This window comes from Hylobates moloch, unplaced genomic scaffold, assembly GCF_009828535.3.
Source record: "Hylobates moloch isolate HMO894 unplaced genomic scaffold, HMol_V3 SCAFFOLD_10, whole genome shotgun sequence".
Classification (NCBI taxonomy): Eukaryota; Metazoa; Chordata; class Mammalia; order Primates; family Hylobatidae; genus Hylobates; species Hylobates moloch.
This window is the reverse complement of record NW_026652285.1, coordinates 98,751,198-98,893,466: the sequence shown is the minus strand read 5'-3', so window position 1 is coordinate 98,893,466 and position 142,269 is coordinate 98,751,198. Positions and strand designations below refer to the sequence as shown.

General features: G+C 53.1%; 1 protein-coding gene across 3 annotated transcripts; it reads right to left on the bottom strand.

Annotated features, from left to right (window-relative positions):
* Positions 1–33,361: 33,361 nt before the first annotated feature.
* On the bottom strand, positions 33,362–115,101 carry LMX1B (LIM homeobox transcription factor 1 beta). 3 transcript variants are annotated; one of them, XM_032162701.2, is made up of 8 exons: positions 114,963–115,101; positions 113,982–114,168; positions 38,959–39,191; positions 36,717–36,898; positions 36,438–36,515; positions 36,188–36,293; positions 34,122–34,265; positions 33,362–33,810 (listed from the first exon to the last, which is right to left on the bottom strand). In XM_032162701.2, exons 1-8 carry the CDS (start codon positions 115,099–115,101, stop codon positions 33,653–33,655), a joined length of 1,227 nt encoding a protein of 408 aa, XP_032018592.1. In that variant the 3' UTR covers positions 33,362–33,652. The 3 variants fall into 3 exon arrangements, with proteins under 3 accessions (XP_032018592.1, XP_032018593.1, XP_032018594.1); XM_032162702.2 differs by having other exon boundaries at positions 34,101–34,265; positions 36,227–36,293; XM_032162703.2 differs by having other exon boundaries at positions 36,227–36,293.
* Positions 115,102–142,269: the final 27,168 nt, after the last annotated feature.

The window sequence follows — 142,269 nt, the reverse complement described above, 5'->3', positions numbered from 1 at the left end:
ACATAGATGTAAAAGTCCTTTAAAAATGTTGGCAAGCCGGGCGCGGTGGCTCACGCTTGTAATCCCAGCACTTTGGGAGGCCGAGGCGGGCGGATCACGAGGTCAGGAGATCGAGACCACGGTGAAACCCCGTCTCTACCAAAAATGCAAAAAATTAGCCGGGTGTGGTGGCGGGCGCCTGTAGTCCCAGCTACTCGGAGAGGCTGAGGCAGGAGAATGGCGTGAACCCGGGAGGCGGAGGTTGCAGTGAGCCGAGATCACGCCACTGCACTCCAGCCTGGGCGACAGAGCAAGACTCCGTCTCAAAAAAAAAAAAAAAAAAAGTTGGCAAAATGAATCTTAAATCTTACACTAAAAATACACCAAGACTAAATTAAATTTATCCCAGGAACACAAGAATAGCTAACTACTAGTAAATCTATTGGTTCAATTCACTACATTAACAGATTAAAAATAAAAATAATTTTTAATATCAATAGATGGAGAAAAACCATTTGCAATGATAATAAAGCATTTTAAATTCTTAGAAAATGACATATTTATAGAAAAACTGTATTCATAGAAAAGTTGACATTAAAGAAAATGTTTTAAGCAGATAAAGTGAACCTATCACAAATCTATTACAAAGAATATAAATGGTGAAATCTTAGAAGCAACCCCTTTGATTTTGTACTGAAGAGGAATCAGGATTAGGGATAGGAAAGGAAATAATACATTTGATATTATTCATTTAAAAATGATCTATTGAAATAAGCACTGGGAGATAAAGAAGTAAGTAAAACAGAAAAATTTTCTGCTCTTAAAGAGCTTGCATTCTAGTGTAGGAAGCAGGCAAAAATAAGTGAACAATTTATACAGTCCTAAGAAGAAAAATAATGTAGAATAATGGAATAAAGAGCACTATATGCATGTGTATTACTTTATATAGGAGGTCAAGGAATGCCTGACTGATTAAATTATATTTGAATAGAGACCTGAAGGTAGTGAAGAAATGAACTATACAGATATCTAGGATAAGTGAGTTCCAGGCAAAAGGAATAGCAAATGGAAGCATCTTTGATATGATTCTCTACATCGAAAATTTACAAAATATATTAGAATTCAGAAGAGAATTTAGCAAGGTTGCTAGATACAAGATAAATTTTCAAAGATCAATTGGGTTTCTATACAACAGCAGAAACCAATTAAGACATATAATGTAAAAAAGAAAAATATTTAATTTACAATGGCAGCAAAATCCACATAACTATAATTAAATGTAATAGAAGATACACAGACCTATATATAAAATAAATTATAAATATTAATCTAATAATATTGAATCAAACCAAATCTAATAACATTTATTAATTAATATCTAAGTAAGTGGACTGTGTTTATGAATGAAAAGACTCAGTATTATAAGAATAGTAAGTCCCAACAAATTAATATAGAAATTAAATGGAATTCCAACCAAAGACATAGCAAGTTTTTTTTTTTAAGGAAGTCTGTCAATTGATCTTAAAATTCCTGCGAGGATAAGAGCCAAGAACAGTTGAGACAATTTTAAAGAGGAGGAACAAGGGGAAGAGTAGGTACATACTTAGTCATGCTGTATTGGGGTAACACTAGCTGCTGAAACAAACAAACCTCAACATATTTAAGGCTCAAGCATAATAAAAGTTTATTTCTAGGCCAGGCACGGTGGCTCACGCCTGTAATCCTAGCACTTTGGGAGGCCAAGGTGGGTGGATCACGAGGTCAAGATAATCGAGACGATCCTGGCCAACATGGCGAAACCCCGTCTCTACTAAAAATACAAAACTTAGCTGGACATGGTGGCGCACACTTGTAGTCCCAGCTACTCAGGAGCCTGAAGCAGGAGAATCGCTTGAACCCAGGAGACGGAGGTTGCAGTGAGCTGAGATTGCGCCACTGCACTCCAGCCTGGCGACCGAGCAAGGCTCCATCCAAAAAATAATAATAATTAAAAAGAAAATAATAATAATAATTTATTTCCAGCTGGTATAAAATCCAAAATGGATGTTTCTTTTCAGTGGGCAGCTTTGTTTATGTAGCAATTTGGAGACTCAGACTTCTTCCATTCCGGGATCCCATCTTTCAAGGTCATCATGCTTGTTTGCATCAAGGTGGTAGGAGGAGAAAGAGGATGAAGGGTCATGCATGGGAGATTTTATAGGCAATGCCTAGAAATGGTGTACGTTGTTTCCATTCACATCAGTGGTCAGAACTCACTTAAGTGGCCACATCTACTTACAAGAGAGGTTGTGAGATGGAGCCCAGTTGTGGTACCAAGAACAAGAGGAAATAGGTGTAGTGAAGAGCTAGCCAGTCTCTGTTGCATCTGCCCACCATCAAGATTTCTTATATGGATACACTCATTAAAACTGTGTGGGTGGGGCAAAGGACAAACAAGTAGATCAATAGAACAAAAAGCAGAGCCCAGAAACTGACTTCCATATGTCAGAGAAAGGTATCTACCCGTGACACCTTCACTAATCAGTGCAGAAGTGGAGAACCATGTGATGTATAGTGCTGGAAGAACTGGCTATCAGTATGAAAGCCAATATAAAATAATATATAATATTTGGAAGATCATATATAGAAATAAATTCTAGGTGATTGAAGGCCTAAATGCAAAAGAAAAAAAAAAAAACCAAAGCATTTAAAATAGAAGAAATCAGCTGGGTGAGGTGGCTCACGCCTGTAATCCCAGCACTTTGGGAGGCCGAGGTGGGTGGATCACCTGAGGTCAGGAGTTTGGGACCAGCCTGACCAACATGTTGAAACCCATCTTGACTAAAAATACAAAAATTAGCTGGGTGTGGTGGCGGGCGCCTGTAGTCCCAGCTACTCGGGAGGCTGGGGCAGGAGAATCGCCGGAAACTGGGAGGCAGAGTTTGCAGTGGGCTGAGATTGCACCACTGCACTCCAGCCTGGGTGACAGAGCGAGACTCCATCTCAAAAAATAAATAAATACAAATAAAAAATAAAATAGAAGAAATTATTAAAGAATAGCTCATGGTCTTGTTTAGGGAAAAATTTCTTAAGTATTGGAAAGAAAGAAGGAAGGAAGGAAGGAAAGAGGAAAGGACAGAAGGAAGGAAGGAAGGAAGAAATAAAAGGAAAAAGGAAGGAGAGAAGGGAAGAAAGGAAGGAAAGAGGGAGGGAGGGAGGAAGAAAAGCACCAACTCTGAAGACTGATAAATTTGACTCTTCATTCTGTTCTATTGTTTTGTTTGCCTATCCTTGTGCCAAAACCATTATACAAAAAGGCGTCCTAAATTTAAAAAAGTTTTTACATCCATTGAAGTATAAAAAAAATTTGTCAAAATTACTGAGTTGATTTTATATGTTTTGACCATGAAAAACTAAGAATGTGCAGCGATGGATTTGTTAATTAGCTTGCTTTGATCATTCCACAGTGTAAACATATATCAAAACATCACATTGTACCCCATAAATATATAATATATACGGTTATTTTTTGTCATCTAAAAATGAAATAAAATTTGAAATAACACTCTTCAAAAGTATTTTAAAACCACAAAGTGAGAGAAAATATTTTCACAATGAAACACGTAAAGGATTTATATTCAGTTTATGTAAACAACTTCTTCAGTCCAATAAGATAAAGACAAACAACCAGCAGAAAAGTAGACAAAGAGTGTGAACAGCAAATACGCAAAGGAGAGAATGGGAATTTCCCATAACAAATGAAAAGATGCTCAGCTTCATTCATAATTGGGTGAAGACCCAAACAGTTAAAAGATTAACAAGATATCATATCACATCCTTCAAATGGGTAAAAAGTTAAAAGTCTGGCAGTAGCAAGTATTAATAAGGACATGGAGAAATGAAGATTTGCGTACTGCTGGTGGCAAGGTAAATTAGGGCAACAACTTTGGAGAGCAATGTGGAAATACAATTTGACAATATGCACACCCTGGCACCCAGCAAATCCACTCCTTAGTGTACGTGCCAGAGCCATTTTGCTGTAATACACAAATAGACATGCATGAGGACGATCATTTGTAATTGCAACAAAACCAGAAAACAATCTGTATGTCTACAAACAGTGGGGTAAATAAAGAAATTTCGGTCGTTTTGTACAATGGGCTACTTATCATCAGATAAAAGGAATGAACAAAAGCTGCATATATCCATGTGGACAAATCCTAGAAAATAATGTTTAGTGAAAAGTTGGGAATAATTCTGTTCAGGTAAGTATGTACATGATAGTTTATAACAACTTACGTAAATACACAAAATAATGCTACATTTTTACAGGTACCTTTATAGTTAAAGTGTAAACATGAGAACAGGCAGAATAAACACCAGTTAAGAACAGTAGCTGGCCGAGCGTGGTGGCTCATGCCTGTAATCCCAGCACTTTGGGAGGCCGAGGCGGGAGGATCACCTGAGGTTGGGAGTTTGAGAACAGCTTGACCAACGTGGAGAAACCCCGTCTCTACTAAAAATACAAAATCAGCCGGCTGTCGTGGTGTATGCCTGTAATATCAGCTACTCAGGAAAGGCTGAGGCAGGAGAATCGCTTGAACCCAGGAGGCGGAGGTTGCGGTGAGCTGAGATCGAGCCATTGCACTCCAGCCTGGGCAAGAAGAGTAAAACTCCATCTCAAAAAAACAAAAAGAAAACAAAAACAAAAAACCGTAGTCACTTCTGAGTCAGTAGGCGTGAAGAAGGTAATAAAAAGAGACAAGGAAGGCACGATCAGATAGATATAATAAGGCACAAATCTTTTTTCTTTTTTTTTTTTCTTGAGACGGGGTCTTGCTCTATCACCCAGGCTGTAGTGCAGTGGCGCAATCACAGCTCACTGCAGCCTCGACCTTATGGCTCAAAGAGATCCTCCTGCCTCAGCCTTCCAAGTAGCTGGGACTACAGGTGTGTACCACCACGTCCTGCTAATTTATTTTATTTTATTTTCAGTAGAGACGATGTCTCGCTATGTTTTCCAGGCCGCCAGGTACTCGCTATGTTTTCCAGGCCGCCAGGCACCCATATTAAAAAAAAAAAAAAAAATCCAGCAGTGGTTCTGATGGAAACCCTGGATAAAGAACAATCACCTAAGGCCCTGGGTTCCAATCATGGTGTTGAATCCCTGGCTCAGGTAAGTGGGAACAAGCCTTTACCTGCCTAGCATGTGCAGGGGTAGGAACTCCTTTCTTATGACAATCCCTGGTCCTCCAGCCTGCAGCCACACGGAAACAAAGGAGAGGGCACACACAGGTGGACTTGTTCTAGGAAAGCTCCACTCCCAGACTTCACCCTCCAGTAATACCCTTGGCCTTAACCACCCACGTTGGCTTCTCAGGGGTGTGGCTTAGCGGTAGGTTAGGGAAGAGAGGAACCTGAGCTTTCCTAGAGGCCAAAAGTGTGGCCTCTAGGAAAAAGAATAGTAATGAAAACAATGACTTCCAGAGCACTTCCAAAGTGCCAGACACTGTGCAGAAATGACGTGCCTAAAGTCCCTAAGCCAGGGGGTGGCAAAGTCAGGATTCAAGTCCAGGTCCTTCATTCAGACTCCCTAAGCCTGGCTCTTAATCACTGTGCCACAGGAACCTTGGGTCATTCAACCTTCATGGTGTGGCCCAAACCGGTTTCCTCTCCTTACTGCCTGCCTGCCCCAGAGAGTGTAGTCTCCTGCAAGCATATGGAGCACTCCGTGGTGGCGATGATGCTGTTGACAGCTGCATGCCTTTCTTCTTACTGTGGTCCTTCCTGCCTGGTGCCATCTATGTGGCAAGGCCTCATTGTTCCTCAGGGCTCTACAGAATGCACCAGGCTCTTGGTTGCTTACCTCTCTGCCTCCCCTATTTCAGCTGTGCGCTCTCAAAGGTGGGGACCGACTGACTTATCTCTGTATCTCCAGCTGATGAATAAATAGAGGGGATGAGTGATACACGGATGAGTGAATGAATGAATGGTAATGGCGATGGGAATCAAATGGCAGCAACGCAGAAGAGGGAGATGCGGTGCCTGTAACCATGGTAACGATGATGTCGCTGAGAGATAATGCTAGGAAGATGGTAACCATGGTAACACTGATGGTGAGGTCTGCTCGGACAGTCCTGGCGCCTCAGCTGCCGTGGTCCATGCCAAGCCTGACCTGCTCAGTGGCCGAACAAGATGCTGAGCACAATTAGCAATTGCTGTTCTGTTCCCTGTCCCAAGACCCCCGCCCGGGGCTGAGTTTCACTGTAGCCACACCCTCTTCCTGAGTGGCTCCAAGAGTCAGGAAAGAACACATGTTTGGGGGGCGGGAGGGGTGGCGTGCAGCTTGCATGCATGTGTATGTGCGTGCGCGGAAGAGGCTGTGTGATGGGCAAGTGGGTAAGGTGTGGTGTGCGCTAAGGGCCGTCCTGCCGGTGCGAGCGCCAGGGGACTGGGAAGAGGAACGGTTTCCTTCGTTCGCGCCGGGCTGATGCGTGGGGGGCGCCGCGTGAGTGCGCCGGTGGCTGGGAGTCCGGCGGCCGCTTGTGTGGCAGCGGGGCGGTGTTTCTGGGAGGGGCGCCAGGTTCCGGGGCTGGGGGGCGGGGACCTCCGCCCCATCCATCACCCGGAGCGCAGCGAGCCAGGCGGATATCACGGTGTCAGGCGGCTCTGCTCGCAGATCTTATCCTCTTCATTTCCGCCCGAGCCTAGCCCGCCCGCGCGGGCTCCCTGAAGGCTCCATCCATCACCTGGGATCGACGGGGCGGCCCGGGGGGGGGGTCTCCGACTGTGCGGGGAGGGAGGGAGCGGCGGGAGCCAGACCCAACATGGACACCGAGAAAGGAAAGGGACAAGTTTTTAGTGGGGCAGGGGGGTCTGGGTTTGCTTTTCCACGTGGAGGAGGGGGACGCTCTCTGCCCTGGAGGGGGAGAGCTTCTCGGGCCAGCTCGGCCCCTGCCTGGGACTGGGGCCGTTGGCTGGGTCCCGATCCCCGAGTGCCTGGGGCAGCGCTGGGAAGGGAGAGGGGCCTCGCCCGCCCGGGGAGAGGCTGCTGTGCGCAGGGCCCGCACCTGGACCCTCCAGGGTGACCCGGGGCCTGGGCAGCGCGGGCGGGGGCGGGCGCCCCGGGGGGAGGCCTTATTTCATTTCCCCGCGCCGCTGAGGTTTCTGCGAAGTGTCTCTCTCACCTCTTTAAATTTTACGGCGCTTGGCCCGTGGCCGCCGGGCCCCGCCCTGGGGAGGAAGCGGGTGCTGGCTCTGGGAGCCTCCCCGGCCGAGGGTGGCCCCACCAGGCCGGGCGCGGGTCAGGCCCGGGGCGTCCGAACTCCGAGGGGCGCCCGGCCTGTGCCCTACTGTGGTTCCCCGGGCCTTCCCGGAGGGGGTCTGGGCTGTCGGGGCCCAGGGGGCGGGGCTGGCCTCGGAACTTCTCAGTCCGGCCCCGCCCCCTTTCTGGGCTCCGTCTCGGGCCACGCCTCTCCCCTGCTCCCTGGGAGCGCAGCGGGGTGGGCGGTGGGAGGGGACTGCTGGGGGAGGGAGTCGGAGGAGCAGAAATGTGGGCCAGCCTGGAAGCCCAGTTACCACCGCCACCCCCAACTTCCCCTGGGGGCAGAGCGGTGTCCCCAAGACCTGAGGCAGGGCGGAGTATTCCAGTCGAGCCAGGCAGGCCAGCCAGGTCCCCGAGGCCGGCCCGGGCTGGCACCTGCCTGGAGACCAGGTTGGGGGCTGGAGGTAAAGGGAGGGCATGGGTGGCCTCTGGGCCCCAGCGCTCTTCCTTCAGAACCCTGAGGTGACTGACCAGTATCAATCTGGAGACAGTGGGGAACCTGCCCTCGGTGTGGGCGTGAGAGGCGTGTGGCCTGGGGGTGGGGTCGAAGGAGGAGAGGGGCACATGAACAGGAGATAAGTGTGAACAAGAGGGGCCTGAGGGAAGAGGGGCTGTGAACCGCAGAGGGGTGAGAGAGGAGGAAGGGTGAGCAGAGGGCACGGAGGGTCTGAGGAGTCACTGCCCAAAGACACAGAGCCAGAGTCAGGATTTGAACTTGGTTCTGTCTGACTCCCAAGTCACCTGTCTTAGAGTTGCAGTATTTAACTTGATTCCTCTACAATGTACTCCTTATTAATTCAGCCCCAGGCTACACAGCAAACTGCCACAGACATAACTTTGTGACATGTATGTAACCAGAACAAGGAAACCAGACACAGAACAGAAGTACACGGAACAGAAGTACATGGAACAGAAATTTGGTTCCACTGGTCTGGAAGATGCAGGGGCCAGTGGCCTGGAGGTGCCTGGGGTGCCCCCTGCAGAGGCTGTGGGATGCCAGGGCTGGTGCAGTGCAGAGTGGGTGGGGCCCGGGGGCAAGATTGCAGCTGGTACTGCCCACAGAGTGACTGGAACCTGCCAGAAGCCTCCAGGCTGAAGAAGGCTCTGGAACATTCTTTTTTTCTATTGACCTGGAGAGAAAAGGTCCTAGATATCACACCCCAGGGAGGTCAGCCCCAGCATCTGTATGAGGAAAACTGGTCACTTTCACATGACCCAGCAGGGGCCTGAATGGCCACCCCTACCCTAGTCCCTCCCTGCTCCTGTGCCCCGTCTCAGGATGACGCTACCATCCTTTTTGCCCCAATATCTCACCAAGTCCAGCTGCTCTGTCCTTCTAAACATCTCTCCAGTCCGCCGCCCCCCCTCCTTTTTTTTTGAGATGGGGTCTGGCTCTGTTGCCCAGGCTGGAGTTCAATGGCCCAATCTTGGCTCCGCCTCCTGGGTTCCTGTGATTCTCCTGTCTCAGCCTCCTGAGTAGCTGGGATCACAGGCATGTGCCACCACACCTGGCTAAGTTTTTTTGTATTTTTAGTAGAGATGGGATTTCACCATGTTGGCCAGGCTGGTCTCGAACTCCTGGCCTCAAGCAATCTACTCGCTTTGGCCTCCCAAAGTGTTGCAATTACAGGCGTGAGCCATGGCACCCAGCCAAATCTGCCCCTTCCTTGCATATCCCCGCAGCTACACCCTTTATGTTGGTTACTGTGATCTCTCTTCTGCATTATTGCAAGGGGCCCTTTGCTGGGTTCCCTGGCTCCTATCCACCCTCGATGCCATGAAGACAATAAGGCCATGTCACATTCTCCTAAAACCGTTTAAGGCTGCCCACTCCTTCCGGGATAAAGCCCAAGTTCACAGCAGTGTCCTACAAGCTCCGTTGTGGCTCCTCTCTGTGGTCAGCTTTTCTGCTTCCCTCCCCTTGTTTTACTAAAGTCACTGCTGTTTCGTTCCTCTGAGCCCACCACATTGTGCTTCCTTCTGCCTGTAATGCCCTTCCCTCCCTTTTCTTTTCTTTCTTTCTTTTTTTTTTTTTTTAGACAGAGTCTCACTCTGTCACCCGGGATGGAGTGCAGTGGCGCAGTCTTGGCTCACTGCAACCTCCACCTCCCAGGTTCAAGCAATTATCCTGCCTCAGCCTCCCGAGTAGCTAGGATTACAGACGCCCGCCACTACGCCCAGCTAATTTTTGTATTTTTAGTAGAAATGAGATGTCATTATATGTTGGCCAGGCTGATCTTTAACCCCTGACCTTGTGATTCGCCTGCCTTGGACTCACAAAGTGCTGGGATTACAGGCATGAGCCACCGCGCCTGGCCCTTCCCTCCCTTTTCCACCATGCTAATTTTTTTTGCGGCTTGGCTCAAGTGTCTTTGCTTTGGGAAGCTTCTTCGCAGGGAGCACTCGCTCTTCTGTGCTCTCATGGCCTCTGTGCTCCCTTGTCCCCTGGTTGTAATTGGCTTTTAGGGCCTGTCTGAGTCTTGCACTAGCCAGATACCTCACCGCAGGCAGGGACCCTCATCTGTCAGAGGATCCTGAGGGTCTGGCCAGAGAAGGCATGAAGAGACTGTTGTTGAATGAAAAAGGTAGAGCTGGTATTGTGTGGGACCTAGCAGCAGGCCGACTCCAACCTGTTTCTGGACTTTCCTGGACCGGGGACTCTGGGGCCATCATAACTGGGGTGTAGGCAAAAACAAAGGTGCTAGCAAGTGGTATTGTGGCTAGTTTGAACATGATCCCTTCACACAAATTCTTTCTCCTCTGGACCTCCCTCACACTGTCCCCAAGGCTGCAGGAGACCCACCTGTAATGAGGGCTTCAGATTCAGGAATGTTCCACTCACTGCCTGTGGCTTTTGCATCTCATCGCACAGGGTGACTGGTTGCCATGGAAACCCAAGTGCCAGAAGCACTGCTGGCTCTTTCCCAGGGTGGGAGGAGGTGCAGGCGGAGTGCCCCATGCAGACTGGCTGAGCTGGTGCTGGGTGCCTGGGGCCTGCCCACTCTGGGCTCGGTTGGGTCTCCTCATTCCTTCCTTAGAAGTTTATGGGTTTATCCCAGAGCATTGGCCAAGGCTGCAACCCTGAAAATACATTTCCTCTTATTTGGGGAGCATCAGCCTCTGGTTAAACACTCAGCCTGAGTGTTGTGTGGTCTCCAGCAAGATATATGATTTTATGAGCCTCGGTTTTCGATCTGTAAAATGGGGATCCCAGTAGCACCATGGAATTTCTACTTTTGGCAAGATGGTGGACTAGTGTTCTCAAAGGTCACCCCATGAAAATATAACTGGATTCTGCATGAATTACGAAAACAAGGCCGGGTGCGGTAGCTCACGCCTGTAATCCCGGCACTTTGGGAGGCCGAAGCAGGTGAATCACCTGAGGTCAGGGGTTCAAGACCAGCCTGGCCAACATGGTGAAACTCTGTCTCTACTAAAAAAAAAAAAAAAATACAAAAATTATCTGGGTGTGGTGGCGGACGCCTGTAATCCCAGCTACTTGGGAGGCTGAGGCAGGAGAATCACTTGAACCCCAGAGGCGGAGGTTGTAGTGAGCTGAGATTGCACCACCACACTCTAGCCTGGGCAACAAGAGTGAAACTCCACTCAAAAAACAAACAAACAAACAAAAAAACCAGAATTACTAAAACAAAACAAAAAACCATTATTTTAATGCATTGCTGGATCTCCTAGAGAGTAATGGAAATCTCTAAGGACTAAATGTCCTCTGCCAAGAAAAGCGTGGCAAGACAGCGGGGAACTGAGGCTAAAGCATGGAGCATTGACTAACAGGGAAACAAGAAAATCAAGCTAAATGATGAAATAAGCACTGCGATAGGCAAATTAAGTCTCGGGCAGAGGCAAGGTGAGAGCACTTGAGACTCCTGCCTTGTGCCAGAGTCATTTAAAGGTGGCTAAAGTCCTCCCAGGTTAATAGCAGCCCCTTGGCTCCTGGCAGAAGCAAATGCAAATGCCTTAGTAGGAATGTAAGTCCAGTGTAGGCCCTCAGGATTCCCACAGATTAAGTTCAACAAAATATGAACTCACAATCAGTGGTCACCAAACTACACAGAAACAAGCCGCTATGAGTGAGAGTCAGCAAATAAAACAATATGCGTAGACATACCCCTTTAATACTTCGGCTGTTGGAATGACCAAATACAGAAAATAACATAATTATGTAGAAAATATTTAAAGAAATGCAAGATGACTTCACACACACACACACACACACACACACACACACACACACACACACTGAATGCAGAATACAAACCTATCAAAAATGTCCAGAAAGATTGGAAAATAAGCCAAAATAGAACTTGCATAAATGAAAGTTATAATTGATGATACAAAAATCTCATCAGATGATTAAATAGCAGATCGGATGCAGCTGAAGAGATAACTGTGAATTATTAGGTTGGTGCAAAAGTAATTGTGATTTTAGCCATTAAAAGTAATGGCCAATACCACAATTAATTTTGTACCAACTGAATAGAAAATGGATCTACAAAAGTACCTATTTCTGCATAATTTGCAACTCAGGAAAAGGAGATGTAAAATATGAAAGATGCTTAGGAGAGAGGGGAGGGAAAGATGAGAAGGTCTACTATATAACTAAGACCCACAGGAAAGAATAGAGACAGCAAAGGTGAGGTAACATTCAAAGAATAATGGCTGAGAACTTTTCAGAACTTACAAGAAACATGAATTCACACCTAGGCACATTGTAATAAACTTGCAGAAGACCAAAAGGTAAGAGAAGACCTCAGAATCTGTCAGAGAAAAGAAACAAGTTGGCTGCAAAAGAATGACATTTGAAATACTAGTAACTGAGGCCAAGGCAGGTGGACCACGTGAGGTCAGGAGTTCAAGACCAGCCTAGCCAACATGGTGAAACCCTGTCTGTACTAAAAATACAAACAAATTAGCTGGGTGTGGTGGTGCGTGCCTGTGATCCAGTTACTCAGGAGGCTGAGGCAGGAGAATTGCTTGAACCTGGGAGGCGGAGGTTGCAGTAAGCAGAGATTGTGCCACTGCACTCCAGCCTGGGCGACAGAATGAGACTCTGACTCAAAAATAAATAATAAATAAATAAATAAATAAAACAAAATACTAGTGGCTTATCAACAGTCACCACGGAAATCCCTAAGAAATGGAAAAATATTTTTGGAGTTCTAAGACGGAGTAATTATCATCCTAAACTGAAGGGGCGGCCTGCCCCTCCACACCTGTGGGTATTTCTAGTCGGGTGAGACGAGAGACTGAGAAAAGAAATAAGACACAGAGACAAAGTATAGAGAAGCAACAGTGGGCCCAGGGGACCGGTGCTCAGCATACAAAGGACCTGCACCGGCACTGATCTCTGAGTTCCCTCAGTTTTTATTGATCATTATCTTCATTATTTCAGCAAAAAGGAATGTAGTAGGAGGGCAGGGTGATAATAAGGAGAAGGTCAGCAACAAACGTGAAGAATCTATATCATAATTAAGTTCAAGGGAAGGTACTATGACGGACGTGCACGTAAGCCAGATTTGTTTCTCTCCACCCAAACATCTCAGCGGAGTAAAGAATAACAAGGCAGCATTGCTGCAAACATGTCTCGCCTCCCACCATAGGGCGGTTTTTCTCCTATCTCAGAATTGAACAAATGTACAGTCGGGTTTTATACCGAGACATTCAGTTCCCAGGGGCAGGCAGGAGACAGTGGCCTTCCTCTAGCTCAACTGCAAGAGGCTTTCCTCTTTTACTAATCCACCTCAGCACAGACCCTTTATGGGTGTCGGGCTGGGGGACGGTCAGGTCTTTCTCATCCCACGAGGCCATATTTCAGACTGTCACATGGGGAGAAACCTTGGACAATACCTGGCTTTCCAAGGCAGAGGTCCCTGCGGCTTTCCACAGTGCATTGTGCCCCTGGTTTATTAAGACTAGAGAATGGCGATGACTTTTACCAAGTATACTGCTTGTAAACATTTTGTTAACAAGGCACATCCTGCACAGCCCTAGATCCCTTAAACCTTGATTTCATACAACACATGTTTTTGCAGGTTGGGTCAAAGTGGCTGGGGCAAAGTGGCTGGGGCAAAGCTACAAATTAACAACATCTCAGCAAAGCAATTGTTTAACGTACAGGTCTTTTTCAAAATTGAGTCTCTTATGTCTTTCCTTTCTACATAGTCACAGTAACAGTCTGATCTCTCTTTCTTTTCCCTACACTAAACTTGTACACTCAATATAACTATCTTTTTTTTTTTTTTTTTTTCGAAACAGAATCCCACTTTGTCACCCAAGCTGGAGTGCAGTGGAGTGATCTTGGCTCGCTGCAACCTCTGCCTCCCAGGCTCAGGTGATCCTCCCTCTTCAGCCTCCCTAGTAGCTGGGACTACAGGTGCACGCCACCATGGCTGGCTAATTTTTAAATTTTCTGTAGAGATGGGGTTTTGCCATGTTGCCCAGGCTGGTCTCCAACTCCTGGGTTCAAGTGATCCTCCTGCCTCAGCCTCCCAAAGTGCTGGGTGTAAACAACCACGCCCAACCAGTGTAACTATCTTTAAAGAATGAGAACAAAATAATGTTATCTTCATATGAACCAAAACTGAGGGAATTTACCACTGTTAGACTTTTACTAAAGGAAATGAAAGGAAAATGATCCCCAAAATAATTGTAACATGCAAGAATAAATGATGACAAAAGAGTTGGCAAACATGTAGGTAAATCTAAGTAAAAATTGTCTGTATAAAATAGTTTCAATAGTAATAATAATGTCTACTTTGTGGACAAAAAAGGGCAGAACTCAAATACTGGATATCAGTTGTATGCAAGTCGGAAAGCATGATTGGAGTTAATACACTTTAAGCGCCTTGCATTATTCAGGAGGATAAGGTAATTATTAACTTCAGACTTTTTTAAATTTGCAAGGCAAAATTTCCAGGGTAATTACTAAAAGAATAGGCAAGGAGTATGAAACTACTAAATATGTACAGGAAAATAAGTGGAATAAAAGAGAGAAAACCATCAATCTTTTTTCCTTTTTTATATTAATTTTAACTCCTTCCTTCCTCCCTTCCCTTACCTTCCTTTTCTCTCTCTCTCCCTTCCTTCCTTCCCTCCTTTCCTCCCTCCCTCCCTCCTTCATTCCTTCCTTCCTCTCTCTGTCTTTCTGTCTCTCTCTCTTTCTCTCCTTCCTTCTTTCCTTCCTTCCTTCCTTCCTTCCTTCCTTCCTCCTTCCTTCCTTTTCTCTTTTCTTTTGTTTCTTTTCTTTTCTTTTCATTGTTTTCTCTTTTTCCGCTGTCACCCAGGCTGGAGTACAGTAACACAATCATAGCTCTTTATTAACTTGAACTCATGTGTTTAAGGAATCTTCCTGCCTTAGCCTCCTGAGTAGCTAGGACTACAGGTGCACACCCAGCTAATTTTTAAAATTTTTTTGTAGTGACAGGGTGCCTCTGTGTTGCCCAGGCTGGTCTCAAACTCCTGGCCTCAAGCGATCCCCCCAGCTTAGGTTCCTAAATAGCAGGGATTACAGGTGTAAACCACCACACGCCCCTGGCCACCATCAATTTTTTAAAAAGTAAAAGGAGTAACAAAAACTATGAAAAAGATGGGTGAATCAAAAAGAAAGCACAAAGTTGGACGGCAAATGCAAGTCCACATTTATCACTAGTTTTTAGGAAATGTAGATGTGCTACTAAACTCCTTAGTTAAAAAAAAAAGATTATCAGATGTAAGATTTTAAAAATTCAGTACAGATTGCCTATGAGAGCCACTCCTAAAATGCAAGGATGCTGAAAAGCTGAAAATAAAGATATTCAAAGGGGTATATCAGAAAAATACCAATCAAAATAAGAGTGGCTTTATTAGTATCAAAAAATAGTCATTAAAGTCAATATTATTATAAGAGATAAAGAAAGTTCCTAATAATGATAAAAGTTTTAGTGCACCTGGAAGATATAACAATTCAACTAATAAAGCAGCCTCAAAATATACGAAGCTAGAAGGGATAGAACCGCAGAGCAAAATTGATAAATTTATAATTATTATGGAAGAGTTCAACATGTCTCCTCTAACTATTGATATTTCAAAGTAAAAATTAAGATAGATATAGAAGGTTAAAACTACATAATTAAAAACTTGAACAAATGGATATAAATAAAATCCTAAATCCAACAATTAGAGAATACAAATGTATTCATGAACACATAGGGAATTTATAAAAAGTGACTACATATTGTGGTCATAGAACATAATAAAACCCCGTCTCTAGTAAAACAACAACAACAACAAAAATAACATAATGTAATTCTGAACAAATTATAATAACTAGTACACAGATCATGTTTCTGTGACTCACAATGCAACTAAGTTAAAAGTTAAAGACAAAACAACAAATAAAAAAATTCCCATATGTTTACAAATACGAAAAACATCACGTTGAAATTTTTTTTTTTTTTTTTTGAGACCGAGTTTCACTTTTGTTGCCCAGACTGGAGTGCAGTGGCACGATCTCGGCTCACTGCAACCTCTGCCTCCCGGGCTCAAGTGATTCTTCTCCCTCAGCCTTCCACGTAGCTGGGATTACAGGCACCCACCACAATGCCCGGCTAATTTTTTGTATTTTTAGTAGAGACCGGGTTTTACTATGTTGGCCAGGCTGGTCTCAAACTCCTGACCTCAGGTGATCCACCCACCTCGGCCTCCCAAAGTGCTGGGATTACAGGCCTGAGCCATCGTGCCCGGCCCACACTGAAAATTTAAAAGATACTTAGAACCAAATGGAAGTATTACATATCGGGCCAGGCGCGTTGGCTCACATCTGTAATCCCAGCACTTTGGGAGGCCGAGGCAGGCGGATCACCTGAAGTCAGGAGTTTGAGACCAGCCTGGCCAGCATGGTGAAACCCCATCTCTACTAAAAATACAAAAAAATTAGCCAGGCGTGGTGGCACGTGCCTGTAGTCCCAGCTACTTGGGAGGCTGAGGCAGGAGAATGGCTTGAACTCGGGAGGCAGAGGTTGCAGTGAGCCAAGATCGCACCACTGCACTCCAGCCTGGGTGACAGAGCAAGACTCCATCTCAAAAAAAAAAAAAAAAAGAAAAAGAAAATATTACATATCAAAACTTATGTAGTGAAGCAAAAGCAGTAATTTACGGAAAATTTAGAGCTTTAAATGCTTTTTTTTTTTTTAAAAAGGCTAATAACTAATGAGCTAAAGCATGCAACTTAAGAAATTGGAAAAAGAACAACAGAGCTCAAAGACAGTAGAAGAAAGGATACAATAAACCAATTAAATAGAAAAATAAAGGCCAAATAGAGCGAATCAACAAAGCCAAAAATTGAAAATCTTTGAAAGACTAACAAAACAGATAAACATTTGGCAATATTTATAAAGAATGAAAAGATATATGACATAAATAAATATCATTAAGAATGGGAAAGGAAATATTGCTACAGATGGTGCAGAGATTAAAAAGATAAGAGAATATCCTGAGAAGCTTTGTATTAATACCTTTAAAAACACGCAAAATGGATAAATTATTTGAAACACATAACTTACTGAAACCGACTCAAGAAGAAATAAAAATCCTGGATAGTCTCATAACCATTAAACATAATTGAGGTGGTAGTTAAAATAGTTTTACATAGAAAACACCAAGCACTGGCCAGGCATGGTGGCTCACACCTGTAATCCCAGCATTTTGGGAAGCCGAAGCAGATGGGTCACTTGAGGCCAGGGGCTCCAGACCAGCCTGGCCAACATGGTGAAACCCCATCTCTGCTAAAAATACAACATTTAGCCAGGCATGGTGATGCAGACCTGTGGTCCCAGCTACTCAGGGGGCTGAGGCAGGAAAATCGCTTGAACCCAAGAGGTGGAGGTTGCAGTGAGCTGAGATTGCCCCTCTGCACTCCAGCCTGGGTGACAGAATGAAACTCTGTTACACACACACACAAAAAAAGGTTAAAAAACAAAACAAAACAAAACACGAAGCCCAAATGATTTTAAACACTCAAGGATTCGATATTATAATATTATAATTTTTTTTTTTTTTGAGACGGAGTCTCGCTCTGTCACCCAGGCTGGAATGCAGTGGCACAATCTTGGCTCACTGCAAGCTCCGCCTTCCAGGTTCACGCCATTCTCCTGCCTCAGCCTCCTGAGTAGCTGGGACTACAGGCGGCCACCACCACGCCCAGCTAATTTCTTGTATTTTTAGTAGAGATGGGGTTTCACTGTGGTCTCAATCTCCTGACCTCGTGATCCGCCCGCCTCAGCCTCCCACAGTGCTGGGATTACAGGCGTGAGCCACCGCACCTGGCCAGATATAATTTTATATAGACTCTTCTAGAGAAAAAAAAATGAGGGAACACTTATCAGCTCGCTTTGTGAAACCAATATAACCTTATCACCCAAACCAGGACAACCTCATGCATGTACCTAGGTGCAAAGATCACGAAAGAATAGTAGAAAACTGAATACAACAAAACACTTTAAAATGTATGGCCAAACTGGATTTATACCATGGATGCAAGGGTGGTTAAACATTAATACATATTATATATTAACATCATATTAATATCAGAAATATGGCTTATATATTACTTATATATAACATATTACACATTAGAATATCATGTTATATGTCATATAATACTATTTTTATGTACATGAAATGTGTAAATATATGCAGTGACAGTGGATTGAAGGAGAAAATCTGTGCAAAAATGTATTTAATAAAAATCAATATCCTTTCATGATTAAAATTATCTCACTAGGAATACAAGGGAATTTTTTTTAAGTTGCACAATTTAGCAAAATCACACCTAGTAGTAAAAATAAAAAACAAGCCGGGCGTGGTGGCTCACGCCTGTAATCCCAGCACTTTGGGAGGCCGAGGCATGTGGATCACTTGAGGTCAGGAGTTTGAGACCAGCCTGACCAACATGGTGAAACCTCATCTCTACTAAAAATACAAAAGTAGCCAGGTGTGGTGGCGCACGCCTGTAATCCCAGTTACTCGGGAGGCTGAGGCAGAAGAATCGCTTGAAGCCATGAGGCGGAGGTTGCAGTGAGCTTAGGTTGCACCACTGCACTCCAGCCTGGGCAACAAGGGAGAAACTCCATCTCAAAAAAAAAAAAAAAAAAGTTAAGACCTAAACAAACAGGGGGATTTATTCTTTTCAAGGGAGGAGAGATTAAATTTGTCCATAATTTTATCAATTATCTCCATATTGATCAAAAGAGTGATTACAATTTCTTTTTTTTTTTTTTTTTTTTTGAGACGGAGTCTTGCTCTGTCGCCCAGGCTGGAGTGCAGTGGCGTGCAGTGGAGCGATCTCCGCTCACTGCAAGCTCCGCCTCCCGAGTTCACGCCATTCTCCTGCCTCAGCCTCCCTGAGTAGCTGGGACTACAGGCGCCCGCCACCACGCCTGGCTAATTTTTTTTTGTATTTTTAGTAGAGACGGGGTTTCACCGTGGTCTCCATCTCCTGACCTCGTGATCCGCCCGCCTCGGCCTCCCAAAGTGCTGGGATTACAAGCGTGAGCCACCGCGCCCGACCGAGTGATTACAATTTCAATCAAAATCCCAATCGAATTTTTCAAGGTACTTTACAAACTTTCTAAAACCTATATGGAAGAGAAAAAGCTCAAGAGTAGCTGTACATTCCTGAAGAAGAAATGGTGGAAGAACCGGTTCTAAGTGCAATAGAGACATTATAAAATATTAGTAGTTAAGACTGTGTGGGACTGGCACAGGAATAGATCAACAGAACAATGTGACAGTAATAAGCATACTGATGGAAACCTGACATATCACGGAATTGGTATTTCAGATTGCCAGGAAAGGCTACACTATTCAATGTAGGGTGCTGGGATCATTTGTTATCCACATGGAAAAATAGGACACTGGATCCTTCCTTCATCTCTATCCAAAAAATAAATTCTCATGAGCTGAGATCGCACCCCTGCACTCCAGTCTGGGTGACAGAGAGAGACTCCGTCTCAAAAACAAAAACAAAACACAACAACAACAAAAACAAATGGCATGTCGTTAATATATAGCTCAGTGAATAGTGGCAATGTGAAGGCAGCAATGTGCGTGCACGCTAGAAACAATCTTGAGGGAAAAAAGAAATTAGCAGAAGACTGCGCATATCTGATATCACTCATATGAAGCTCAAAAACAAGCAAAACTGAACAATATATAATTAGGGGATCAGAAGCTATTTTAAAAAAAGCAAGGCAACTGGCCGGGCATGGTGACTCACACCTGTAATCCCAGCACTTTGGGAGGCTGAGGTGGGAGGATCACTGGAGCCCAGAAGTTAAAGACCAGCCTGGGCAATATAGGGAGACCCCATCTCCACAGAAAAATAAGAATAAAAAATTAGCTGAGTGCAGGGGTGTGCACCTGTAGCCCCAGCTACTTGGAAGCTCAGGTGAGAGAATAATGTGAGCCTAGGAGTTCAAGGCTGCACTGAGCTGTAATTGCCTTACTGTACTTCAGCCTAAGGGACGGAGTGAGACTCTGTCTCCAAATAATAATAATAGTAATAATTAGAAATAAATAAATAAAAACAACCCATTGATAAACATACAACGTAAGATAGTGATTATCTTCAGGGGTGAGATAGGAAGATGGGATGGAGCAGAATACACAGGAAGGCTCAATGGTTTTGGCAATATTCTAGTTCTTATGGTCGGCGTTGGCATAGGCATTCATTTTATTATGCTTAATAACTTACATCAATTGTATATTTTCTTTGTGTATGTATCAAATATAATACAGTGAAAATAAACTCCAGTATTGTGCTGCTTTTTTTAAAAAATAAAGAAAGATAAGAAACAAAAAAAGGGCAAAGAAAGATTGTTAAATAAAGTGCTGGACAAAGACAAAGCTATTGTAGATTAAGGTAAACAAAAAATAATATAGGAGTATCAACAATATTATCAAAGTGGAATTCAAGGCCAAAAGCATTTAACAGAACAAAGAGAGACAATATTTAATGAAGAAAGATACATCCTTCCCCAAGGAACATAAAACAATCATAAATTTTGTTGTATCAAAAAACACAGCAGCTACATATATATCAGCAGCTACATATATATATGTATGTGTGCATGTGTATATATATATGTAGCTGCTGTGTTGTTTGCAAAAACAATCACAAAAGGAAAAAAATCACAATAGTTTGTCTTCATATTTTCTGGCTCAGTGGTAGGACATCCCTCCTGAGCAGTGTCCTGGCCTGAGGAGTCCTGGCTTTGAGGATCTTCCTATCTGTGCTGACTGGTTACGTGAACACTGGGACAGGTTTCTACCTTCTCCAGTAATTTGGAAAGGGGCCAAGGAGTATGGCCAGGCTCCCTAGTGGTCCCAGTCCGGCCTTGTCCAGCCTCCCAATCCCAGCTCCTACATCTGTTCCTATATCTGGCCTCCCCATGGGATGATCCCTGCTCCTTCCTGCTTCTCCTGACCTGCTGTATTAGTTGGTTCTCATGCTGCTAGTAAAGACATACTGGAGACTGGGTCATTTATAAAGAAAAAGGGGTTTAATGGAGTCATAGTTCCATATGGCTGGGGAGGCCTCACAATCATGGCGGAGAGTGAAGGAGCAAGAGTACGTCTTACGTGGCAGCAGGCAAGAGAACGTGTGCAGGGAAACTGCCTTTTATAAAACCATCAGATCTAATGAGACTTACTCACTATCACAAGAACAGCACCAGAAACCACCCCTACCCTGCCATGATTCAATCACCTCCCACTGGGTCCCTCCCATGACACATGGAGATTAAGGGAGGTACAATTCAAGATGAGATTTGGGTGGGGACACAGCCAAACCATATCACCTGCCTACTGTTGGCCAATTTTTTTTTTTTTTTTTGAGATGGGGTCTTTCTCTGTCACCTAGGTTGAAGTGCAGTGGCATGATCTCTGTTCATTGCAACCTCCACCTCCCCGACTCAAGTGATCTTCCTGCCTCAGCCTCCCGAGTAGCTGGGACCACAGGTGCATGCCACCACACCTTGCTAATTTTTTGTATTTTTGGTAGAGGTGGGGTTTTTCCATGTTGCCCAGGTTGGTCTCGAACTCCTGAGCTCAGGCAATCCACCTGTGTCAGCCTCCCAAAAGTGCTGGGATTAAAGGCATGAGCCACCATGCCCAGCTGTTCGCCAACTTTCTAGGCTCCTACGCTACCCAATGCCTTCTCCTGAAGGGCCTTTATTCTGTAGAAAGTGAACCCATTCTCTTCCCTTCCCTTCCAACTCTGTAAAGCATTTCCTATCTGTGCTTGGTTATGTGACCTTAGCAAGCTGCTGACCAGTCTGAGCTCTGCCCTTCCTCTCTGAACAGCACAAGGCAAGGATGTAAGGAGCCCAGATTGTTCCTGTTTGGGGCTGGGATGGGCCAAGAGAAGGAGCATGGCTCTCTGGCCCTCAGTCTCCCTCTCTCCCTGTTCTTCTTGTCTTGTCATGTCTGAACAAACCTGCTGGCTGGTGCCCAGGGAGCAGCTTAGGAGGGGCCATACCTCCCAGCCCTGCCACTGAGCCCTCACTGTAAACAGTCCTTTACCCCGACCCTCAGGCCACTCCAAGGCACTCCTTGGCTTAGAGCCCGGGTTGGTGAAGGCTGCCCCACCCCTCAGAATGGCATAGTTGCAGAAAATTTGGGGCTCTTCCTGTCTGGGTCTGTCCTAGCTTTTCTTCTAGGCAGAGTTGCCTGTTTACGCTGGTAACCTGCTCTCAGGAACTGCTGTCCACCAGCTCTGTGACCTTGAACAAGCCCTTTCACCCCTCAGAGCTTTGGTGTCTTCATCTATGGAATAGGGATAATAATAACACTCTGAGTGAGAATTGAATGAGATAATGCCTGGACCAGGTGTGGTGGCTCACGCCTGTAATCCCAGCAGTTTGGGAGGCCAAAGCAGGCGGATCACTTGAGGTCAGGAATTTGAGACCAGCCTGGCCAACATGGCAAAAGCCCCGTCTCTACCAAAAAATACCAAATTAGCCGGTGTGATGGCGTGCGCCTGTAATCGCATCTACTTGGGAGGCTGAGGCGGGAGAATCACTTGAACATGGGAGGCGGAGGCTGCAGTGAGCCGAGATCGCACCACTGCACCCCAGCCTGGGTGACAGAGCAAGACTCTGTCTAAAAAAACAAAAAACAAAAAAAAAGAGATAATGTCTGAAGCACTGACCCATCACGATAAGTACTCAAAGTCCAGCAGCTATCATCGTTGTGGTCATCTTCGTTATTACCACTATTACTAGGTGTTGGCAGGGCATTTTATAAGTAAAAAGATCAAATGCAATAAGTTGCCTTCTTGCAGAATTGCAGCTTCACTTTATTTTTGCAGAGCATGATTGCAGTTTTCTGCCCTTGTCACAATCACTCTGTTTGTGGACATTTTTGTGATGGGTATAAACTGATTATTTGCTTATTAGTAACTCAGCACCAATAATTCACTTTTTCAATTGAACTCTGTTGCATATGAAGTACCCTGCTGCCTGTCCCTGAGGCACAGACTCAGGTTCCAGCTGTGGGTAAATCACAGCTGTCCCTGCTCTGTGTGTGTGAGGGGGACCAGAGGAGACCCCACACCAGGCCGGTGCTGGTGACCACGAGAGCTGTGATAGCAAGAACCTCTGTTGCAGCGATGATATATGTTGTCCATTGCGTATTTTACATCAAAAATCATCATTTTCATTTGTTCCCAGGAAATCTCTTGACAATATCCTGTTGGATGCAATTTGCAGAAAAAATGTCTCCAAAGCAATGCCTCCTCTTAAATACCAGCTCAAAGTCCGTGCACAGGTGAGGTGTAGAGTTTTCGCAGACCATGTGTGTGTAAGTGAGACGGAGTGATGTTGTGAAATGTGAAGGAGAAAGTGCAAAGACCGTCTTTGTGCTCTGTTGAGAATCATTTTAGCTACTACTTTTTTTTTTGAGCACTGATTTTTATACCAGAAACTTAGAAATATCTCATTTATTCACCCCAAAACTCTGTGAGATGGTATGGGGTTTAATCCGGACTCTTTGGTGAGAAGTGACAGAGACTCAAACTAGCTTAAGCAATAAGTGCTTTATTGGCCATTTATTTGTTAGCCCTTTAATGCCTCCATAAACTGAAGCCTTGGGGCCGCCCCTCTGACTCTTCTCCTTCTGCCTGCGAATTGGCCGTGAGCTCTAGGGCTCCCCCGCGTGGTGAGGAACATGGCTGAGCCCATCCCTGCACTGTGATCCAAGAAGGGGTCTCGGCTTTGGACGGGTCACAGGGAATGGGGTGCTCTGGCCACCGGGCTCAGAGCTGGCGGACTGGCAGGCACAAGCTGCCACTGCCCAGGCCTCGATGCCGCCTCTGGCGCGGCCCGTGTGGTTCCGGGAGGCCCAAGTGTCTGTTCCCCAGACAGCTGCCCATCAGCCTCAGAGATCGGGCAGGGAAGGCTGGTGTCACAGGAAACAAAGCTGGCAGAAGCTTCCCTGGCCTAAAGGAGGTATCCACCCGCTCTGGAGGTATCCACAGGGGACGGCTCATCCCCTGGATGGATGAGCCTCGCTCTGGTAGGGGAGCCCCCCTCATGGGCCCAGAGGCGGTCCTGGGGAAGGGGAAGCTGGCCTGGGGCCTGGGGAGGGCCTAAGCCTGCTGACCTTGCTTGAGGGAAAAGGGGCCGGCTGGGCTGGGGCTGCAGGTGGGGGTGGGAGGTGGCAGCTCAGGGAATGGGGGTGGGAGGTGGGGGGTGGCTGCTCAGCTGTCCCCTACTTCCTCCTCGTGGCCCTCCCTCTGGGCTCGGGGAGCTGCGGGTAAGCGCCGAAGGCAGGGGCTACGGTGCTGCGGGTAAGCAGCGCCCCCCAAGCTTTTAGCCTTCCTGATCCTCACCATCCCCAGCAATAAAACGGGGTGGCAACAGTCCCCGCAGCACAGGTCGGCGTGAGGAGTCCGTGGGTCGGGCATAACAAGGCTCCAAAGCGGTTGCTATCTTTTTTGGTTTTTCCCTGCCCATCTCCCTCTATTTTCCTCTTCGTGTGTCTCTGCACTGCCCCAGCCCTGGTTCAGACCCCAGCCTGCCGCTTCCCAGCTGTGTGGCCTCAGGCAGTCTCCTTAACATCTCTGAGCCCGCTCTCCTGTCCTGTGAAATGGGAATGCGCGCTTCCATCCACTCAGGGTTGCGTGGGGAATTCGCAGTGTCCTCGGTGAGCAGCGCCCACGCAGTGCGGGGCTCACAGAAGCCTCTGCGGAGGCGGTGTCCTCGCTCCTGCCTTCTTTGGCCACTATCAGGAGCCCCCGCAGTCCCCGCCGCCCCTCAGCGCTCCGCCGGCCAAGTGGGCTACACCTGACTGACTCCCGATCGCCACGTCGTGGCCTGACGGGTGACTGCAGGTTTGTAGCGAAATTCAAACGCGCTTCTGGTCTGTTCTGGGGATTTAACAGCAAAGCGCCCCAAGATTTGATACGGGGAGCGGGATTGGGGGCGAGGAGTGAAAGTGGAGTGCTCCCCACAGCAAGCCACCTGCATGTTCGATGCAGAGGGAAGATGCACCAGGGGCCGCTTTCTCTTGGGCCCGTTCCCACGAGATTCCGGGCTTTCTGTGCTGTGGCTGAGCTATTGGGATCAGTTTTCCCAGTGAAGAAATGAAGGCTCTTGGGACTATGGTGGGGGAACACCCAGGACTCTAAGGAATTAAAAATGTACATTTTCTTTATCTAGTAAGTGGGTAAAGAGGTTTTTGTCATTCCTCTTTAGGCCATGAATAGGTATGTTTGAGAATACATACACTCCTTTGCATTTTCAGTATCTCATAGTGTGCTCATTTTATTCCCTGCTAAATCAAAGAACAGGATGTGACATGCTAAGTGTCTCTTGCTGCCAAGGACCTGACTGACCCTGGCATGCCCAGCGTGGTAGTGCTGGGGCTCTCACCTTCTGCCACCTCCAGCCTTCAGACTGTGAATCCAAGCTGGCTGTGCCCTGCTGCCCCAGACTTCTGCAGCTCCCACCTCTGAGCCCGTGCTCCACCTGCCCGCCTCCTCTCACCCCACGCACGCTGACTCATCTTTGCAGGCTCAGCCCGAACGTCCCTCCTTTAGGAGGCTTTCTCTGCTTTCCCGGGCACAGCCATCAGCCTGCCACTCGTTGAGTCCTGTAAGTCTTTCTCCGAACTCCTTCTTAGGCTCCGCCCAGGTAGGCTGGGTCTGGGAAGGGTCTGCCAAGCCAGGGCTGACGGGCAAAGCAAGAAGCAGCCCAGGGCAGGTCTCCCTTCTCCTGTCAGGCTGCAGGGGTTGCTCTGAAGTCAAAGCCATGAACAGAGTCCCCGTGTCCATCAATGCCTGGGGTCAAGGTCTGCCTGGCATAGAGTCAGGGGAAACTCATGCCAAAAGGGGCTTCTGGGGCAGACCAGTCGCAGCTGGAGGACAGGGAGTCCTGGGAGGAATGGGGTTGGAGGGCCGTGTCCTCGTCTCCCAAATGGACATCATTTGCCCCCGGGGCTGCGAGGCGTCAGTGAGGCAGGACACAGGAGGCTCAGCCAGTGTAAGGTGCGTGGGAGTGCTCCCCGAGTGCTCCCTTCCCTGCTGATGAGGAAGTGAGGGGAACCCAGCAGCCTTCTCCCAACACTCTGCCTCTCCACCAGCTGACCACCCTGCAGGCCAGGCATTGACCTGCCACTGCACTGCCTGCATCCAGGGTGCCACTCACATGGCGCTAGGGATTGCATGGCCCTATGCGGTGGTCCTCCTCCTGACTGTCCCCCACATGCCCATCTGTCCAGGCTGATTGTCAATCTGTACAGCTGCTGCACGTACCTCACCTTCTCCAATCTGGGGTGTGTGACAGGGGCTGGCAGCAGTGAGGGGTTCCAGAGGCAGGACTGGGGGCTCTCAGAGTCATTGAAGATAAGTTTTGTAGGGTGATCTCAGAGTCATGTTCCTTGCCTGTGATCTCTCCTTTCTCAACTCCACGGGACCCATGGCCTAAACCTCCAACCCCAAATTCCTGGGAGGAATCATTCCGGAACAAGTTATTCTCCAAGCCTCAGTTTTCTTATCTGTGCAATGGGCTAGGAGCTGTTCTGAGTTGTTGTGAGGGCCAAATGGCCCAAAGTCTGAGACTGGCAGGGGCAGGCATTCCACTAGTGTCCATCCTGTTTAACACTGGCCCCTGGGCTGGGCACAGCGGCTCGCACCTATAATCCCAGTGCTTTGGGAAGTCAAGGCGGGAAGGTTGCTTGAGACCAGGAGTTCAGGACCAGCGTAGGCAACAGAGACTGCGTGTCTACAGAAAAACTTAAAAAATTAGCTGGGTATGGTGACGTATGCCTGTAGCTCCAGCTACTCAGGAGGCTTGGGTTAGAGGATTGCTTGAGCCCAGGAGTCTGAGGTTTAGAGTGAGCTATGATTGCACCACTGCACTCCAGCCTGGGTGACAGAGTCAAAATTAAAAATCTGCTCCCAGAAAGGGGGTTCAGAGGGTGACCGCTTATTCCCTGGGACTCAGCCTACATTTTCTCTGCCAACCCATGCCTTTACCTTCTGGGCTAGGGGAAGAAGACAGGCAGGTGACAAGGCAGAGACGGATTAGCACAGCTCCTCCCCTTCACCCCTCACCCCACATTTTTTAGTGACAGGATTTTAAATGGTTGCTGTAGGCAAGAGAGCTGTCAGCCCATTATAGGCGAGGGTGGAGCTTAGAGGGCTCCTCACATGAGCCCGGCCTGTGGCTTGGACAGAAAGCCCCATTAATCCTGCCTCTGTGCTGTGCAGTCTGGGCTGAGCAACTTGATTTCTCTGAGCCTCAGTGAGGCACTCTGAAGGTAGGAGTTTCCTTGTTCCTGGGGCCCTGGGCCTGACCTGGAGGACTGGATGGCAGGGCCAGAGAGTCTGGTCTTGGGGAGGCAGCTGGGGTGGTGGCCAGGCCATGGGTTTGCAACCGCACCTGGGTTCGAACCCTGGTTCGGCTGTCCCTTGCTAGCTTTGCTACATTGGGCTGGTCGCTTTCGCCTTCCGAGCCTTGGTTTTCCCTTCGGAAACGTGGGGACCTGCCTCTTGGGGTTGTTGGAGTGTAGAGGAGAACATGAACTGGAGGTCCTCCAAGTCATTAGACTCTGGAGGCAGCTGGAACTGCCCGGGGCGGTCTGTGAATGGCCAGCCCAGAAGAGGATGCAAGGCGGGGCCTGCCCCTAGGGGGCGCTGGTGCCTGTGGGCATCCAGAGGGATGAGAGGTGGCCTTCGGGTGGTCCCCGCCACAGGTGTGGGGAAAGGAGGCCGGGAAGCAACCAGAGGGCTGGCGGAAGGGAGAGAACACTGGGACGTCAGGTGTGTGGACAGGAGGCCCAGAGGCCTCCCAGATGTAGACATGCAAATATAGGCAATGACGCCGTGAGGGGTACGCAAACATCTCCACCAGCACATCACCACATCCCGGACGCACGTCTCCAGGTGCAGAGACATGCGGCCTCGCCAGGAGACACAGCCATGCACGATGGCCTGACACCTGCAGACCCCCAGCTTCATGCAGGACATATCCAGGCAAACCGGCCCACAGAGCTATTCCATAGACACATACACGTCCACACATGCACACACACCCTGAGAGTTTCAAGGAACGCACCTTGGAAACCAAATTCCCTCGAGTCTCTGCCATCACCACCACACTCCCCATCCCTGCCACCATCTCTGGGGACTCCACAGCCACATCCCATCCCAAGTCCTCACGATTCCTCAGGGTTTGGCTTCAGCTTCTTCCTCCTCCCATGCCGTACTCCTCTGGGGAACTCATCCATCCCATGCCTCAGTGGCCAGCCACCTGGTTGAAGACCCGGGTGCTCAGCATCCCGTCTGGTCACTTTGAGGCCCAGCCCTGGCCCAGGACGTCTCCACCTGGATGCCTGGGAGACCCTAAGCTCACATGCCCAGACCACACATCTCCCCACTCCCTGTGCCTCCTGTGCCCCCATCTCGGTGATCCAGGGACATAGATGCTGCCTGGACTCCCCCCTCACCAATATCTCCGGGATCTGCCCCAGAGACTGCCACCCTAGTCAAAGCCATCGTCACCTCTCACCTGGTGACCCAACTGACCTCCCTGCTTCCATCCAGTCACCTTGATCTAATCGGTTCTATTCTCTACTTGGCAGCAAGGCCCTGAATGGTCTGGCCCTGCCCTCAAACTTTGCTGTTCTTGCAGTTTAGGAGATTCACAAGATTTTGCCTGCCTCTGAGGTTTTGGACAAGCCTGGAATGCTCTCAGACACCCCTTCTCACTGTCAGTCCTCCTGATGCCAGGTAACTTCAGATCTCAGCTTAATATGTAGCTTCTTCCGGGAAGCCTTCCATGATGCTCCACCCTCCAGATGAGGTTGGATACCCAGGCAACAGGGTTTCTTTGTACCTCAACTGAGCTCGTATCACACTGTTGATCTCCTTGAAGCAGGGATAGCCAATCTCCTGTTGTCAGCCTGGTGGCTGGCACTTAAGGGGCCTTCACAAATACTGGTTGATTGAATGAATGAAAGTGTTGGAGAATAGGATAGAGTGAAATGGAGATGGGGTGAATGCACTTCTTTTAAGGTTGGTGATGGCTCGGGGTTGGGATGAGACAAGGGCGGAAGAGAAGAGAATCACAGGAGGGTTGGGCAAGAATAGGGACCTCAAGCCCTCCCGCCTCCTGACCTGCTGTCCCTGGTGGCCATCAACAAATCTGCTAATGTCGCATGCAAGACCAGCCCAGGCCCAGGCCAGCCCCTTCCTCCACTCGGGCCCTGCCCACCAAGGAGAAGCACCACAGGCGTGTACAGGTCAGTTTATTTACAAATATACTGATGTCTCATCTTTTTTTTTGTTGTTTCCATTTTCTGCTGTTGTGGGAAGAGGTGGAAGGTGAGAGTGGAGGGCAGGGTGGGGGTGGTGGTGTGGTAAATGCTAATAAATAATTTAACAATGACAAGTTATTAAATAAAATGTGTCTGGGGATGGCAGGTGGGCAGTGAGAGTCTGTCTGTACAAGGAAAACAGGAATGGCCGGTGGCCCATCCCCACACCTGGCTGGGCTGGGCTCCCATGGGACCCCCAGGTGGGGTCGGGGGAACCAGCAAAGAGGCTCATTGGCAATGGCGCCTTCCAAGGGCCAAATGTTGGAGGGGTCTTTCCTGCTCCCCCAGTCCCCAGGCCACATGTGCCTGTGAGTATGGGTCCGCGAGCCTCCGTGTGCATCCAGGTGTGAGTGTGTGTGTGCGAGCGTGTGCGTGTGAGCATGAAGCCCTTTCCCCCAGGGCAGACTTAGCCCCAGAGCTGCAGGCTCTCCCTCACCCTAGGTGGTGCCCAGAGCTCAAGGATGGAGCCAGGCAGGCATCAGGCAATCCTCCTTCCCGAGGTTCCCTGTGTGCGACATGAAAAGGGCATTCAGATGGGGGCAGAGTGGGGAGGCAGCCTCTTGCTAGGAGGCTGCAGGGCTTCCCAAAGGAGAAGAGGCTTGTCCCTGCCGGGCCCTGCTCATCTGATGCAGCGCCAGGGCCTTCCCACCTTTCCCCACCCTCAGGAAGCCTCCTAAGATGCCCAGCCACGTGCACCAACCCTTTCTGAACTCTTTCCAGGCTGTGCTGGCACCTTGGTCCGACCCTTGCGAGCAGTGTCTGTGTGTGGCCTCTCTGTGCGTTTCCCAGGATAGCAGAGTACCTGGGCGGCTTCACGGAGCAGGCGGATGAGGCTCTGGCTGGGGCCATGCCTGGCTTCTTGTCCCTCCTCTGCCCTGTGTTACCTGGGGCGATTCTTTCCTCTTTCTGAGCCTTGACTTCCCCAGCAGGGAAGCGGAACTTGGCCTTTTGCCAAAACTCCCCCTGCCCGCCTCTCATTCTCTTTTGCTCTGGAGACCAGTTATCTCCCACTTCCTACTCTAGCCCCCTTAGTGATGAATGTTCCATGTCATGACAGGGGCGAGGGGTGGTCCTGGCTACTCCCCGCCCAGCTCCCAGCCAGGGCTGCAGCTCCTCCCATAAAGTGGGAGGTTGCCCGGCCCTGCAGGCTTCTGCTGGGTGGCCCTGAACACATCGCCTCCCTGCTCCCAGCCTCAGGCTCCTCATCTGAGAAATGGGTCCCATGTCTGGACTCCCTGGCTGGGTTGGAGAGTCTGGCTTTCCTTCTAGGAGAGACCCCTCAGGGTAGGCAAGGCAGGCCCTGCATCTTGTTCATCTGCGTGCCACACCCAGTCTGGGGCTGGGCCGAGTGGGCGCTGGTGTCTGGGAGCCTGTGGGCAGCAAGGCACAGCATAGAGCAAAGGGCCCCTAGCCACGGCTGACAGGGCACCTCCAGCATAAGGGGCTCTCTGAGGTCCCTTCTGGCTTTAACAGTCTGTGGGTCACAAGCCTGCTGTCCCTAGACCAGCTCCTAGCATGGGGTCCTGGCTGGATTCAGGGGCTTGTGAGGCCCCAGAATGGGAAGATGTGACCCCAACAGCTGGCAAGTTTAGTAAGAACAAGTTGTGACCCCCTGACCTGGAGGTCATTCACAAACCACAGGGGACAATGGGGCACAACGTCCCTGTTCTCAGCTCAGCTCTGTCACTAACCCGGACCTTGGACAGGCCTCTTTCCCTCTCTTGCCTCAGGGTTTCCAACTATAAAATAAGGGGCAGATGAGACGACCGCTTCTGACATCCCTTCCAACTTATCGGGTCTCAGAGAGAAGGGCCAGGTCTCCTGGGGGATAGGGCGTCTGCCCCTGAATCTGCCCAGAATGTCCCTGGCACAATTCAGATGGTGCATGTGCAAAAGGAGAAAGAGGGCTGTCTCTCCAGAAGCCAGTGCAGCTGCTGCTCAAGGGACCCATGGTGGCACAGACCCTGGTGGGCTGAGGCGGCAGAAGGACCAGGACATCAACTGAGGTCCTTGGAGAGGCTCTGTTTGTAAGAAGAGCTGCAGAAGGGCCAGCTGGCTGCTGGGGCCCGATGGGTGACACGAGGCCTCATGTCAGGTGAGGAGGTTGGCCCAGGACACTCTGGGGGGATTGAGTTCCCCAGCAAACAGGGGAGCAAAACCACAGAACAGGTTGAACTTAGAGGATTCCAGAGATCCGGGCAGAGGGCCCCAAAGGTGGAAAAGAGACATTCATCATCCTTACTTGCTCAAAGGTTGGACCAGGCAGACTTTAGGGTGGTGGCCTAGGGCTTGACTTCAGAGTTAAAGGCAGGGTTGTGAGCACCTGAACAAGGGGACATAGTGATCACAAGGGGACACAGTGATCACCAGGGGACAGGGTGGGCTCACCAGTCAGGCCCTAGCAGCCCAGCCTCCTTGCTCTGATAGGGTTAGAGCTGAGCAGACTGGGGCTGGGGATGAATCTAGTGCACCTGGCTTCCAGCAGGGCGCCTGACACAGTCTTCTGCAATCGCCCTCGGGGAAGGGGGCAGGAAATGCAATTGGAATGTGTCCCCCAAAGAGGATGGATTAATGGGCCAATGTCAAACAGGGAGAGGCCACCCTGGTCCACACACCTCAGGTGAGACACCCAGGGCCAACTCCTCACTGGGCAGATGTGCTGGGAGAGAGTAGAGCAGTGGTCACTGAATCAGGGTGCAGAGAAATTCCACAGGCTGGAATGAATTGAGTAAGAGGGAATGGAAGAGGAAATAGGTCATGGTCCCTCACTCAGTCTAAACAGTAAGTGCAGGCTGGGTGCAGTGGCTCACGCCTATAATCCCAGCACTTTGGGAGGCCGAGGTGGGCAGATCACCTGAGGTCGGGGGTTCGAGACCAGCCTGACCAACATGGAGAAACCCCGTTGCTATTAAAAATACAAAATTAGCTGGGTGTGGTGGTGCATGCCTGTAATCTCAGCTAGTAGGGAGGCTGAGGCAGGAGAATCGCTTGAACCTGGGAGACGGAGGTTGCGGTGAGCCGAGATCGCGCCACTGCACTCCAGCCTGGGCAACAAGAGCGAAACTCTGTCTCAAAAAATAAAATAAAACAACAACAAAAAAACACAGTAAGTGCCCCCATCCTGCATATACAAAGAGAAGAGATGTGGCTTAGCTGTCACTTGCGTGTGGGGCCCAGGGATTTAAGTTACAGCAGGGCAGGGTGAATCTCTAAGGTCATGTGGCCAAATCATTGTCTTTTGGGCCAAATTAACAGAGGAAGGGTGCCACAGCAGGAGGTGATGTGCCTGCTCACTTCTGGCTGGCTGACATCAGTGGGAAGGTGAAGTGATACCTGCCCCACACCTTTAGAGGGACAGCTGGAGGCCCACTGTCTCTCCCCGCTAAGAGGGAGAGCTGGGGAAGCCTCGCTCTGGGATGCAGGATGGCATAGCTGCCTTGGGCTTGCTGACCTAGTGAGCTCCTTGCCACTGGAGGTATGTGAGGGGAGGCAGAGGTGGCTGGGGAGAGGACCACATTGCAGATGGGGTGCCCAGCAGGTGCTTCTGAAGTCCCTGACCACTGGAGGCTCTGCTGTCTGGCCCGATGCTACCTGGTTCTGGGGGCTCCATCTGTCTCTAGAGTTGGTGGGGCCTGGGGCTGCCCTCCCTGCCCAGGCTGCCCCCATCTGGGCCCAGGCTGGGATACAACTGGGTCCGATGCTTCAAGCTTGCCTCTTCCTCTCCCCTTCCTCCCCCTCCAATCGCTCTTAAGAAGTGGGGGGGTCCCCTGCCCCTATCTGGCCTCCTTTTCCCTTTCTGACAAGGCAGGACAAACCCGCTGAGCATCCCTGTCCCTTCTGGTGTCCCCACACAGCTGTGTGTGTTTGCGTGGGTTTGTCTGCGAGTGTGCATGTGTCTGCACGTGCCTCTCTGTCCCTTTGCGCCTGCCCAGGCTCAGGCTCTGAGCCGGCCTCCTGACAGTGCCTCCCCCTCAGGCCCCTCCCCACTGCTGCTCCAGACTCAGGCTGAGGGGGGTGCGGTTCCAGGCAGTGGGCCTGCCCCCAGAGGCCACCCCTGCCCTTGCTGGGGCACAGGTACACACGCTTCTCAGGTCACCGCCTCATGATACCATTGTCCTGGGGCTTGCATGGAGGGCCATGGACACGGAGAGGACATTTAAAAAAATAGAGAGAATTTAAGCTTCCCAAAAAAGAGATGGGGAGGAGGCGATGGAGGCCGAGGTGGGGCTGGGAGGCGAGTGGCCGTCCGAGAGCTCTGGGTCCCTGGGGATGACAAGGTCTCTGTGGGCAGGACACAGCCCCTGCCCAGGCTGTGCCCATCTACCGGTCTGGCTGTACCCAACGGGCACAGTGGTCAGGCCCAGCCGGCCGAGGGGAGGGCACCGTATGGCTGTCTGTAGTCTGTGCGGAGAGCAGGGCGGGGGTGGCCAGGCTGGCCGCAGAGGCTGGCGGTCCCCCCCAGGCCCCTGCCCAAGCGTCCGTGCGCCCGGCTGGCTCTCAGGAGGCGAAGTAGGAACTCTGCATGGAGTAGAGCCGGTCGATGGGGTTCCCCACACGGGCCTGCAGGGAGCCCACGTCTGAGGAGCCGAGGAAGCAGTCGCTGAGGCTGGTTAAGGAGGTATCGCTGTCGATGTCGTGGAAGATGGAGTCGTTCCCTGGGGGGCAGAAGGGGTGTCAGGACCCGGGTACAGGCTGGGGCTCCTGGGGGCCCTGTTTGCCCTGTAGGCTGTGTGACTGGAGGCCAGGGAGAGACAGGATGGCCTGCTGGCTAGTGCCGGCCAAGAAGGGCTGGGGCCCTTCCTGTTAGCAGGAGGCAGGAGGGCTGTGCTGGCCATGCTGCCTGAGCCCTAGGGCAGCAGGTGGCTGTCCTGGCCCCAGGCCTGCCTGGCCTGGCAGGGGGGCAGGGGCTGTGCTGGGGCGGGCGGGCGGGGGTAGGGCGGCTTACCATAGGGGTTCATGTGGTCACCTGGCATTTGGGGTGGCGTGAGGCCCTGCTGGAAGGGGTCGCTGCTGCCGTAGGGGCTCTGTTCCATGGCCACGATCTGCTGCTGCGGTGGGGCCAGCGGCGTGTAGGAGGCCATCATGCCCTCCATGCGGCTGGACAGGACCTCTGGGGGCACAGTGAGCCTTCACCCACTGGCCTAGCCCACGCCTTCCCAGCTACACCCCAGCAGCCTCCCCTTCCGACCTCCTTGGGACTCCCTAGGCACCCCACTCTGGCTGAAGCTGTCCAGCCACTGACTCCCCAGCCCCTTCCCCAGGTGCACACTCCAGCTCCTCCTCCAGACTCAGCTTACCAAAAACCAGAGTCCTCCCCTCCCCATCTTCTTTCCTCCCACTAACCCACCCCTCTAGGAGATCCAGGGAGGAGGCAGACCCCACATAGGCAATAGTGATTCTGCCCTGCATCTGGGAGCGCCAAGGTCCCAGACCCAGGCCAAAAAGGCCCCGGGAAGACTTCCTGGAAGAAAGAGCCCCCACCCCGATGTGACTTAAAGAACTAGCAGGGGCTCGCCAGGCCAGAGCAGGGGAGGCAAGCCAGGCTGCGGGGCGGTAAGTGAGGGTGCAGCACGCGGGGCCAAGAGCCAGGGAGAGAGGTCGGTGTGGGGGAGACCAGCTGAGAGGGACCACAGGTCATGGGGAGCCCTGGGGCGCCGAGCTGGGTGGGGGTCCCCGAGGCCGCTGGGAGCCGCGGGAGGGTTTGGTAGACGAGGGTGAGAAAGGCTGGAGGAGGAGACCAAGGCTGGGGCCAGTGGGTGAGGAAGCCAGAGGAAGGGTGGGGCCTCTGTCAAGGTGGCTGTGGGAGAGACAGCTCCTAGGAGGGTGCGAGAGACATGAGAAGACTTCACTCCCCAACTTGGCACCTCAGTGGATCAGCAGCATGGGATGGGGAAGTTCAGAGGTGACTCCTGGTTCCTGGCTCGGACAGGGCGGACGGTGGTGCCATTTGCAGAGAAGGGTGGGGAGGAGCAGGGCATGCCATGTGCATGTGGGCAGGATGGAGGATACAGCATGGGTTGGGATGAGCTGGGGGGACTGTGGGACCTTCTCAGGGAGGCTCTGTCCAGGAAGTAGCTGGGAACACTGAGGGGTGAGACATAGCCCAGGACCTGGCTGGGAGACCAGAGGCAGTGACTGCAGCCCCACGAGGGGCAGAGGGGGAAGCGAGGAAGCAGCAGGCGCTAAGGCTGTGTCCTTAGAAGCCGAGTCCAGCCTGGAACACTGGCCTGGCTCCCCGTACCCTGGTATCTGCCCATTGGTGCCCTGGCACCTGCCCAGAAGCCTCCCTCTCACCGGGGCGCAGGCAGCTCTGTCCCCCGCCCACTTCAGCAGTCCCAGGGAGCTCCCTGCTCCTCCCTCCTGGCCTTGAAGGCCCAGGAGACCAGCCCAGGCTCAAGATTCTGATGTGGAAACATGATTTTCGGTAAAGCCCAGCGATGAGGGGGCCTGACTCATGCCCCTGAAACTAGTCCCTCCCGACTCAGCAGGACCTTCACGCCCTGACAAGCTTTGTCTGCAGAATTCCAGCAGTGCGGTAGTGTCATCCTGTTAAAGGTACAGGCTTTGAGCTCCAGGCTTGGGGCTGAGGTCCAGCTTTGCGCCTTACTGGCTGAGGGATCCCAGGCAGTCCCTCAGTTTCCTCATCTGTGAAATGGGACGTGGCACTACCCTTCCTTGCAGTGATTTATGAGGACAGGGTGAGATGGGGTGTGCTGAAGGCTGAGACCCGTGTCTGCATGCAGTGAATGTGAGTAGACTGTTGCTGTTTTGATTGCAGAAATTCTGCCAACCCTCCAGGCCGCCACTCTGCCATCTCTCCTCCCTGGGTCCCCTAGTCCCCATGGCTTCTCTATTTCTCAGTGGTTTTAAAGCAGAAGTTCCCCGGGATCTGATGGCCTTGGTGGAAGGCTTTTCGGAAGTTTTGTTAAAAGAAACATCCCAGGCCCCTTTGTCCCTAGCCCTGGGACAGGCGTAGCCGCGGTCCCAGCCCTGGCCCAGGCTCACCCAGCCCCAGCCCCTGCCCCAGCTCACCCTGGCCCAGCCCCGGCCCCGGCCCCAGCCCCGGCTCACCCTGGCCCAGCCGCTGGGAGTTCTGCTGCTCCTGCTGCTGCTGGTGCCGCCGCGCCAGCTTCTTCATCTGCAGGGAGAGCGCAGTTCAGGCTGGTGCTGCCCCTCACCCCCAGGCACAGCCAGCCCCACGCCCCCTGGACCATAGTCTTCTGGCTGCCCCCTCTAGTCCCACCCTACCCGGGGCCAGTGGGGGTGGGGGGTGGCCTCTTACCTTTGCTCTTTGGTTCTGAAACCAGACCTGGACCACGCGCACACTGAGGCCCGTCTCCGCTGCCAGTGTCTCTCGGACCTGGCCCAGAGAGAGGGGAACAGGTCAGGCCCTCCAGGGGCAGCAACTGGGAGACGGTGGGGTTTAGGGGTATGATGGGATGTGCAGAGAGATGGAGGATGGGGGGGTGTCCCTACCCCCAGCAGGAGCAGGGGGTGGTCTCCAGAAAGGCAGTGGGTGTGCGGGCATCAGCCTCAGCCCCGCCCCGCAGCCGCCCCTCACCTTTCGGCAAGGCTTGGACGAGACCTCGAAGGAGGCCTTGAAGGCTCTTCGCTGCTGCGTGGTGAGGATGGTCCGGGGTCGCTTGGGCCTCCGCGGGTCCTTCCCGTCATCCCCGCTGCCTTTGCTCTGGCTGCCCTGCCCCTTGGCCGGCTTCATGTCCCCATCTTCATCCTCGCTCTTCACTGTGGGGGACACAACCCGGCCTGTGAGGAAGGGGCGGGGCAGCCCAGGCCTCAGCCTTGTCCCCTTAGGCAACCTGCTGCCCGACAGGAGCCTGTCCCCTCTGTTGACACCTGCCGTGGCTCCCCAGTGCCCCAGGATAAGGTCTCCTTCCCTCCCCTGGCCCACAGGCCCTGCCTTATCTGGGCCCTCGTCTCCTGCCTGCTGTACCCTGCGAGTCCCTTCCCCAGCACACATGCCTCACCCCCTCATCCTGGGCCGCAGGCACACCTGCACAGGAACTCACACAGGTGCGCCTCGGACAACCACAGCACAGGTGTGCACACACGTACATGTGGCTGCACACACATTCAGGAAGGCAGGCCCACTCGGGGAACAGGCACACAGGTGCACACACGGTTGTGCACATGGCTGTGTGGACATACACGAAAGCGTGCAAGCAAAGACACACGCCGCAGATATTCACACAAGAGTACTTCTGACCACAGCGTATGCACGCACACACTCGTAAGATGCACACTCACCTGCTGCCACATACACACGGGCCCAAAAAGGCCCTCGCGCATGTAACTCACAGGCGTATTCACACACATGGGCCCATGCTCACGGGCAGGAACGTACAGGCATGCATGCATCTAGACAGACATACACGGCGTGCGGAAGCATGTGCATTCACCCAGTGCTACAGCCACACCCACCATGCACACACGGCACTTCCCTGCCCCAGGTTTGGGTCTCAGAAATGCCAGCAGCCCCAGATGGATGACCAAGACTCCCCAGCCACCACTGGGCCTCCCGCTGCCACCCGGGCTGGTCTCCTTTCTTCAGTCCTGTTATTGGAATGTGAGGCGGGTGGTCTCCTCCCACTGAGGCCCCCTCTGCTGGGGCTGGGCAGCCTCTGCTCTTCCTCAGGAGTCCAGGCAGCCGGCAGCCACGGAGCTGGCTGCAGCGGTGCCCTGCCCAGGGATGGGTAGGGACAGATGGTGGCGGGCTCACTGCCTCCACGCAGGCCCCGGCCATGGAAAACCCTTCCCATGTGGCAGATCCCGTTGCCGGAGGGCTCCAGGTTACCCATGGGGCCTGGCAGACCGGGACACCTCCTCTCCATGCCTCCTGCTCCAGTCCTTCCCCACTGTTCCCAGGAAGAACAAGGACCAAAGCCACCTCCTGGGTTTTCCCTCCTTAAGGCTCACTCCTGGATGGGCTTGCCCTGTCCGCCAGAAGGGCTTCAAACTGGCCTCGTCCTTTTGGGGGCTAGAGCAGAGTAGGGAGGGTCCTTCACCGTGGGAAATGGGGTCTTTCCCTCCAGCATAGAGGGCCCAGCCCCCTCCCCTCAGCTGGGAAACAGAGGCTGGCTCGAGGCTGTTTGCTTCTCACTGCTGAAGGTTCCAGGGGGCTGAGAAGGGGAGGGCACATCAGATCCCTGCCTCTCAGGCATCCCCAGCCTGTGGACCAGGTGCTGGTGAAGACCCCTGTGGAACTGGGCTGCAGGTTGGCGGGGGGCCATCAAGGCAGAGAGGGTAAGGGGGGTGGGCCAGAGAACAAGAGGTGTGTGTGTGTGCACACAAGCACAATCCGCAGTACATGTGAGCATGTGGACAAACATATATGTGCAGCCATGTGGATCGGTGTTTAGTGCACAAGTGTGCTGTGTTATGTGTGTGTATGCTTAAGTGTGTACACTTGTGTGTACCTGGGTGTGGCTTTTGCATTCCCGGCTTTGTGAACACATATCTCCACATACATGTACATGTATCCATACTCAGGGTAGGGGTATTCCTGCATGCATTTTATGTGCTTGTGTGTACACATGTGATCACACATATATTTATATGTATGGATGTGTAGGTCTCAGGGGTCGTGTGCCTGGGGGATGCATGTTCGTGTCATGTGCACACAGGTGGACACGTCAGTGCGCGTGTGCATCTGGATATGTATGTACCATCTGTGTGCAGCTCAGGTCCTGGAAGCAGAAGGTGGCTTCTCCAGCTGGGACTCCCCTCCAGGACACCCCAGCAACCCCCGTCCCTGAGGCCTGCCCCCAGCTCAGGCCAGGCCTCACCAGAGTCGGACTCGTCGGGGCTCACGGAGCTGAGCAGGTCCTTCTCCTTCTCGTAGTCACCCTTGCACAGCAGCTGGCCCTCCTTGAGCACGAACTCGTCGCCCTTGCGTAGCTGCCGCTCACATACGCAGCAGCAGAAGCAGCCCAGGTGGTACACGCACTCCAGTGCCCGCATCACGAACTCGGTGGGGGCGATCTTCTCCATGCAGCCGCTGCACTTGGCCGCGAAGAGCCTGCGGATGCACAAAGCGGGCATGTTGGCTGTGCTCAGAAGTCCCTCCCAGAGGCCACTCCCGCCAAGGGTCTCTCCCTCTTGCCACCCTGACCCTCAGGCCCAGGTGGGAGGCAAAGGCCCTCCTCGGGCACCGGGCCAGACAGCAGAAGGGGCCTGCAGCCCTATTCTTCTGCCTACAGGCCCCCAGTGGCCCTGGGGTGGGCGCTGGCATCCTGCCTAGAGTCACCTGTCCCGGGCATGGCAGCTCAGGGCCCTTCCAGCTCAGAGACATGGTGGCCACTAGAGGGCAGTGTGCAGGGTCCACTCAAACTTTCCCTGGGGGCCAGGTCAGCCCCTGTCTGGAAAGGATCCTTTCTCCCTCAGCTCCCTGGTCTGCCTCTCCTCTGATCCTCCCTTACCAACACATCCAAGCAATTCCCAGCCCTGCCCAATCCACTGCCCAGCCTGGGCCCCTCCTCTCCTGCCCGAGCAATTGCCTGGTCCCCCCTCTGGACTCCTGGCCCCTTCAATCCTTCAAACCCCAGCCCACACAGGAGCCGTCACACACACAGAAGCCAGGGAGATCTTTCTAAAATACAAATCGGATCAAGCTGCTTCCCTGCTCCAGACTCTTCCATGGCTCCCTAGTGCCCTTAGGAGACCATCCCAGCTCCTGAGGCTGGCACTCAAGGCCCTTCATGATCCCGCCTCTTCCTTCTCTACCCTCTGCTTCCCCAGGCTGCAGCCCCAAAGAACAGCCTGCAGTTTCTCCAGAGCACTATCATGGCAGCCTTTCGACACATCTTTCTCTGTCCTTTGGCTTGGCTAACACCTTCCCATCCCTCCGTCTCAGTTTACGCATCTCCATCATGAACAGATATTCACTGAGCACGTATAGAGTGCCAGCCCTGCTCTAAGCATCTTATGTGCAGAGATGCATTTAATCTTTGCAACAACCCTGCAAGAAGAGAACGAACATTAACCCCATTTTAGAGATGAGGAAATTGAGGTGCTAAGAGGCAGAGTCGCTTGCTCAGGGTCGCATGGGTAGTAAATGCTGGAGGCAACTCCCAGGCTAGGCCTAATCCAGCTTCCACATGACAACGTGGTTCCATCTCCCATCTCCCATCATCTCTGCAGACAAATGAGGGCCGGGGGAGGGGGTGGTCTCCAGGCCCTGGCCAGCACTAGCAGGAGAGCTGGGCAGCACAGCCCCTCCTCTGCTGTGTCTGCTGACCGCTCCTCCCGACACTCTCCACCCTGTCACGTGTCCTGCTCTGTGGGAACTCAGCTCAACAACACTTTGATGGAAAAATTTATGAAGAATCAAATTATTGCTGCTGGGAGGGAATTAAAACCATTTTTCATTCCCGGCGTCCCCGGGCCATGTCTGCGGGCGCCACCTTGGGAGCGCTGTGCACATCCCATCCCTCTTTATGGCCCGCCATCACGGGCACAGATTACAGCTGCAATTCTCTACTAATCGGCTCTGGAACAGAAATGGCCATAAATGGGAGGCACTCGCCTGCCTCCCTTCCTGGAGCTGCCGTCAGAACCGCCCACGGCGAGCTGGTAGGGCAAAGTGGGCAGGGCCGCTTTGAGCTCTGCACGCTGCCTGGGCACTGGCCAGAGCACTCAGCAGGGGGCACCCCCAGCAACCCCTGCCACCCAACTCTATTCTACCCAGCAGGCTCCTACTCATCCTGCAATGCCCAACTCCAATGCCACCTCCTCTGGGAAGCCTCCTCTGATGCCCCAGTCTGGGGGAGGTGGCCTCCTCTATGCTCCCCTGAGCTTCCCCCAGCCTCAGTTTACTCCTGTAAAATGGAGACGTCAAGCCCTTCCTGAAGGCTGTTGTCAAGATTCGAGGATGCCGAGCATGTAACTCAGGACACGGGTATCACAGCAGAATGACAATGCATGTCCCTGTTGGTGCCCAACTCTACCACCTCTACCGGGGTTCCATGAGACAGGACCTGGCCCCATCCGATCCTCAAGGGGGCCTCCGTGAGTGTTTACAGAGTAGGTGAGGAAAGGCCTGGGGTGAGCTAAGGCTGAGGCCAGGCTCTGCTCTGGGCATGCTGGACCCCTCCAGCCTGCAGGGCATGGCTCTGCAAGGGGAATGTGGGCTGGATTTTGGCTCTAATTTGGCCCTCTGGCTGAATCCCCTTGTTCAGGGCACAACCTACCCAACTGTCAGTGACAGCTTTAGGCAGAGGCCCTAGGAATCTGGCTGGCTGTCTAGCTCTACCGAGGGGCTGAGGAAGGAGCCCGGGTTTGTAGAACCCGGTGCTCTGACATGGAGGGTGGTCCTCCCCCAACCCCCACTGCCCCTCTGTCCCCTCCCCACACTCCACCTGACCTAGTGGCCACAGTAAGGTCTGCAGCCCGACCTCTGTGGCCTCTGAGTGGACAGACACTGGCCATGTCGCTGCTAGAGTGGGAGGGCCAGGGTCTCAGGGTCTCAGGGTCCCAGGCCAGGGTCAGCACACCTTGGGTGACTCCCGGAGAGGAAATCTTCTTAGGCTGGGGAGGGGGCAGCAGGGCGGGTGACCTGCATTTGCAGTCAAACCAACAGTGCTGGCTGTGTTCAGAACAGCCGTGCTAATGCCTTGGCAGCAGGGGGTCGATTGCTACTTTCTCCAAACTCATCAACACAATCTATTATTAATACTTCTCCAAAGGCTCGGTGCCGCCATTACGGAGGCAGCGCCAGCCACTCAGGGCATCATCTGTTATCTAGATTGCAAAAACTCGGGAAATAAAACAAACTGCACGCACTTTATAAACAGAATGCGCCATCCGTTTGGTCTCCAAGCATCTCTCCACCCAATAAAACATCGGGGGGGAATGCATGAAATACTCACTCCCAATTATGGGGCTGCCTTTGTCTACTGTGCTGGGGTGAGAGCGACTAATGGCGTGTGTGGGAGGGGTTGGGGATACCAGCGGGGTCCCCTCTTCTCTGTGAGCCCCCATTCCCCCTCTCTTCGTGCCTCCCACCACGGAGGACTATCGAGCCAGCCACTGAGAAGCAGGCCCAGCCACAGACAGGTGGCATTGGAATCACATGGACTTGAGTTCCACGCCTTGTCCCACCACTTGCTAGCTGGTGACCAGGCAAGTAATTTGTCTTCTCGAGCCTCAGCTCACTTATCTATACAATGGGCTGGACAACATTGCCTGCATCTCAGCATGAAGATGTAGCGAGTTGTCAGTGTAAAACAGCAGCTGTGGCGGGCACAACCTCCATAACTTCCTCGCTGTGCAGCTTTAGGCAAGGAATTTGACCTCTCTGAGCCTCAAATTCTTCATCTATAAAATGGGAATGATCAGGCCAGCGTGGTGGCTCACACCTGTAATCCCAGCACTTTGGGAGGCCGAGGCGGGCGGATCACTTAAGGTTAGGAGTTCAAAACCAGCCTGGCCAACATGGTGAAACCCCGTCTCTACTAAAAATACAAAAAATTAGCCGGGTATGGTGGCACACGCCTGTCATCCTAGCTACTCCGGAAGCTGAGGCAAGAGAATCGCTTGAACCCGGGAGGCAGGGGTTGCAGTGAGCCGACACTGCACCACTGCACTCCAGGCCTGGGTGACAGAGAGAGACTCCGTCTCAAAAAAAAAAAAAATAAAAAAAAAAATAAAAAAAAAAAAAAAAAAAAAAAAAATGGGAACGATCATCCCCGACCGTGGGGTTGTTGGCAGGGGCTGGATGCATTTAAAGCCCTCGGCACCACGCTGGCATGAAGAAGGTACTCCAGGTACCCCATATTTCTTTTCTTCGGTGTGTGCCCAAAACGCCTTGCTGCTCACCCTTGCTAGAGTCTCCATGATTCCTGGGGGCAGCCTCCCTGACACTGACTGGGTTTACAGGGCCCCACTGTGCCTCCTTCTCACCACCACCCCGGGTTCCGGCCAGCCCTTCTAGCTTGTTTGGCCTGATCTGGACAGAGCACTCCTGGCTCCGTTATCAGTCTCAGAACATTATTGAGGACTAATAACGCTCAGATATCAGCTACCTGCATCACCTCATTCAATCCTCACAGAACCCTCAAAGGAAGATGCTGTTTCCATTCCCATTTTACAGATGAGCACAGAAAGGTGCAGAGGCCAAGTCACTCTTTTAAGGTCACACAGCAGCATCACCAGATACTCCAGATACTCCCGCCCTGCTCTGTGCATCTCCGTGTGCCTTTGTTCATAAGCTGCCCTTACCCTGGGCCCCGGGTACCGTGCCCGTGTCTGTCTGTCCCTGAGACTTGAGACCCGATTCACCTTAAGTTCTTATTACTGAGCATCAGCCCGGCCTCCAGAAGGTGGGGGTGGCCATACACATCTCCCTTCCCTCCAAACACATTTTTCCCCTCCATGAGATCATCTGATATTATGGAATAAGAAATTCCATTTTCGGGGATGGCCCTCCTTTGAAGAGTCCCAGGCTGTGAGAAGGTATCTCCATATCCTCTGAGTTTTTATGGGTTTATTTGTTTAATGCTCAATTTATTAAACTCATAAGGCTAATAAACAAAACTCTGAACGCCAATTTTTTCAGGAGCATTTGAACATGGATTACTAATCTGATTAATTTCCTTTTTTTTTTTTTGAGATGGAGTCTCACTCTGTCGCCCAGGCTGGAGTGCAGTGGTACGATCTCGGCTCACTGCAAGCTCCACCTCCCAGGTTCACGTTGTTCTTCTGCCTCAGCCTCCCGAGTAGCTGGGACTACAGGCACCCGCCACCACGCCCGGCTAATTTTTTGTATTTTTTAGTAGAGACGGGGTTTCACCACGTTAGCCAGGATGGTCTCGACTTAAATCACTGGCAGCTGCAGAGACACACAGGGTATGGCTGATTCTTTCACCTCCAATAACACTGGCTTCCTAATGTCCTGGGAGCACTCCACCTTCTCCAAACAGGTCTTCATGCCCAGATCTTAGGGTCCAGACAGCATGCACTGGGCTTGGAATCCCAGCTCTATCACTTCCTAGCACTGGAATCTTGCACAAGTCCCTTCTCTTGAGCCTCTGTCTCCATCTGTCCAATGGGGATGATGACAGAGGCTGCCTTACAGGGCTGGGCTCAATAAACGGCGATCATGATCACTGTTATCAACTCTCCAGGACTTCTGGACTTCCTGCTTACCACCCTTGCTGAGTCAAGATCTCCTACCCGCCTCGGAGGGTGCCATTCCCACATCCCGTCACTGCCCTTTACAGTTTATGTGGCTCTTCCTTGGGTTCTCAGAACAATTCACACTTCACACTCCACTCAGGTCTCTCTACTCTCAGTGGGCCTCTTCCACTCCTCAAGGCAACCCTGTCCAGCCCCTCTGCCACAGCCTAGGGCAACTCCCAGCCTTTGTCCACTTCAGAGAGAAAGCAGAAGGTTAGGAGAGAGACACCCAAAGTTTGGTCTTGCCTCCTCCTCAAGTTAGATTACAAACCTTCTTCATTTCTGAATGTCCAAGAGCACCCCAAAATGTCAGGATAAGCCCAGAGACCTCGCTGTGGCACTCAAGGCCCCACCCACCCTGTGACACCCAGCTCTCGCGGCCAGGCTTCTCACTACTCCCTGAACATAGCAAGTCCCTTCTTGCCTCAGTGCTTAAAATTCCATCTGCTTCCAAGGCCTGGCTTCTCTGCCCCCTTCCTTTGCTTCTTGCTAAACTCCTCTTCATCCTTAAAGACCCAATTCAAGTGTCACCTCCTCTGTGAAGCCTTCCCTGATACCCAGAATCCCGGCCACTCTCTAGTTATTTGTGCGTCTGAAGTCTCCACCAACCTAGAAATCAGGCACTGGGTCTAATTTACTGGCATGGAGGAGGTGGTTAGTGTTTGTCAAATGAATGAACAACCTTGTGTGAAACGAAATGGGCAGCCAGGTAGCACAAGAAAACACCAGGTATTCTGCTCCTAGGGGTCTGAAACCGCCACCAGGTAACAAGGTAAGTGAACTTGCCCTTCTGCCCCCAGCCCCTTCACAATGACACAACTTGGGTCCGGTTTGTTAAATTTGTATCAGTGGAGTTCCACGCATGCCTCCTGCAGGGCTGGGAGTCCCCCACCCCAAAAGCACCCTCATCCCCTGTACCAAGGGAAAGACCCCGGGGGCACCATGTTTGTACTAAGTGACTCTTGTGACTGTAAGTGATTGGACCAGGCCTGGACATCTGACTCAAGGGGAGCCAATCAGTCCCTCTGTCCTGGGTCCCTTCCTTCCCCTGCTCACTCAAGAGCTCTGTCAGCTCCCACTCCATCTTCAGGTGTGGCTCCCACCTCCATCACCAGCTGCACAGCCTTGGGTGATTCACATCCCTTCTCCAAGCCTCAGATTCCTGTTCTGTCAAATGGGGGTTTGATCTGTCCCTCCCTGGGTAATTGAGAATCTGGTGATTTTAACCCTTGTGGGAAGGCGTGGCCCAGCGTCTGGCACAGGAGGGATCTTAATAGGTGTGTGCTCTCTTCTCCTCCCCAGTCTAAGTCTCTGGAACTTTCTCTTCACCACCTCCCATTTTTTGTCTGAAGCCCCGTAATTGCACTGTTGGGTCTGTGCTCTCCCTGTCTGTCTGTCTGTCCCTTTATAGGTATGCCCCGCACTGGGGACCAGGCAGATTCTAGGCTGGTTTCCTTTAGGGCCTCTCCATGCCCAAGCCCACGGCCCCTGCAGCAATCACTGCTGGAAATATCCTCCTCCCTCCATGGGGACCACGAGGTTTGGCCCCTGCAACTGCAGCCCTTCTGTTCCCACCGGCTACACCCTCTCACATTCACCCAGCAAACACCCATGGAGGCTGACTCTGGGCTGGGCTCATGGACTCCGGGCATGGAGTTAGAATCTCATCCCGTAGGACACATGCTTGGATGGGGTACTGGGGCATGCTGGGCAAGCAGAGAGGCACAGAAAGCACCAAGAGTCTATCTGGGGACTTCCTGGAAAAGGTGACATAACTCATACCTAAGAACCTGGTTCTGGGGCAGAAGGAATGGATTTGAATCCGGGCTCTGCCACTTCCTAGCTGCCTGACTTGGGACAAGCCCCCTCGGCTCTCTGAACTGGTTTTCCCATTTGAAAGCTGGCGATCCCAATTCCCACCTTATGGGTAATCATCATAATGTATTGACCTCCCTGTGTCACACCTCCTTCCTAGGCTGGTGGCGAGGTGTCCAGGATGGCAGGCTGTACAGCATGTCGGACAGTAAGCGCTCAGTGTGGTGGCTGAGGTTATGATTGCAGGCCGGACTGGGCTCTGATGATGCCGGCTGAAGGATGAGCTGCAGTTCACAGGAGCTAGGCGACAGGACCCTAGACACTCTGGGGGTCACGGCTGCTGCTGCTAGAGTCAGCCTGTCACTTAGAGAGGGAGCCGCCCGGCCTCCTCCCTGCCGGACTCGCTGACATCTCCCCCACGTGCCTGCCGCGTCCTTATCATTCCGGGCGTAGCTGTTTTTTATTTTGAGACAAAAAAGGGCCTGTTGATGGGGATCCAACTCAAACCAGCTGCAAACATCTGCTTTGATGCGGCGGCCGCGGGCCGGGCGGGCGGCGGCGGGAGCCGCGGGCGGGGGCCCGGGTACGCGCGTCAATCACGCGGCTGGAATGCGCGGCGAGACGGGCGCGCTCTGCGGGCCTCGCGGGGCCTCTCCCAGCCTCCTGGCCTCCCCAGGCCTCCTCGCCGCGTTGGGGCCGGGCCTGCAGCGAGGGCTGCCCCTGCGCTTCCTGCGGCCCGGGCGCCGACACAGCTGTGCGGGGCCGCCGGCCCCTCGGCCCTTTGATCCGCGCCAAGGGCGCTGTCGGGAGCCCCCAGCCGGGGCTGGAGGTCACGGGCCAGGGACAGGGAGGGACGGGCACAGCCGGGAGCCCGGGGAGCCATCCCAGGCCAGCCTGGCCAGGGAGGCCCACATGCACATTTGGCGATTCCACAAATATTTCTTTTCTTTTCGTTTTTGAGACAGAGTGCCGCTCTGTCACCCAGGCTGGAGTGCAGTGGCGCGATCTCGGCTCATTGCAACCTCTGCCTCCCGGGTTCAAGCGATTCTCCTACCTCACCCTCCCGAGTAGCTGGGACTACAGGCAGGCGCCACCGCGCCCGGCTAATATTTGCATTTTTAGTAGATACGGGGTTTCACCATGTTGGCCAGGCTGGTCTCGATCTCCTGACCTTGTGATTCCCCCCACCTCGGGCTCTCAAAACGTTGGGATTACAGGCGTGAGCCACCGCACACGGCCCCACAAATATTTCTTTAGCGTCTACTATGTGCGGGCCGGCGTTGTCTGGAGGCGAGGCTAGAGCAGTGAGAAGAGAGACAGCCCCTCCCAATGCCCCCACCCCCAGTTCCTTCTTACTGGTGGAGGACATTCTCACAGGCGGAAGGACAGTAACACTGATCTATTTTAACACGTAGATAAATCCATTTCATACACAGTATGACGAATGGTGACTACAAGGCAAAGAAGAGTGAAGACAGGGAAGAGAGATGGGGCTGCAGCTTTAGAAGGGTCAGAGGCATGAATGAGACACACATTCCAGCAGACACCTGGGAGATGGTATCTACAATATCAGGGGAAGTGGCTCCTTGCAGAGGGAGCAGCCAGTGCAAAGGCCCTGGGGAGGCTGGGCTCTATGGCTGACCCCTGTAATCCCAGCACTTAGGAAGGCCAAGGCTTGTAGATTGCTTGAGCCCAGGAGTTTGAGACCAGCCTCGGCAAAATGGCTAAAGCCCATCTCTGTCAAAAAAAAAAAAAAAAAAAAAAGGCCCTGGGGACCAAGTATCTGCAAGTATCTGGGATGTGGCTGGAGCAGATGAGTGATGGGGACGAGGTGCAGGTAGAGCTGGGGGGCAAAGGGGACAGATCACACGAGATAGGGACCCTGGGAAGGGTGGGGGGTGGGCTATCTGATTGGCATTTTATTTTATTTTTTTGAGACGGAGTCTCACTCTGTCGCCCAGGCTGGAGTGCAGTGGCGTGATCTTGGCTCACTGCAACCTCTGCCTCCCGGGTTCAAGTGATTCTCCTGCCTCAGCCTCCCAAGTAGCTGGGATTACAGGCGCCTGCCATCACACTCGGCTAATTTTTGTATTTTCAGTACAGACAGGGTTTCACTATGTTGGCCAGGCTGGTCACGATCTCCTAACCTCAAATCATCCACCCACCTCAGCCTCCCAAAGTGTTGGGATTACAGGTGTGAGCCACTGTGTCCGTCTCTGATTGGCATTTTAACCAGGTTCCTTAGGCACCTGCAGGGGGGCACTGGGTTACAGGGAGGAGCAGGGAGTGGCTTTGGGAAGTTAGCACAGTGAAGGTGTCTGCTCAGAGCCAGGAGGGCAGGGGAAACCTTGTGAAGGCAGACAGGGGCCCGAGAGGACGCGAGAGAAAGGATGGCATCGGGGATGAGTCCCAGATCTCCTGGCTGAGCATCCGGAATGACAGAGTTGCCACTAGAGGACATGGCGTCTGAGGGGAGGCAGGGGAAGAACGGGGAGGGCAGCCCTGGATGTGTTAGGTCTGAGCTGCCTTCTAGGCAGCCATGGGGATAGATAGGTCCAGGGGCAGCTGCTTGTGTGAGGCTGTAGTTGGGGGAGAGGCGCAGACTGGAGATGCTGTGTGGGGGCTGCCAGGACGGAGACACACCCAGAGATACAATCACACAGATACACTTACACAGACACACTGCTACAGGGTGGGCAGCCGTGTCCATGTGGCTTGGCACCTGACAACTTGTTTCCCACCTTTGGGGCTCTGACTTCCGATGGGTGGTGGGGATATTGAGGCTTCTGTGGGGACCAGACCTTCCCTGGTGACAGGCAGGAGCCCTCCTGCCATCGGTGAGACAGGTCAGGTGCAGGCAGGAGGTGGAGCATCACATCCCTCTGACCATCCTTCCCTGCAAGGTTTCTGGCTGAACTTGGGACTCTAGTCCAGGCTAGAAGAGCCGCAGGAAGTCCTGGACCAACCGGGCATCAGGGAGGCTGTGAGCTATGATGCGCCAGGCACTGTGCAAAGGGCTTTACCTGTACTATTTCACGACCTTTGAGTTCACCCTCTTCCCCCTTCTTTCTGCCCCTTGACTAGTGAATTCAATACATTTGATGATTTGGTGATTCACCCATTCATCTAACGTTTACCCGGCACCTACTATGAGCCAGGCCCTCTCCTGGTCTGCAGTAGGAACCTTCTCCCACTTGCTCATCAAACCGTTTGAGCTAGTCCCAGGTACCTTCCCCCATTCTCACTGAGGTCACCAGCTCCTGGTTGCCAAATCCAACATTTATTATTATCGTTATTATTGCTTACTAAGATGTATTGACTGTTTCCCACATAGCAGGCTCTGCGCTTTATTTGCCCGTGGGCTCCTCCTCTATAAGACCCCTGTGAGGTAGGCATCATCACTCTCTTTGCTAGAGAGGAAAGTGCTGCTTGGAGAGGGTACACAGCTGCTTAGTGTCTGAGCTGGGGTTTGAGCCTGGCACACTGGGCCTCCCAGCTCCTGCTCATCCTCCCAGTCCCTGTGCTTGGCTTCCTGGACCTCCCTGTTCTTGAAGCCCTTTCCTGTGTTAACCTCATCTGCCCTGGCCACCTCCCAAAACAACTCCGCACTTGCTTCATCGGCACGGAGCTGCTGGGCCTCTGGCCTGGGCTGGGGGCACCAGGGTTATGGGGAGATGATGGCGCCCACAGTCCAGAGGGCTGACAACGCACGTGGAAGGTGAGAAACCCCGGGCCACGGGAGGCAGAGGCCTTTGGATTTCTCTCCGGGGCCCTGCATAGCCAGAATAGGCCAGGCCCAGAGCCAGGGGCCCCGGAAGGGGTGGGGGCTCCACGGCAGTCTGAAGACATTCAAACTCAGCCAGGTGGAGGGCAGAGTGGTGGGGCAGGAAGGACTTTCTGGAGACTTCAGAGTTCAGAGGATTCCAATGGGGGAAGTGTTGGGGCTGGGATGGGAATGTGTGTGTCTGAGGCCAGAGTCAGGCTCTGTGTAGAGGTGGAAAAGCAGAGAGCCCATTCTAGGAGGGAGAAGTTGAAAAACAGCAATGGCATGAAGGAAATGGAGGCCATTTTCAGGGTTAGGAAGATAGTGGGTCAGGTTGGACACAGTGGGTCAGGCTGGAGTGTGGGCGAGAAAGAAAGGTCAGGCTGGATACCTTGCATGTTGGGCTAAGGAGGATAGGTCGTACCTCTCTTGTTCTCATAAAATCATCCATTTATCCACCCATCCATCCATGCATCCATCCACCCATGCATCCACTCATCCGTCCATCTGCCTACCCATCTATCCACCTGTCCCCCATCCACCCACCCCTTCAACCATCTATCCACCCATACAAATATCCACATGTGCATGCATCCATCCTTCCATGGAACCATCCATCCACCACCCATATATTACCCATCCCCCATCCATCCAACCTCTCAACCAGCTACCCATACGAACATCCATGCCTCCATCCGGCTCGCAAATACTTAGCTACATCCAACCTCTCCACCAGCTATGCATACAAACATCCATGCCTCCATCCGTCCAACAAATACTTAGCTACTTGTTCTGTGCCAAACCTTCACTCTATGATTTGTCTATTCTATAGGCACTAGCAAGCAGCCACCATGACTAAGCTCTGTGCTAGGTGACGGGGAATCAGCAGGGTCACAGCCTTCAGTAGGCTCCTGGTAGAATGGGAAAGCAGGTATTCCATGCGAGCGGAGTGTCAGATCTCCAGGGTACCATTAGAGTGTCCAAGTGGCTGACCAAGCTGATATTTTGACTCCACCATTATGACTTTAAGGATTTTGGACTGCTGTACATAGACCATAGCATTTTAATCAGGGTTATAACAACACTAATAAACTTTCTTTGAGCAAGTGTTTTCTGGAACAAACTCCATTAAAGCAATTTTTTAATCAATTTTCTTTCTAGTACAGTCAAATAATTTTCTACTTTCCCCATTATTTCCCTAAAATTATTTTCATTGAGATAATTATTTTTCATGAAAAACTTTCCATAAAGCTTTGCTCTAGCATCAGGTTTTTGCCCGTATTGGATCCTGCTGATGGGCTCTTTGGTTAATTTGTGGCCAGTGACACATCTTGGTGTGGTCGTCTCACTGTTGTCAGTTATATTTTGTATGGATTAGTTTACCATGTTAAATTTTCCCCAGGATCAGGATGGGTGGTTTTCAATGTTAACAAAATTACCAAAGTTTATTACTACAAATTTTACCAGGCAGGTGATAAAAACTTGCTCAGGGTAAAAACCATGGGGTCGAGACAGATTTGGGGGTCATATGTTGGGTTCAAACGTCCAGCTTCAGCTGGGGCCCCATAGACTAAGTGAGCTCCTTTTTGCCCTTCAGAGACTCAAAGACAGTTGACACCTCCCTTTCTTGATTAGGCTCCTGTGGCAGCTTCTCCACAGTCTTTTTTTTTTTTGAGATGAAGTCTCGCTCTGTCGCCCAGGCTGGGGTGCAATGGCACGATCTTGGCTCACTGCAACCTCCACCTCCCGGATTCAAGCGATTCTCCTGTCTCAGCCTCCCGAGTAGCTGGGATTATGGGTGCGGGCCACCCCGACCTCAAACTCCCGACCTCAAGTGATCTACCTACCTTGGTCTCCCAAAGTGCTGGGATTACAGGCGTGAGCCACCATGCCCAGCAGTTTCTCCACATTATAATCACCCTCTGAATGAGCCTGAGTTTGTCCATATAAGCCCTCGAGGCATGGAGTCCAGTAGCTCTCTCCTCCAGAGGGAAAGACCAACCATCTCCTCCCTTATTTCCCATCCTATGCTCCCCTTAATGCAGCCAGAGATAGCATCAACTGTGTTAGCCCAGTCATGGAGGGCCTTACTACCCAGTCTCTTTCCTGAGATCCGGACTAAGCTTCCTCCTCCCTGCAATGCCCTTGAGTACATGCCCCGTGCTCCTGCTCGAATGTTTGAACCCAGGCTGTGAATGAAGCTGGCAGACGCCCCTACTAGACGTTACACTCACGGGAACCAGCCCAGCCCTGTGCTCAGAGCTTCACACGCAGGGGCCTCACCGATGCCTCGTGACCACTACCGGAGGTAGGAGTCTCTTCCTTACACAGGTCACCTAGCTGGTGAAATGCAGAGCTGGGGCTCCAGGTCAGCTGGGCTGGTAACCACCACACTCTCCTGCCTTCCTGGAGGTTGGGAAGGTAGTTAGGGACTGGGAAGCAAATGACCCAGAGGTTTGGGAGCCTGATACCTGCTTCTAGCCAGTGACCTGTTGTGCCGCGCTTTTTGTGGAGACATAGCAGTAGTAGGTAGGCAAGATGAGTCCCCTGGCTGCATCATCTACAGAGGCCTGAGAGAATATCTTGAGAAGGGAGTGACAGAGAGGAATAGGACTCCATGCTGAGCCCAGGGGAGCCTGGAGAGGAGGGTGCAGGAGTGGGAATTAAAAGGAGGTATATGAAAGTGTGGGTGCCACTCATTTCCTGCCAGAGATGGGGACCCTTTCCCAGGGATGGAGAAGAGAATCTGGGGGACCACATCCCTGGGTCTCCTGTACTCTGGCTGGGGACGGGCAAAGGGCAGGCGAGGCAGGTTGGGGCTCGGCCTTTGGGACAGGCAGGGCACGCCGCCCGCCCATTTAGTGGGTAACTGATCGCCCCACGCCCCGCCCCAGCCGCCCGCTGCCTGCCTGAGCCGCTTAATCACCGCCCGCCCGGCCGCATTAGCATAGTAATGGCCTTTAAATTGAGCCTCTTTGTTTTTTAATTAAGCTCCCAGCAGGTACAGAGAAGAGCGATTATTGAGGAAGCTGCCAGTGCTAATCGCCCGCAGTCATTTGACAATTAAAAAGCGCCTAGCTTTAACCCTTTCCCCTCGCCCGCAGCAGTTCCCCCAGCATTTACCCAGCGCCAACTGTGCGCAAGCCCTCCCTACGGGATCTGCGGACCCCACCCCTGGCAACTCCGAGAGGTCCGAGAGGTCTCTGCCAACACCCCCATTTTGCTGATGAGCAAACTGAGGCTCAGAGAGGGGAGCTAACTTGTTCAATACACCCAGTTTGGTCTTGGAAGAACTGGGGTGGCAGACAGGTTGCTAGAGAAAGCCAGCCGCCTGGTCTTTGCACCTTGTCCGCGCTCTACTTGGAATACTGTCCCGCTGTGAGTCTGGCAAAATGCTTCTCATCCTTCAAAGGCCAGGTGGGCACTTCCTAAGCCCCATGGCATGGAGTTCCCAGGGTATCCTCCTCTTCCTGCCACTTCATCCATTCCCCCAAATACTGATGTGGTGCTTACAGTGTGCCAGGTATGGTGCTGGGTGCTGGGGACGGCAGCGAACAAGCTGCTGGGAGACAGCCCATCCTGGGGACTGTGGTAGGGAGCGAGTCAGAGAAGGCCACTTTTCGGAAGACAGAGATATGGGCTGAGACGGGGAGAGGAGGGCGATCAGCCAGGCAAGGATGGGAGGTGACGGAGAGGCCAGGCAGGAGAGAAACACTGAGTGCAAAGGTCCTGAGAAACAAGGAGAATCAATGAGAAATAAAAGGTGCAGAGGGTTGTGAGGGAAGGGTGGGTGCCTGGAGCAAGAGGAAGCTAGGGAGTGCAGGAGCCTGCCTGAGTGTGCAGGGTCTTACACACTATCTACTTAACATTTTTTATCTTAAAAATAATTGAATTTGTTTTTGAAGAGGTAATGCATTCCATAATTTAATACTGAAATGTTCAAATATAAAAGGGCGTTCTCTGCATCCTCCTCTATCCCATGCCTAGCCATGGGTCCCCTCCCCAGAGGCAATCCAGGTCTTACATTTGACCCTCCTCCAGAGATGTATCACAGGTACACAAGCCCACATACACCAAGCCGAGTGCACCTGTCATTCCCCTCCCCGGCCTGGTTTTGAGTGTATTTTGGGGGGTTTTGTTTTGTTTTGGTAATGAGGACTGATTGGGATTTTTGTTCACTTTCTTTTTTATACAAACACTAATATGCTCTACAACCGCCACCCCCACCCCATGATTGGAGACAACTCTACGTCGGGACAAGAGCACCTGATTTTACAGCTGCCTGATCCTCTATTGCAGGGCAAACCCTACTTTATTTAACCCATGCCCTGTTGATGGCCTTGTGGGCCATTTAAAGGATTTTTGTCTTAATCTCAAGAGCCATGGGAAGTCATTGAAAGGTTTTAAGTAGGGAGTGGCTTGAGTGATTTACATTTTTTAAAGATCATTTGTGGGGAGACTCGCTCAGAGGGTCCAGGCTGGTGCCCTGCAGGTGAGAGGCACAGCGGGTCCTGGCTGGGGTCCTGGAGTGGGAGAGGGGGTGGGTTATCAGAGAGCCATGTAGGGAGTTCCTGAAGTGGGCAGGGGCTTTGGGGTTGAATGGGAAAACTGGGGTGGCTCCCTCGGCCCTGTCAGGTGTGTGGTCGATGTGGATGGGGGAGCCCTGCCTGAGATGGGAGCACAGGGTGGCAGATGGGGGACCACATGGAGATGCCAGGCAGGCAGTCGCCTGGCTCACTGCACTGACTGCCAGCACAGCATCCATTCATCTTTGGGTCAGGGATCTCCCCACGCCAGGCTCTCTGATGCCCAAGAGGAGACAGATGGAGCTTAGCTGCCCCACAGGTGGCCCCAGGCCCCATCTCTGCCTGTTCACACTTAGCAGGGGCCTGTTGTTGGTGTTCCTGAATGCCCCCCCAACCTCCTCCACCCCACACCCCAAGTGGAGCAGGCGTTCCTGAAGAGGAGCAGCTCTGAGAAAGCCTGGCAGTGACTTTTTAATAAAGGAAGAGAAGCTTCCGCAAGGCACGGTGTTGGGGTGAGGAGGGCTCCAGACACTCAGAGACATATTCTGCCCCTAGTCACCACTGGGGAAGACCCCCTTCTCCTCTGTCCTTGGCTCCCTGGTTGGGGGAGGAGCAAGCTGTTGATGCCCTGGAGCCCTCCTCACTCTGTCCCTGACTCAGAACTAGAGGTGCCCCCCCTAGAGAGGAGCTGGGGGCACAGCCAGGACCATCTTCTGGCTGCCTTGTACCGAATGGACGAGGCAGGGAGCACATAGCAGTGCAGGCAACGAGGGGTTAACAGTCCACCCATCCCCATCTATCAGCCAGCATCTCCCAAACAGACGGACAGACAAGGCAGCTGTCCAAACAGGCCTGTGTACCTGGCCACGGCCGCAGAGAGGACAGGGCAGCAGCTGTTTACTCTGCTGCCGCCACAGGCGCACACTCACACACACACTGGCAGGCCATTTCCATCCAATCTCCCCGTGGGGATGCGCCCTCCACCCCTGCCCCTCCCACCACCCCTGCACAAGCAGATTCCTAAATGCTCATCTCCCAGACAAGGGCTGGGAATCTCCAGGAGTTGGGGAGGAGGTGAGGCGCCCGGGGAGCACAGTGCTGGCCCCTAGCCATGCCCCCGATGCCCCCTCTCTGCCCAGAGTGGAGGTGGACTGTCTCAGAGCCTGGGGATCTGGTGAAACTGGGTGCCTGGAGAACCACCCCCTCAAAACCCCCCTGGCCTCATTGTTTGGCCCCAAATCTGTGTCCCCTTATCCATCTCCACCTCCCTGATGGTGCCAAAAGCTACCTCCTGCCCCGCCTAAGGGAGCCCTGGGTTAGCCTCTTTCTACACTGGTCCCTGAGCTTGACCCCATCGGCCTCCTGTGCGGCTCTCAGATCTGCCCAGCTCCCTGGTGCGGAGTTGTTTGTGGGGCCTGGTGTGTCAGACGCCCAGAAAGTCCAGCCAGCAGCACGAAGGGCCCTCCCTACCCTCTGTGGGTGGCTCCCCATTCACTCTGACAGGTCCCCTTAATGCCCTTTCCCTAGGGAGGGGCTCCCTGTGGTGTTGGGGGCTCCCCCAGACCCCAGCATGGATGCCTGCTGTGAGCCAGACTCTGGCCTGAGCTCCTGGAGTTCTCATCTCCTCTCGACCCTGGAAGGCAAGGAGAATGAGTCTTCCCATTTCTCAGATGAGAAAACTGAGCCTTGTGCCAAGCCTCACAGCTACAAAATGCCAGAGTCCCCAGTAAGAGATAGGTCAGCGTGTGGTTGGGCAAAAGCCGAAAAGAGCCTCTTGCTTTGTGTGTGCGAGGAGTCCACAGGTGGGCAGTGAGAGGTGCACCGTTCTGACCAAGTCCTGTGCCAGGTGCCATGTGCCTGGGCACGTCACTGGCCTCACTTCTGGCATCACTGGGGCCGGCAAGTGATAAAAGCCAATGCTCCCGCTTACCAGTGCCTCTGGGAGGGAAGCTCCTGCCAGGCTCTGCTGGCCAGGACATGGTGCAGCCAGGATTCTGTCCTGGGCTGTGTGCGCCCCCCTCCCTAAGGCCAGGCCCTGGACTGTTCCTCAGCCCCCCGCACCCCATGTGACATCTTTACGGCACATGCTGGGTCTGAGAAGGCCTGAATGGGGCGAGAGGGAGGCAGGACATCCCTCAAGTAACGGATTGTAAATTCCTGGGCCCCGGCTTTCCATCCCTAACAACCCCCTCCCAGGCTCACAGTGCCTGTCCCTTCGCAGCCAATTTAAATGAGGGGTCCCAGACCCGGGGCGTAAAGCATTCCAGACTCGGGAGAGGGGCAACTATTGTTTCTCTGGGAAAAAAATAAAATAAAATAAAATAAACTGAGTCTCTGCAGCTTCTAATCACTCTCACATGTGCTGCACGGGTCCCGCCAAGGACAGCTCTCTACAGTGTGTGAGCCCCGCATGGGCACAAACCCTGCCTCACCTACAGCCTGCGAGGGAGGCCCCTGATCTCCATTATTCCGTGGGAGAAACTAAGGCAGGGGGCGCTGCCAGACACTGGCTCTCATTTAGTCCCTCTAATAACCGTAACTCATGATCCTATTCCACAGAGGGTACAACTGAGTGCCTTGCTCAAGGTCACCAGCCAGTACTGGGCCAGCCAGGATGGCCTCCAGCAGACAGGCCCAAGGGATTTGAAGCCGGTCCTTCCACCTCCAGAGCTGGAGACCTTAACCCCTTGCAGTGTGACCTCCCTATGTGAGGAGCATCCACTGACCCCTTGGAAGGAGCCCGGCCCCAGCAGCCCTGCCCCAGGCAGGTCCCATCATGGCCACAGCTGGGGCCCGGGAGCATCAAGGCTGGTTTTTAATAAGGAAGATGAATTTACTTGGAAGCCCCAGTCCAGGAGAAGGGGGCGGTGGAGAATGCCGACCTCGATTCCCTCTCTGCCCCTCTGGAGGGAGGGGAGTGGAGGCCTGGCCAAGTGGCCTCTGGGCTGCTGGGGGCCTGGGCCGTGGGGGGCCGCTGCCCTGGCCTGGAGGGAGCTGGCTCACTCTCTCTCCCCGAGTAAGCCCACAGGATATTACACTGCCTTTGTGTGCCTGGTGACCCAGCTGCTGGTTATTGAAAAATTCCACCGCTCGGCACAGGGCAGGCCCGCTGACCCCTCATCCCGGGGCGCGCCTATCTTTCAAAAGATACAGGATTAGAGAGCCAGAGCCGGCCTGGAGCAGTGCCCCGTCTGGGGTGTCTGTGTTTTTGCGGCCTCTCGGGATACTGGCTGGAGTGGGCTCTTGGCGCAGGATTTAATTAGTTGGAATCAGCCTGCGATTACTGCGGCGACTATTTACCCAGCCACTCTGCAGTCTGAGCTCTGCGCGGAACAAAGATGGGCCCCTCGGCCCTGGCTGGCCAGGCCAGGGGCCCCAGCTGAGCCCGGGCCCAGCTGCTGGGAGGGGAGGGCTGTGGGCCTGGCAGGCCTTCTGCTGGCGCACCTCATTTAGCTGATATTTGTGGGTTTTCGCAATGCAAAGCATCTACGTGGGGCTTTTAAAAAATTAAAGCATCTCAAGAAATTTATGACCGATTTCCGAGCGGGGTCCCCTCCCCCCAGCTCAGAGCTCGGTGGTGGCAAAGCAGAGCTGGGTTTACTGGGGTGGGATTGAATTCCTGCCAACGGCTGGTGAGCTGGGCATGGGGCTGTGCCCGGCAGCCAAACTCTGGAGAGTAGGGGAGGTGCCCCAGCTGATGGTTCTCTTGCCCCCTTCTCTGCCACCTGGGATGGCCCCTGGCTGTGTATCTGTCCTGCACTCCCCTCCAGACAACCACAGTGGTGGTGGCTGGCGTGGGAGGTCTGTGTGTGCTGGACTCCCAATCCTCATGCCTATCCACAGCTACACCCACACCCCTGAGAATTTGCCTGTGACACGCACAGTAAGTCTTCACTTACCCTTGTGGATGGATTCTTGGAAACTGCGACTTTAAGAGAAACACCATATAATGAAATAAACTTTTTTCATCCATGTTATATGGAAACGTTATTTGAGGACCCTCTGTCTGTGGTTTCGCTTAATGTCACAGTTTCCAAGAAACTATCCAAGAGGGTGAGGGAGGAATGACTGTACTGCCACCCACAGCACCCAGGTACCATGTATGTGTGTACACCTGTATTGCATGTGCCAACAGTCTAGGCCCTCACCCGTGTCCACCCACACATGCCTGCCAATACATATGTGTATGTTGATACTATGTGTGCATATGTGTACTCAAGCATGTCTACCTACTCACACCTACCCGTCCATCTGCATCTGCCCAAGCCTGCTGTTTACACATGCCCACATATGCCCCCACAATATGCCGGCAAATCTGAGCGCGTCTGCACCCATATGCACACATACTGGCCACATACACTCACATGCACACTCATACACACCAAGGATGCGTATGTGCACAACTCTATCTACAGGCTGCTGAGTGTGCTCACACATTTACACACACGCACAACTGCTGATGCATTTGTACATGCACATGCACACGTGTCCACCCGTGGGGAGGTCTGCCGCCTCTACTCATGTATGCACATGTCTGGCCATGGGAGGCGGCTGTGGGGGCTGTTTCAGGGCTCTGACCCTTGGAGGGGGTCACTCAGACCAGTGTCAGGTGACTGCTCTGGAGACCCAGCAGGTATATTCTGGGAGATTGAGGCACACGCCGGGACTCTCTTGGGAGTTGGGATTTGGGTTAGGGCCCTCCCAGTGCCAGGTTTCTGGAAAAGTTGCCAGGAAGGGGGTCTCCTCGCTGTCTGTTGGGTGACCTCGCCCCTAGTTGTCACCAATCCTCCACCCAGGAGCCCTGCCCTCAGCCTCCTCGGAAGGCTTCATCTCTCCTGCCCCCTCCACTTCTAACCATGGCTGCTGTGGTTCCTGTCCTGCCTCGTGGCCTGGAGAGTACCTGGGGGCCATCCTGGGGGAAGGGCAGAGGAGCGGACTGCCCAGATCCTGAGGAACTTTGGACTCTGATGACCTCCTTTTCTGCCCTGCCCTAGAGACAACTGACCCCAGCCCTTATCCCATGGACACACACCTTAACACATGTGCACACATATGAGGTGACCAGAATGGCACCTACTTACACAGAGAAACATACTGCCATATACAGACGTACACACAGGCACCTGGGGTCACACACAGTGTGCATAGACATACCCAGAGGAGACAAAAGCCCCAGTTATACACTCACACACGTGAACATGAGATGCTGGACAAACAAGGACACATCAAAACGAAGACCCGCAGGCCCACACGGATGCTCAAGCTGGCTGCAGGTGCCCAGGGACACACCCAGACACATGTGAACACACACACATGCGCTCATACAAATACACAATGCAGACCCGAAGGAAACTCTTTTCTCAGAAGTCCAGGGAGGCCCAGGCAGAGAGGGCAGTGACCCACGCACAGTCTGAGACCGGTTGGTGGGGAGGCCAGGGCTCCCGACTCACGGATTGGCCCCTCCCTCTCCCCAGGCCTCATCCGCCGGGAGTCCTCATATCCACAGGAGCCCTCATCCCTGTCTCCACCCTCGCGGCCAGGCCTTGTTTCAGCCTCACCATCCAGGCAGTCCATGCCCTCTCAGGTGCACCCTCGCCGCATGGAATGCCCTTCCGCCCTCCTGCCCATGCCAGCTACAATCTTCCTCTCGTCCCCTCGCCCTCCGCCCTCGGGGTCCAGGACTGCTCAGGGCTCAAGCTGCCGGAGAGCCCCTTGGCAGAGTTGGGCCCCAGGCCTGCTGCTGCTTCCGTGTCCATTTCTAAACAGCAAACGAGTCTGGCCGTGACTCAGTTTCCTCACCCAGTCAAGCATTCTTGACGGTGTAACAAAGGGCAAGTGCAGCATGCTTTTCCCAACTGTGGATACAAAGAGCCAGGTTCCAGAAGGCCCCTCTCCCTACCTGTCTATCATCCCCTGTCAAGCACCACCCAGGAGGGCCTGGGGGATGTGGGGTTAAGGGGACAAGAGGTGAGTGGGGCCTCTTTGCGGTCTGAAAGATGTGGATTTAAATTCTGCTTCTGGGCCAGGCACGGTGGCTCATGCCTGTAATCCTAGCACTTTGGGAGGCTCAGGTGGGTAGATCACTTGAGGTGAGGAGTTGGAGAACAGCCTGGCCAACATGGTGAAACCCCGTCTCTACTAAAAATACAAAAAATAGCTGGGTGTGGTGGTGCACGCCTGTAATCCCAGCTACTCAGGAGGCTGAGGCAGGAGAACTGCTTGAACTCAGAAGACAGAGGTTTCAGTGAGCTGAGATGGTGCCACTGCACTCCAGCCTGGGCGACAGAGCGAGACTCCATCTCCAAATAATAATAATAATAAAATAAATCCTGCTTCTGTATTTGTGTCTTAGCTTTGTGACCTTGGGCCCGTGACTCTACCTCCAGAGCCTCAATTTCCTTGTCTGTAAAATGGGAGGTTATGATCTGCCTCTGCAGCGTTCTGGTGAAGGTGTGATGAGACAGTAAGCGCTGAGTGGCCAGGACTGTGCTCAGGAAGTGACACAGCCTGACTCCGCCACCCTTTCCAACCCAGAGGGATCTTTCCCTGCAATGCTGAGGTCTCTGCAGACCCCTGGTCTCAGTAAGATGTCTGTCCCTGAGCCCCAAACACCAACGTGCTTCCTCAGCAGCTCTTCTTCTGCTCTCCATTTCCTACCCTGCCAGGACACTCCGCTCCTTTCAGTCCCTCAACCTGCCCCCTCTCACCTTCCCTGGCCAGCCCTGCTCTGTCCACACCCAGTGGGACCACATCATCACCTGCACTTCCTTCCTCAATCAACCTGCTTTCAGCTGCCTCCGCTTTCCCTAAGCTATCACTCAGCTGAAAACAAACAACACCTTCCAGACCCAAGCATCTCGTTCATTGATTGATTTATTTAACTGGCCCTTGCTTACTGAGCAGCTACTATGGGCCAGGCACTGTGCCAGGGGCTGGACAACTAAGCACACGCTACCCTCTGCCACTGGCCACCTTTGGCCATCCCTTTCTTCTGGAAACTCTCTGAAGGCACACGGTCTTGGTCTCTCCCCAGAGACGTGTGGGTTCCTAGTTCTCCACCTGCTCTTAAATGCCAGGACCCTCAGGGTTCTTGTTCTCTTATGGCTTTGAGTGTCACTTAATGCCAAAAGCTCTCACATCACCACCTCCAGATCTATAGCACTGGCCCCTCCCTCAAGCTCCCAGCCTCTCTGGGGATCCAGACCCCTTTACTGGCCTGCTTCCTGGGCTGCTCTGTGGATGCCCCTAAGGCAGCACTGCCCAGTGTGTTTACACTCCAGCTCCCGTCATGCGGCACATGTGCACAAAGACATATGTACCAGGATGCTCACTGATGTATGGTGTGTGTGACAGCAAAGCACTGGCAGCTGCCCAAAGGGCTGTCAGTAGGGAAATGGGTTCATAAATCAAAGTTCACCCATTCCCTGGACTGTTACGTCGTGGCTGCAAGATATAGCAAATCTGCGTGTACTGATGTGCGCAGGTGTTCTCAGCGTGTTGCTAAGTGGGACAAGCCAGTACAGAGCAGAGCAGTTAGAGGAAATATGGATCCCGTTAAAAGGAAAACCAAGTGGATGTGCACAGAACATGCTCCTACATTGTAGGAAAGGCCTGGAACGTTACCCATCCGTCGAGTGACCGCCTCTGGGAAAAGGGTGGGGGAACGGATGAAGGCTGTCCCATTTTGTTTGACTTCTGCTTTGCCTGAATTTATTTTACAATGAGCGACAACGATTTTGTAATATAAAAAAGAAAAAATCTATAAGAAATACAGAGAAGAAAAAAAGACCAATTTGTCATTTCCCCCTAAGCTCAGTTCCCTCTGACCAGCTCTTCTGGAAATGACTGTTCTTCCAGGGCTGAGAGAGAAGAAACCTCGAATCCTTCGCCCAGGCCTCTTCGTCTCCCATTCTTCCCACGCGCCCCTCTGCAGGCCCTCATCCCTGTACAACTGCCCTGCCCAGGCCTCCTTGTCCCCTCTGCTGTCCCCTGTCTCTTTCAGAATGAAAATCAAACTGCATCATGGCCTGCTCAGAAGTCTTCAGAGTCTCTCCACTTACACGCAACACCACTTACACGCAACAGGACAGGGCAGCCCTGACTACCCAGTGTGTTCTCAGCATACAGCACATAGAACACGGGTACGTAAAGCATGTAGAATGGCGCCAGCAAGGTTATTAGCATTGCTATTATTTTAACAACCTGTTTTTCACACTTCCCTTCTTCCTTTTGCCCTCAATTTCCTTTCTTTGCCCTCACTTACTTTTCCACCCTCTTTTTCTCTTCCTGCCTCCCTTTCCTCTTTCCAGAAATGGATCTGCAGCTCCAGCCACACCAGGGCAGGCTCTCCCTAATCCCATCAGCCTCCATCACCTGGCTCAGCTGCTCTGAGGTCCGTGCCCTCAACTCCGTGCTTGGCTCTCCCTGTCCCCTCTCCTGGGCCTGCCCCCTGCCCCTTCAGGGCTGTCAGCTGAATGCTTTTCATCCTTCCAGGCTGGATTCAATGGGCACTTCCTTCAGGGATCCTGCCTGCTCCCAGCATCTTCCAGCGGGCTGCCCCCAGGCGGTGGTGAGCAGAGCACCAGAGCTGGGTTCAGACCCATCGGTGCCTCTCAGCAAATCTCTCAAACCTCAGTTTTCCCATCTGTAAAATAGGCCGGCCATAGAAGCTGCCTGGTAGGTTGTTCTGAGGGTTACTGAGGCACAGGGCAGAGCGCCTCAGTACAGCGCCTGGCTCGGGAACCTCTGCGTGGGTGCTGTGATGAGAGGCCTCCTCCGATCTTTGTTCACCAGCACAGCTCAGCCTCTCCGCGCATGCTGCCTGCTGGGTTCTGGTCAGCGTCTGCATTCACCCCGGAGACAATGGTGTAGCCCTCCCCACGCTGGCCTTGCTGGGGCTGTGGGGAGGTCTCCATGCAGGGGGACACAGCTGAGCTGCCCCGGGCTGGCATGGGCTGGCCCCACCGAGGTAGCAGGCTACGCGGGGGTTTGGTAGGGGGCAGCTGGTGCCTACTCTGTTCAAAGGCCAGCGATTCTCCACGGCTGGTGAAGCGGGTGGGAGGGTGTCCTGTGAACCCCTCCTTCCAAACACACACCACCCAGGGGAAGGAGTGGTCCAGATCAGAGACAGGGCAACCCCGCCCCTGCAGCCCAGCACAAGGAACACCGGAGGCGCTTTTGTTTCTCTGGTAAGAGGAGCCTCCCGCCTCCTCCAGACTCACCCTCCCGGAGCAGCCCTGCTGGCCGGCGGCCGCCGAGCTCCAAACTGGGCGAGCCTTTTCTCCAACACTCAGTAAATACTCAATACTGCATTAAAGCAATAAATAGTCATTTTAAGGAAACCGAGACTCAATTTAGCCACCAGAGTCAGGAGCAGTGGTTAGCAGGGCTGCGGAATGTCACTGCACAGCTGGCAGCCCCGCCCCCGCCGCCCCAGCCCCGGCTCCAGGGGGAGGCCCAACAATGGCCGTGCCAGGCTGCACCGCCCCTCCCCCCAAATCAGGTTACGATGGACCGTGGAGGAGGGGGACTGGCTCAGCCAGCAGCTAGCTCCAGGGAGCTGGTGGAAGCCAGAGAGGCGCGAAGGCATGGAGGAACACCCCACCTCCACCTGGGGATAATAATAATAAAACTAACAAGAACAGCAGCACTGGCAGGATTAGAAGACAAGCAATTCCTGAATGGACTGAATGGACACTTGCCCAACGCAAGCACAGCACTAAGGACGGTACAGGCATCCCTGTGTTTAATGCTTCAGCCCCTCCAATGAGAGAGATACCTTCATCCCAACTTCGTAGGTAGAGAAACTGAGGCTCAGGAAGCTGAATTACTTTGGTCAAGGTCAGGAAATAATTGCACAACGTGTGCATTTATTTATTTTTTTTCGAGACGGAGTCTCTCTGTCGCCCAGGCTGGACTGCAATGGCGTGATCTTGGCTCACTGCAACCTCCGCCTCCCAGATTCAAGCGAGTCTCCTGCCTCAGCCTCCTAAGTAGGTGGGATTACAGGCGCGCACCACCACACCCAGCTAATTTTTGTATTTTTTAGTAAAGACGGGGTTTCACCATGTTGGTCAGGCTGGTCTTGCACTCCTGACCTCGTGATCTGCCCGCCTCAGCCTCCCAAAGTGCTGGGATTACAGGCGTGAGCCACCGCGCCCGGCCAACTTGTGCATTTATTAAGCACCTAGTACAGGCCATGCACTATCTCTGTGACATGTTCCCATTCCACAGACAAGGGAAGTGAGACTCCCAGCACGGAAGGGACTTGGAGGTGACACCTCTTGGCTCCTTGTCCACAGGGCCCCTTGGCCTGGTTCAAGGGGAAGGGGTATACTGCCTCCCCCCCCATCCCTGGGGCTGTCTGTTTGGGTGGGGGATTGGGCTGGGCTGCACTGCAGGGGTAACTTGGGGGGGCCTGGTCCTGTGATTTGGTCTCCAAGTTATGTGGGCGAAACAAACAAGGCTCCTCTGTGCAGGGCTGGGGGATTTGTGCTCACCGCCATGGAAACTACACAGAGCGTGGGGGAAGGGGAGTATGGCGCAGCTCCCCTTTACACATGTGAGACCCCCCCAACAGCCTCAGACCTGGGGCCAGCTGTGGGTGGCCTGGAGGTGGCTGGAGGCAGACGAGGGCTGGCTGGACAGGCATCCTCCACCTGGTATCCCCTGGGCTGGGGTTGGGAGACAAGAGCTTGGCACAGGACTCAGACTTGGGATCTGTGGGTGCAGCTGGCATGGGAGGGCAGAGGAGCCCTGGCAGTCAAGATGTGCCAAAAATACCAGGCAGAGATAAGAGCAGCAACTCCTACCCACCTGGCTAAAAATAGCCCCATACTGGGAGGCAGAGAGGCCCCCGGGATTCCCCAAAGACAGCCTGGCCTGCTGCCCCGCCCCATGGGTGGCCTGGTCTGGGATGAGCCCATTTCCCAAGCAGGGCAACCAAGGCCAAGGAGAGGGCAAGGGCCAAGCACATCGTCTTGGGAAAAGCATTCTCAAGTACCGTGTGTTGACTATGTGCCAGACACTGCCTGGCAAGCGATCCACAAGCCTGGTGTCAACCAAAACAAATTGAAATGGTGATAACAATGGAGGCAGGCATTAATGTTTACTGCATACTCATCAGGTGCCAGACACTACTCCAAACATCGTATGTGTTTATCTCATTTTAGAGACGAGGGTTACTATTATCCGCATTTTGTAAATGAGAAAACTGAGGCTCAAAGAGGTCAAATTCCTTGCCAAGGTCACACAACTGTGGAAGTGGCAGAGCTGAGATTTGAACCCAAGTCCCTCTGCTCTCAAAATTCTTTTTTTTTCTTCTTTTTTTTTTTTTTGAGAAAGAGTCTTGCCTTGTCGCCGAGGTTGGAGTGCAATGGTGTGTTTTCGGCTCACTGCAACCTCTGCCTCCAAGGTTAAGTGATTCTCCTGCCTCAGCCTCCCGAGTAGCTGGGAATATAGGCATGCACCATGCCTGGCTAATTCTTTGTATTTTTAGTAGAGACAGGGTTTCACCATGTTGGGCAGGCTGGTCTCGAACTCCTGACCTCAAGTGATCTGCCCGCCTCAACCTCCCAAAGTGCTGTGATTACAGGTGTGAGCCACTGCACCAGCCTCAAAATTCTTAAGCCTTAGGTTGTTCAGCTGAGGTCAGTAAGGCTCAGAGAGGGACATTCGCTTGTCCTGGGTTGCACAGCAATAGAGCAGGACTGGAACCCAGAGTTTTCTGACTCCCAGGTCCAAGCTCCTCTCCAGATCCCAAGTGAGTCACCACTGCCAACGCCACCCTCCTTGCCAGCAGTGTGTTTGGATTGTGTTTGTCTGTCTTCCTGACGGGTAGTCCTGCCTCTGCCCCAGTATCCTCTGTCTGTGGGGTCCCATTTGAGCTGAGGGCACCAGGCTCCCTATCTGTCCCTGGTGGCACAGCCCCACCTGGAGGAAGCTTAGGCCAGGGCCTGGGGCTGCCCTGTCTAGACACTTCTTGAATCCCGGCAGCGGTGGCCGCTTTCGCGGGCCTGGCCTGGCTGAGCCCAGCAACAATGGGCCCTCTGTGCCCAGCTTGGGGCCTGCTCCAACAGGCCGCCCACCGGCTCCCAGCCCAGCCCACACTTCCACCCATACCTCTCTGGGCCCCTGTGCCCACCCTGGGAGCAGGCCTCCTTCCTCCCGAGGGCAGGGCGTGGGAGCCTCCCATGGCTAGACCAGGGAACTGGTTCTGCAGAATTCTCAGGGCTGCTCTCCCAGACTGGGCTGGGAGCCAGGAGGCCTCCAGGGGCAGGAACCAGTCCCTGCCACTACCCTCAAGCAAACAGATCCTGGCCCCACTTTACAGCCAAGCAAATTGAGGCTCAAAGGGAATTCCCTGACAAGGATGACTGGGAACTATACATGAATGTCTCCTGAGAAGGTATAGTAATGATAATCATTATTATTATTAAGCCACCATGTACTGAGCAGTCACTTGCCCCAGTCTCGTGCTAAGCACCACACAGGGGCCACTATTAATCAGCACAGCCTCCCAGTACAAGGCACCATATTAACCCCATTTGTACAGATGAGAAACCTGAAGCCCAGAGAGGTAAAGACACTTGCATAAGGACACACAGTGGGCAAACAGCAAAGCAGGGACTGGTAGCAGCAGCCCTGTGTCTGTCTGACTCCAGCTTTCTTTATCCTGCAGGGCGCTGGGTGGGGGAGGGGTGCAGGGGGCTCGGCTGCCCCGCAGGTGTCCCTTGCCTAGTGGGCCTAGCGCGGGAGAAAGGCCCCTTCCTGCTGCAGTTCCGCCTCCACAATCCCTGCATTGTTGATTCATTAGGTAATTTCCCTGGAAGCACCAGCTGTTCAGAGGGTAGGGAGATGACTGATTGAGGCGGCTGAGGGCTGCAGGGGCCACTGGGCCAGGGGGCGCTACAGGCCTGGCCAGGTGTCCCCCTCCCCTCTGCAGCGGCCATACCTTGCAGGGAACCCTCAGGGCTCTAAGGATAGCGAGGGGCAGGCCAAGCCCCTCCCACTGGGGCCTGGCATTCTCAGGTGCCTGCTCAACTGGGGCCCGCAGCCACACTGCAGGCTGGCAGGTGGGGAGGGGTGGGCGGGGCCCCATAGGGCTCCAAAGAGCCCCAGGCTCCTGGTGGCCCAGCTGAGCAGGGGCAGTTGGGGCAGGAGGGAGGGCCCTCCCTTGTCTAGGGTTCCTCTGAAAGCCGCCTCTCCATGGCCTCCGGGACTGGCCCATTAAACCTGCTCCTGCTGCCCCACAAACAGACAGAGACCATGTGCTTCGGCTCAGCCTCTGTGCCCCTCACAGTGGCCCTCTGCCCACCATACCCAGAGCAGCTGCACCATCCTGGCTGCCTAGTCTGTCCTACTGCTCAGAAACCCACTCTGGCCCTGACAGACAGAGTTCCTGGAAAGAAGCCAACAGGGCCTTGAAGGGGGCCAGGCATGAGGCATCCACACTGGCCTGAGAGGTCGCCCTGCGTGGGGGGTCCACATTGGCTTGAGGGGTCGCCCTGTGTCAGGGCGTCCACACTGGCCCGAGAGGTTGCCCTGCGTGGGGGGTCCACATTGGCTTGAGGGGTCGCCCTGTGTCAGGGAGTCCACACTGGCCTCAGAGGTTGTCCTGTGTATGGGCATGTCTACTATGGTTAGAGGCTGCCCTGTGTGAGGCTGTCCTATGTGGGATGTTTTCCAAATTTCCATTCTTCTTCCCCTGGCTGCCTCTCACCCATCCCAGATCCCAGCTCTTAGTTTAGACGTTGCTTTTGTAGGGACATCCTCTATGGGGTCCCTTGACTGGTTGAGCACTCCTGTTCTGAGTCTCCAGCAGCCGCCTGTGGGTCCCCTATCATGGCATCTCCCAAAATGCCCTGTCACTGCCTATTTCATCATTTGTGTTGAGTCCAACCTAAGAACCATAGCAGGCATTGACTTTCACTGGCTTGGTTGGAGCTGCCGCCACAGCCACACTAAGGGCTCAGGGAATACTGTTGTTAGGTGAAGGAAGGGGCAGATAAACAGTAAAGTACAGTGGAGATCACCCCAAGGGTTCACATCGGCCTTTGCAATCCCCCTCACATGGATTCCAAGCTCTTCTATGGGTTTACCATGTTCTAGGCTCTGATATAAGCCTTTTACAATGTTAACTCAGTTAACTCTCACAGTGACCAGTGGAGGTGGCTACTGCTACTAACCCCAGTTTACAGATGAGAAAGCTGGGGCACAAAGAGGGTGTCTTGTCCAAAGTCTCACAGTAGTCGAGCTGGGGTTTGACCCCAGGCCACCTGGCTGCAGCATCCACATTCATTGCTACTCTATTTACACTGGCCTTAGAAGTCACTTCTTGGGCAGCTCCAAGCAGTTGTACACGGACCACAGAAAGCTTACATTGCCTTGGCCACACCAGGACAAACTATAAGGCCAGTGTAGACACACACATAGGACAACCTCTGAAGCCAGTGTAGACACCCCCACACGGGACCTCTGAAGCCAGTGTACACCCCCACACAAGACAATCTCTAAGGCCATTGTAGACACCCTCACACAGGACAATCTCTAAGGCCAGTGTAGGCACCCCCAGATAGGACAATCTCTAAGGCCAGTGTAGACACCCCAACACAGGACAATTTCTAAGGCCAGGGTAGATACACAAAGGACAACCTTTGAAGCCAGTGTAGGCACCCCCACACAGGACAATCTGTAAGGCCAGTGTAGACACACACACACACAAGATAACCTCTGAACCCAGCGTAGACACTCCCACACAGGACAATCTCTCAGGCTAGTGTAGACAAACACACAGGAAAATCTCTAAGACCAGTGTAGGCACCCCAGGTAGGACAATCTCTAAGGCCAGTGCAGACACCCCCACACAGGACAATCTCCAAGGCCTGTGTAGACACACACACAAGATAACCTCTGAACCCAGTATAGACACTCCCACACAGGACGATCTGTAAGGCTAGTGTAGACAAACACACAGGACAATCTCTAAGACCAGTGTAGGCACCCCAGATGGGACAATCTCTAAGGCCAGTGCAGACATCCCCATACAGGACAATCTCCAAGGCCTGTGTAGACACACACACAAGATAACCTCTGAAGCCAGTGTAGACACTCCCACACAGGACAATCTCTAAGGCCAGTGTAGGCACCCCCACACAGGACAATCTCTAAGGCCAGTATAGACACACATACAGGACAATCTCTAAGGCCAGTGTAGATACCCCCACACAGGACCACCTCTGAAGCTAAGCCAGCATCATCAGAGCCAGCAGAGCCCCTGGCCTGAGAGTGTGTGAAGAGGCTGGATGGGCCATGCCCACCCTGCTGGGATGAGGACGGATGGGGGCCTGCAGGGCTGACCTAGCCCTGGCCCAGCTGGAGCACAGGACAGCCTCCTGGGGACAGCGTGAAATTGCCATTCTCCACTAAGGGGCCGCTGCTGGAGGGAGCCTTCCCAGCCCAGCTGGGAGAGGGTCAGCAGTGCCCCTGGACATGTTCTGCCTGGGCCTGGGACCCTCCTCACCACCTGCCCAGCACTGGTGGCCAGGACAAGAACCAGACAGGCTTGGGGCATGAGTTGCCTGAAGCTGTCACTCTCTATGGGGGAAGGGGGCCCATTCAGGCTTGTGACAGGGCCCTTCTGGGGCTAGACAAAAGGCCCTGGCTCCCAGCAACAGACAGTAAGAAGTGTGCCTGTGAGTGCGTCTGAGTGTCTGCATGTGTCTGCATGCCTCTCTGTGCGTGCATGAAGGAGAGGATACCTCGGCAGACCCCAGCCCCAGAACACCCGCCTCTCAGCCTCCTGAAGGGTCCCTCCCACCCTGTATCCCAGCCTTGGATCAGGCCTGCCCCATCCTATGTGGGTCCTCTAGGTGCCTCTCGCCTCCAGTATGGACTTCTCATGTCCCCAGGAAGTCCTCCTTCCCTCCACAGCAAACCAGGCCTGATACGGGCAAGAGGGCTTTCTGAATTTGAACCCCCGGTCTCTCCTGCTGCAATTAATGCAAATAACTTTCCCAGGTTTTGGCTTGATAATTTGATTATTTGTTCGGCATTTATCTTAAGCAAAGTGGATGACAAATAACTGCAAACTAATGTGATAAAAGCCATTTATAAAGCTGCCTCGTTCGGGGGCCTTCCCCTAACTATTTATGACAAGGTAATAACGCTGCCGCGTGCGGCCGCCTGCCTTTAAATTGGTTACTTAGAGGCATGATGGATGAGGGGCGAGGCCACCTTCTTCTGAGGAGAGCTCCTGATTTCTGATCTCATTTTTGAGGATAATGAATTATATCTAATTAGTCCTTCCCAAATCTAATCAGGAGCTGGGAATGTGGACCAGAGGGAGGGGGCTGGCAGGCGGCAGGGAGGGCAGGGGGTCAGCAGGAGGGGTGCCCCGGGCCCGGCAGCCTGGGGGAGGGCCAGCCAAATTTGAGGCTGGCTTGCTGTCACCCACTTCCCACACCCTGGCCGAAGGGATCCAGAGCTAGTAAGTCCCTCCCTCATTTTAGAGCCTTGACTCCCTTTCTCCAAACCCCAAGCCTGACATTCGGTACCCTTTGCAGACTCACCCCCTCCTGCCCTGTCCCACTCCTACAACCCAGCCCCCACATTTCCCAGACACAGACCCCTGACCTCTGCACTTGGCTGGGATTCCCTCTCTGCCCTTCATACCCAGGAGTCTCCGGCTTGGTTGTTCCCACTCAGGTCCCTTGGCCCCTCTTCTAAGACCTCCCTGTTCCACTGCTTATTCCCCCAAGCAAGGACCTAAGTAGGGCCTCTTGCCCATCCTCTTCTGGAAACTGATCACTGGACGGCTAGCCCACACTGGACTGTGCTGCTAAGTGAGGCAGGCACCCCTTCTTCTGGCCAGACAAAGGACTGTGCCAGGTCTAGTCCCCAACTCACTCCTAGGCTGGGTGCCCTCATGCAGGGAACATCCTGCATCACAGAAATGGACAGCCCTAGGCGATGTCACAAAACTGGGAGCTCCCTGCGGTTCCTTGACTTGTATTTCTTCATCTCATACGCTGGCTGGCGCATAAGCAAGTCCTCACTAGTGGCCGAATGCTTGCCTGAATGAATGAACGGATGCATCAAGAGTCTCCCACTTCCAAAACTCTGGCCCGGGAGCTGCAGAGCCAGGGCATGCGTGCCCCTGTGGAAACGGCAAGGGCTCTGTGGTGAGGATGCCCAGCCAGCCTCCCTGAGGAGGCTCCTGGGATCCAAAGTCTGTGGATCTTCTCCCCCCAACCCCAGTCCTGACCCCAGATGCAGGCAGCCATCCCCTGCTCCCAAGGATAAGGTGATCCTGGAAACATGTCACCATTGGGGAGCAGACTTGCACATAAGCAGAGTTCTGCTTGCAGAGAACTGAAAGTATGATCAGATTCTCAAATACGCTTTGCCTATTTCATGCATTTTGTGTGTCATATCAGATACCTGACCAAGAAAGATACTTGCCAGCATTTTATGCTCTACCATATTTATGTGTTCAAATGTCATTATTTCTCTTCACCATCAGACAGTCTTATGTTCACTTTGCCAAGCTGGTGATGTCTACCTCTGTGGGAAGAATGTTTCTTCTTACTAGTAGTAGTGCTTTTATTTTGCCCAGTTCTCACTTATTTTACTTTTTCAAAATCTCAGAACAAAATGCAATAAAATATTGAAAAAATTGCACAAGTGCTGCTTAAAGGGTGGCAGTAGGGCCAGGCAAGTGTTAGGTGACCAGGGCCACCCCTAAGAGTGTGAATCCTTCTTTCATCAGGCGATAGGAAAAAGCCAGATCTGGGGTAGAGGGAGGTTTGGGGGTCTGGCACATAGAAGGTCAGAGGGCCTGGTGTCTTTCCCTACTCAGTGCTTCTCAATTAGAGGTGATTTTGCCTCAAGGGGCATTCAGCCATGTCTGGAGACATTTTTGATGGCCATGGACTGGGGGATGCGGTGCCAGTGGCATCTTGTGAGTGGCAGCTGAGATGCTGCTGAATACCCTACAGGCATAGGACAGCCTCCCACAGCAAAGCATGAGCTGACCCACCACATCAACCTGCTGAGCCTGAGAAACCTTGCAGTCTGTTTTAGACTCATGTCAGAGAACTCAGCTCTCACCTGCTGAGAGCATGAAGGCTTGAGGGACGGGCAGGAAGAACACGCCACCGCCCTCCAACTAGACTCCCACCTCTCCCCATGTCCCAAGAGTTCCCTGAGGCATCACATCCCTTCCTTCCTCGGTACAGTGGCCTTCAGAAATGCCTCCTCCAAGTGGCTTCTGAGGCCTTTGTCCTTGTCTGTCTGAAACCATGAGCCTAGGGAGATGGCCTGTGAAGATCTATCTATCTAATCTATCTATCTATCTATCTATCTATCTATCTATCTATCTATCTATCTATCATCTATCTATCATCTATCTATCTAATCTATCTATCTATCATCTATCTATCTATCATCTATCTAATCTATCTATCTAATCTATCTATCTATCATCATCTATCTAATCTATCTATCCTATCTATCTAATCTATCTATCTATCTATCATCTATCTAATCTATCTATCTATCTATCATCTATCTATCTATCATCTATCTAATCTATCTATCTAGATGGCCTGTGAAGATCTATCTATCCTATCTATCATCTATCTATCTATCTATCTATCTATCTATCTATCTATCTATCTATCTAATCTATCTATCTATCATCTATCTATCTAATCTATCTATCTCTCTATCATCTATCTATCTAATCTATCTATCTATCATCTATCTAATCTATCTATCTAATCTATCTATCTATCTAATCTATCTATCTATCTATCTTCTATCTATCTATCTATCTATCTATCTATCTATCTATCTATCTATCTATCTATCTATCTATCTGCCAGATCTCACTATGTTGCCCAGGCTGGTCTTGAACTTGTGAGCTCAAGTGATCTGCCTGCCTTGGCCTCTCAAAGTGCTGGCATTACAGGTGTGAGCTACTGCATCCAGCCTGAAGATCTTGTTTAATATTTCACTTCAACCGAGGTGCTCATTGACACCTGTCTGTTTTCCATTCCTCATCTAAGGAAACTGCAAAAAATAAATTTGGTAAAAAAAAAAAAAAAAAATTCTCCCAATGAACTCATCAGCCTCCTGTGGTCAGACAATGTGAATTCTCTCTCTCATCCCATTTTTCCTTCCATTTGGGCTGCTAGGATGCTCAGAGTTCAATTTAATTCTCTACTTTAGTGGAGACTGGCCTGGGCATTTGACATACTTCCCCAGTACACTCTAGGGATTTGATCCTCTGCTTTTATTTTTGAGAACCTGACTGACTCTTCGCCTCCTCTTGGAAGCTGTCTATACCCTTTTGGGAAGTAGCAGGTGTGCAACATAAACGAAAAGACAACCCGACATCCATGGCGCAGCTGTGAGCCAGGCACTACTTTCAATGATCAAAACAGCAGCACTCAACTTTGTGAGCATACTAAAAACCACTGAATTGTACACTTCGAAATGGTGAATTTTATGTTATGTGAAATTTTATGTTATGAAAACAATACCTAAAACAAAACAAACAGCATCATTATGTCTCCATTTCCAAGGGAAGCTTAGCAAACTGATTCACCCAACGTTGATTCATTCATTCAACAAGCATTTTTTTTAGCCCCTACTATGTTCCAGGCATTGCTCTGGGTGCTAAGAATACATCCATGAACAAAACAGGAGAAACCTCTCCCTCCTTGCTGCTTACGTCATGGAGGGCCTCTCAGCTAGCAGGGGACAAAGCCGGGATTCCACTCCATGACACGGTCACCTTACAGCTCCCCTTCCCATCTGTTTGTCTTCCCTCTTGAGACAGAATTCCTCTGTGCTGGGCAGGTGTCCCTGGCCAGCTCCTTCACCCCCACCGGCATCCTCCTCCAGCACCTGCCACTGCCTCCAGTGCTAGAGGGGTGGTCTAGGGCAGCCAGGACCCTCAGATGCCCCCATCGAAGGGGGCCACCACATCAGGTGAGGGGCAAGGCTCACAAGGCCTCCAGGGCCAAGCAGTGGTCAGGGCTGAGCTGCGGACAACCTCCTGACAGTGGCCCCAGGCCAGGGCATCTTTGGGCACCTCCAAAAAGTTGATTATCCCGTGGCAAAAGCACAAATCTTCGTCACATTCACTCCCATCACCTCTTCCTTTGCTCCTCCCAGGAGTGCATGAGGAAGATCCTAACACCACCGCCCCATTTCACAGGGTAAAGGGACTTGCCCCAGGTCACAGCAGGAAGCAACAGACCCAGGACTGGGTGTCACAACTGTGGGGGATGGGGGTATGGCAGTGAGTGCTGGGTAGGTTGGCAGGACCAAGCCTGGGGACTGGGAGCCCAGGTCCAGTGGAGAGAAGGGGAGAGTTCCAGAAATGATTAGTAGTGTGAATGTCTAGGCCTGGATGGCCAACCATTGGCCTGATGCAGGGGATGGGGAGTAGAGATGAGAGATACCAAGCCTACCCTCTCCTCTTCTCATGGGCCCACCCGGCTCTCCGTGGCATGCTCAGAGTCTGGCATCCAGCAGGCACTCAGCAGTTGCTCCTCATTTCCTTCTCTAGAGCCAGGTGCTCAGACCTCGGCAGTGGAGTCACTTGGAGAAGACAGAGGGCACGTGGGAAAGGCTCCATTCTGGGATGTGTGGCTACAGTTGGGGCAAGAGAGAAGCAAACAGTCCCTCCTTCTACCTGCTCCAGCCCCTGGCTGGCTGCCTCCACCCTAAGTGGGCACGCCAGGCCGACCTGGTACCTACCACCAACCTACCCGTTCATCATTCACACAAACTAGATTCAGGTGCCAGTTCCCCACCTCATAGACAGGCTCACCACACTAAACCAGACACAGTCTCTGCCTCCAAGTTATTTGCTGTCTCTGGGGAAGGCTGCTGAGTAAACAGACCATGACAATACGTGAAATCAGGGCTGGAGTGGGGGAGGCACGGGGGTCTGTGGGAGCCCAGCCAGGGGGCAGCAACCCTGAGCAGAGTGTCAGGGAAGGCTCCCGGGATAGGACATTCAGCTGAAACCTGCACTAGGGCAGGAGCTGCCCAAGAGGAAGCACGGGTGGGCGCTGCCAGGACAGTGTGGCATCTCAGGAGTGGCTCAGAAGGGCTAGAACAAACACAGAGAGTGGAGACTGGTGGGATGAGTAGGGCCCCAGCAGCGGCATATTCCACATTCTTATCCTAAGAATGGTGGAGCTGTAGGGATTGGGGTATGGCAGTGAGTGCTGGGTGGGTTGGCAAGACCAAGCCTGGGGGCTGGGAGTCCAGGTCCAAGGCAGAGAAGGGGAGAGTTCCAGAAATGATTAGTAGTGTGAATGTCTAGGCCTGGGTGGCCAACCATTGGCCTGATGCAGGGGGTGGGGAGTAGAGATGAGAGATACCAAGACAATGTCCTAATGTTCAGCTTGGGGGCCTGGGAGGTGGAGGTGCCATTTAGTAAGATTAAATAACAAAACAACACAACATAACCCAGGGGGCTGGGGATGGAGGGCAGGAGGGAGCCAAGTGTGGTCATGAAAGGGCAACAGGAGGGATCCTGTGGGGTCAGATCCAGGAACGTTCACATGTGATAAATTTGCACAGAACTCCACGCACAAACACACGCAACACTGGAGAAGTCTAAGTGCAGACAGCTCTGTGCTGATGTGGACATCCTAGCTGTGATGCTGTCCCACAGCTGTGCAAGACTGGGCAAAGGGTACAGGGACCTCTCTATTATTTCTTGCAATTGCCTACAAATCTACAATTATCTCAAAATAAAAAGCTGAATTAAAAAGCATCTACTTAGGGCCAGGCATGGTGGGTCAAGCCTGTAATCCCAACACTTTGGGAGGTCAAAGTGGGCAGATCAATTGAGCCCAGTTCGAGACCAGGTTGAGCAACATGGCAAAACCCCATCTCTACAAAAAAATACAAAAATTAGCGGATGTGGTGGCACTCACCTGTAGTCCCAGCTCAGCGGGGGGAGCTGAGGTAGGAGAATTGCTTTAGCCTGGCAGGTCAAGGCTGCAGAGAGCTGTGATTGTGCCACTGCACTTCAGCCCGGGTGACCAAGTGAGACCGTGTCTCAAAAAAAAAAAAAAAAAAAGCAACTTGAAACAAAACAAAACACTGAGAGGGGAATGGGTTTGGGTTTGGGATGGGGGATCAGGCTTAAGCTAAATCAGCTCCTAGCACAAAAAGACCCAGGCCCTGCCCTGTTCCTATCTTCGGGCAACCCTGGGCCCTTTTACTGGGTTTGTTTTCAGTCTTGCCCAGCCCTCAGCTGGCCCATCCTGCTCCCCTGATCTGGCCCGTGCCTTGGCCTCTCCACAGGCTCTTTTCTTCTCCGTCAACACCCCCTGGGGCTACACCTCAGCATCCATGGAGCCTCTTCCCCATTGTCCCTGCTGTGCCCACAAGTGAACTGTGATGTCACAACCTCTGCTCCTGACCCATCCCCTTGTTCCCACAGGCTCCAGGTATTTCACTGTGGAGACAGGACACGGGTGGGATTGGCAGGGACCCCCATCGTGACGGACGCCAAGCAGTGCCCAGTCCAGTACAGGCCCAGATCTGAGTCCCTTCTTTTTCCTGTGCCGAGGGCAGATGTACTCTGTGCCCACCCACACACACACACACAGTCACGCACAGGTGGGAGCACAAACTGGCCTGGAGACGTGCACACACAGAGGACAGACCTGCACACACAAAGACTATGGGGTGCACATTCACGTAGCATTAGCGGTAGCCACGTTCCCGCGTGGACGCACACACCCTGGAGCCAGCCCCGCCCAGGCAGCCGCACCCCCACCTGCAGGAAGGCTTCCCTGCCAGGTGCAGTTATCGTTCCAAACAAACCTCCAGCTGATAAGGAGACTGCCTTTGAACGGGAGCCCTTCCCTCCTCTGTGATCAGATAAGCAGGCCGGGAAGAAAGAGAAAATCCCCCCCTTTCTCCTCCTCAGACTCCTGCTGCTCCACACAGGGGCTGCCTGGGGGCCTGCAGCCCCCTCCCACCTCGCCCCCTCTCAATCATGCCTGGGATCACAGGATCACAGGCACCGTGACAGGCAGCTCCTCCGGTTTGGGTTTCAATCGGGAGAGCTGCAGCCTCAGGCAGCCAAGCCGGGCCCCTCCACCTGGGTCTGAGGGGCCGCTGGATCTCTGTTGGACCCTGCCTCAAGGGTCCTGGCTGTTGGGACCCCCAAGCCTTGGAGTATCCCACCGCAGGCAGGCCCCCCGCATCTCTGGCCACTACCGAGGCTTGCGGTTTGGTTGGGGTTTCTTTTTGTCTCGATGGCCCTGGCTTGTAGGGTCCCCGTTCAAACTAGATTGTGGGATCCTCCACCTAGTCCCCTCAAAGGGGACTCACCAGTTTGTCGGATTCCTCAGAGCAGACCCCGCCTGTTGAACTCGCAGCTCAGACCCTGGTCTGTGGGATCCTCATCTCAGAGATGCTGGGGACAGGGACCCTGTTCTCAGAGGCTCTGATTTCTGAGCACCCCATGTTCCTGAATCTGGGTCTGTGGGACCCCTCTCCTCCCTGCAGTGAGAACTGAGTTGGCCTCAGGAGAGGAGCCGGGCCCAGGGGAGAGGGGTCAGGCAGTGGGTTACAGGGCAGCGTTCCCACGGCCCTGCCTGGGGCTAAGGCGTAATTAGAGGTCTCAGGTGTGTGTGTTGTTGGGTGGGGGCTGGGGGGAGGAGACGGTGGGCTCCAAGGGCCTTCGTTTTGTTTATCCTTCACAAAGACCCCCAACAGGAGGCCACTGTCCCCTTGAGACAACCCTGCAGTCTCAGCTCTGGGCTGACCCCCGCCCCCTGTGCCCCACCCCCTGCACCTGCCAGCTGCCTGCTGAGGAGGATGGCAGCCCTCGGGGTCTGGGGACAGATAGGCCAGGCTGCCCTGCCCGGGGCAGCTTGGAGCCACCCCCAGTCCCTCCTTCCAGGTGCCTCCCCCACTCAGCTGACTCAACAGAAAACCCCATGATTTATTTATGCCCAGGAGCAGCCTCTCTGCCCAGGATGGAGGAGGATCAGTCAGCCCCAGCGAGGAGAGAAGGAGGGAGAGAGAGAGAGATGGGGAGAGGGAGAGAGAGAGAGAGAGAGATGGGGAGGGAGAGGGAGGCAGGCCCTTCTCCTCCACCCTGAAGCCCCATCCAGGCACTGTCCCCATGTCCCCACATCCTAGGAGTCCTTCCCCATCACCGCCTCATCTGGGCCTTAGCAGACCCAATTACTTATAATAAACAATTCCGTTTATCTTTATCAGAATCATTATCTAAATTGGCTACATGACACATACTGTTCTCTAAGTGCGCCCCGGGGAGGAGGGGCCATAAAAGCTGGGTTCTGCACTCCGTAATTATCCCTCTATGGGCCATAAACCATTACACTGGTGTTTAAAATAGGTATGGCGAGCAGTTTCCCTGCCCGCCACAGAGGGCTGCCCAGGGCACCCACGGAAAGGATGCGCGGCAAGTTTTGCTGTGGCCAACAACTTCCAGCTGCTTGGAGGCTCCTAGAGGGTTCCTGCCTGCCCCGGCCACACTGGCCTCAGGAGGGGAGAGGGGCTGGCCTGAGCAGTGGGCAGTGCTGAGAGGCCAGGAGTGAGAAGGCCACCAGGCCTGCCTGGGGCTTTCCCGCTGCCCTCCTGGTGTCATTAACACCCTCTTTCCAGGACAACTGGCCCTTCTCCCTGGCCGCTGCTGACTCGGGTTTCCCTCGCTGTTTGCAGAAGCACCTCCACCACCCGTGGGGCTGGCCTCCCCTTTATCGTCCCCAGGGAGGGCCACATCAGCATCTCACCCATGATTAAAACAAAACAAGGCTGCGCCCTCGGAGCTCCCGCCTGCCTCTCAGCTGACGGGTCAGAGCTGCGGCTCTGGTCTCGGCTTCCCAGAGGCCTCTGCTCCCTCTGGCCCCTAGAAAAGATGACCGAGGTCTGTGACCCTACAAATGGCCCACATCCCTGGCAGCCCAGTCCCTTGCTTGACGTGCCAGGACATGCCGCCGACTTCTGGGCAGGGCAGGAAGCTCCTTATCTGAAGTCTCCTATGCCCAGCCCACCTCAGTGGGCTCAGGAGTCCCCAGCGTGTGGGACAAACAGAGACAAAAGGCTGCTGAACGGAGGGGCTCCTGGCTGCTGCCTCTGCTGGGGGATGCAGGAGAGGATGAACAGGGGCTCACCAAGCTGAGCAGGGAAAGAAGGAACATTCTCAACAGCAGGCACAGCAGGTGTCAAGCTTTGCAAGCAGGGATGACACTGATATTTGAGAACAGTTCAAAATTTGGTGTGCTTGCACCAGTGGTTCTCTGCCAGGCTCAGTGGCTCACACCTGTAATCCTAGCACTTTGGGAGGCCAAGGCGGGCGGATCGCTTGAGCTCAGGAGTTTGAGACTAGCCTGGGAAACATGGCGAAACCTGGTCTCTACAAAAAAATACAAAAATTAGCCAGGCATGGTGGCATATGCCCGTAGTCCCAGCTACTTGGGAGGCTGAGATGGGGAGGATCACTTGAGCCCAAGAGGCAGAGATGGCAGTGAGCCAAGACTGCGCTACTGCACTCCAGCCTGGGGGACAGAGCAAGACCCTGTCTCAAAAAAAAAAAAAATAAATAAATAAAACAACAGAGGTTCTCAAGATGAGGTTCCTCCATCAGTGGCCTCAGCATCACCTGGGATCTTGTTAGATATGCACATTCTTGGGCCCCAGCCCAGACTCACTAAATCAGAAACTCTGGGAAAGGAGGGGTGGCAATCCATAGTTGAACAGGCTTGCCAGGGGATTCTGAGGCCTGCTCGAGTTGGAGAACTCTGGTTCTAGAGCACACAAGGGACGGGCTGAGAGGACGCAGGGAGGAAAAGCAGGAGAGATGCCTCTGGAAGATTCCTAGAGGTCTTGAGTCCCTGAAAGGGTGATAAGGGCATGGAGGGCTTTTAAGCAAGCAAGTGACAGGGTCAGACCTTAAAAAAGTTCACTCTGACTTCAGGGCCGGGGAGGCAGACAGCAGGCAGGGAGGCCAGGAAGAGGCTGATGCAGTTGTTCAGAGGAGGGATGGGGAGGCCTGGGATAGGGGAGGCAAAGGGGATGGAGAGAAGGGGACAGATTTGAGTGATGGTCAGGGGGTCAAATGGTCAGCCTGTAGGTGAGGGAGAGGGAGCACCAAGGAAGACACAGGTAGCTTAGACCTAAGAAGCTGGGAAGATGGTAGGTGCCTCTCACCAAGACAGGAAGCAGGCAAGCGGGCCAGGTTCTGGATGGGCGGGTGTGAGGACCATGACTTCAGATTATGCTGCTTCTAAAGGACCAGCAGAGCTTCCCGTGTGGCATGGCCTAATCCAGGTGGAGCTCTGCCTCTGGGAGTTGCCCACGTGCAGAGGAGGCTGCAAGTCATCGCCTCCCTCCACCCGATTACCTGGTCCCAACTTCCAGTCCCTACTGTCACAGCCCCCTCAGTCCTGGTAACCTCTAGGGTCCTAGGCAGCCTTGTCACCCCTGGTGCCTCCAACGGGCAGCCCAGCATCCCCCAGATTCCAGCCCTCATCTTCAACTGAAGAGTCATCACCCATGCACCTGTCCATCAATCTATCCATCCAGCTTGCTGTGCCACCAACATGCCCAATCTCCGTGCTCCTTGCTTTATATTAATGATCGTCCCCAGTCCTCTCATGCCCCCTGAGATGGATAATTAACACCATTTTACAGATGAGAAAATCAAGACTGGGAGAAGCCAAGTCATCTGCCCTGGGTACCACAGCTCACAGGAGGGAGGAGTTGAGATTTGAAGCTGGGTCCTGCCCCCAACACTCCATCAAGATGATGCTTGCATTTTTCTCTAACACAGAGCCTGACATGGTTCTCCCAGGGCAGGAAGGAGCCAGTGCCAGGGTGGGCAGACCCACAGGGCTGGGACCTGCCTTCGAGGGAGGCCAGGGAGCCTCGAAGCCTCCTTAATGCGCCCATAACTCATTCCCTGGGTTCACTAATGTTCCCGGCTATTAGTGCTGAGCACAGCTAAGCAAACTACAAAATATTCCTCTGACTCAACAATCAATTTCCATATTGTTACAAATGGAGTCCACGCCTGCCACGGTTCATTTTTCTTCTAGGCCCTTTTTTCCCCCTTCCTTTTTCCCAGTTCAGTGAGGAAGTCATTACTGGGTGTTATGAATTTCACAACGTGCTGAAAAAATAAAAATGCATTGTGCATAGAGTCAGGGCCACAAGCTGGAAAGCTGCCTTTCCCAACACCCAGGGAGCTGCCAGGGTCAGGAGAGCAGAGTGGGAGGGCACAGATGGCAGCTCCCTGGGGACAGGAGGATGGAGGGTTGGGGGCAGATGTCGGATCTCTGGGGAGAGAGGTCCGTGTCCCTGTGAACTCACCCAGTCCATGCCTGGAACTGCCCCAGGCTGGCTGCTCTTGAGGCTTCTGATTTCCCAAAGGACACAGTGTGCGCTTGTGGAGTTGGGCCTGGGGTTGTGCTAACATCCCTGGGCTTCCCCAAGAAGCTAGCAACCTCATGCTTGGGCCAGGGCTCCACACTGCCCTGTGCAGGAGCCATCAGTTCCAGGGGTCCTCCCTGCGTGGCTTCCTGGGAGGAACTGCTGGGTCACGGATTTCCCCCTGAAGCACACAACACTTCAGCAACCTGAGCCACTGACCATTCTTAAACCAGGCAGATTTGAGTGAAAGTCAACGGGTCAAAAGGCCAGGATGCAAACCCCACTGTCCATCATCAGGGAACTAGTTAAATGAACACTGTGCCAGTGCACAGTGAGGAGCTGAAGGCGCCAAGGTCAAAGGAACGGGCAAGTGAAAAATGCAAGCTGCCAAAAAGCATGTGCAGCACGGTCCCGGCGTGTCCCAAAGTTATGCACGTAGAACAGAATGTAAATGTTGTTGAACAATGTCCAGAGGAAGTTACTCCACCTTCTAAGGGAGTTTATCTTCAGGGACTGGGCTTGGAGTAGGGGGAAGGATCTTTCATTTCTTTGCTTATATAGTCTATATTATTTGAATTTTTCCTAGCATTTTTTTTTTTCTTGAGATAGAGTCTCACTCTTGCTCAGGCTGGAGTGCAGTGGCTATTCACAGGTGCCATCATAGCACACTGCAGACTGGAACTCCTGGGCTCAAGAGATCCGCCAGCCTGTCTCCTGAGTAGCTGGGAACAGGCGTGCACCATACTGCTTTTGTAATAATTTTTAAAAGGATATTTGATCAAAAGAGTGATCTCATTTGTTTCCTCTTACATAAGACCTTCCCTGATCCACCAAAGCAAAAATGTGTTAGTCTTTCCTTTTAACGACCCCTTGAACCTTAACGCTAGAGCACCTATCACATTGTGTGTTCCACCCCCCCCACCCCCTTGTTAGACTGTGACCTCAGTGTTAGGAGCCGGTTGTTCAATGTACCTTAGCGATTCCAGAGCCAGCACAAGGAGCAGAGGGTGGGTATGAACAGGAATCTTGTCTGCTGTGTCTCAGTGAAAGGGCAGGGTCTGCACAGGGCAGGAGCTTGACAAAGATTTGCTGACTGGACCAAGAGTCTGGTTCTGGGAACACGGTCTCTGGCAGACTCTGCTCATCCACCAGAAGTAGAACCCAGGGACTGAGGGGTTCATCTTACAGGGGTGCAACCTGGCTCTGGCCCCACGGGAGAGGGGCAGGCTGCACCTGGCCACCTGGACAGTCAATCTCTCCCCTGGACTGTGGGCCCCCGAGGGCAGGTGATGCCTGTAGGTTTCACTGTATCTTTATTTGCCTAACATGGGGTCTGTATGAAGTGGATCCTGAGTGACTACTGCATGGATGGAAAGACAGATGGAGGGAGGGATGAATGGATGGATGGATGGATGGATGGATGGATGGATGGATGGATGGATGAATGGACGGATGGACGGATGGGTAGATTGATGGACAGGTAGGCGGATGAGCGGATAGATGGGTGGATGGGTAGGTAGATGGACGGATAAGTAGGTGGCTGGATGAGTAGGTAGGTGGATAGATAAATGAGAGTGGGAGGGGTCAGCACACCTTCCTGCTTTTGTAGACAGGCAGACTTCCCTCTTGTCATCCATGTTTTACCCTGACATGTCACGTCATATCACCATAGAGCAAAAAGAGGTTTTCTGAGAGGAGGAACAGAGTTTAGCCCAACATTCTGCCCCTAATCACACTGCCAAGAAGGCAGGGATCTCAGGCCTCAAATGAGGAGAAGTGAGCTAGGATTCTAACCCTTTTCCCTGGTTTAATAATCGGCTCAGGAAGTATTTCTCCAGTGCCTACTAGGTGGCAGATATGGTACCAAGCATGTTCTGAGAGCCAGAGCAGGCCCTACCCGCACTGGACTTCTATCTCAGGGGCACGGTGGGGCTGTTTCCCTGACCTCCCTCCCTCAGCGGCTTCTCCCCCACCCCATCCTCCACAAAGCAGTTGGGGTTCCAGAGCTCTCTTGCTGGAAATCCCCTGTGGCTCCCTTTGGACTCGAGAGTCAACTCCAACTCTTAAACGTGGAATCCATGAATTCCGAGGACAAAGCCCACTTCCTCGCTAGCTCCTCCTGGAAGGTTCTCCGGAGACATCATCCCCTGCCCTCCCTCCTTGTGTGCTCAAGGCTCCTGGAGGGCAGGTCTTCCACCCTCAGCCTTGCCAGCACCATCTCTGACTTAAGGCATCCACACTGTTGACTTCTTGTTCCCCCAGCAGGCTGCCCTATGTGGCTGTGTAGGTTGTTCACTGAACAAGATGCTCCCCAGAGGGGTGAGTGGGTTGAAATTCAGTCTGTGCTCAGCTTGGGAACGATGTCCCTTGCAGGAAGGGGTGGGTTAGAGATGGCCCTGCTCCCTGCCTGGCCCGAGGGCAGACCTCAAGCACAGCAGGGATTTGGGATCCCATGTATGTCTCCCTCACAAGACTGACAAGACTGAGTGCTCCCCAAGGACAGGCTCCGCGTCTGAGTCCTCCCTGTGTCCCTCCACAGGGCTGACTGGGCCCAGGGGAGATGCCAGTGAAGGGGTCTGCCGGGGATCCAGCACAGAGTTCTGGAGAAAGGTGTCCATCTGGTGTGGGAGAGGTGGTCTCTGGGAGGTGGGATCCCTGGTCTGAGCGATGCTCTTCCACATGGACCTCCAGTGGGGCGGTGGGGGGTGGTGGGGGGTAACCCAGCCAGATGAACGCGATTCAAAGCGAGCTGGAACAACACAGCGCGGCAGGACACCTATGCCGCTGGGCCAGGTGGGACAGAAGAGCCGAGTGCCTTCATAGGGTGGGGGCTCTATCAGGGCAGACTGACAGCAGGTGGGCTGGGAGGGCAGGAGAAGCCCCCAGGCCCTCCGTCCTTGTCAGCGCTTGGCAGGGATTCTGAGGAACTCAACAGAATTGCTGAAAGGGCCTGTCTTGGTTGAGAGAATCCCAGGTGAAACACGCCTGTCTCCACCAGCTCCCGCCTAAGGAAGCTGCAGCCAGGAACTTCCCTCAGCTTCAACCCCCGACTACATACCCTGCGAGGGTGGTGTCCCATTTTACAGACAGGGAAGCTGAGGCTCAGGGAAGGGCAGTGACACGGCCGGGAAGTGGCAAAGTAGAGTTCTCGCTCGGCCGAGCCGGAGGGCAAAGCCATTCTCTTCCCCGAGCGCTGTTTCATGGAGGGACCACTCTGAGCATTTCACTCTATAATCCCACAATGCAGGGGGCCATGGGGCTTTGCAGAATGAAACAAAGAGCCTCAGACTAGGGAACAATTGATCCCCGAAGATAACTGTCCTAAGCCTGCGGGAAGGGCGGGCACTCCCTACCCCCGTCCTGGAGAAGGGAGCCAGTTATGCGGGAGAAGAATAGTGTGGGAGAGAGTGAACTTCCCCCCTCCCTCTTCTGAGCCTGACCCCACCATCCTCTGTTGGCCATTAAGCTTAAATGCTGACTTGGGAGGGGCCGGTCCGTCGATCAATAGCTCACCCAACAAACAGGTTTTTCCAAACTCGCACTTTATGGATTTCTCTCCTCATCTCATTCTTTAATCCTGACAGCTGCTGAGCTGACGGAGGAGACTCTCCAGCCTGGGAAACGACTTCTGCAGATGCCCCCCGGTGGGGGCGCAGGACACCGAGGACCCAGAGAGACCAGCGCAGGCCCACCAGCCCCGTTACCTGGCAGGGTGAGATGACTCCCACCTGGCCTCCAGATGGCCTTTATCAGCCGGGCCTCTTCTCCTCTCTGCTGCTGGGCAGTGCGGGCCAGTGACTGAGACTCCCATGGCGGAGCTGGCCAGACCTGCTTCTAGTTCTGCCACTTTCTGGCTGTGAGACCTTGGCAAGTCACTTCACCCCGAGCCTCAGTTTCCTCATGTGCAAAGTGGGTATAAAAGTGGCATCTACCTGGTAGGGCTACTGTGACAATTCAATGAGAAAACACAGTGCCTGGCATGCAACAAGTGCTCCATAAAGGTTATACAGTATTGATTTAATTCCTTTTTAAGACCCCAGGAGCCCTTCAATCACCAACAAGTACTGGGGAAAGACAAGGGAGTCCATGGACACACCCTGTGGCCCTGTACTGATAGGTGACCAGAGATCCCAGGATGCTCAGGACAGTCCTGGCTTATACCTGTGGTCCCAGCATAATTACTAATGACATCCCCTTTCGCTCCAAAAGTGTCCCAGCTGGGATAATGAATGATTGCTATGTACACCTAACTTGCTGAGCTGCTCAGCTGTGTCAGGGACAAACAGGATATCACTAAATCTTGTCAACAATCCAGGGGAGTAGAGACTGTGCTCCCCAGTTAGAGAGGAGGCAATGGAGGTTCAGAGAAGTTTTGTGATTTGCCCAAGGACACACAGCGGGCAGTGACTGAGCCAGGGTCACACTGCTGAGTCTGCATGATCCACTGCACCATGCCATCCCCATTCATCTGTTCTGCTGGCTCTATCAAAGGTGCACTTGAGCCTCAAAGAGAGTTGGTGCTCCCAGGGGCAGACAGAGGCCCTGAGACCCCCAGTTCCTCCTGCAGCTGTCTGGAAAGTACCCAGCTCCTCACCCCACCACAGGCAGGTTACTGAGAGCTGATCCAGCTACCTGGAGAACTGCCCGCCAACCTCCACCCCGAGCCCCCAGCTGTGCACACAAGTCAGCCTGACCCGGGATAACAAGCTGTGAAGATCTTATCAGGCCTTGATGGCTGATACTGACACCAGCAAGCTGTCCCCCTGCCCACTGCAGCCTCAGCTCCTCCCAGGCTGGGGAATCCTGTTTTCTTTCCTAAGTGGAACATCAGATTATTCAGGTCTGATTTCACTGACTGGGGGTGGGAAGAGAGCGCAGTCCACTTAACACCCAGTCACAGGGTGAGGCCGATTCCCGATTTCCCGGGCTGCCGATCCATCATCCCTGGACGGAGTCCCTGTCCACACCCAGGGCTGACAGGGTTTCAGTCCATTTTCCCTTCCACCCCAGGGTGGGAATTTCTGAATGAGCAGAAAGCCAGTCTGTTTCATGCCTCCAAGACAAGAATGATCTGAGATCATCAACAGAAGCGTTTCTTCCCCCTTGTTTCACTCCATTCACTCAGCAGACCCTCCCCAGTGTCTATGTTATGGCAGTAGAGACCCACCCTCCGGGAACACCCATGCAGTGAGGGAAACAGTGGCAAAGCCACATGACAAGGGCTGGGGCAGCTGGGGGTGCCCAGAGGAGGCATGGCCAGCCCCTCCAGGCAACTGGGGTGGCTCTTTGGGGGATGACCTGGGAGAAGCAGAGTTTGCCCGGTGAAGAGAAGGAAAAAAGCATTCTTGGTGGAGGAAACAGTGTAGACAGGGGAAGTGGGAGTGCGGGTGGGGCTGAAGCTCTGGTGATAGCACCGAGGGCAGGTGGAACAAAGACGGTGAATCACCTGAAGCCCTGGCATCGGGGCTGCAATCTGTCTGGAAGGGGCCAGGAGATGTTGGAATGGCTGTGAGGAGAGGTTTGGGACACAGGCTCTGGGGACTTCACTCACTCACCCACACATATGTACTCACTGGTCCGCTCAGCCAGCTGCATGCTCAGGAATCTTTCCCAGGCCCGGGTGTGCCAGGCCCTGTTGTAGCAGCAGCAGGCAGACTGCAAGCAGGATAGACCCAGCTCCAGCCTCCTAGGCTGGCCAGGGACACACATATGAGCACAAACTGCCTTGGCATTAGGTGCCACGAGACACACCACAGAGCTGTGGGGTGGAAGAACTGTTCCAGGTGGGGGCTTCGAAGGGGTTGTTGGGGGAAGCTGTGAGTCCTAGCTAGGACTCCAGCAGGAATGGGTCTGCTCTGAGGCTGTTGCGTCATCTGTAAAATGGGGATAAGCTGGTCCCTATCTCACAGAGTTCTGAGAGAATGTGGGTGAAGTGCTCGCCCAGGGCCTCGCCGGGATAGGGGCACATCAGCTGTGACCACAACTGCTCATGCGTGAGTGGCAAGAGGCTGGGGTGGGGCTGGTGCTGTGGACAGCAGCTGTGTGGAAGGTGGATTGGATCCAGCAGAAACCTGGGAGAGATGGTGAGACTGGAATCCCCCAGGAGGAGGAAGAAGAGAGTCCCCTTGAAGAAAGAGCCTCCCCAGTGCAGCTCAGCAAGCAGCGTGGTGGGTTCTGGGGGAGGGACTGGCTCAAGGACAGAAACCTGAGCTGCTGAACAGGAGTGGGAGGAGGCAAGACGGGGAGGAACCCAGCTGGGTGGGGGTGGTCGCCTAACCCAGCCCAGCCCAGCCCAGCCCAGCTCAGGCCCAAGAAGACCATACTATCAGGCACCATGGCTAAGTGCAGGGCCCATGAAGATATGCATACATGGGTTCATGTCCTATTCCTGCTTTTAGCTATGACCTCAGGCAGGTGACATAAAACTCTCACAGCCTCAGTCTGTGCCTCCATAAGACGAGGATACTGATGGTACCTATGCTTCCTGAGGATGCAGAGAGATGATGCTTGCAAGGCACTTAGTACAGTGCTCAGCACGCAGTAAGTATTCAGGCAACGGCAGCTTGAATTATGACTATAATCTCAGAGGCCTGGACTTCAGGCTCCCCTGTGCTCCAGGAAAGGGGACCTTCCAGACCAGAATTCAGGGCCTACAGGCCAGAGGAGCCTGCACAGACCTCCCCAGAAGGCCCAAGGCTGTTTCCCACAGCTCCCTTCACATGCCCCCGTGCCAGGCTGCTTGCCCAGCTCTGTGCCTTGTGGGGAAACTCGGTGTACTTGTCTTGGACCATTTCCCCTGGTCACTTCCAGGCAGGTCACTTGGAAGTGCTTCCAGAGTCTCTCTCAACTCCTTTTCCCCAGAGGCTGTTTTAGAAAGTCCAGAACAATTGCTGGTAGTCCGGCCTGAGCTGTTCTGCTATATGGCTCTCTGAGTGTCCCCTCTGACCCTACCCTGCTATCTGAGGGCAGAAGGCCACCCCTGGCTGGCCACCCAGCCTGCGGACTCACTGTCAGGAAAGCAGGAAGCTTAGCTTGGGGGAACTGCACGAAGAGGTGGGAGCCTCCAGCTTGCTCTGGGACACCAGCATCCTCTCTGCCCTCAGTCCAGCCTGAAAAAAGGACCAGCACAGCCTCCAGGAACCGAGCTCTGGGATAGTGATCAGCCCTGGCCTATCCTGGCCATGATCCCACACCTATCCTTCCCAAGGAGGCCAGGACAAGAAGGAGAGGTGCAGGTGGGTACAGAGGCAGAGATACCCCTGGCCTGGGAACTTGGGAAGAGGACACCTCTGGTGAACATGGTGAGACCCCACAAGGACTTGTCACATACATGACAGGCATGTCACAGAATCACCCCCACCCTCAAACGCCCAGGACTGGTGCAGCCCCTGACCTCAGATACAGAACACAAAAACTGGTGCCAGTGGAAGGACTGGCCTTCTTGGTTCTGCAGCTGCCCAGACTGGGTAGGACAGTCACCTGAAGCCACTTGGAGGGGTCCCATAACAAGGCCTACAGGGCACAGAGCTCAGGATATCTGAAGCACAGGGCTGCCTGCTGGTCCCTCTGCCTGAACCTTGGTACCACCACCAGCACCCCACACCTCAGCCCCAGCTCCCTAGGCCAGCCCTCAGAGGTCCCCGCTCCGGAAGCAGCAGACATCTGGGACCCAGGGCCCAAAGGGCTCCCTCTTCAATGGACACATCTTTAAATATATACAACGGGGTGTTCTCTTTTTTTCCTCCTCCCTTCTTCTTTCTATACATTGGGCTCTAAAATCTGGGCCATCCCGCCACCCGCATTAACTGAGTTAAGGAGGAATTATAAAAAGAAATCAAATTTCCCATAGCATTTGAGCGCCATTAAAATGCCAAACAATAAACTACCAGGCTGCAAATTAGATCAGTGGAAATATCAAACACATTGAGGTATAAAATCCATAATTGCATTTAGTGGCAGCTGTCCCTGGAGAGGCCCTGCTAAAGATCATCACAGCCCCACATATGAGAAGCTATTGACAGAAGAATAAAAATCGACAGGCCAACCAAATAAACTGCGCGGGCCTCATTAAATATTCAGCAACGGAAATTTGACTATCCTGGGCCTCTCCCCTTGGTCCCATCCTGAGCCCTCCTCTGCCCCTCCCCAGTCACTAACAGCTTGCACAGGCAGGGCCAGGGGAGACTGTCAGCCGCAGTTGGTGGGGAGGGGCCAGGCTGCAGCAATAACAGGGGGGCTCCGCTGGATTATTATTGTTGGGCGCGTGTTATTAGCTTTCACCCCAGAGTAGGTGGCCCGAAGTCTTTAATTAGGTCATTACAGGGTAATTTCCAGGGAGGTTTTAACTCCTTAGCAGCTGAAGAGCCTCCAGCCCGAGCCCAGTGGAGCTTAGGGTGAGACCCTCCAGGCGGGTAGATGGGTGGGGCATGGGCCGGGCTTTGTTCGAGGCCCCTGGAGAATCAGATTCACCTGCTCTAGGCCAGACAGATGATGGAGGGGCAGGCTGGCTGGGAGCCCCATTACCGAGCCCTCGGGGACTGGCCCCAGGATGCAGAGGGGCCCTCACCCGGCAAAGCAGGACCCCAGCCCCATTGGGCTCCAGCCCATCTGGGGGCCCCACCCTCTGGAGATAGCTTCTGGCTGTGCCCCTGCCTCACTGTCTCTCCCTCCCCTCCTCTCTTTCCCCTCCTTTTCTCCTGTCCAATTATTCCCTTCCTTCCCCTCCCCTCCTCTCCTACCAGCCTCTTCTCTCCTCTCCAATTCTCCTTCCCAACTCTCCTTTCCCCTCCCCTTTCCTCCTCTCCTCCCCCTCCTCTCTCCTCCTCTCCAATTCTCCTTCCCAATTATTCCCTCCCTCCTCACCTAGAGCCCAGCGATCCGCCCCTCCCTCCGTCGGCACCTAGGAGCTGCCATGTATAATGCATGCAGTGGAAGCGCCCAATAGGATTAGGTACCTCCGCCCGTCCTGGGGAGAGAAAGTTTATGTAAATGACTGATGACAGCGCTATTGTGTGAGGAATATCAATGGAGTAATTACAGTTACATCGGGCGCCCGCGCCGCCGGCCCGTGTTAATTTTTCACCGGCTCCCCCGGGAGAGATCGGAGCGCGCTCCGAAGAGCACAGCTAATAATGGGAGCTCCGAGCCGCCGCTGCGCCACGCGCCCCGAGGTCTTTCTGAGCAGACTGCTAAGCACTGGCTGTCTCCCCGGAGAGCCGAGAACAGAGATAAAATGATTAAAAACTGCCAAGCGGGCCTGGCAATCACTCGCTCCGCTGTCAGCCCCAGACAAGACAAATCTCTGCGATTTTGCTCTTCCCTCCTCTCCCTTTGTGAGCCCCCGAGCTGGGACGTGGGGGGCCGGGTGGGGTCGGGGTCAGCTCCCCAGGGTGGCAGGGCCGCGGGCTGGGCAGTCAGTGGCAGCGGGGAGGGCGCTGGCCTCCTGGGCTGCAGGGTGGTGCAGAAGCTGCAGGGAGTCCCGGGGAGCCCTGGAGGCCCCGTCGTTCACCTTGCTCCTCCCAGGGAAACTCCATCCGGGCACACCTGTCAGGGCACACTTGTTGGGAGAGATGGGCAGGTGCACCTGGGAGGGCACAGCAGCGGGGCACCCCCACCGGAGCATTCCTGTCGAGACCCACCTGCGAGGGACACCAGCAGAGAGGGGCTCACCTGGGCCGGGAGCTCCTCAGGCTTCCGGAACCTGCCCCCTGCCCTGGAACTGCTGCCCCCTCTCCCCATGCTTCCCAAGGCAGCCTGGGCGCTTCCAGACCCTGAGATCCCAGCCTGGACAAGGCTCCCTACCATGGGCCAAAGCAGGTCCCCAGGCGGGGCTGTGGAAGGGGAGGAGTGGGGTTTGTGCCTCCTTTCGGGGTGTAGGGCCCATGGTGGGAGGGGGCCCTGGGTGTCCATCCCTTTGGCCCTGAGGCTACAGCAGGGCCAAGTTCCTGAGAAGACCGAGAGGAGGGGAGGGTACTGCACTGTTCCCAGTACAGAGAGCAGGGGGAGGACAGGCACCACAGTCCCTGAAGGCAGTCACCCATCATCACCCTGCCCTCCCTTGCACGTGATAGAGGTGAGAGGAAATTCCCGCCGAAACCTGGGCTGGCTCTCGGAGCCTTGGTCACGGACGTCACAGGCCAGGATTGGCCATCTGCTGCTCTGCCTGTCACACCCAGCCCGCATCCATACATCACACCCGCAGGGCCCACACTGACACAGGTGCACACCCTCCCCACGCCCTGACACATTAGCCCACAATGGCCAACACCACACGGACACCCAGACTCACACAGCATCCTCAGGATGAGCCTGTATGCCACACACCACAGAATCACCCACAACCCCCTCACACACAAATGCACACGCACACGCTGACTGCACGAGCGCACACAGACACAGGGCACCCTGAGCTGTGCTCATGAAGTGACAGGCGGGCACCCTCAGCCATAGGCACAGAGGGTGACGTGCAGGCTCAGGGACACACCCACAGCACACACAGGGACACACACACACGCTGACACACACACACTGACACAGGCGCCGCCCCTGCCGTATGCTCTGGCATCTGAATTCAGAACAATAAGCCAGAGTCCCCAAGGAGGAGCTGAGCCTGCCTCTCCAGATGCTGCCGGTTCCAGAGCACAGTGCCACCGCCCACCACTGCCTGTGATCAGCTCAGCTGCAGTGAGTAAGGCAGGTACGCTTGCAGCAGCGATAACTCCCTGACTGATAGCACTGGCACGAAAGCTAAGCAGAGCTTATGCTGGTGGCCTCTAGCTGGGTGCAAGGTGTCTATGCCAGGCTGGGCCAGTCCAGACCAGGCCAATAGCTGCCTACCCTCTTGCCCAAGGCTTCCTGGGTCCCACCCAGGGAGTATGGCCAGAGAGATGCCACCTCACCACTTGTCATGTGCACATACGTCTCTAGAGACACACTCGCAAATACATGTGCCTGCATGCGTGCACACACAGCCATGGACGCCTGGTGCCCACCGAGATCTGAACTGCACATATTCGCTGAGTCTCTACCATGGGCCATTCCCTGTGCCGGATGCTGGGTGATAGCCCTGACCTAGAGGACAAGGTGGGGCTCTAATTCAGCTCAAGTCCCTGACACCCCCTACACACACGTGTACTTGCAGTCATGTGCACTAGGGTGCACACACTTGAACACTACCTTGTAGCGTCCCTCTCCCCGTGTCCACAGCCTCCATCCACTCTCTTCTCTGGCCCCCCACCTCCCCTTGCAATCCACACAGCAGCCAGAGTGCATGTTCTAACCTCACATCTGACATGACACCCCCCTGCTTAGAACCCTTTCATGGCTTCCAGGGGCCCTGGAGTAAAGGCCAGACTCTCTAGCACAGACTTCAAGACCTTTTGTGACCTGACCTCTCCAGGCCCTTGCGCATGCTGATCTTTGCCTGAAACCTGCTCTCCTGCCCTCTTTCCCTGGATAATTCCTCTGCTCTCAGCTTCAGCTCTCCCTCCAGGAAGCCCTCTTCCATCCCCTAAGTCTGGGTGAGGAGCCCTATCCTCTGGGACCACAATGCCCTGTGTTTCCTCCATCAGGGCCTTTACAAGCTACTGCCACTGGGGAGGGCTGTGTCTGCCTTGTGTCTTTAGTACCCAGGACAAGGCAAGCAGCAGCCTCTCAGCAAATATCAGAAAGGAGGAAGGGAGGAAGCTGCTTGTGGGGTCCTAGCTCCTAAGTGAGAGTAGGGCCTGCAGAAGGCTTGGGTCCAAAAGGGTCATAGAGGGGAGGGCTCTAGTGTGAAGGACACCCAGGGAACTCATCGGGCTGTCTTCTAGCAGGAAGTGGCTGTCACTCCCATCACTCGTCCCCAGTGCTGGTCCCTGGGCCATGGGACGCCTCTCCCTGCACACCCCAGAAGGGCTGGCAGCCCACAGGGCAGGTTCTGGCTCAGCCTGCAAGTGTTCAGTTAAGCCTCAGGCCCTCCCCTCCTTTCCTTTGAGAGGCCACAGCCCATGGCACCTAAGATGTGCAGCCTTTGGTGCTATTTAGTCAGGCCCAAATCCAAACAACTCACTCCCCAGCTAGGTGGCCTTGGAGCAGTTACTTAACCTCTCAGAGCCCCAGTTTCTTGAGCTGCAATTTTGTGAGACTTGGCTGATAATCATCTAGCAGCTATCATTTCCTCATTTGCTGGAACCCCTGATTGGGTTTTTAGAATAACAATTTTACAGGTGAAAAAAACAGGGTAAGTGGCAGAAAGTGACAGAACCAAGGTTGAGACCACCAGCTTCCTCTGAAACAGTTATTCCCCCGAACCTCAATAGTCATGTGGGTGACTGTGCTGTGACATCAATCATCAGCATGGCTGGGCTTGTCAGCCTCCACGCCTTTGCCCAGGCAGTGCCCTCAGCCTGGAGTGCCCTCGCCATAGCATCTCCTCTGACTGCAACTGGTTTTGCAGAAGCTTCTCATGCCCGCCTCCTCTATGTAGCTGTTCTCAGCCTTCCAAGTCCTAGTGGTCTACCTCCCTTGCCTTTGTGTAAGCCCCGGGACATCTTGCCTGCTCCCTGTGTGGGCAATGAGCAAGTGGGGGCAAGTAGCTGACTAGAAGGGGAGTGGGAGGGCTGGGGGAAGGGTGGCCAGGAGCTGGAGTCAGACCTGGTGGTGAAGCTCCCCAGCCATGTGGCCCTGGGTAAATGGCCTCTGGGTTTTGGGTGTCAGTTCCCTCATCTGTGAAATGGGAATGACAGTAACACCTGTCTCCCAGGCATGTCAGGAGGCTTCATATGGTGCTTGGGCCTGGCTGGCCTGCGGCGGGTGCTAGGGCTTAGAAGCAAATCTGCAGAGCCACACTGGCACTGGCTTGAGGGTGAGAGGACAGCCAGGGGCAGAGAGGAGAGGGGAGGGAGTGGGGAGCCCTGTGCTTCTAACAGGCCACAGGCTTCCACGTCTCTGGGCTTTGGCCCACACTGTACCCCACACCTGCAAAGCCCTCCTCTTCCCCTTTCCTGACTCTGTCCAAATGTCACCTGCCTGGTAAAAGCTCTCCCACCTCCCCAGGCAGCACCCCTTCTTCCAGGTACGCTCACAGCAGGACCCTCCCCTGGATTAATCGCTACAAAATTAATCCCTACAACAACCTGGACAGTAGGAATAGCTGTACCCATTTTATAGATGACTAACTTCAGGCTCAGAGAGGTCAAAGGACTCAAATAGTGGCTCATGGGTGTGGCATTGGGGGCGTGGTGTGCAGAACCTGGCACCAGAGGCTAATGCAGGAGGTGGGTAATGGAAAATCTCCATGGGGACAGTCCCTGAACACCTCCCGTGCACCGGGTCTGCTCCTGGCATCTGCCGTCCCTTGGCTAGACTCACCCTGTTCAGCACCATGGTGGCAGCCGAGGGCAGGACCTGGAGCGTTTTCTTCCCCATGCCTCCCTGATGCGCAGACAGGGTGTGGAGGGAGGAAGTTCCACGTTCGTTTCTGGAATGCCTGTATGAAACTGACGCTGTCTTCAGAGACCTGCCTGGTGAGGCCTCTCCATGGCGCCCCCGTCACTGCCGGGCAAGGAGGCTTTCCGGTCTCGGGCTTCACCACAGTGCCTTCCAGGTGCCCTCACATGCCCCATCCTGCCAAAGTCGGTGCTTCTCCTCTGGGTTTCCCTGTCCGCTCCTCATCCCAGGCAGGCCAGGCTGGGACTATCTTGCTCATTTGGAGTCCTGGCGTCATTCCAGTCCTGCCTGGAGTGGGGGTCCTTCGGGTTGGATGAGTGAGCTGGGCTTCCTTCTTCCCTCCCTCCTGCCTTCCCCAAACATTCGCTGAGTACCTACTGTGCCAGGTGTATCCCTGAGGCATCAAAAGCGGGAGCCACAGGGGGAACGAGGCATCTCGGAGGCCAGCTGGCAGAGGGGTCACACAAAGCTGTGTGAATTTGGACTGCCGACTACCCCTTTCTGTGCCTCAGTCTCCATATCGCGGAAATGGGGATAATAACAGACTCTGCCTCACAGACTATGAGGCTTATGGTTGAATGAAATAATGCGATCCTTAAATCAGTAGCTGCACAGGGTAAAGGCTCTGGAAATAACAATCAAACTCTCTTCTTCCATCATGCTGTATAATTATGTGCATGCTGTATAACCATGTCAGGAGTGGGCAGTCCTTTCGGAGGAGGGGACAGCTACAGGGAGGATGTGCTGGTGGACTCCGTGGCCTCTGCCTACTTCCCATCTCCCAGAGGGTACTAATTTTGCCCTTCCATCCCTCAGCCTGGCCCCCATGTCCCGAGGTTTCAGGAAGAAGGAGAAGAACCCTGCCCCAGCCAGTCCCCAGGATTGGCCAGGTGTCCTCCCAGTTGTCCTGTGGAGCCAGACTTGCTGCAACCCACCCACCCATGCCAGGCAATGGGCTAGGCCCAGGGAGCTTCATCCATCAATATGGACAGGTAACCACAGTTCATTCATTCATTCACAATGACATGATACACGGATGCACCTACCAAGTACCAGGCCCTGCGCCAGGCTTGGAGGTGCCCCGGGCAGAGGTTCTCATACCTCAGCATGCAAGCCTTCCCCCAGGGGCCATCTGGAAATGTGGACTCACGGGCTTCACCTCGAGAGTTCGACTTCTTTCACAGATCTAGGATTCTGCATGTCTCACAAGTGCTGCAGGACAGATCCAAGCCTGGAGGACGGGGGTGGGGCTCAGGGCCAGAGAGACTTCATGAAACCGGTGACTCCTGTGCCAGGCCTTGGGAGTAGGGAGAGTTTTCCAGAAGAAGAAAGGATGATGGAGGCCAGGGGACGCCTCCTGGGCAACCACCACAGCCTGAGCAAGACCTTGATGTGGGCAAGTGTCTGAGACATGTGGGAATGGCAGGCGAGCTGGGGGCTCACCTGCAGGGCTCAGCACAGAATGAAAAGGCAGGGGCAGGGCCACTTGTTCAAAAATTAAGAATTTCAAGAGTGTGACAGCAGAGCATTAAACCATGCTAAGGGCTCTTCTGGGTGTGGGGCCCAATGGTGCTGCACAGGTCAAGCCGGCTCTTCCAGGGACCCAGGTAAGTGGGTCACCCCTGCTGGGACCAGCCCAGAGTGCTCAGGACCCCAAGGCCTTAGCCAGGCAGCTGAGTACCTGGGGTTCCAGCCACCCCAGCTCCAAGCCCCAGGCCTCTGTGACCCTCCCTGTGCCCTGTTCCCTCTCTGGTTCCCGCAACTACCCTCACCTCCAAGGTGGCAATAGCCTCCTCCCGCCGGTCTAATTCCAGGCGCGTGTTGCCAGCATCAGCTCCATAAAGTGCCTCTCCAGTTCCTGTCACTCCCCTGTCCAATAACCTTCAATGGCTCCCTCCTGCTCACAGGATAAAATCCAAACGCCAGAGCACAGCTACAGGCGCCTGCCCTGCTCTGCAGCCTCCAGTCCCAGCAGCCCCTCGGCAGCCCCTCCGCCAGACTCACTGTCCCAGCCCACCCATTTAACCCCTAATATTCCTGCTGCCAGGGCCCCCTCCTGGAATGCCCTCCCCAAATCCTCCCAAGCTGCAGCCTCCCATCTCACGGGCACCTGCCTGGGGTAAGCTGGCACACACTCTTGCTGCCTTCTTGTGTGACTAACGAGGCCCCTGCCCACAACTCTTCTCTCTAAGAAAAACGGCTCCCATGGACTGGTACGGCTCTTTGAACACAGCATCTCATCTCGCTCTCCCCACACAACCTGGAAGGTAGGTTCTTTACGTGCATCTTGCTTGCGAGGGAGTGGAGGCTCTGAGAAGCTAAGGAATTTGTCAAAGGTCACACAGCTAGAAAGAGGCCAAGCCCAGAGTCCAGCCCAGCTCTAGACTCTTATACTTTCTTTCAGTACGAACTGAGAACCTACCGTTCCCTGTTCTAGCTGAGACCCAATACATATGGTCAAAAGCAGCCCCCTTTGAGGCCTGGCACTAAGGACTGTGGGAGCATCAGTAACAAAATCGGCAGGAACCACTCACCTAAAGAGGACTGGCATCTGCTCCCTCTGAATCATCCTTACCCGGAGGCAGGGGTCTGGTCCTTAGTAAACGCTGAAGAAACTGAGGCACAGAGAAGTTAAAGCCTCTAACCTAAGGTCACACAGCGGGAAGTGGGAAAACCTGAGGTTCCAAAGCACTGGTGAAAAATCTGGTTAAGTTCTCGGCCTCCCAAGGAATCAGTTCTGGGGTCACAAAATCCAAGAGCCAATAACTGCAGGTACAGGGACTGTGCCGGCCTGATTTCTGCTCAACTCAGCCCTCGCCCCTACCCCCACCTCACCCCACCCACCCACTTAGCCTGGGAGCTCTCTGAGGGCAGGGTAGGCCTGCCCCATCCTGGCCTAGCTGAGCTAGGAAGCTGAGCAACTCAAAAGGCCCCCAGGTGGACTTGTGGGAATCAGCAGCCCAGACCTAAGAGGCATTAGGTCTCTTACCTAATACCTCTTCTTCCTGACCTCCTGCCACGAGCCCTCCCCAAGCAGAACACAGGGTTGGGTCCCTGATACTCCCTGTGCCCCAAGGCAAGATGTTTCCTTTTACAAATCATTATTATTACTATCATTACTGTTATTTTAATTTAAATCTTTTGACGTTCAGGCAGATGTTTCTCTGTAGCCGTAAGGGCATGTCTGTGGGAGGATGGCACCTCCGGGACTGGCCTGAACTCTTGCCATGTGGGACAGCCCAACCAGTGGGCGGCCAGCTCCATCCTCCTCCAGGGGTCTGTCGCTGCTCACTTATCAGGCTGACATCCCACAGGGGGGCCACTGCCCTGCCCGCCCCTTCGGCTCCAGGCCTGCCGACTAGAACCAGAGCTGGAGGGGTGGGCAGGCGGGGGCACGTGGGAGGGGGCCGAGCCCTCACCACAGGCCTCTTTGCAGTTCAAAGTGACACACTCAGGCAGCCGTCCCTTCAAAGGCCAGACAACGCCTGCCCTGAATTGCTGCACCGGCAGCCCGGAGCCAGGAAGGCACTGCAGGGGTAAAGGTGGCCCTGTGAGGGCTGGCCACACTCCCATCCATGGGATGGACTTCCACTATCCTCAGCAGGAGGGCAGACCCTGGCCGGCCCCACCCTGTGGTGTAATCCTTGGAAAATCACCTTCCCTCTCTGAATCTCACTGCTTTCACTATGTATTTGCAAAGTACTCAGAAGGCGCTCGGGGTGGTCATGCATAAAGCTGACAACACTGATGACGAAGATGATGATTCAGAGCCTCTCTCTGAGAGGCACTGCCCCAAAGACAGGCCACCTGAGTGTGGTTCCCATCAGCTGCTCACTAGCTGTGGGACCTAGGGCAAGACACTTAGGTTCTCTGTGCTTTAGTTTCCTCCTCTGTAAAATGGGGCTCAGAAGGGATGACACCATGCCTGTTTGGCACCAGACAGGTCACAGATAACAACCCTCCCCCCAGTGCTGAAATGTGCCCTGCCTACTGCTAGGAGAGTTGTTCAGGCCAAGTCAGACCCACTGAGAAGGCTCAGTGCAGGTGCTCCCCCAAGCCTGGGTTCCCGGGAGCTGAGAAGTGGTTCCAAAGGCAGGTTGTGGCACCTGCAGATGCTGACTCTGTGCTGCATAGCCCCCCACTGGCTGTGTGGCCCTAGGTGTGTGGCTTCACCCCTCTGAGCCCCAATTCTGTCACCTGGAAACCCAGGCAAACAATAGTGCTTTTTTTTTTTGAGACAGTCTTGCTCTGTCGCCCAGGCTGGAGTGCAGTGGCACAATCTCTGCTCACTGCAAGCTCCGCCTCCTGGGTTCGTGCCATTCTCCTGCCTCAGCCTCCCGAGTAGCTGGGACTAGAGGTGCCTGCCATGAGGCCCAGCTAATTTTTTTGTATTTTTAGTGGAGACAGGGTCTCACCGTGTTAACCAGGATGGTCTTGATCTCCTGACCTCGTGATCTGCCCGCCTCTGTCTCCTAAAGTGCTGGGATTACAGGCATGAGCCACCGCGCCCGGCCAATCATAGTGCTTTTAGGAAGTCTCATCAAGATCTAGGGTGCCATCTGAAGCTGGCAATCATCAGCTTGCCACCTTGGGAAAATCACTGCAGCCAGGTCAAGCTTCGATGTTGGCAAAATGGGAAATAATATTAATAAAACCTGCCCCCAGAGCAGTGAGAAGATTCAGTGAGTGAATCCCCATCAAAGCCTCACCACAAGCAGCATGAAATGAACACTGGCCATCATTCATTAGGAGCCATTTCTTCAACAAACAACATTGAGTTGCAGTACCAGCCCACCACCGGGGCACCAATCCCAGCCAGAGGCCAGACTCCACCCTCCCAAAAGGCTGCTGAAAGTTTTCTCGTGACACAATGCCTGGGTTCCATTTACTAGCTGTGTCACCTTGGGCAAGTTACTTAACTTCTCTGTGCCTCGGTTGTCTTACCTGAAAATGAAAATAATAATGGAAGCCATGTCGTAGTGTCATTAAAGAATGGAAAGTGCTGAGAGCAGTGCCTGATGGAGCACAAGTACTAAACAAGCATCAGCTGGCGTTATTATTGCTGCTGCTGTCGTGCACGCTCCAGGTCTGCCCCGCCCGTCAGAAAGCCCCATGCAGCTGGGCTTCCTTCTGTGGCTCACAAACTTGGGAAGTGTTAGCTCCTGAGAGGTGCCCCAAGTACCCTGCAGAATGGAGCTTCTGTGGGCTTCCTCTCTGGTCTGTTTCCCTAGCAGCTGGAACGCTTAGAAAAAAAGCACCCAGCCTGCTGGGCTTGTCAAAGCAGGGCTGGCTTTACTAGAACCAGGTTTGGTTGGTAATTTTGTGGTCATAACTATTTTCCTTACATACTGCTATAGAAAGGGGAACCCCTGCTTTTTTTTTTTTTTAACCTAATTGAAGACACCATCAAGCGTAAATATGCTGGAGTTTTTAATAAAAACACGATGGAGAAAAATATTCAAAGCTCAATAATCAGAAGCAATTTGCGTCGCAAGCAAAGATGTGTCATTCCTCCCACACCCCCCTCCTCACTTGGCTGCGCTCTGTGCGAGACTGGCTTTGGGGATGGCAACTTTAGACCTATGGCAAAAATAATGAACAGCAGTGAGGCTTAGAGATAGCCTGAAAAATATCCTGGAAAAGAAAAACATATGCCAAAGAGTGTGGTGTAAAAGTCATATTTCATGCCTGACTTTAGAGAATGTTAATAAGGATTAGAACCATACTCCAACAGAACAACTATCAGTCAAGGCGGGGTAATTAATTTCGCTTCAGATCTCTGTTTGGGAAAATGAAAGCGGTAAGTGTTGTTTCGCAGCACAGAGATTCCATCGCACTAAAACAACCCAAAGAACTTCCAAAGCCATGTCTTGAACCCAGCTGAGACCTGGCTGTTGCTGGCGGCCTCTCCTGATCTGTCGCCTTGTAGATTTGGGGACTTTTTTCGAATCCTAACAATATCAAACTCTTTTTTCCCCCAGGATTGGCTAATAAATATGATTAAGATAACACGACCCAAACCACATGTCCTCTGCTCGGCCTGCAACATGTGGAGGACAGATGTGTCTTCCGTGCACAGATGACCCAGCCGGCTGCTCCCCTGAGGCAGGGACCCTGGGAGATGGAGTCTCAAGAGGTCCCAGCAGCCCACTGGCCCTCTGAGTCCCCAGCCAGGCCTCTGGCCTCCCCATGACCCACTATAGAGAGGAAGGGCCAAGCCCGGGGTGTCTGGCAGTCAGAGACAAGAAAGATGGTGGGATGTGGCACTGTCCTCACCTGGCTTTTGTCCCCCAAGGTCCCAGTTTAGTAGACAGAATTCCCAAGCCACGTGGCCCCATGTTATCCAGAAAACTCTCAAAATCATTTCATTGTCCAGGTCCACCTGTCACCCCCTCTTAAAGAGCTGGGATTGAAGAACCTTCCCATCCCTGAGACCCGGGCCCAGGGAAGACAGAGTAGACCAGTGTTAAAGCCAGAGTCTGGGAGAGGGTTCTCAAAAGGACTGTGGAGTTGCCACCCAGCCCCGAAGCCTGGCAGCGTGCAGCTTGGGATTTCCGCCTCTGCTCTGCTACAACAGGACAAGTCCTAGCTGCACTTGGACCTTGGTTTTCCCATTTCTACTGGGATCTTGAAGAGCCCTTCAGCTGGGATATCCTAAAGCAGCCCAAGGTCCCTGTGAGTGTGGCCGTGCTGTACTCAACTGTGGTCACTGGAGGCCACGCAGAAGGCCCTGGAAATCAGGCCAGGGAGGCCTGGGCCTGCTGGGGTTGACAGCCCTGCTCCAGCTCTGGGGAAAGAAGGGGAGCAGGCTCAGAGGCCAGGGCTGGTGGGGGAAGAGCCCCTCCCACCCTGACCAAGCAGGGCTCCCAGCACCAAGGCAAGGCTCCGGGCCAAGGCATGAGTGAGCCTCCTTCTCTGCTTTCCCTTAGGGACAGGAGGGAGAAAATAGAAGAGTCCCTCAAAGTTAGCTCAAGCCAAGCAGAAGGGCTCCAGCTGGCAGGAAGAAGCAGGGCATTCTATCACTGCATAGAATCAATGAAGTCAGAAGCAAGCAGGCTGAGGGCAGGGCAGGGCACGTCTCTGAGTAAAAACGGGAAGAAGGGTCCCTAGGGGAGGGGCACTATATCGTGGATGAGCCTCAGCTGCCTGCAGGGCAGGGACAGGGTAACCCGGCCATAGGGAGGAGACCGGAGGGTCTCTCTTCCTGCTGGTCCCTACTCAGAGGCCACTCTGGTGACCAGACACATCAGGCTCCTCCTGAGCCCAGTGAGGTCAGGACAGCCTGGCCAGGGAACCCTCTGACACCAGTCTCCGAGGCCTCCTTTCCACTGGGGCCGAGTGGGCGTGGGCTGTTGCGTCCAGACCCTTCTCAATGCTCAGGCGGGGGCCTCCCCCAAGACCAAGGCCTCTTCCCTGCAGAGGAGCCCGGACGGACGGGCGGACGCTGCGGGCCTGGCCGGGCTGATAGGAACCATCTGCGTTGTCTTAGGCCGCCCTTCGGCCCACTATCCCTCTGAACTCGGCCGGTTCCCGCGGGCCGTTTGATGCTCGCAGGGTCACAGACCCCCGCACACAAATCACCGCCGCGGGGCTGGGGGTGGGGCGGAGGCGCTGAAACCTAATCCGCAGAGTTTGCTCCGCCGCCGCCTCCTCGCTCCTTCCCTCGCTCGCTCGACGCCCCCCACCCACCCCTTTCCAAACAAGGCTTATTTTTCTTGCCAAAAAAACAAAGTTGGTATCAAGTGTTTCGAGGGAGAAAGTCTCTCCCCCACCCCTGACCTGGAAGGAAGGGCCGGTTGCCGACTGAGCCGGGATTGCAGAGTGGGCTCCAGGAGAGGACGGGCGGGAGGTGAGCTCAGGGCTTCTGGCTCCATCGGTCCCCTTCCCCGCTCTCGCCTGCCCGTCCCATACTTAATGGCAGTGAATCCCATGGTCCCCGGCCCTGCCCTATCCCTCTACCCGTCCTGCCCGGAAAGGGTTTCCTCCATCGGAGCTCCCGGTCCCTATGCTGTCAGAGAGGGAAGCATCACTTCCTGCTCCTTCTCCCTCCCCATAAAACAGCCCTTGCCTGTCGCTTTTACGAGGTGACACTCTGCTCTCAGCCCGATCCTCCCTGCGCCCGGATCCTGGGCTCGGCGCGCAGGAGACTGCGTGCACTCTGGCGTCCCCGACCTCTGCCAGGGCGCACGGGGACTCCAGAGCGGATCCTCTATGAGCTCTAATAGGAGGCCAAGGAGCGGGGACATCAGAGACAAATTCCTCCGAAGTCCCCCCTCCGGTTCCGCTGACTGGAGCCTTTGGGCTGAAACCCCACGAGCTCCCCACCCCCATGTCCATGAGGGGAGCAAAACGGAGCCCCCGCGGGCACGCAGGCTTCGTTTCTGGGTGTTGGTTTTGCTTTTGGTTTTTTCAGCCGGTGCAGCGACCCGGAACAGCGCGGCCGCTTCTCCGACGCCCGCGGCTCCCTACTGCGCCGAGGCGAGCGCCGCGGCTAAAGCCCGAGCCTCGGCGCCCGCTGCGCCTGCCGGAGTTCTGCTTGTCCGAGCAGGCAGCGGGGCTCAGGCACGGCGGCGACGTCGAAGGGCCAGTCGGCAGACAGGGCTGGGTCTCCGCGGCCAGGGCACCACAGGAAAGCCCTGCAAACGGTGGGACGAGGGTGGTGGCGGCGGCGGCGGCGGAGGTGGCGAGAAAGGCGCCACGGGCCTGGCGGAGGAGACGGTTTCCGTGGGGGTCGAACAAAGGAATTCGCCCTCGAAAGAAAGGGGCCGAGCATGCAGCCGGGAATGGCCAACCCTGGAGACCTGCAGGAGTGCGAGCGCTGCGACATTAGTCCCAGGGATCCAACGAAATCTGCCCCCGCTGAGGGCCCCAGCCTGGCATCTCCATTCGGCCTCTCTCTTCTGGTCAATCCCGCTTTAATGGGGGTGGTGGGTGTGCACCCAGAGTTCCACCTTTCCTGGTAAGAGGGGACAGAGCAGGACCCGTGCTCTCGGTCAGAGGAGGCAAAAACGTCCCACTAACCCTCCCCTCATTCATCCTCTAGTCGTGGGGTCATTGTCCCCATTTTCCAGACGCTGCCAATTAAGGCACCCGCAAAACCACCCCTTCCCCCGCCCCCGCGGCAACGCTCCGGCTCCTGAGGCCCAAGCGCGCTCGGAAACGAAAAGCGTCAAGGGGCTACAGGGCCGGAGCCCCCTCTTCCCGCCGTCCTCGGAAGGGGTGGAGGGGACACGGTTGTAAGGTGCTCGGCTTCTTTTCTGTGCTTGACATGAATAAGGGGATTAGGACGGCAAGTTTCCGTCGTTCACTCCGTGGGACAAAGGGCCCCGCGGTTTGAGCGGCACAGCCTCTGATTAAACGACAGAGCCCTGTCACTCAGCACCATCCTAGGTACTTGTGTTCGTGACATAATCTTATTAGAAGATAAAACCGGCGAAATCCTTTTCATAATGAAAAGTTACATTTAATGGCCGGACTCGCCCCCCACCTCCCTCCCCGGAGCCTGCTCGCCTTTCCCCGTTGCTGTTGGATATGGCTCGCCTATAATTGGCATTTAAAGCACCAAGTCCGGGAGAAAAACGGGGTTTAGGGTTTTTGTAATCCCCCTAAACTGTCTTTGTTCGAAATCTCCACAGATACAAGTCTGTTAAGAGTAAATATTTGTGGATTGATACAACCACATTCCCCCCCTGCAAACCAAATCCAAAAAAAAAAAAAAAAAAAACCCGCCACTCGCCGCCCTCGGGCTGGGGTGCAGGAGGGAGGGGGCTGGGGTCGGCCCTAGCGTCCGCGCCGGGAACTCGGCTTTCGGGCCGCCTGGTTGCCTCCAGGAGCTGAGGGACTTTGCACATTTCTCAGGCGGGAAAAGGGTCTTAGATTCTCCCCCGCTACCCCTTATTTTCTGTACTCTCAATAAACAAACCTCCCGAACTTGCTGCTTTTGGCCAGCCCGAGGGGGTCGGCCGGAGGGCTTGGGGAGGGGCGAGGGCTGTGCTCAACAAGGAACGAAAATGCCAACTCTCCCCACCAGTCTTACTCCCTCCAGCGGGGGCCTGCAGTGGCTCCAAGGAGAATCACTGACTCTTTCTGGACTGCGTAAGGCCCCACCTGGCGGGGCACCCCGAGCCCAGCCCAGGAGAGCCCGAGCCACCAAGGGTCGCCGAAACGCTGAGGAGCCCGAAGGCTGCTGCAGGGCCCTGGACTCCGGGCTCCAGCCCAGCGCGTCCCAGGATCGGATTCCTCCATAAATCAGCGGCCGGGTGAAAGGGCTGCGCTTTAGAAAGGGCAGGACCGTGTGCGCGTATTAGAGCGCGCGGTTCCCAAATCCGGGCTAAACCCCTGGTGACACCGAAATTCATCAACCGCCGCTGGCGCCCACGGCTAGGCTGCGGAGCCCAGGAGCCTATGCGTGGTGTCATCCCACTCCCAGGAAAGAACATGGTGCACGAACCGCCGAGAGGTGGGCCTGGAGGGGTGCGCGGGTGGAGGCCGCTGAAAGCCGCCCCATCTGCGTGTCCGGACGTCGTCGAAGGAAGCTCTCCCGCCCAGGGGAAGGCAATTATTCTAACCTTTTTCTTCCTCTGGCCAGGGCTGGCCCTACAGGAGGCAATCCGCGCAGAGGAGGTCAGTGACACCCTACCTCCCAGCCCTCGGGTAGCGACTCCCCCTCCCCACCCCTCCCAGGCTGGGCGTTCTCGGGGAGATTAGCAACAGTGTAGAGCCCGCACCTTCCGGAAGGTCGGTATAGGAGGACTTAGACAACCCATCCGGCTTTGGGAGTTGGATCCGCCTAGGGGGAAATCTGCTACAGGGTAACTCTGGGCCTGGGGGAAATTGTTCAAGCTGCTCAGCCTCAGTTTCCTCCCCTAACCACAGGGTTGGGACAGTACAGACAGTGAACTTCACAGGGGCTCAACAAACACCAATGCCTTGCCCTTCTAAAGGCACTACTGCGGGCTGCCTCCCTGTTCAGTAAGGCTCTGCTCCTGCAAGTTCGCATCTACACTGACCATGTTCAGGAGTCTCTTGGAAAAAAAGGGACCCACGTGTCTCAGTAGTAATGAGGGCCCATCCACAGGCTGGCCTTCGCTCTGAGGAGCAGCCTCTGGCATCCAGACCGGCCCCATGCCCTTTTCAAGGGGGGGGGGGAACACAGGCTCCCAACCTGGGTGAGGAGCAGAAGGGTGGGCAAGACCCCTCTGGGAGGCCTGTCCAGGAGGCTGCACTTTCTGGGCCTCCCACGCAGGACAGACAATGCATTCCTGCCAGACGGGGCTGCCTTCGGCTCATTTCCCAGCAGGAAGGAAGAAAACATACATTGACTGCATGCCCAACACTGGCTGGCATCGGGGTTTGTTCCACTTTATTCTCAAAGCAACCCTGTAAGATTGGAATTACTACCCCCTTTTCACAGAGAAGGGAACTGAGGCTCAGGAAAAGCTGTCAGTCCTTCCCTAAAGGCCCTTGGCCTTTGTCACTGGGAGATGGAGACATTCTGGATCCCCATTCTATAACTGCCAATAAGCTTGCTCTTCCTTTGAGAAAATGTGCCCCACCCAGGACCCCTCCATTTGGAGGAGGTCACCCCAGAGCACCTCGATCCTCTGGAACCCCAAAGGCCTGGGCAGCTCAGTCCTGGTGTGGCGCCCACACCCAACAGCCCAGTAACTATAGCAATCCAGGAGTCACATGACAAGAGTCACAGAGTCCCCTTGGAAGGCAGGAGGCTGGAGAAGGGGGAACAGCAGTCACACCCAACTTGTCCCATCCCAACCCAGTGCTGCTCCTCCCCTCCTGTCGCTGCTGAAGCTCCTGGGGAGGTGCTTGGGGGAGGGACCCCTGGCGGCCCTGTGTCTCAGCATGCTCAGTTCATCTTCAGCTACCCAGCAGCTTGGTGGCTTCCTCATTCCTGCCAGCCCCAGTGGGCATCGCTGTTGCTCTGGGTGGCCGTCACAACCTTCCCCAGCTAGCCACCTCCCCACAGTTCCCGGGGAAGCCTCTCTCACAGCACTGGCCCAGCCAGGAAGCAAACATCTTTGTTTCTTCTGGAACCAGGCTCCAGGAACCGGGTTTTTCCTTCAGCAACACTTCCCCCCAGTTCACCAAGTGCCAAGGCCAGCCAGGTGCCCTGCCATCAGCCAGGACATTCGTCCAGGGCTGGTCCGGGCCAAGATCCCAATTGAGACAAAGCCTCCCCACAAATGTACCCACACATCCCCAGATCCCCAGCCCCTCATCCTCCCTTTGGGGCCCCAAGGTCAGCAGGGCAGGTCCAGCGGCTGCCAGTCAAGATGCTGAGCAGAAATGGATACAGTATTATCCAGGGAATAACAAAGGAAGGGCCCACGCGGAAATTTATTTGTACTGATCAGGCGAAGCAAAGGTAAAGGGCAGAGAGGAAGTGCTGTCAGCCGGCCTGAAACCCAAGAAAGTTGCCATTCCGAGACAGTGGCCCCTTATGCCCCACCACTCCTCACCGCAGCAGTAGTTAAAGCAAACACAGGCCCTTCACTGCCCCGTCAGTTACACCTTCCCCCCAAAATTACACAAACTTTGAAACATTTTTCTGAGAGAAGATGGATGCTTCAGGAGACTTGAGGTCAAGGCTAGGCTGTTTAAAGTACATTATTAACAAATAAACATTTACTGCAAAAAAAAAAAAAAAAAAAAAGGTAGAGAGAGAGAGAGAAAAACCCTATAGGCCACCGGGGAACCAAATCATGTTGCTTTTGGCATCAAATGACAGGAGACATTTATGACATGAATGGAGAACACCAGCCGTTCGATGAAATGGCAAACGTCTGCCACTTCGCTTCCTCTACCTTCGTGAATCAACTTTTTCAAATATGGTTTTCAGCCTTAGCCCTCTCTCACTACCACCGTCTCTCCACTTCTGACTGCAGTGGCAATAAATATATGTAATTTTGGTTTTGCTCTTTGCTGCCATCAGCACAGAATCTGGTTGGAGAGGGCCGGAGGAACTTCCGGCTGGGTCAGCCAGAGAGCCAAGGGCCCTGGGTCCTCGGGCACCCCCAACTGACTGACAGCTCACACGCGGCTCCTTGGATGAGTAGAGTATCCCTCCCTTCCTCCCTCCCCTGGCTGAGGCTTGACTGTGGTGTCCAACAAATTGGAAGTTATAAGTCATGTCGGTGAGAGTATCCTCCATCCTTCAGTCTAACTGATGCCAAAGTAGGACTGGTTTTTTTCCTCTTCCTTTTCTTTATTTTTTGGAAACTCCAGAGCTGCGGGACAAAGGCGGCTCCTTGGAGAAGCATCGCCAGCCACCCATGGGTGGAAACCTCACAAGGCCACAGAGCCTGAGCTGGAGGGGCCTTCTGAGTTCCTGGATTGGTGTTTCTCTACCTTTTAAACCTCATCTTCCTTCTGAGAAATAGACAAATCCCCCGGACCTCTCCCCCACCTACCCCCTTCTCCATTGGCTGAGCTTTATTTTCTGTGGCTTCAATCACAAAACAGTAAGTACAAACAGTTCTTCACATATGAATTATTAAGCTTTTCCAAGCTATATGCAGGCCTTGGAGATGCCAATTGTTTCCCGGTGGAAATACTGTTGCTCTGGACCACCCTCTGTTTGTCCCCAAAGGAAAAAGAGCCCAGCACAGCTGGCCACCCTGTTGCGGCCCTTTCTGATAATGCAGTTGGCATCTGTGCGCACCCACACAATCAGGTTTTCCACCTCTCTTGAGGTGCAGGAGAGGATAACGGATCCCCCGGAGAGTGGAATATTTTTTAAAGTTCCACCAGGTACCTGTGTAATCCTCACAACCACCCTGCAAAGTCACGTCATCACCCCCAGTTTGTTGATGAGGCCCCGGCTCAGAGATGGGCAACCACTTAGTGAAGATCACACAGATGCTAAGACTTGGGGCTGGGAGGTGAACTCAGGTCTGACTCCGAGTCTAAAGCTCTTTTCATGGCTGAGGAAGGCAAGACTTTCACAGCGTCCTACGAAGGGAAAGGCAATGGCTTCCCCAGGGTGCTCCTCATCCTCCCTGCATGGAGAGGCTCATGGTAAACCCTGTGTACCATGGAACCTGGGTATAGAACCTGTTGGCAGCGTGGTGTGTGTCCTTGGAGACAAGGTATTCCCTGCCATGCTCATGGTGAGAACAGTAACAGCAATAACTTCCAGAGTATGATAACAAGCCAGGCAAGATGCCAGGTCCTTTGGGGCACCTTATCTCAAGTCCTTATGAGAACACTTGCCCCCAGCAGAATAAGTCCCCATTTCACAGAGGAGGATCAGGTAGGTGCCAGGGCCGTGTGGTCCCTAAGCCTGGCTCCAATGGACAGGGCAAGAGAGAGCTGACAGTCACCAATCACATACCCCAGAGGAGATCCTCCCAGCCTGCTTCCCCCACTCAAGAAAAATAGGGCAAACAAATAAGGCCACACCAGCCCAGCGCCCGGGGAGTCGAGGGTGAGCCAGGAGTCACTGTGAATAATGTCTCCGTTCAGCAGCAGGGGACTGCAGCCTCAGGAAGGCCTGTGCTTACCGTCTTGCACACAGCCAAGGTGCTGGGGTTAAATGGAGAGGTACCCTCCAAAGGGCCAGAGGGTCCCCATACTTGGGCTGCCAGGGTGAGCCCTTTGGGCCTCAGCCCCCAGAGACAGCACCATAGAAGCCTTTTTGTAAGGCAAAGTCCTAGCTCCTCCTCCCAAGCAGACAGTTTCCAGGACAGGCGCTCTGCAGCCCTGAGTGAGTTTGATGGTTGGGGCAGGGGGGCTCGCTGGTTGGGGTACACACTGGGGAAGGGGTGCTGCTTGAGACTGGCACCCTGCAGGAGGGCCTATGGGAGGCCTTCCAGGCTGGGAGAAGTAGCAGCCAGAGAAGGCCGGAGCCTGACTGCTCTCCCCCTGGGCCACACCCGAACGAACGCGGGAGCTGGATGGGGAGTGCGGGGGGAGAGGTGAGCCTCCCAAGAAGGTCTTTCCCGGGGTAAACACTTCCAAGGAAAGGAATGTGCAGGGCAGAGCGGTTGGGGCACTGGAGCCACAGCCAGCTGGGGGAAATTTTTTAAAAACTCACCCCAGGACTCAAGAGGGCTTTTTGTGAAACTCAATCAAAGCCTCGATACTCCCCTTCTGCCAACGTAGGCACATCCTACCTGGACAGGCGAGCCCAAAGGACCCCCGGCGGGCCCGGCGGAGCCCTGGAAGTCTGTGCCGCCGAGAGGCTCGGCCGCCCGGGCAGGCCCTGCGGGCGGAAGGGCGCCGCGGCCCCGCTGCCGAGGTAGGAGCGCGGCCCGGGCCGGAGCCCCGCGTCTCGCCGTGCACAAAGGCGCCCGCTTGCACCCCAGCGGGTCTCGGGTCGCCAAACCTGGGAGCTGTCTTACAAGCGATTAGACTCCATTTTGTGACAGATTTTTGGACTCTCCCACCGACCCTCCCCCCTTCCGGAGCCTCCTCCAGGAATTCTCCACCTCTTCAGGATAAAAACCCTTTCCAGACGAGCGACAGACGGCAAGAAAAGAGAGTTACATAATTCTATTCGGCCAAGCCGCCAAGAAAAAAACATGAGAGTGGGGAACGAGCCTTATTTTTCATTTGTTCTCCGGTGGAGGACGGTGAAAGGTGTTCCTGATTTGGGGGAGGCTGCGTTTCCTCTCCATTTCCTAACTGGTTTTCTGTCTGAAAAGGCTGCTTTTTCTTTTTTTTTTGAAGGAGCCCCCAACAATCACACATGGGGAAAAAGGAGGCTTTTGGAGTTAAGAGTGAAAATGCCCAAACTCCGCGGCCGGCGCTCTGCTCTGCCCGCCAAGGATGTACAAGAGGATTTTTATCAAATTCGGCTCAATGTGCCCCAGTGTCAATTAATCACCCCCGTGGTGCGTAAGAGAACTTGGCACTTCTGGGTGTCTGGGATCTTTGAGAACAAATCGAAAGGAGGAAGAGACATTTACTAAAAATGGCAACCTCTTTTTAAGGACGGAGCCCTGCAACTCAACCAGGGGTGAGGACACATTTTTCAGAAGTTGTGTTTTGTGGGGGGATTGTTAATTTCCCAATACCGCTGACGCACAGACTCGACAAAACCAAGAAGGCACGTTTCTGTGCCCGCTTGCTTGGATTCCTGTCTGAAAAGCATTTACGCACAGATGAAATAAATATGCATCTGCAATTCTCAAAGAAAAAAAGAAATGTGAATAAAAAAATTTTATTGTGCAAAGAACATCCCTTTCCCGTGAGCTGCTGCCTGCCTGGAGCGGTGCTGCATCTCCCTGTGAAACGACTCACTGGGTATTTGTCCCCAAGATTGTCTTGATAACAACCACCCCACCCCCCACCCCCCACCCCCAGCACATCCTGCCGGCCGGCCTAGCAGATAACTAATTGGCGTTATTGGAAAAAATGGAATGAGGGAGGAGGAGTGAACTGTCCACAGCTAGAATAATGCACTCCCCACCCCAGGCTTCAGCCCCACAGGATCCAGACTGAGTGAGGTCTTCGGACCTGAGATTCGCCCTGTGCCAAAAATCATTCCCAACACACCGGACTGCACTGAAGAAGCTGGCTCTTAGGTGACTCTTTCCTTTTCTTTTTAAAACAAAATATATCTTGGACAAAGCAGTCGCAAATGCTTAACGTTTAATCGTTTTGTAAGATGAGGGGGTGAGCCGCTCATCTCTAAGGCAACATCCAGCTGAAATTTCATGGCTTTACCATTCTGTGCCTGAAGAACCAGGGGTTATCCTTTCTTTTTTTTTTTTTTTTTTTAAAGAGAAGCTCCGTAAATAATTATAGGGAGTGGAGGGAGGGCAGAATATGTACAAGCGATTCATAAGAGTCTTTTCGATATATTAAAAAGTTTTTTTCTTTTTTTTAAGCTGTGCAAATGATTTGGAGGCTGGTTCTAGTTTCCTGGGCCCCCTTCCCCCACGTGTTGTCGTCAAGGCTGGTGGCTGAGCTGGGTGTAAGTGGCACTGCCAGAGCTCGGGATCAGGCAAGCAGAGTGAGGCCAGGGGTGCAGGTCGTGGTGGGGAGGGGGCTAGAGGCTGGTGCACCCTACAGAGGGGCTCCTCTAGCCAGCCCAGAGCCCACAGCCACATCTACCCCAAACTATTTTCCCCATTCAATTTGTGCTGCTCTATGCTTGAACTGTGACTGAACGGAGTGGCATGTCCCTCTCCGGGAACTAGAATCATATTAGTCCAGGGCACAGCACAAAGCCGACCTACGGCAGTGTGCCTAAATCTGGGGTGCTTCCTACTGAGAGGAAGGCCTCAGCTGCACTCTGGGACCAGCAAAACAGCTGAATCTCTGAATGGACTCCAATCCCTACCCAAAGATCCCTCAGCCGGAAGAAAGAGCTAAGTGCAAAAAGCAGCTCAGGCTCAGCCCCCAGACCACCAGGCACAGCCAGAGCCTTTTGGGGTAGAATCCGATGCCCTCTCTAGGGCTCTGGCCTACACTATTTCCAGGCCTCAGTTAAACAGTTGGGCTGCGCTGCTTTCCACTAGGCCCTGGACTGGGGACAATCCCTGGGCAGAGCAGGTAGGTTGCACTCACCACGAGGCGCTGGCAGCCCAGCTTTTCTTTCCCTGGAAGCTTGGGCATACACAGCCCTCTCTGAGCACCAAACCACCTAAGCAGCCTACCCACTCTGCAGCCTCATCCAGGATGGTTTTCTGGCATCACGAAAGTTTTTGCAGGCACCCACTGTGTCTGCAACAGAGCTTTGGGGATCCCCATACCCCTCTTTCAGTTGTGGCTCCTCACTGCCTCCCTCCCAATTGCAGTGCCAGGCAGAAAACCCAACAGGTCAAAAGAAAAAGCCTGCATGTCCTGTTATCTGTCCCCAACCCCGGCCATACAAATCCAGTCTCAGCTGAAAACTAGTTAGCAAGAAGGGCTCAACCCACATCTCCGTCCTCAGCCCTGAGGTTTGGGTTATACCAGGGCAGAGCGGGCCATCCCCCTCCTCAATACACACTACCAGAAAGGAGGCCTTGTGGGGAGGGCTGATTCAGTCAGCTCCTCACTCCCATTGGGAGCCCCAAATTGTAACTTGCCACCTTTTGAGGTCCTCTTCCTAGAATGCTTCTCCAACCAAAGAAAACTGCAAGTACAAAATTCCCGCATGGAACGGTTTGGGGAATATGGACATTCTTTTCTCTCCATCAGGGACTAAAAGTGCAGCAGGGAGCCTGGCAGAAAGGGGGCCTCCCTTGCCGCTCAGGCCGTTCAGTGTCCCAGCACTCCACCTCCTGGCTCCTGGCTCCAGGAATCCCAAACCCCCACACACCAGGACCTTGAAGCAGTCCGCCAGGCTTGGCTCCCTAAAACATTGTTTTCCTTTGGAAATCAATTTTGGGTTCCCAATTCAGGCCTCCGTAGCGCCAGACCCTATATCCCAGGACCCAGGCACCAAATCCCTCGACCGGCCCAGCGCAGGATTCCGGGACAACGGATGGCAACTGGGGGCCGTCCGGAGGCTCCCAGGACCCCATCAGTGCCGGCTGGGCTGGGCTGGTCCGCCCCAGCCCCAAGACGCGCAGTTCTCGGAACCCTTGGAGCTGCCTGGCCCAGCCGCGCACAGAGCCGGCGGCAGAGCGGGCGCGGGCCGGGCCCGGCAGGGGGCTGACCGGGCTCGAGTGCCGGGCGGTGGCGGGGAAGGAGGACGAGAAGCGCTTACTGTTGGTAGTCTTGTTTGCAGTACAGTTTCCGATCCCGGAAGTAGCAGCTGGTGGTGAGGGCTTGCTGACACGCCGCGCACTGCAAACACTCCTCGTGCCAGGACGACTCGTTGACTCGCATCAGGAAGCGGTCGGAGATGGGCCGCTGGCAGCCCTCGCAGACGGCGGGATGCGGGCAGTCGGAGCCTGTAGCGCACAGGGCGAAAGCCCGGCCGTCAGCGCCGCCCGGCCCAGCCCCGGCGTCCCGGTCGCACCGGGCCCACAGCCCCCGGCCCCGAGGGCTCGGGCCGCCCGGGATCACCGCCTGCCGCCTGCGCTCCCCGGACCGCCGCGCCAGGGGCCGTGCGGCCCCGGTTAGTCCGTCCCAATCCTCGGGCTCCGGCGTGGAGAGGCCGCGGGCCTCGAGCCTTGGCTCGGCGCTGTGCTCTCCCCTTCTCCGGAGAATCCGCGCTCCGTGTTAAGACAAATGAGAACGAGCACGGCGCAGGGTGGCCGGCTGGGACCAAGACAGGCGAGGTGAGGCTGGGGCGCTCGCTGGCTGACACGCCCCACGGTGGCGTTCGTGGTCTTCTATCCCCGATCTCCCCAAAATCTGTGGTTTGAGTGACCAGGGAGACGTTTTTCTCTTAGAATCTCCCCCACCCCAGGTGACCTTGCGCCTCTCTCAAGCTCGCCAAGGTGATTGCTAGGTCCTCCATCACCCCTGCCACCCGCCACCTACCACACCGGAGTGGCAGCTCTAGAGCCTAGGCCTGGAAAGGGTGGTGGGTGGCGACTGGAGCTGTCCTGTCCCCTCAGGACGCCTGCCAGAGGCTTACTGGCGGCCCTCTGGCGATCACTCCAGGAGTCCTGTCCCTGCCTCCTCCCCATGTCCTGCAAACCCATTTCCTTTATCCGTTGGCCCGGACGCCCGTGTCCACAGCCGGACGACGCCCCATCCCACGCCCGAGACCACTCGGGAGTTCCGACCCCGCACTCACCCAGCAGCACCCCCAGAGTGGCGGGCCCGGGGCGCAGGGCGTGCTCCTCCATCTTGATGCCGTCCAACATCTTGGCGCAGTCGGTCTGCCCGCGAGGGAAGCACCTCTCCAGCGACTCGGGACCTGTTGCTATATCCATGGGACGCGGGGCGCGCTGCGGACCCCGCCGGCCGGGCTGCTCGCCCGCCGGCCCGTCCACCCGCTCTCCGCCGCCGCGGCCCTGGAGCCGGGGAGGAGCGGCCCCCGCAGGGCAGGGGTTGCGCCGGCCCCCGGCGATCGTGGAGCGGCGACGCGCTGGCCCCGGGCCCCGGCGTCGTGCTTGTTGACCGGGGAGGGGGGGGGGGGGGGGGTGTTGGGGGGGGGTGGGGGTGGGGGCCGGGGAGCCCCGCGGGGGGGGGTCCAGGGGCGGGGGATCGGCCGTCCCCGTATCCAATAATGGTGATGGGCCGGGCCCGGTTTTAGAGTGGGGTGGGGAGGGATACTCCGCTTCAACCCTTGCCGGTTACCCGTCCTGGCCGGGGTTGGCCGCCCGTCCCATCAATAGTGCCGTCCGTCCCCCCGTCGCCCCGGGGTCCGGTCGCCCGGCCGCCCCGCGGGCCCCTCGCAGAAGTTTTGATCGCCTTCGAAACAAATGCCTCTGCTCCACCCCCTTGAAAAATTGATTTGGGAGTTGGGGAGCGAAGGCTTTCTTTTTTCTCCCCTACCTTCTTTATTATTAATATTTTGTAAAGCTCCAGCGCTACGAGGAGTGGCCCCGAGCGAGGTCAGACTGCGCGGACGGCGGGGAGTGCGGCGGCTCCGCCAGGGGACGGCGCCGGCCGGGAGTGAACCCCCTCGGCTGCTCGGGAACCCCCGACTGTCGGCCGAGGTAGGTCGCGGGGGCTGAGTCGGCGTCCCCCGGGCGGCGGCGCCTGCTCCGGGCGGATTGGTCCGCGGAGAGGGCCAGCTCCCAGGAACGAAGGACGGGGGCGGGCAGAAGGCGAGGACGGCTGGTCCTGGACTCATGCGAGGGGGGCCCAGGCCCAGGAATGGGGAGTGAGCCCGGAATGCGGGTGAGGGGTCTGGGAAAGCTCCGGGCCTGGCAGAGATGGGGGGGGGACTGAGCCGATGGGAGGTTGGGGCCCCGGGATCGAGAATGGGGGACGCTGGGCCGACAAGGAAGGTCAGGCCTGGGTTCAGGCGACCGAGAGTTTAGAGGACAACTAAGGTTGGAAAAGGGGTCCCCGGGCAGGGGCAGGAGCAGTGGGCAAGACCCGGGCCTCCTAGGGTTTGCAGTGAGGGGCGCTAGGAGGGAGTGGTGGCCCCACGGTAGCGGCTCTAAAGAAATTAGGTTGGCTGCCAAGATCGGGGTCCTTTGGCGGGCCGGGTGCCCGGCCAGGGGTCGCTGGGACGCGCAGATCAAGGACAGTGCTCTAGCCAGCCTGGGCAAAGTGGGCCTCGGCAACGGGACGCGAAAGCTGGCGAGATGGAGCTGCCGAATCCCGCGCCAGCCGGGCCTGGCACCCGCGTCCGGTGCGAGAGGCCACTGCGTCGGACCGGCTGTCTGCGGCCCGTGGTCCCCACCGACGCGCGGCTCACCGGGGAGCAGGGGGGCGGGTGCGGCCTGGGGTAGCGGCCGGCTGACCCCCCGCGATCCGCTGCGGGGCGGCCCCGGCCCCTCCCGGAGCCAGGCAGCGGCGCGGAGCCGGGCGGGGGCGGAGGGCATGGGGGGCGGGTCCCCTGACCTCGCTGGAGGCGAAAGGGCGGATCGGATTTGGAACCTGCGGGAGGCTTGGTCAGAAGTGGCCCCCTGCGCCGCGGGGCCCCGCGGAGGGGCCTGGCTTTGTGGAGGATTAGAGGCTCCCGCCCCACCCTACCTGCGTGTGTGTCGGTGGGTATCTGTGTGTGTCTGTGGGTGTCGGGCCCCCGCCTCTGCCGCTTTTGCCTCCGTGTGCTCCTTGGCTCTGCACACACGGTGTGTGTGTCCCTGCAACCTTCCAGACTCCCAGGGGTGAATCTGTGGATCTGTGTCTGAGTCCCCGGCACCCGTGTGTGTGTGAATGTGTGGGTCCTTCGTGCCTGTGTCTGGGGTGTGTGTCCGCATCACTTCGTGCGGGGGCCTAAGTCTTTGTGCGTGTCTCAGCCTCTGTATTGTGTCTGCGATCCTTTTCTGTATGGGTATCTCTGTCGCCTTTGTGTATCTGTGCGTATCTCCGGGGTTCTGAATGCTTCTGTGTGCTCGCGTGTCTCCCAGCGTGTGTGTGTGTGTGTGTGTGCGCGCGCGCGTGTGTGGTGGGGGGCTTTGTGCCTTCGTGTATTTCTAGGCGCCTTTGTGTGTCTAGGTCGGGGAGAGTGGACAGTAAATGTGGAGTTTCTCTCCCACATCTCGGTCCCCTCTTTGCTTGACCTGGAAACCCCAGGCCTGGACCCGCGAAGTTGAGCTGGGCCTGAGCCGCTTTCTCCGGGTATCTGGGGCGGGGGCGCGGCTGCTGCAGGGAGAAGCCGGGCGGGCAAGGCTTCGGCGCACAGAGCCAGAGCCCCGAGGCGCGGAGCCCGGCTCGGGGCCGGCGGGCGGAGCAGGCACTTTCTGCCCTCTGCTGGCCGCGGTCCGTCCCTGCAACCGGGGCTGGGCGACTGCCTTCAGGCGAGAGTCCTCGTTCCAGGCCCAGACCGTCTCCCTCTCCTTCAGGGTGCACATGGTAATACTCTCTCGTCACAGGCCCTGCACCCCCAACTCCTGGCGCAGGGCTCCATCCCCTCCCCATCTTCCCTGTGCCTGGCCTCTCCTACCCTACAGCTCTCCTTTACCCCTCCTTGGCTGAATGAGGGGCCCTGCGACCCGGCCTCCCAGGCTTCTCTAACTCGGGTTGGCGTCCAGTGCCGATCTGGGGCCGCTGGCTGTGCCCAGAGGCGCATTGCCCGGACAACTCGAAGGCCTGGTTTCAAGGCAGGAGAACTTGTGGGAAGTCCCCGCTCCGTGCCGCGTCTGGTCTGTCCTGGGATGCATGCATTCTCAGCGCCTCTTCCGCGCTCCTGCCAGTCATATCCCACGCCACCAAGGCGGATATAGGGCGGTCTGCCGCGATGCGGCCCGCGCCCAGGTAGGGGCGCTGGCTCGGTGGACGCCAGAGCCTGACTGCCTTCTCTGGTCTGGGGTGGGGCTGCTGAGTCCACACCCCTTGGGCCCCTCTGCATGCCTTCCCTGCTGTCCATTCATTCCCCCTACACACACACACACACACACACACACACACACCCTCCCTATAGGCCCCGTTCCTTGCCCTTTGTCCTCACTCCTCGTGTCCCGTGCTCCCAGCTGAGTTGGCCGGTCTCGGGTCCTTCGCACGCAGACGCGCAGAGGCCCCAGGTCTTTCCAGCACAATCGGGGCTCCCGCGCCTGTCCACCGCTTCCCTTGCCGAAGAAACGGTCGACTGGACGGCACAGCAGGGGCCGAGGCCCAGAGCCGGCTCCTGCCCGCAGGCGGCGAACGGCACCTTTTTCCGCCAGGCCCCTGCGGGTGCGATCCGTGACCCGCAGATTCTCCCAGGCGCCTCTGGCCCACGACGCGGGGGCCGCTCGCTCCACGCAGGCGGCTCCGGGATGCTCTCCCGCTCGGATTTCAGCGGCAGAAACAGCCTCGGATTCTCTCTACCTAGGGGAAAGACTGAGTCGGCGGCTCAGAAACACTGGAAGAAGCGAGAATGGAAAGGGGGGCTCTGGAGCGGGGGTCCCGGCTCCTTCCAGTCTGCGGACGCCCCAGCTCCATTGAGCCCCGCCCTAGCCCCCGTTGCTCCTCTTCTTAGGGCCTTGCACCCTCTCCTCTGTGCTACCCGCCTCCCTCGAGCACGGCTCTATGAGCTGCCCTCCCCCACCCCACCCAGCCCTGTCCATCCCGCCCCAGGCTGTCTGGACTGTTTTGTGCTTCTGACCAGAGCCAGAGCCACACTGCCCCCTCCCAGTTTACCATCCCAGCTGGAGGCACGGATCTAGGGCAGCGCAGGGTGCAGTCCTGGCTGGGTTCGGAGGAGTGGGAAGGCAAGGACCAGGAGCCGCGAGTGTCTCTATTCCACTCTGCCGGGAGAGCCAGGGCTGCAGAGAGCCTGGGCCGTCCCACGCTGCCCCGGCGCCATCAGCCCTGATGAACCTCAAATCCTGGAGAGGCGGCCAGACTTGGGGGACCAGAGCCGTCCCAAGCAGTGGGCCAAGTTGGGGGCTGATATCCCTGAGAGGTGGCCCCGGGTCTAGGGTCCTGGGAGAACCACACTGACTCCGGAAGTGGAGCGGGAACACCCAGAGACTGAGTGCTGGAAACTTTCCAGCCAGCAGTGACCATGTTATGCTTTTTGGACCCCAGCGGGGCTGGACCCCAGGGCACATGCACCAAAGTGTCAGGCCCCTTCTCAGCTAGAGATGGCCATGTATGATCATCACAGAGTAACACAGCCACCTTGCCGCAGCGCGGTGCAAGTGTCTGTGGTCTTGCTGTGCCGGTGGGAGACCTCACAGCGACCTTGAACCCAGATGGAGGCCCACACAGAGGAGTAAAGGGATGGAGCCCAGCTGGGGTCCTTTGAATCCGGGCTGGGAACTGGTTCTCTCTCCCATTGGGGTTTTCCAGCCTGATGGGAGAGGGGCTGCAGGGAGACAGGATTTGTTGCAGAATTTGCTGGTGAGGCAGAGCTGGGGCTCTGAGGCTGCATACAAGTGTGTGTGTCTGTGTGCAGCAGGGAGACAGCCAGCCCCAGCAAAGCCCCTAAGTCCTTCCTGCAGCTTCCCCTTCAGTGGGTAGGGGCTCTGGCCACAGACCCGTGACTTTCCAGCACAAGGTCTGGGTCTTTAGTCATGGGATTCCTCCACAGTGGGTCAGGAGAGGGCTCCCTTAGAGCCCAGGCTGCTGTCAGCTCTCAGGACTGGAGCTCTGAGGGAGACGGTGCCCTGGCCGGGTGGCCCAGTGCTGAGGTCTCGCAGTGGCTAGGAGTGGTCAAGAACAGGTCTTGGGGAGCCACCCAGATCTGGTTCAGGATCTGGCCATGGGACCTCAGGAAGGTCCTGCCCTACTCTCTGCACCTCAGCTTCCTCATCTATCCCACAGGGTTGTGGAGAGGCTGAAACGTAAGTGCTCACCACAACACCCAGCACCTACCAGGCTTCTATACATATTTGGTAAATAATTGGATGGACACTTTGGGAGGCTGAGGCCCGTGGATCACGAGGTCAGGAGTTCAAGACAAGCCTGGCCAGCATGGTGAAACCCCATCTTTACTAAAAATACAAAAATTAGCTGGGCATGGTGGCATGTGTCTGTAATCCTAGCTACTTGGGAAGCTGAGGCAGGAGAACTGCTTGAATCCAGGAGGTGGAGGTTGCAGTGAGCCAAAATTGCACCACTGCACTCCAGCCTGGGTGACAGAGCAAGACTCCGTCTCAAGTAATCATAATAATTGGATGGAAGAGGGGCCCTGCTACCAAGACTTGGGGAAATCACAGCTCCCTCCTTCTCCTCCAACCAGTGCTTTAGGGCAAACAGATCCCCTGGGCTCACCTGTGTACCTCCCTCCAGGGCAGGTGAAGCTCAGCTCCAGGCAGGTGTGGGCTGGGCACAGGAGACCTCCAGGCAGTGCCCAGAGGCCCGGCACAGCCTTTACCACTGGCCCTGCTCTAGAGTCTGGGCCTGCAAGTAGCTGCTCAGAGCTGGACCCTGGCAGGGACGCAGAATTAGGGGCGTTAGCCCATTACATCAAAAGCAACCGTGTGGGATTCTCAAGGTGTCACATATTTTAAAATTTATTTTCTTCAAGAATCTTTGTCTTTCTTGCCAAATGGATGGGCTGGATTATTTCTGCAGCCTGTCTGGAACCGGGAGCTTCCCCAGCTGAGGACCAGAGTGAGAGCAGAGAAGGCCCAGGATCGTATTTGAAACCATAAAAGCCACATTAAGACACTAAGAATAACTCACAGAAAGACATTTTCTATGAATTGGACACAGAGTCACAAAACCCAGAAAGTTCCTTGGTCTCTATCTCATGGGCCTGTGGCTGGGGAAGGGGGCCCAATGTGAGGCTGGGGCCAGTGCCCATCCTATTTGATCTTTATCTTAATTCCACTTCAAAATGCTGTGGCTCAGCGGATTGAAGGTTCACCCCTTCCCGTAATTATTTGGTGTCTGGTAAAGTTTTTATGAGTGTTTGTGCAAATACATGCATTTGATGTGCATTTGTTTTGGTTAGTACCACTTTATGTAGGAGGTGTGTGCATCTCCTGTTGGCCCTCAGAAAAGAAAAGAAAAATAAAACCAAGACTTCTGGACCAGGCAGAGGGGTGGAGCTGAGGCAATTCCACTGCCAACCACGACCCCTGTGACATCAGTCGCTCCTGAGCACCAGTGACGCTACCAGTTGAGTTTGTAGCCTTTGGGTTTACCTTGTGGGGGTGATCAGGGCTGGCAGGTGGGCTTGGTGAAATCCAGACTCTAGGTAGCCTTTTTTTGAAACATAACTGGATCTGCCTCTTTTTTTTTTTTTTTTTTTTTAAGACAGAGTCTTGCTCAGTCAACCAGGCTGGAGTGCAATGGTGCGATCTTGGCTCACTGCAACCTCCTCCTCCCAGGATCAAGCGATTCTCCCACCTCAGTCTCCCAAGTAGCTGGGATTACAGGCACCCGCCACCATGCCTGGCTAGTGTTTTTGTGTTTTTAGTAGACACAGGGTTTCACCATATTGGTCAGGCTGGTCTCGAACTCCTGACCTAAGGTGATCTGCCTGCCTCGGCCTCCCAAAGTGCTGGGATTACAGGCATGAGCCACCACACCTGGCCTGAGTCTGCCTTTTGATTACTGTCCTCTGGGCATTCTTGGCAAAGTAAAATGTATAATAAATAAGGGTGAGTTTTTAGGGGACTTTATCATTTAAGTGACAGAGCTCGTCTGTTTCTCTAGAATGTGAGCTCAGCAGATCTGGCTGAGAGGAGCTGTGGCTGTCCAGCCCTCTCTGGACAAGGCAGCAGGGTGGGGCAGGATGGGAGTTCCTCCTGTATGGCTGAGGAAGCACCTGCCCCCTAAGGGTGTCAGGGGCCAAGAGCACCCATGCCTGCCTCACGTCCCCAGCCCAGAGTCAGAAGGCAGCCTGCAGGTGTGTTCAGCTTGGCCCCTATAGGTAGTCTCTCCTCCCAGCACTGCAGCCTTGATTTATTTGTTTTAAAATTATTCTAGCATTTTTATTGAAGTATAATACACAGTAGAAAAGTGCACGAAGCATAGGATTACAAAGGGGACATGCCCATGCCACCAACACCCAGATTAAGAGAGAGAATGTTGCTGGCTTCCCGAAATCCTACTTCATGTTCCCTCCCAGGCACCACCCACCTCCCTCGAAGGAAACTACTATCTTGGTTTTGCCTGTTTTGAATTTTCTATAAACGGAATCATCCTATATGCTCCTTACCATACTTTAATCATGAGATTTTGCATGAAAATTTTGCATGGGTTTTTCTCCTGAATAATCAGAGGTCTGATCACTTTGGACCCTCATTCCAGCAGCATGCTGACAAGCTGGACCTAAATTTGTCCCTCCCACCTCCATCCCAGGCAGGACACCCACTGGATTCTGTTTGCCAGGGAGCATTTGTCTTGGTCACTCCAGCTGTCAACCCTTGGCCCCTCCCCTGGTCTTCAGCCCATCCCCAAAAGGAATCACTGGATATACACTGGCGAACTGCATCCAGAACCTTCTCTTCTCTCACCCCACCCCTCCATCTGCATCCAGTACCCTTTGAGGCAGAGATCATGAGACCTTAAACAGGTGAGGAAATTGGCACCTCAGAGAGGTGAAGTCACTTGCCCAGGGCCACACAGTGTTGTAAAGGTCAGATCCTGGATTCAAACCCGACTGGCCTGACTCCAAACCCCAGGCTCTTGTCATCTCCCCACAAGGCTCCCTCGGGCATCCAGACCCAGGCGTGAACAGTCCCCTCCTGCCTCCTTCCAGTGGGGAGGAAGCTGGACTTTTTCCAAAGGAAACGCTGGGAAACACAAAGCCCCAAACAGAAAACAGGGCAGGGATGGTTCCCAGGCCCTGGCTGCCTAACCTTGGGTGATGCAAGTCTAGTCTGGGCTAGGCTGGTCTGGACTGGTGCAGCCTCCCCAGGTGCATCAAGGGAAGGTGGCATCATGCCATGCACTGAGTGTCCACCACGGGCTAGGTACTTCATCTGTCATTTCCCAATACTCACAATGTACCTGTGAGGTTTGTATTATTATTTAGCCCCATTTTACAGATGAGAAAACTGAGGTTCAGAGAGGTTGAATGTCCTGCCTTAGACCACGGTGTCTGAGTGGCTGAGCTGGGTTTTGAATGCGTTGAGAATGGCTTCCATGCCGTGACACTGTGCTACCCTGACACTGTGCTACCCTGGCCCTATTCTCCTTGGCCTGCCTTTCTTCTCGAGCGACCTCCACTCTCCTGTGGTGGTGAAGCTGTGACCAGGTGCTTGGTGATTTTGCAAGTGGCTCCTGCAATTAAAACTCAAGTCAGGCCAGCTAGACTCCAGGCCTGAGGTGGATGGAGAGTGGGGATAATATTACTGCTATCTATCTATCTATCTGTCTGTCTGTCTATCTATCTATCTATCTATCTATCTATCTATCTATCTATCTATCTATCTATCTATCTATCTATCTATCTATCTATCTAGATTTTTGAGACAGAGTCTCACTCTGTTATCCAGGCTGGAGTGCAGTGGCATGATCTCAGCTCACTGCAACCTCTATCTCCCAGATTCAAGTGATTCTCCTGCCTCAGCCTCTCCATTAGCCGAGATTACAGGCACCTGCCACCACGCCTGGCTAATTTTTGTATTTTCAGTAGAGATGGGGTTTCGCCATGTTGGCCAGGCTGGTCTTGAACTCCTGACCTCAGGTGATCCATCCAGCTTGGCCTCCCAAAATGCTGGGATTACAGGTGTGAGCCACCATGCCCAGCCTACTTTCTATTATTATTTGGAAGTTTAACGAAGTCTGTAGACTTTTGAATCTGGAAGACTTAGCAGTCGCCTGTTAGAGTGGGAAGAGGGCTCACGGATATGCAGAGGTCCTGAAGCAGGAAAGAACTTGATCCGCTGGAGGCCCCTGTGGCTGGGTCAGAGCAGGCTCTGGTGTGGCTGCAGGTATGGACAGTGGCCTCACCACAGGGCGTTGTAGGTCACAATGAGGGGTGTGGACCTGATCCTCAGGGGGAACCTGAGTAGGAGCCATGGAAGGGTTGAAACAGGGCAGTGTCCTGGTCAAGTTTGGTTTTTAGGAAGATCTCTCAGGCCGCGGTGAGGGGTGAGACCATAGTCTGGAGGCCAAGGGATGAGGCCTTTGGGTTTCAATATCCCTTTTGTATGGAATGAGGTTGGGCGGTCCACAGACCAGACCTTATCCTCCAATTTCCCATAGAGGCTGTGTTTCCAGATTCAGGGTTTCATGTTACACAGAGTTATTCTTTCTGGAATGTGTCCCCCAAGCAACCCCGCTGGACCCTCTGTGGAAGGAGGGGCTCTTCTGAATGCAAGATTCGCATGTATGCAAAAAAGCGAACATGCCAGCCCTGCACCTTGCTAATGTCTGTCCCTGAAACAGAACCAGCAACCAGCAGACAAAGCAGTGCCCAGGAGTTGGGCCAGGCTGCAAACATCAACAACAACAGGAATAGTAATAATAATAACCTTTATTAATAAAGCCTCTGACCTAGAATTATCTCATGGAATCCTAGAGGAAGCCTGGGACATAGCTGTCATTACAATTGTACGAATAAAGAGACTTGTGGGAAGGAGGGCCTTGTCCAAGGTCGCTGAGTGGCAGAACCAGGTGGGTGGCCGCAGCCCCGACACTGTCACCTGTGGGCTGGGCAGCCTCAGAGGGGTGGTGAGTCAGGCATATTGTTGAGCTCTGTGGAATCTAGACAGCCCTGCAACTGTCCCCAGTGTGCAGAAAAGCCAGAAAATTCCATCTTGGCGTCCTGATCTCCACCTCTGCTCCAGCTCACAAAATCTGCCCAGTTGAGTTATTCTCCCTGGAAGAGCTCGGCAATTTGGGCTTTTCCAAACCCAGGAAAAGCCTCCAAGTCTAGAATCCTCCCCGTGGCCTCTCCCTGGCCTCATCTCTTCCTCCCTCCCCTTGGCTCTCCATGCTACGCTGAGTGCCGAGCACATCAGCCTGATTTCTGTTTCTCAAGCCGCTCATACTCTGTCCTGCCTCCAGGCTTTGAATGGGTCATTCCCTTCACCTGGAAAGCCATCCTCACTCCCTCTTCCTAGCTTATTCCTATTCATCCTTTCTGTCTCAATGTAAAGGTCACCTCCTCCTGGAAGCCTTCCTTTACCTCCCAGGCTAGCTTAGAGCTACCACTTACATGTTCTCAGCAACCCGTGATTGTGATTCTCCTTCACAGTGAGATGGGGTTGCATGTCTTTTTCATTCCTCATTCTACGCCCTCGCAGTCTCATAGAGAAACCCAGGAACAACGAGAAAGGAGTGACGGGAAGGTTGCCCTTCAGTGTCAAGGAGGTGGAAGGGGATCTGTGAGACGGAGAAGGGACATATACCCTTGAATATTACATAGTCCACGTTGTGCTGGTTCTGTAGCAGGGGATATGCCTTTCCCATGTAGATCAGCCAAAGACTCAAGGCAAAAAACAACAGGCCAGCTTCCCACTGGGGCCCATTGTGGGGGCAGTTGTAAGGTGACAGTCCCGAGGAGACTCTGCCAAAGGAAAACTGCATTTTCAGGATATGCGGGTACAAGAACTTTTAAAAATATATGTTTTCTACCATTTCTTTGAGCAGCTCTTCCCATTTATTTATTTATTTATTTAGAGACAGAGCCTCCATCTGTTGCCCAGGGTGGAGTGCAGTGGTGCCATCTCAGCTCTCTGCAACCTCCGCCTCCTGGGCTCAAGTGATTTTTGTACCTGGGCCTCCCGAGTAGCTGGGATTGCAGGCATGTGCGACCACACCTAGCTAATTTTTGTATTATTAGTAGAGATGGGGTTTTGCCATCGTGGCCAGGCTGGTCTCAAACTCCTGACCTCAAGTGATCTGTCCGCCTCGGCTTGAGCCATTGCACCCAGCCACCTCTTAACTTTTAAATAAAAGAATATTAACAAGTGCGACAGAGCCTGGCATGGTGACTTATGCCTGTAGTCCCAGCTACTCAGGAGGCTGAGGTGGGAGGATCTTTTGAATGCAGTTCAAGGCCAGCCTGGGCAACATGGCAAGACCCTGTCTCTGAAAAAAAAAGGGGGGGGGGGGGGGGCTGCAAAAAAATACAAGCTTTTTAAACAGTAAATATTCTCTGCGTTTAGGAAGTGCCCTATTGGAGAGGAGAGAAAGCTTTGTGAGAATCTTGGAGCCCTGAGCTCTGGATTCTCATCTGTGTGGACCCCAGAACAGTCCAGGACTTCCTGAGAGAGCCAAGGGTGCCTGGGGGAGAGCCTGGTGGTGATGGGAGATGATTCCATACATGCCCTAAACATGCCAGAAGCAATAGGAGGTACCTTTGTATTTTCCTAATTAAAAGATTACCAAGCCCCACCCCCCCGCACCCCCACCAGGACTGGGCACAGTGGCCCATGTCTGTAATCCCAGCACTTTGAAAGACCAAGCTAGGAGGATAGCTTGAGGCCAGGAGTTTGAGATCAGCCTGGGAAACAGAAAGACCTCATCTCTACAAAAAATTTAAAAGTTAGCCAGGCATGGGAGCATGTATCTATAGTCTTAGCTACTCAAGAGGCTGAAGTGGGAGGATCGCTTGGGGCCAGGAGTTTGAGGTTACCACTGCACTCCAGGCTGGGCAACAGAGCAAGACTTTGTCTCTGAAAACAAAACAAAAAACCCCAAGTATTTTTTGGCCAATTTAAGTATATAAAAACCCTCAAAAACTCAAGACAATGAAACTGTCACATACCTACTTAAAATATTAAATTTATGAGTTTGGTACTACCTGCAAAATTACAATTTTTATTGTAATTTGGATGTTTGTAGCAGTAACCTGAAAAACAGGTTTAAAATAAGATCATATATATAAACACTGGTTTTTCTTTTGCTTTCTTTCTTTTTTTTTTTTTTTTTTTTTTTTGAGACAGTCTCATTCTGTCACCAGGCAGGAGTGCAGCAGCATGATCTCGGCTCACTGCAACCTCTTCCTCCTGGGTTCAAGCGATTCTCCTGCCTCAGCCTCCAGAGTAGCTGGGATTACAGGCACCCACCACCACGCCTGGCTAATATTTTGTATTTTTAGTAGAGACAGGGTTTCACCATGTTGTCCAGGCTGGTCGCGAACTCCTGGTCTCAAGCGATCCGCCTGCCTCAGCCTCCCAAAGTGCTGGAATTACAGATGTGAGCCACTGCACCCGGCCTTAAATATTGCCTTTTCTTGCAGTTTCTGAAACAATTTAATTTCAAACCCTCGACCTGAATATTTTTGTTATTATCTTTTAATTTTGGTGAAGTATACATAACATGAAATTCACCATCTTCACCATTTGTATGTGTACAGTTCAGTGATAGTAAGTACATTCCTGTTGTTATACAACCGTCACCACCATTTATCTCCAGTACCCTTTTCATTTTGTGAAACAAACTGTATGCATTAAAGAATAACTCCCTAGTGCCCTCCCCTGACCCTAGTCCCTGGCAGCCACCATTCTGCTTTTTCTGTCTCTACATTTGACTACTCTTAGGTACCTCATGGAGGTGGAATCGTACATATTTGTGCATGTGTGATGGGCTTATTTCACCTAACATAATGTCTTCAAGGGTCATCCATGTTGTAGCGTGTATCAGAATTTCCCTCCTTTTCAAGGCTGAATAATAGTGTATTATGTATATATATATATATATATCTCCCATTTTGTTTATCCATTCATCTGCCGGTGGACCCTTGAGTTGCTTCCATTGCTTCATTATTGTGAATAATGCTGCAGTGAACATGGGTGTGCAAATACCTCTTTGAGTCCCTGCTTTCAGTTACCTTGTGTATATACCCAGAAGTGGTTTGCTAGACCTATAGTAATTCAATTTTTAAGTTTTTTAAGTAACTGCTGTACTGTTTTCCATAGTGGTTGCACCATTTTATATTCCTTTCAATAGTGCACAGGGTTCCAATTTCTCTACATTCTGTTTTTTTTTTTTTTTTTGATAGTAGCCACCCTGGTGGGTATGAGGTGGTATCTCATTGTGGTTTTCATTCGCATTTCCCTAATGATTAGTGAAGTTGAACATCTTTTTGACCATTTGTATATCTTCTTTGGAAGGATATCTATCCAAGCCCTTTTCCCCATTATGTATTTATTTATTTATTTATTTTGGGATGGAGCCGTGCTCTGTTGCCCAGACTGGAGGGCAGTGGCACGATCTCAACTCACTGCAACCTACACCTCCCAGGTTCAAGCGAATTCTCCTGCCTCAGCCTCCGGAGTAGCTGGGATTACAACCGTGCACCACCACGTCTGGCTAATTTTTGTATTTTTAGTAGAGATGGGGTTTCACCATGTTGGCCAGGCTGGTCTCGAACTCCTGACCTCAGGTCATCTGCCCACCTCAGCCTCCCAAAGTGCTGGGATTACAGGCATGAACCACCGTGCCTGGCCCCCTTTCTCCATTCTTTAATTGGGCTGTTTGTTTTTTTGTGATTGAGTTGCAGGAGTTCTTTATATATTCTGGATATTAACTCCTTATCAGGTATATAGTTTGCCAATGTTTTCTCCCATTTCATGGGTGAACACTTCACGGGTTACCATTTCACTTTGTTGATTGTATCTTTTGATGCGCAGAAATTTTACATTTTGATAAAGTCCAATTTATTTTTTCGTCTGTTGCTTGTGCTGTACCTACTATGTGCATGTGTGTGTGTGTGTAACAGGGTATTACTCTGTCTCCCAGGCTTGAGTGCAGTGGTGCAATCTTGGCTCACTGCAGCCTTGATCTCCTGGGCTCAAGCAGTCATCCCACCTCAGCCTCCAGAGTAGCTGGGACTACAGGCAAGTGCCACCACACTGGCTAATTCTTGTATTTTTAGTCGAGACAGAGTTTTGTCATGTTGCTCAGGCTGGTCTTGAACTTCTGGGCTCAAGCAATCTGCTGGCTTCATCTTCCCAAAGTGCTGGGATTACAGGTGTGAGTCACCTTGCCCAGCCTCTACCTGCATTTTTGAATCTGTGTCCTTTGTCATTACCAGGCTACTTTTTGAGATGTCCATCATTTTCTAGCACACCTATATCCAGTTCTCTAAGTTGTTTGTTACAAATTCTTACACAGTGCTAAAATTATCCCAAACCAAAAATAACTGTTTGCTGAACATTAGGCTACTAGGTTACTTTTATTCTTCTGGTAAGTATAAATTCATAATCTGCACACCTTTTTATTGTTACAAAATGGGCAGTAAAAGGCTTGTTTGCAACAATATCCATCCCCTGTGTGCATAAGACCACACTCCCTGGAGAAATTCTAAAGCTGCAACAAAATTACCTTATCTTTCTTTTAGCCCATTTGTCAGGTTACTGCCATTAGCATCCAAAATGAGCATCTAGTGAGGCCATTTCAGGCTAATGCATCTTTCCTAAATAGCATTCTATTGGTCAAAATGAAGTAATTGGGAATGTGTCCCATAATACAGCATACTCTCTAAGCGGTCAAATCTAAGGGATAATTTTTGGGGAAAAGCCCTGCTTTATATTCTGGCTAGGCCTAACAAAGATAACAATAACAGCAGGAGAAATAACCACCATATGTTGGGTATCACTCCAGCCTGGCACTGAGCTCAGTGCTTCACACATACTCTCACACTGAATCCACAAAACAGCCTGATGAGGAAGATTCTCATTGATATGGTTTGGCTCTCTGTCCCCTCCCAAATCTCATCTCCAGTTGTAATCCCCACAGGTTGAGTGAGGGGCCTGTAATCCCTACAGGGAGAGGGATGTTGAGGGAGGGAGGTGATTGGATCATGGGGGCAGTTTCCCCCATGCTGTTCTCATGATAGTGAGTGAGTTCTCAGGAGATCTGATGGTTTTATACATGTTTAGAAGTTCCTCCCTCACTCTTCTCTCTCCTGCTGCCTTGTGGTGAAGGTGCCTGCCTCCCCTTCGCCTTCCACCATGACTGTAAGTTTCCTGAGGCCTCCTCAGCCATAAGGAACTGTGAGTCAATTAAACCTCTTTTGTTTAAAAATTATCCAGTCTCAGGTATTTCTTTATAGCAGTGTGAAAACAGGCTAATACCCTCATACTCTTCCCAATCTACAAGTGGGTAAATTGAGGCTCAGGCAGGTAAAGGTACATGCCCACCGGCCACACAGATTCTGACGGGTAGATCTGGAATTTGAACGCATATCTCTGAGAGCCCAGGCTCTTGTTTGTTTGTTTATTTATTTATTTTTGAGATGGAGTCTTGCTCTGTCACCTAGGCTGGAGTGCGGTGGCGTGATCTTGGCTCACTACAACCTCTGCCTCCCAGGTTCAAGTGATTCTCCTGCCTTAGCCTCCTGTGTAGCTGGGATTACAGGTGCCCATCACCACGCCCGTCTAATTTTTGTATTTTTAGTAGAGATGGGTTTTTACCATGTTGGCCAGGCTGGTCTTGAATGCCTGACCTCAGGTCATCCACCCGCCTCAGCCTCCTAAAGTGCTGGGATTACAAGCATGAGCCACTGTGCCTGGCCTATTTATTTATTTATTTTTATGGACATGGAGTCTTGCTGTGTTGCCCAGGCTGTCCTTGAATTCCTGGGCTCAAACTGATCCTCTCGCCTAAGCCTCCCAAGTAGCAAGCTCTTAATCATCACATGACTCTGCTTTTATCTACATGATTTATGCCTGCTGTGAGTGTCCTAGCACCGCACGTGCCCCAGAGAGAAGCCTGGCCAGGTAGCTGGGTTTGCAGTGCTCCTACCTTGAACCTGCCAAGTCAGCTGCCGTGCTGGGGCCCATACCCAGCTTTGTTCCCTCTGCCCCGTGGTTGGTGGTCCTTCCTGGGATGCAGGCTGATCCAATGAAGGCACATCACATGTGGCTCCTCCTCACCCCTTCTCAGGCAATTTAGAACCAACTCATCAACATACTTGGAAGGAAGGAAAGAATACTGGGAAGAAAGCTACCACTAACTCTGGCCACATGTTATACACAATGGTGACAACATAAAAACACCTGAGGCACAAGAAATCCTGGTTGCCTCTGCCTTGGTTTTGGAAAAGGAGCTCTCCAAAATGTTTATTTCTGGTAAGCTTTTTTTTTTTTTAATCATGGAATATTTCAAACATATATAACAGTAGAATAATGCACTGGTTACTCAGCCTCAGAGTGACAGCTCATGCCCAATCTTGTTTCCTCTACTTACCACCCCAATACCCTTATCTCACTGGGTTATTTTAAAGCAAATCCTAGACACCATAACGTTTCAACCATGACTATTTTGGTATATATTTCTAAAAGATAAGGGAGGCTTTAAAAGGTTATAATAGCCATAATGCCATTATCACTCCTGGAAAAATTATCATCAAATTGATCTAGTCAGCGTCTACAATTTCCCTGATTGTCTCATACATGTTTTGTACATCTCATTAAAAAGGCCATGTGTGTTTTAAGTCTCTTTTAATCTATAGTTTATCCCTCCCCACATCTCTGTCTCTGTCTCTCCACCTCTCCACTCTTGCTGTTTATTAATATTTGTGGAAGAAACCCATTGTTTGTCCAGCAGCATTTCCCCCAATCTGGATTTTGCTGCTTGTATTCCTGTGGGGTCCTTTAACATGTTCCTCTGTCTTCGGAATTTCCTGTAATTAGATCTAGAGGCTTGATCAGATTCAGGTTCGATTTTTGGCAGCAATACTTCATAGGAGGTATTGAGCTGTGTCCTTTTGTCAGGAGGCCCATAATGTCTTGTGATCTCTTTTTTTGGATGAAGTTTGTAGTTGTGGATGTTTACTGCCTAGATTCACTATTTCATTAAGGATTGCAAAAATGATGATGCTTTTTTTTTTTTTTTAGACAGGGTTTTGTTCTGTCACCTTGACTGGAATGCAGTGTGCGATCTTGGCTCATTGCAGCCTTAATCTCCTGGGCTCAAGTGATCCTCTCGCCTCAGCCTCCCAGGTAGCTGGGTCTAGGCATGTGCCACCACACCCAGCTAATTTGGTGTTCTAATTCTATCTTCCTTCTTCATTTATTAGCTGGAATACTTGAAAAAGGGTGTCTCCTGATTAACTCTTTATTTACCCCAAGGCACAGTATGCCCTCTTTCAGTATATACACTATAGACAGTGCAGACTTAGTTCTTTAACGGTTTTCAAATAATAAGTTTGTTTCCTAGCATCCTAAGAGGGTTTTTAAAAATTGATTTTTTAAAAAGTATCATTATGGGGCCAAGCTTGGTGATTTACACCTGTAATCTCAGCACTTTGGGAGGCTGAGGCGAGATGATCACTTGAGCCCAGGAGTTCAGGACCAGCCTGGGCTGGCAAGACCCTGTCTCTATAGAAAATACAAAAATTAGCCATGGAGCACATGCCTGTAGTCCCAGCTACTTGGGGAGCTGAGGTAGGAGGATTACTTGAGCCCAGAGGTCCAGACTGCAGTGAGCCAAAATCGCGCCACTGCACTCCAGCCTGGGCAACAGAATGAGACCCCATCCCCCAACCTCTCTCAAAAAAGAGTATCATTATGGATATAAGGACTGAATGCTATTTGATGTGTTTCAGTCCCCTGTGATTCTTATTCTTATTGGTGTTCAGATGATCCTATTCAGCCAGAGAGGACCTCTTTGGATTGGTTCCTGATGTCTTTGACCCCAATTGGCTTTGATGGCTTCCTTGCTTTCTGGAACAGCAAGGTGCTCCAGACTCATCTTGTACACTTTCTGCCCCAAACATGGAATCAGCCGTCTGTCTAAGGAGTCCTGGTTCCTTTGAGTGAGGAATGTTATTTAGAAAGCACGATCTTGTTTTATGCAATGCTCATTGCTATTGGGTTGGTCATGGTTTCTGGGCATTTTGCGTGATTAGAGCTCAGAAATACATTTTTTAAAAGGTAAAATGCATCATAAATCATGATTACCAAAACTTGGAAACAGCCAAGATGTTCTTCAATAGCTGACTGGGTAAACAAACTGTGGTACATCCAGACAATGGAATATTATGCAGTGCTTAAAAGGAAGAGTTACCAAGCAATGAAAAGACACAGGAGAACCTTAAATGCATATTGTTAGGTGGAAGAAGCCAGTCTGTAAAGGCTACACAGATGATTCTAACTATACAAAAAGGCAACACTATGAAGACGGTAAAAGATCCATAGATTCCAAGTGTTTTGGGGAGGGAGGGCTGGACAGGGGGCACACGGGAGTTGTGAAACTACTCTGTATGATATTATAATAGTAGGTATATGTCATTATACATTTGTTCCAACCCATAGAATGTAAATCAAGAGTGAATTTGGATGTAAACTATGGACTTTAGTCAATGTCTCATTATTGATGTAACGGTTGTAACGAATGTATGCCATTATGCAATGTCACTGGTCTGATTTTTAAAAAAGAGCACTCCATTAATGAAAGATGTTCACAACAGGGGAAACTGGGAGGGGGTGGGGGAGATGACGGGATATACGGGAACTCGCTATTTTCTGCTGAATTTTTCTGTAAACCTAAAACTGCTAAAAAAAAAATAAAGTCTACTAATGTGCTTAAAAAATCATGACACTTCTAATTTAAATTCAGGATTACCGTGTTTTTACTTAGCCTTGTCTGTTCTTTCTCCCATGAGAAATGCCCTTTCTTTTTAGTTCCCAGTGAAAGATAAACTCATCTGTTGAGTCTCACTTGACCCACTTCACACTCTCAGATAAGAATGCCAGTACTATCATGTCTTAGTCCATCTGGGCAGCTGTAACAAAATACCTTAGACTGGATAATTTATAAACAACAAAAACTTATTGCTCACAGTACTGGAGGCTGGAAGTCCAAGATCAACACCCAGCAGATTTGGTGTCTGGTGAGGGTTTGCTCTCTGCTTCAAAGATGGCGCCTTTGGCTGGGCACCTTGGCTGGCGCCTGTAATCCCAGCACTTTGGGAGGCTGAAGCAGGCGGATCACTTGAGGTCAGGAATTTGAGACCAGCCTGGGCAACATGGTGAAACCCCATCTCTAGTTAAAAAAAAACACACACAAAAATCAGCCCAGCATGGTTGTGTGCACCTGTAATCCCAGCTACCAGGAGGCTGAGGCACGAGAATCGCTTGAGCCCAGGAGGTAGAGATTCCAGTGAGCTGACATCGCGCCACTGCACTCCAGCCTGGGCAACAGAGTGAGATCTTGTCTCCAAAAAACAAAACCAAAACCAAACAAAACCAAAAAACAAAGATGGCGCCTTCTAGCTGTGTCCTCACATGGTGCAAGGGCAAAGGGATGAATAAGCTCCCCCAGAAGGGCACTACTCTGATTCATGAGGGCAATCTTTATGACCTCATCACCTCCTAAAGGCCCCACCTCTTAATACCACATCAGATTAGGTTTCAACATAGGAATTTTGGGGTGACACAAACATTCAGACCACAGCGCCCCAACAGTATGATTATTATTTTTTTTCTTTTGTAGTTTATGTCTTTATTTTTGCTTTTTCTTTAGGGAATGTCTTATTGGGGAGGGACAGTCAAAATGACTGCGTTTTAGTGACCTGAGGTAATTCTTCTCTGTGTGGTGATGTCGCCAACTTGCCATAAGTTAGCCTTTTGGGTTTTTTGCTTTTGATATTTGAAATTCCCAAGAATTTCACATTATTTTATGATTATTTAAGTATTTGCCTGGTTTCCAAGTCAGGTCTACAAAACAAGAAATATTATGAAGGGTCTGTCTCCCCCTCCACCTTGTTTCCTTCCTCTCCCTTTAGAGAAATATTGCTGCTTCAAGTTTTTGTTTTGTCCTTCCATTTTAAAAGTTAATGCCTCTACTTTTCTTAGAGAAATGGGAGTATAAGCTACATACTCTTCTCCCAAATTATAAACTAAATTTTTTTTTCTAATCAAGCTCCCGATGCTTGCAGAGGAAGGCCTGACCTCAGACCTTGTACATCATCATCATCTACCCAATTTGAAACAAGTTATTTCTGCTTTTTGTCAAGGGTCGATTACTATTTGTAGGCATTGCTTTTGTTTTGTTTTATTTTGTTCTGTTTGGAGAAAGAGTCTCTGTTGCCCAGGCTGCAGTGCGGTGGCACAATCTCGGCTCACTGCCACCTCTGCCTCCTAGGCTCAAGCGATTCTTGTGCCTCAGCCTCCCAAGTAGCTGGGATTACAGGAGTGTGCCACCACACCCAGCTAATTTTTGTATTTTTTGTAGAGACAGGATTCCACCATGTTGGCCAGGCTGGTATCACACTGCTAACCTCAAGTGATCTGCCTGCCTTGGCCTCCTAAAGTGCTGGGATTACAGGCATGAGCCACAGCGCCTGGCCAAGGCATTGTTAATTGAGCTTTCAAACAACCCCGTGGGTTAGGTATTATCTCTGGTTTTTGTAGAAGAGGAAACTGTGACTCAATGAGCTGGGGTTTGTACAAGTGTCTCCCTGATTTCACTTACTTGTTCGTAAATATTTCTGCAGCACCTGTTTCAGACCCCATCCTAGGTACTAGGATACAGAGATGACCCACAGAGGGTCCTGTCCTCCTGGAGCTCACATCTAGTGGGGTCATCATGGTCTGAGCAGACAACTGTGGTATGGGACTGTCTGTCTGCCCACCTACTGCAAGGCAGCTCCTCAAAGGAATCTGCATCTGATCCACTCTGGGCGACAGCCCAGCACAGCTGAAATCAGTGGATGTTTGTTGAATGAATAAGTAAATAAATAAAGTTAAAAACAAAACAAAACAAAGCTTGAAGTTGTTAATGGAAGTCTAGTGCCTCTGAAACTAGCAAACCTTTGTAAAAAATTTTAATAACATTTAAATTATGAATATAATATACTTCATTATAGAAAAATTGGAAAGCATAGAAAAGCACAAATAAGAAAATAAAAATAATCCATAATACCAGCCCCCAGAGTTAGTCTTTTTGTTTTTTATTTTTTATTTTTTAACATTTATTTATTTATTTGAGATGGACTCTTGCTCTGTCACCCAGGCTGGAGTGCAATGGCACAATCTCAGCTCATGGCATCCTCCGTCTTCTGCGTTCAAGCGATTCTTCTGCCTCAGCCTCCTGAGTAGCTGGGATTACAGGCACACACCACCATGCCCAGGAAATTTTTTGTATTTTCAGTAGAGATGGGGCTTCACCATGTTGGCCAGGCTGGTCTCGAACTCCTGACCTCAAGTGATCAGCCCGCTTTGGCCTCTCAAAGTGCTGGGATTACGGGTGTGAGCGACTGTGCCTGGGCTTATTTTGGTCTTTTTTTCTGCATAAACACCCTTTAAGAAAAAAATTTGGATCATACCATCTACATGGCTTTGTTGTTTGCAATGAGAAAAATCTCTAACAATGCACCATGACCATTTTCCTAAGCGAATATCCCTTTAAAGCTAAGTGCCTACTTAGAGGTTGGATTTATTTTTTGCCAGTGATGACATTCTTCACCACATAAAATACTTATAAACTCAAGATTAAGGCTGAAATCACAATGGGAAGAATAGCAGGCTTTGAGGCTGCACGCTGTGCCTCAGTCTCGATTACACAATCCTTCCCCAGCAAACGCCAGGGAAATTCGACGGAGACATCCGCCTGGGGGGATCAGTCTTCCTTGGCCCCTTTAATACTAGGAGTGGTATTGTCAGCATAACCGCTTTCTGCAGTTCTGATCTTTGCAGGTACCACTAAAATTTCCTCTTGGCTGCAGACAGGAACTATCATACAGTCATTAGAGCATGTGATTAAGGGCTGGCTCTGGAGTCGGACCTCCACCTAAGTCCTGCTCCACCTGAGAAGGTCGTGTGACCTTGGCAAGGGACTTCACTCTGTGGGCTCTAGATCCCTCATCTGTAACTCAGGGCAGCTACTGTACCCACCTGTGCAGGCAGTCATGAGGAATCAATAGCACAGTGCCTAACACATAAGCCACCCATAAATATCAGCTAATATTATGACAACTTGTGTGTTTGGAGCTTCTGCTCTTATTTTCTGAGCTGCGCTTGCCATTTGCTGGTGTCAGGGCTGCTCTTGGCAGCTTGTCTTGACGGGAAGATAATCCAGGCCTTATGAAGTACCTGGATGGCTGCCATCATCTTGCCTGGAGGCACTGGGCATGGGTGTCTCAAGCATGCTCTGACCCCACCTGCACCTTAAGCAGCCACGCACCACAATTCCACTGACAGAGGCTTATGATTTTATTTTATTTGTTAACAAATTCATTTATGACATGTTACATTCATTATGATGTGATTACTGTACAAATAATCAGGGGAGGCAAGATCATGTCATAAATAAGTTTATGATTTTTGGAGTTGGACAACATGGGTTCAAATCCCAGCCCTCTTACTTAATTTTTTTTTGCAACACAGGGTCTCACTGTGTTGCCCAGGGTGGAGTGCAGTGGCCCACTCATGGCTCACCGCAGCCTTGACTTCCCAGGCTCAAGCCATCCTCCCATCTCAGCCTCCCGAGTAGCTGGGACCACAGATGGCATGTGCCACCACGCTTGGCTAGTTGTTTTGTATTTTTGGTAGAGACAGGGTCTCGTCATGATGCCCAGGCTGGTCTCGAACTCCTGAGCTGAAGTGATCCACTCACCTCAGCCTCCCAAAGTGCTGGGATTACAGGCGTGAGCCACTGCACCAAGCTATTTATTTGACTTTGAACAAACAATTTCCCATCTTTGAGCTTATCAGTTTCCTCATCAGTAAGCTGGAGATCATAATTGTGGATGGCTTTATTTTCCCCAACTAGCATCCATTACCATGATTTTGCTTTTCCTTTGGGAGAACCAATTCTCTCCCACCCTGAACCATGATTCATTCCTGGACTCTGAGTGGGGCATGTGACCCAGGCTTAAGCCAATCAGAATACTCCAGCATCTGACCGCAGAGATTCGTCTGTGGGTGGTCATGTGACTCAAGCCAGTCCAATAGCAGGAATCTCCAGGCTTTTGCTTGAAACACTTCTTTCCCATGGCCTTGCAGGTCAGAGGATGTTAGAGGAGCTGCTACAAAGCCATCTTGCTCCCAAGTGGGACTGCTTGTCTGAGAATGGAGCTGCAATAGAGGAGGTAGAACCAAGAGAACCCACAGTATGCGCATAACTTTTGAGCCCCTGCGTGAAGCTGATCATGATTTTCTATTGATACAAGCTAATTAATTTTTTTTCTTTGCTTAAGCCAATTTGAATTGGGTATTCTGTTACTTTCAGTTGAAACAGTCCTGGCTGATAAAACAATAGTATGTATTTCCTAGAGTTAAAAGGAGTAGACAAGGAAACATATAAATCTAAAGCCCTCGATACACAACGCCCTTGGCACAAAGTAAGTGCTTAATAAATGGGAGTTGTTTGTATCGTTGTTATAAATTTAACTGTAGAAAAACAAGAAAGTGCAGATAAAACAAAAAGGCAATCAAGAAAAACATTGCTTTATTTTTAATTTTTATTTTGTTTTTGAGACAGGGTCTTGCTCTGTCACCCAGGCTAGAGTGCAGTGGTGTGATCATGGCTCACTGCAGCCTTGAACTCCCAGGCTCAAGTGATCTTCCCATCTCAGCCTCCCAAGTGGCTGGGACCACAGGCATGCACCAACATGTCTGGCTAATTTTTTTTTAATTATTATTTTTTGTAAAGACAAGGTCTCACTATATTGCCCAGGCTGGTCTCAAACAATCTTCATGTCTTGGCCTCCCAAAGTGCTGAGATTACAGGCGTGAGCCACCATGCCTCGCTCAGGTTATTCTTAATCTCACCTTTTAGAGGTAGGTAAGTATTTTGAAATATTTTTATTCCAGACATTTTCCTATATATGTGTATTTATATAAGTGCCAAAATAGGATTACTCTGTAATACTGTTCTGTAGCCTATTTCATTTGGATATAAATCAAGCACATTATGAAGATATATCTGTACAGCACAGCCATTCATAATGGCTGCATAGCATTCCATGTTTTCGTTGGCTCTTCAGATGATCTCTAAATTATTTTTGTACAAATAACTTTGTGATGGCATTCTCATCATCAATCTATATCTTTGTGGATTATATATATATATATATACTTTTTTTTTTTTTGGAGACACAGTCTCGCTCTGTTGCCCAGGCTGGAGTATAGTGGTGCAATTGCGGCCAACTGCAACTTGAACTCCTGGGCTTAAGCAATCCTCCTGCCTCAGCCTCCTGAGTAGCTAGGACTACAGGTGCATGCCACTACGCTCAGATAATTTTTAAATTTTTTTGTGGAGATGAGGTCTCACTGTGTTACCCAGGCTGGTCTCAAACTCCTGGGCTCAAGTGATCCTCCAGTCTCAGTCTCCCAGAGTGCTGGGATTACAGATGTGAACCATTGCTTGCCAGATTTTATAATCGTCTAATGATAAGTTTCTAAGGGTAGGATTGCTGAATCTGAAAGTTTTAAAGATGGAAAAACCTACAGTGTAATTTTTATTGAAATGTTTAATATTTGAATAAAGTACATTATTAAGAATTTAAATGTCTTTCACAGAAAGTGGAGAGCCCTGCCCTGTAGGCTTTAAATCTTGTTCCACTTCAGACACTTTCACAGCTCTGATGTCATGAATACTGTGATCACCCAGCACAGGAGGGACTGCGATTGCCAGAACTCTGACATCAACAGCCTGTGAGGACAGCAAGCTGGATGTGGCTCGCTCTGAACATCTGCCTCTCCACTCAGGAGACCTAGCTCCTTGCAGAGCCTCATTCTTCCAGGTGTTTCAGGGCAACCCCAGCAGGTAGATAACATGCACCCACAGATGAGTGAGTCCTGGTTGCCACTTGATTTTGAAAGGAAAAAGTAAAATTGCATTTATTTCCAAATGACATGCTTATCTAGGTAGAAAATCCATCGTAACCTACAAAAAAGCAACTAGAATTAATAGGCAAGTTTAGTGAGGTTGCCAGATACAGGATCAATATACAAAAATCAACCATATTTCTATCTTCTGGTGATGAACCATCATTAATTCAGTTTTTTTAAACAGTGTGATTGAGGTTTTCTCGTAAGTTCTGGTTGCATTTTACACCCCCTCTATCCTCCCTCACCGATGCTGCCGTTGCACTGCCAAACAAAGTTCACCACCACGACCACTGGTCATGCCAGAACTCGCAGCTTCTGGCTGCCTCTGAGCCTCCTTGGCCTGTTAGGGACAAGCGAAGCTGCTTCTGTCATGATGGCTGCCACTAATCCACATGGCTCCACTTGGCCTGCTGTCCATGTGGTGCTGCTCCTCCCTGTGGACTTCCTGTGCTCTGATGACCTTGAAGGAAACGGCAAGGTCGCTGGCTTATGCTTGGTTAGGGGGCCCCACAGCAGGACAGCTTGGGCACACGAAGGGCTAGAGTTTAGAGAAACGGGGCTTCCTTCTGCACAGCGCCTCTTCTCTCCACATTGTCGGCAGACCTGTGTCCACACTGCAGTCAAGACTGCCATCTGCCCCCCAGAGGACCACCCTGTGTCCACACTGCCCTCAGCTCCCCAGCCTGGGCTGAACCCAACTCACTGTTGCTGGCTCTCTTCTCCTGGGGTAGATCCTTTTTCAGGGGCTCTCTGCTCCTCCTCAGAACCCTGCCTTGTCACCCAGCTCTCTTGTCCTCCTTGGCTGGCACTTGTCTGAGCTCCCTGTTGCTGTGCCTCACGTTCGACCCCAGTAGGCTGCCCAGTCCTTGGCCAGATCGTCCATTCCGTGACAGATGCAGAAATGGAGACTCAGGGGGCCCCGACCTTCCCAAGGCCTCAACAAATAATGACAGAGCCGGAGTTTGAGCCCACTCCTCCCTGATATACCAGGTTTCGTGCTGGTTCTGCCATGTCCTCCAGGGCCAGCTCACTTCCCACCAGCTCCCCAAATCTGGCATCTGTCAGGCTCTGCACGGGGAGGCTGGTGGGCAAAGGGGTGTAAGATAGATGAATGGGCCCTGTGGCACTTTGTGCAAGGATAGCCAGGCGCTGCCCCTCTCCGCATCCCTGGCCTCTAATCCCTGCATCCTCCATCCCTAGTGCCACCCTAGAGCCCGCAAATCCTGCCCCCAGGCCCAGCTTCCTGCCCCCAAGCCTCCTGAGCCTGGAGCCCTCCACCTGCCTCAGCAGGGTGGTGTTGGTCTGGGGCTGGGTTTTGACAGGCAGCTGAGCTCACCACGCTCCAGGCCTGGCCCCCTCCATCCCCCACCCCCATCCCAGCTGGTTCCAGAAGGGAAGCGGGGGTGGGGGCAACTTCACAGGGAAACTTTTGTTCTTGCCTAGAACAGACACGGGCTGGGGACCGAGCTTCCCCTTGGCTGCCACGGAGACCGGGGCCACTTGAGTTCATGTTTATTTTCACAATGTGGATTCCATGGAGATAATCGGCCCGGACAGGGAAGCCCTGGGAAGCGGGCTTGGGCCTCCATGGAGCGCCTACTATGTGCTAGGCCAAAGACAGGCAGGAGACAGTGGAATCTACAAGACAGTCCTGGGGACTAGACACTGGGCTGTACTTGCCTGCAAAAGAGGCAGCCAAGGTTCAGAGAAGGGAAGCCACTTGCCCAGGGTCACACAGCAGGTTAGCAGAGAGCTGGAAGGGAAGGCTACCTGCTCCTGGGGCTCTTCCTACTTTGTGCCTGAGTTACAAGCAGAGTAATTCACTCTCCCTGAGGCTTCACGGAGAAAGTGCTGCCCAGAGCTCCAAGCGGGCCAGGGTCCCTGGAGCAGGATGGACTGGAGTGTAGGTGGCTCTTCCAAGACAGAGGCTGTAACCTAAGCTGAGGCCTTGGGCAAACAGCATAATTCTCTGGGCCACAAACTCCTCCTCTGTGAAACGGGGCTATTAATAATGTTTGTTTCATCACAGGGCTGGCATCCAGTAAGAACTCAACGATAACCGTTGCTAATGTTATTATTATTACTGTTGCTAATGTTATTGTTATCACTGCCATTCTTCTATTTCACTCAGTCTCAAGACCTTGGGCTCATCGTGGGCCCCAGGAATCTCCAATAAGATGTATCAATGCCTCTCTGAGTGGAAGCTTTTTCTGCTGAATCTGTGAGGGATGGGAGAGGAGGGCCGGTCATGTCTGAATCATTGCTGCTGGCTGCCCCTGAGGAACAGCCCCGGATTTCTCAAGGAATCACCCCCAGCCCTCCTGGGGGGCCCACTGCCCCTCACTCTGAGCCCTGCCAGCCCTCGTC

Excerpts from the sequence above, each read along its gene's own strand:
- LMX1B (XM_032162701.2), bottom strand. The coding sequence starts at position 115,101 with ATGGATATAGCAACAGGTCCCGAGTCGCTGGAGAGGTGCTTCCCTCGC. Across the intron at positions 36,899-38,958 it reads CCCCGACGAGTCCGACTCTG|TGAAGAGCGAGGATGAAGAT; the intron begins GTGAGGCCTGGC and ends TGTCCCCCACAG. Across the intron at positions 34,266-36,187 it reads GGGGCCGGGGCTGGGCCAGG|AGGTCCTGTCCAGCCGCATG; the intron begins GTGAGCTGGGGC and ends CTGTGCCCCCAG.